The sequence below is a fragment of the Dipodomys merriami genome, unplaced genomic scaffold (genome assembly GCF_024711535.1).
Source record: "Dipodomys merriami isolate MVZ:Mamm:240054 unplaced genomic scaffold, mDipMer1.0.p SCAF_176, whole genome shotgun sequence".
NCBI classification, from domain to species: Eukaryota; Metazoa; Chordata; class Mammalia; order Rodentia; family Heteromyidae; genus Dipodomys; species Dipodomys merriami.
The window spans coordinates 2,390,285-2,534,463 of NW_027203115.1; the positions used below are offsets into that span (position 1 = coordinate 2,390,285).

The 144,179-nt window shown below is 43.1% G+C and overlaps 2 protein-coding genes across 6 annotated transcripts; one reads left to right on the forward strand and one right to left on the reverse strand.

Moving 5' to 3' along the window:
- Positions 1-3,125: 3,125 nt before the first annotated feature.
- Positions 3,126-83,909, reverse strand: Wdr59 (WD repeat domain 59). Of its 5 annotated transcripts, none has more exons than XR_011372720.1 (29): positions 83,795-83,909; positions 80,441-80,490; positions 75,993-76,128; positions 70,790-70,875; positions 70,206-70,286; positions 66,633-66,670; positions 62,828-62,916; positions 62,475-62,591; positions 59,624-59,701; positions 57,068-57,224; positions 54,959-55,038; positions 44,409-44,541; positions 44,162-44,286; positions 41,857-42,021; positions 39,898-39,993; positions 39,606-39,762; positions 38,006-38,075; positions 35,693-35,846; positions 30,808-30,864; positions 24,030-24,163; positions 22,588-22,669; positions 17,297-17,409; positions 15,898-16,048; positions 15,725-15,797; positions 14,438-14,564; positions 14,143-14,285; positions 8,063-9,688; positions 5,223-6,432; positions 3,126-5,048 (listed from the first exon to the last, which is right to left on the reverse strand). XR_011372720.1 is itself a non-coding variant. In XM_070026299.1 (27 exons), the coding sequence occupies exons 1-27, from the start codon at positions 83,846-83,848 to the stop codon at positions 9,453-9,455; spliced, it is 2,982 nt and encodes a 993-aa protein (XP_069882400.1). In that variant the 5' UTR covers positions 83,849-83,909; the 3' UTR covers positions 7,996-9,452. The 5 variants fall into 5 exon arrangements, 1 of the variants encoding a protein (XP_069882400.1); XR_011372722.1 differs by adding an exon at positions 82,979-83,063 and having other exon boundaries at positions 3,126-6,432; positions 83,795-83,859; XR_011372719.1 differs by having other exon boundaries at positions 3,126-6,432.
- Positions 83,910-95,363: 11,454 nt separating this feature from the next.
- Znrf1 (zinc and ring finger 1) lies at positions 95,364-96,614 on the forward strand. The gene has a single exon (XM_070026184.1). The coding sequence runs from the start codon at positions 96,036-96,038 to the stop codon at positions 96,612-96,614; it is 579 nt and encodes a 192-aa protein (XP_069882285.1). The 5' UTR covers positions 95,364-96,035.
- The last annotated feature ends 47,565 nt before the right edge of the window (positions 96,615-144,179 follow it).

The window sequence follows — 144,179 nt, forward strand, 5'->3', positions numbered from 1 at the left end:
TCTCAGCCTCCTGAGTAGATACGATTACAGGTATGAGCAGCCAGCACCCAGCCTTTGTTTACTACTGTATATTCAGTTTACCATTTCTATTTGGTTCTTTTCATGTAACTTCTATTTCGTTTGTAACTGTCTAGTGAAGCATTATATGATGGCTTAGAATTGTCTTTCCTCATTCAAGTTGTGACTCTCCTGGTTCTTTTTTTTTTTTTTGGTTGGCCGTGGGGCTTGAACTCTGGGCTTGGGCGCTGTCCCTGTGCTCTTCAGCTCAAGGTGAGCACTCTACGGCTTGAGCCACAGCACCACTTGCGGTTTTCTAGTGGTTTATTGGAGATAAGAGTCTCACAGACTTTTCTGCCCGGGCTGGCTTTGAACAATGACCCTCAGATCTCGGCCTCCTGAGTAGCTAGGATTACAGGTGTGAGCCACCAGCACCCGGTACTCTCTTGGTTCTGGTTCTTATACAACAGTGATTTTTAAAAAATTGTGATATCATTAGTTGTTTTTTTGTTTTTTGCCAGTCCTGGAGCTTGAACTTGGGGCCTGGGGACTGTCCCTGAGCTTCTGTTTTGCTCAAGGCTAGCATTCTACCACTTGAGACACAGCGCCACTACTGGCCTTTTCTGTTTATGTGGTACTGAAGAATCGAACCCTGGGCTTCATACATTCTAGGCAAACACTCTACCACTAAGTCACATTCCCAGCCCATTAGTAATTTTAAAAACTTGGGTATAAAATAAGCAACTGTTTGTTAACATACATCTGTGAGGTATGATTCACCCTCACCGCTGTTTCAACACAGAAACAGGTGATTTTCAATTGTGCACTGGACATTAGATTATGTTAGGTAACTCCAGGCCATATTGAAATCTTTTATTTTAGCAGGTCGCCCTGTCTAGGTGATCTAGTGCCAAAGTCTTATCCTATTTTCATGGGCTTGGGTTCCAATAACAATTGAATTTTCAGAACTTTTGGTGTTTTTTTTTTCCTTTTTTAAATTACTCCAAATGTTCTTTTGGTGGCAAAATTTATATATAGCCCCTGGAATCCCATTGGTCCTGCTGGTATTGCCAGAGGGGCTAAAGAATTTCCCCCACTGGGCTGCTTGGGGACAGTGGACACAAGGAAACAAATGTTTCCCCAGCTAGGCCCTTGCTGTAGTAAGGTGACTGCCAGCTGGGTGTCTTGGTGGTGGAAGAAGAGGGAGAGGGCCTTTTGGGGGAGCACTTGTCACGTGATCTCCTCATGTTGGGTCACCCAGATATCTTTCAGCAGGATCAGGGAGTCTCTGGTGTGAGGGGAGGAGGTTGCCTCCCAGTTGCTTACTGTGACTTACCAATAGATTCCCTTGCTGGTGGTGTTGGCTCCCTGGTGTTCGTGGGACCCTCATTCTACTGGACTGTCTTCCACTGCTGGAGTAAGGGCTGCAAAACTCCAGGTGGAGTTGGGTCATCAGCTTTGGTTGGGTTGGGGGTTGGAAGACTTCCCCCTTCCCCAAGACTTGGGGTCCCAATTCACCTTTCTTTTCCTATTGTTTGGGGTTATTTGTCTCTTCCATTACTTCTGAGATTTACTATTTTTTTCCTTTTCTTTTTTTCTGTTTCTTTTCTTTTTTGCCGGTCCTGGGGCTTGAACTCAGGGCCTAGGCACTGCCTTGAGCCTCTCTGTGCTCAAGGCATGCTACCACTTGAGCCACTGCGCCACTTCCAGCTTTTTCTGTGTACGTGGTACTGAGGAATCGAACCCAGGGCTTAATGCATGCTAGGCAGGCACTCTACCACTAAGCCACATTCCCAGCCCAGAGATTTACTATTGACTTGGCAGGGAAGAGCAGGAAGATTCATGTCTACCTCAACCTGTGGGGACCAGAAGATGTGGCATATCACCATGGCCACAGGGTGAAACATTCTAGTGACAGGGAAAGTCACTCTTGGGTGACACCAAATCCAGGAGTGATATTAAATGCATTTTTTAAGCAAATTCCAATGAACAGCACATAACCGTATTTCCTAAAAACAAGCACTTCCCTAGTAATTGTCTACACTTGGTTAAAAGGTAGGTAAGAATAAGCAGAGGCTATGTATGCTGATGACCGCTGGAGACAGGGCAAAAACTAGGTATTTTATTTACTTCCATGAATATAATTTAGTGGAAATATTTTTACTTTTTGAAGAACTTAATAATCTTAAAAAACAAATTTGTAGGAGACATACAAATGGAGGGATAAAGGACAAATAAATGCAGCAGTGGTACTCACTAGACACTTTGTTGAAAATGAACTATACAACTTGTAGGTAGGGATGGGAAGGAAAAACTGGGAGAAAGCAAGGGAATGGGTGACAACTGTCCAAAAAGAAATGTCCTCTTTACCTGACTTATCAGACTGTAACCCCTCTGGACATCACCTTTATAATAAATAACACTAAAAAATAAAAAATAAATTTGTGAAACGTGGAAACAACTTTTAATGCTCTCTAATAGCTGAATCATTATGCCTAGTTTCTAGAATCATATTATGGCCAGTTTCATCCAGGTGCTGGTGGCTCACACCTGTAATCTTAGCTATTCTGAGGCTGATATCTTAGGACACGGTTCAAAGCCAGCCCAAGCATGAGACTCTTATCTCCAATTAACCACTCAAAAACTGGAAGTGGAGATGTGGCTCAAAGTGGCAAAGTGCTATCCTTAAGCAAAAGAGCTCAGGGACAATACCCAGGCCCTGAGTTCAAGCCCCACAACACACACACACAGAGCCAGTTTAAAAGGTTACGTACTAGAACTTTTTTTTTTTTTGTCGTTCATGGGGCTTGAACTCTGGGCCTGAGTGCTGTCCCTCAGCACTCAGAGCTAGCACTCTACCACTTGAGCCACAGCACCACTTCTGGCTTTTTCTGCTTATGTGGTGCTTAGGAATCAAACCCAGGACTTCATGTATGCAAGGCAAGCACTCTACTACTGAGCCATCTTCCCAGACCCTTGTACTAGAACTTTCTTGAAGTGACATTATCATAATCTAGAAACAGATTAGTAACCACCAGGAGCTGTATCTTAATGGTTACTGTCAAGCTCAAGATCAAGATCCTTTTACTCATAAACTGACATTACTTGTAACACCTTTGTACAACTACTTAAATATTATATATATATATATATATATATGTATATATATATATGTATATATGTATGCACACACATATGGTTTCTCCCCACTCCCTCCTGTAGTCAACTTTCTCTGCTCAGAGGATAATGTATTATATGCAACCATGTTTCTGCTTTTTTTCTTTTTTGTGCCAGTACTTGAGGTTTGAACTCAGGACCTGGGTACTCTCCTTTTTTTTTTTTTTCTCAAAGGTGGTGCTCTACCACTTGAGCCACAGTTCTACTTCATGTGTTTTGGTAGTTAATTAGAGATATGAGCCTCTCATCGGCTTGCCTGCTTTGCCTGGCTTCTAACTCTGATCCACAGATCTCAGCCTCCTGAGTAGGTAAGGATTAGAGGTTTAAGCCACCAGCGGTGACAAGCCTTTCACTGTACCTTATTCCTTCCTGATGTTATTAGATTCGCTCAGCATTTCCTTTCTGTTTGAAAATTTTCTCTGCAAGAGAATTAACTGCTTGGTGCAGGGGAGGGAGTGGGAAATGCTTACACATTTTGGAAACCAAGTGTGTTGTGCTGGGAGCACGAGGGGATTTCAGCTGCTCATCTTGTGTCTGTCAGGCTGGATTCCCAACTTACCTCAGACAGGCCTGGAGGGACAGGCCAGGAAGATCTTGGAGCAAGTGAGTAGGGAGGAGAGGAAAAACCAGGGGTGACTTTAAGAAACAACAGAGACGGACTCTCTAGGCTTACAGATAAAGCCCAGACTCCCTGGCACAGTGTTCAGGCTTCCTGTTCTCTGGCTCCTGTCTCCTCCCCTTGACATTCTCAGCTCCAGCCTAGGCACCACTGATGAACATGTCCCCTGTTCATGTGTTCTTGCCTATACTTGGCAAAGCTGCTCCTATGTCCCTCCAGCTTTCCCACAGAAAGCACTCACCCTTCAGCTCAGACTCGACCTTCCCTCCGGATGCTCTCGGCCCTCTCTGGAGTCACACAAAGCACTTCAATAAATAAGCCAATTTCCAACTCTTGGACCCATCTCCAGCAGAGCAAAACCCACACTTGTATGGTTCATCTTTATTCCAGTACCCATCTTATATTAAATACTTGACGAATAAAGCTTCAAGAAAAAAACAAAAAACATCAAATCGGAAGTGGCGCTGTAGCTCAAGTGGTAGAGCGCTTGCCTTGAGCTGAAGAGCTGAGGGACAGCGCCCAGGCCCAGAGTTCAAGCCTCACAACTGACCAAAAAAACCCCAAAAAACAAAAAAACATCAAATCAACGATACTGACAACATGCTAGAATAAGAATATGGGTGGGGGGAGAAGTTGGAGTGGTGGGGAGGGAAGGGATGGTAGGGAAAAAACAAAGGAGGAGCTAACAATGCTCAATAGTAATTGTAACCCCGCTGCACAGTATTTTCACAATAAAAAACATTTTAAAAATACAGTGTTTACTTCTGATTCTGTGTAAGGACACTGGATTCTAAGAAGAACAAGGCGTCCAAGGGATGTTTTATCCCTTGGAATCTATCCTGTGAGTGTGCACTTAATACCCTATCACTACTTCTACCTTGGAGGATGGTATGAAGCAAACAATAAAGTAGGAGGTGTGATTTATAACCCTGCTTTTTTTTCTTTCTTTTAACTGTTTCTACATTAAAAAAAAAAAAAACCAGAAGGCTAAAAAAGTGATACCGTTGTTTAGGTTGTTCCCCAAACCTTTCTGCCCAGGGGCAGCTGCCGGATCTGTCTTCTGGTAGAAAGCATGGATGTTCTTTCCCTTGGCTCCTCCTACATGAAACCACTCAAAACACTGGCTTTCTCCCCTCATTCCTGCTAGCCGCTCAAGGTTCTACTGAGCAAGGGACAGAGCTCCCAGCATGGGACTTCAGCATGGTCATTTCTGCAGTAGATCCTTGGGATCCGCGGGTATGTGGCTCCAGAGATACTGTTGAGAAAAAAAAAAAAAAAGCTGCAAATGCTCAGGATGCAGTTTACTGTACTATGCATGTGTGTGACTCATTTTTTTCTACCATACCACCACCCAACTTCCACCAAAACCACCTCTCAACAAATCTAAACGTTTCCCTTTATCACTTCATTGGAGCACATTTACTTTTACCTTGCTTTCTGGATACATTTGCTTCTGGAGAGGTGTACATTCACCAAATTAAGAACTAGGAGACACGGAGATAACACGGTAATTTAAACAAAACTGACAATAACACAGGACTCACATCAACTGAGCTGTGTCATGCATGCACAGGATTTTAAATTGTTTTTAAAATTTCTTTTTTATTGGAGATAAGAGTTTCATGGACTTTCCTGCCCCGGCTGGCTTTGAACCATGATCCTCAGATCTCAGCCTCCTAAGTAGCTAGGATTACAGGCGTGAGCCACCAGCACCCAGCTTGAAATTTCTTGTGATTTTTAAAATTTATTTCTGTCTGCCCTTTGGCCAATGTGAAATGCACAAATAATGTAGGCTTACTGGATATTAAATAAACTATAAGCATACTTGATTGTATGTGACCTTAACAGGGAAAGCATTGTATCATTTGTATTCTGGGGGAGATAAGGACAAGAACACAGAGTCAAGCTGACGGTTACCTATTCCTTTTAGCCTGTTGTTTCTGAGAGGCTGATGAAGCAACCCTTTTCTTTCTGGTGTACAAATTGAACGGCTAACTCTGTTTATCTTGCCAATTCAAAGGCACTTCAGAATGCAGATTATAAGATCTTAAAAAAAAAAAAGCTGGAGGGGGCAACAATGCTTGATAGGAAATGTACTCATTGCCTTGCTCATGTAACTGTAACCTCTCTGTACAGTATTTTCTTTTTGGAGGAGGGTCTGGTCGTGGTGCCTGAACTCTTGGCCTGGCACTGTTCCTCAGCTCTTCAGCTCAAGGCTAGCGCTCTACCACTTGAGCCACAGCACCACTTCCGGCTTTTTTCTTTTTGCTTATATGGTGCTGAGGAATCGAACCCAGGGCCTCATGTATGCAAGGCAAGCGCTCTACCACTGAGCCACCTTCCCAGCCCCTCTGTACAGTATTTTTACAATAAAATGTACTAAAATAAATAAAAATTAAAATAAAATCTGCGCATAGCAATACACACCTGTAATCCCAGCACGTAGAAGGTTGAGGCAGGAGCATCTCAAATTCAAAGACAGCTGGATCTGTTGCAAGAATGTCTCAAAACAAAACAAGACTGAGGTGCTTTTAATTATCCATTCTGAGGCAGACAGAACATTGACTCTGGCCAGCATCCACATGAACATGTCTCCAAATGTGATTTAAAAAAAATGTTTTGACTCTTGTTCTGGTAACCTGGACATCCAAAAGCAATTCACATATTGAAAAGAGACATTATGTAATGCTTTAAAACTTGGAATTGATTCACCTCCACTATAGAAGTTTTTCTGTTTTGGAAGACAAGATTCCTAGAATGAGAAGCCAACATAACAGCTTTTTTTTGGGGGTAGTAATAAAATTTGAACTCAGGTCATCATGCTTGCTAGGCAGTTGCTCTACCACTTGAGTCCTGTCCTGTTTCAGCCCTTTTTGCTTTTGTTATTTTCTTCATTTTAAAAAATAATTTATGCCATGTGGTGATGGCTCATGCCTCTAATCCCAGCTACTCAAGAAGCTAAGATCTGAGGACTGTGGTTTGAAGCCAGCCTGGGCAGAAAAGTCCCCATGAAACTTTCTCTTTATCTCCAATCAACCACTCAATACCTGGAAGTAGAACTGTGGCGTAAAGTGGCAAAGGGCTATCCTTGAGCAAAAGAGCTCATGGACAGTGCCCAGGCCCTGGGTTCAAGCCCTGTTGTTCAACAACAACAAAAAATTTATATTATCTTTAAATAGTTGGACAAAGGGTTTCAATTCATGGGTACAATGCATCTGGATCAATGTCATGCTATCATTCTCCTTGTTTTTGTTACTTTTTCAAACAGAGTCTCACTTTTTTTGCCTAGACCACTATCCTCCTATTTATACTTCCCATATGGCTTGAACAACATGCTTGTACTACTGCCACCTAGCTTTTTGTTTGTTCAGATAAGAGTCTCACAAACTTTTTGCTTGAACTGGATCCCAGTCTCAGCCTCGTGAGTCCCTAGGATTATAGGAAGCCCCCCCCCCCCCCCCCCAGCGAACATCTCATTCATGATGGGGACAGACTAACACATTTTTACATTAGCTCAAGCAGTGAGGAACAGGAAGAGGATTCTTTGCAAATGGTGTGAATTCACTCAGGAACACAAGAGATCTTTGATCAACCTATTCTAGGCCTACCACTTGTGTCATTGTAACCCAAACAAGGGAAGCGCAGAGTGAGACTGATGCCCTGGGTCGTTCTCTCTCATCCCAGCACAGAAGGCTGTTCACACCTCTAAGATACTGGCACCTAAACCTGGGTCAGAGCCTAGAGTTCAGCCTCTGGTCTCACTGCAGGATCTAAGCCTTTTTCTTATGTAATGTTGTCTCTTGGTCAGTCAGTTACACAGGGGACAAGATATATGCATCATCCAAAGTGGTAGTTGGGAATGTTTTAGCTCACAACCTTCAATAGGAAATGAATTTACACTGGGATGGAGCAAACCTGTGTACAAGTTTGTGTACATGCTTGTAAATAGGTATGTTACAGTACAAAACATTTCTCTTAATTGGTCATTTCTCTTCTATGCTATTTTCTTTTCTTTCTTTTTTTATTGGTCCTGGAGTTTGAACTCTGGGCCTGGGCGCTGTCCCTCAGCTCTTTAGCTCAAAGCTAGTTCTCTACCACTTGAGCCACAGCGCCACTTCCAGCTTTTTCTGTTTACGTGGTACTGAAGAATCAAACCCAGGGCCTCATGCATGCGAGGCCAAGAACTCTATCATTGAGCCACCTTCCCAGCACCCTTCTTTTCTTTATTAATCACTAAATTAAGTGTACAGTCTATGAACAGGTGCTAACCTGTGGCTTGGAACACAGTGATACACAGCCCTCTCCCATCATGGGACACATCATTATTTACAGTCAAGATAGTCAATTTGGAATTGCAAAATTCTACAAAATAGGAATTTCAACAGAATTTTTTTTTTTTTCCAGTCGGTCGTAGGGCTTGAACTCTGGGCTTGGGCACTATCCCTGCATTCTTCAGTTCAAGGTAAGTACTCTACCGCTTGAGCCACAGCACCACTTCCAGTTTTCTAGTGGTTAATTGGAGAGAAGAGTCTCACAGACTTTCCTGCCTGGGCTGGCTTTGAACCATGATCCTCAGATCTCAGCCTCCTCAGTAGCTAGGATTACAGGCGTGAGCCACCGACGCCCAGCTTCAACAGAAATTTTTTTTATAGATTTCTCTTCCTTGGCGCATTCAAAGTATGAAGTGTGGAAAATTCACTCTGAAGAAATGGTGCATACATGAGCTGTGGCCACTGGTAAATAGCAAAACTCAAGACATGGTTTACAAGGGAGCCCAAGAAGGAATGAGACGCTCACTCGAACCCACACAGCTGAGGCACAGGCAGAGCAGACTTTCGTACCAATGTTGAGTTGCAATCTCAACTTCCTTTGCTAGAAGTAATAATTAGGAGATTCTCTGGGCTGGGAAGAACCTTAAATGTCAAATTCTATTTTCTTCTGTCATATGATTGAGATCAATGAACGTTTCCTTTAGAAATGGGAGCAGTGATTTTGGTCTCATCCAAATCAGTTACTTAAATCAGATGTAGGATGGAAAATGATTCACTGAGATGGTCAACTTTCTGTTTTTTTTTGTTTTGCTTTAACGATTACTAGTTTTATTAGCCAAAGGAAAGAGATTGGAAATGTTAAAATATACAATTAAGAACCTGTAAGTATATACATATTTATACTTTCAGTATCATATCTTAGAAGGCCACTGACCAGCATCTCTTTTTTTTTGTCTGTTGTGGGGCTTGAACTCAGGGCCTGGGCACTGTCCCTGAGTCTCTTTGTGCACAAGGCTAGTGCTCTACCACTTAAGCCACAGCGCCACTTTCTGGCTTCAACTTTTTAAGGTTATCAACTTCTAAAGCTCATGGTTTAAAGCTAATGCTTTGAAGGTCAGCAATGACTCTGAAGGCAAGGGCTTTTCCTCATGAAAACTTCCACTGTGATTCCTCAGCTGACAAATGCATAAAACCTGGCTCTATGCAGCTGCTCTCTCCTTCTTCCGGTCTATCTTCTCCCAAAGAGAAAGCAAAGGCTCATGAAGCATCAGTCCGATTGGGTATATACAACCCATCTTGCTGGGGGCAACCTGGGTCCTGAGGCTTCTCCCAGGAGAAAGCGTTTGTAAGGCCCCCTGGGATTTCTGACACCGCCACCATCCCTAAGCTCAGAAGGTGCTTTCCAGCAAGCAGTGGCAGCCACATCCAGTGGGACACACCTCCTGAGTCCGAAACCACTCCATCATATGGCTGGTGTGGCCACCATGGCCACAGGTCAGACAGAAGTTGGATGACCCACGCACGGCCACATGGCAGATGGCACACTGAAATGTGAAGCCCTTGCAGATGGCACACTGCGTTCCACGGACCTCACTCCGGCAGTGGCTGCAGTACACACCAAACTCTGGAAATGAAGGAAGACAAAAGCGAGAGTGAGTTTAGTTCTAAAACAGAAAACTGGGGGTTGTCAGGTAAAAAAGCTGTATCCCAGAGCTGGAGGCATGGCTCAGGTGGTAGAGTGCCAGCCTTTGAGCAAACTTGAGTTCAAGTCCTGGTCCTGGTCAGGGTGGGGGTGGAGGAGAAAATAAAAGCTATATATCCCTCAGGATTTTCTATCTGACTGTAGCGACTCAAGGAGCTGAGAAACCCTAGCCTTATTAAAAAGAAATACCTAGTTAAATTGTCCTGGGCCCATGCCTAAGCCTATGTAATGAATCCTTAACCAGTCTGTGTAGAAATCTGCAGCCCTGCAGGAGGTGTGAAAATCCAATGGAGCAGCCAAGAGACCCTGCTGCTGCTGCTGCTGCCCACCCTTTTGGGTAAAGTTCAAAGACAGCCTGACAGTCGTCTGGAGGGAAATCTACATCATGATCCTTGTGTCTTTCTCTTTTTTAAAAATGGCAGAACTTTTGCTATCTATATAAGCCCACTAACAAGGCGCTATGGCTGGGCATGTAACTCCGTGGCAGAGTACCAGCCAGGCACGCACAAGGCTCTGGGGTCCAGCCCCAGTATTGCAAAAAATAAAATAAAATTTAAAAATAGAAAGAATGAGAAGAATTGGGGTTTGGAGGCACTCAGGTGGTAGAATATCAGCCAGTGCGTGAAAGCATCAGATACCAAGATCAAATCCCAGTCTTGGACTAAGAATAAAAAGAATTGCTTTCAATGGGAGGTGCTGTTGCTGCAGTGGCAGGGGCAGGGGCAGCTGCTGACTCTCAGAGGCCCTGTGTGAAACCCAGTGCTGAACAGCAGGCAGTAGTTCCATCTGATGCTTCCGCAGCTGGCAGAGGCCTGACCTGGTGTGTTGAAAAATAGAATGGCTCTGGGAACACTTCAGGTGAGAGCAGACTGGTTTTACCAACTCTACAACCAGCCCTCCTTACTGCCTGCTGACTGAGCAGAGGCTGGCCCACATCAGCACACAGGACACTGCTCCACGGCTGAGCCAGGACAGCGCTGTGCTAGGACAGGATTTCTGCCTCCTGAAAGAAGCCACAGGGCCCATCCCTCACCTGCCACCATCTGCTTCACTCTCGAATGCACCCAGGCATCTGTGCTAGCCTGCATTGCCCCTGCAGCTTCCCATATACACCCTATCTTCTCTTTTCTGAATTACGCTCTCACCTGGACAAAAGGCCCTTTGCTGTCCATAGACCATCCTTATCCTCTGGGGCTGAGGCTACGTGACAGCACCAGCCTCTCCCTCTTTTCTCTGCTGCTATCCACTGACTTCTAGACACCCCCTCTACTTCGTTCACTAAAGACTTCTAGGTGTAGGTCTCCCCTTTCCTCTACTCCAATTCTTAAATGTGGTTATTCAATGGTTTGCCTTTGTTCTCAAAAGAGAGAGTTCGGAGAGAAGGGCGCTTGAAAGGAAATTAGCAAATGAGGTTATCAGCCCCTCAGAAAGGAGGTGTCTCCACAATTCACCCCAGGACTCCCTGCATTCTTGGCCTTTCAGGCCTTGGTCTTCTTGTTTCTAATCCATACTTCCACTCCTTCGTGCCTTTCTTTTACCTTTTAACCAACCAGAAATACATGGATTGATTTTATGTTCCACCTTTTTATAAATATACTCAACATTTGTCTCCTCTTCATGGAGTTATCTGGAAAACCTGCACTGAATGAGCTCTATAGAGATGGAGGTGGCAGGAAAAAGAGACAATAACACAAAGGAGCTGGAGAGCAGGTGCAACGCTGTTATTGGGAACATCCTGCTCCACCATTGTCCTGGAATATCATGGTTGAGGCAACTTCCTGGTACAATGGTCAATAGTCCCTGGCAATAGACCCCAACAGGGACTTTCCCTACCCTACGCGTGAGCCATGGCTCATCTATCTCCCTTCTACCTGTGGTCTTATGCTCTCCACCTTGGCTTTGACACTTTATTAGGGAAACCACTCCCTGTCCCCTGGTTCTTTGAAATGCCCTTCCATTTTATAGAACCCTCTAAAACTATGTGCACATCCTAAGCAGAAGCACTGAACTCTACCTGTGAAAGTGCCTAAGGCTTGAGTGCACAGGGCGGGCGGGCTGGCTGGCTGGCTGGCGGGCTGGCTGGCTGGCTGCCCTCATCCTATCTGGCTCCTGCATTGGCTCCTGATAGCTTGGTTAAGCTGTCCACCCTCAATCTTCTATGGGAGTGTACTTTTGCCTGCACTTCAATAAATCTTGTCCTGTTAAAACCCCTCTGTGTGTCCACCCCTGAATTCCTTCTTCAGCGAGACCAACCACCTGCCATTTATCTTTGGTGACATCTCTGGTGGCGGTGGCTGGGCACACTTGAGGCACTGTCCTCTCCAGCTGCGGTGACTGACTTTCTGAAGAATTGGTTAATAAGCTCATTTTTAACTGTCTTGTTTTGCTAACTTAGGGCTGAAATTTCCTTGCAAGCCCCTTCCTCTCAGCTTTCTCTCGCTCTTCTGAAATCAAAGCCAAACCATGCATGTTCTATGGATACAGACATGTCATTTAAATGTCATTAGGATGCTTGCTGCTCTCAGCGGCCTGAGGAGCTAGGATTATAGGCATGAACCAACAGTATCTGGCTCAAATAAATTCCTTCCTTCCTTCCTTCCTTGTCGTTCACGGTGCCTGAACCCTGGGCCTGTGGGCTGTCCCTCAGTTCTTCAGCTCAAGGCTAGTGCTCTACCACTTAAGCCACAGCGCCACTTCCGGCTTTTTTTTTTCTGCTTATGTGGTGCTGAGGAATCAAACCCAGGGCCTCATGCATGCAAGGCAAGCGCTCTACCAGTGAGCCACCTTCTCAGCCCTCAAATTCCTTTCTTAGTGACAAAATTGTGTTTTTAGTAGAAGGAATAAATTTAATCAGAACATTAAATCTAAGGAACTTCATTCCTGGCTCCACAGGAAAGCCCAAGAAGGTTCTACAACCCAGATGGCCACCACCCAGGTGGGGTATAGACTCCACAGCATAAGAACTGGCTGGGGAAAGAAGGATGCTCCCCTGACTAGTAGGTAAGGGTCAAAGGGGAGGCTGGGACACTGGATCAGGATGCTGCTCCTTCCTTCCTTCCTTCCTTCCTTCCTTCCTTCCCTCCCTCCTCCCCCCTCTCTCTTTCTTTCTTTCTTTTCTTTTCTTTCTTTCTTTCTTTCTTTCTTTCTCTTCCTTCCCTCCTCTCCCTTCCTCCCTCCTCCTCCTTCTTCTTTGGCTAGTCCGAGGGCTTGAATTCAGGCCCTAGGCACTGTCCCTGAGCTTCTTTTGCTCAAGGCTCTACCACCTGCTCCACTTCTGGCTTTTTCCAAGAGATTTATTGGAGATAAGCGTCTCACAGATTTTCTTGCCTGGCTGGCTTTAAATGGTGATCCTCAGATCTCAGCCTTCTGAGTAGCTAAGATTACGGGTGTCAGCCAGCAACACTCAGCTTTTCCCCTTCTTTCTTTCCCTCCAGTTAGTGGGAAGTTCCCAATCCATTTGGACAAACTCCCACTTAGGATTCATTCCTGGTCACTGAAAGCAACTATCTACAAACCCCTTTAAAAGGAAGGCCAAATTCATTTCTGTAATGCAGCCTAGACTCATAAACTGGTAGACAGGGGGAAATTGGCACAAGAGTGTATACTCTCCTCCAACTTGATTGTTCTGTAGAAGGCAAGGGAAATAGTCCAAGACTCTGTATGTTCAGATTGTTTCAGGAATTGAGATAAACCAGATGTTTATGAGGCTTGTGTAATAGGAAAGAATTTAGCTTTGTCAGGAAAGCCTCAACAAACATTGCATTTTTTTTTTTTTTTTGCCAGTCCTGGCATTTGAACTCAGGGCCTAGGCACTGATCCTGAGCTTCTTTTTTGCTCAAGGCTAGTACTCTACCACATCGAACCACAGTGCACTTCTGGCTTTTTCTGTTTATGTGATACTAAGGAATTGAAGCCAGAGTTCCTCTCAGCCACATTTCCAGCTCTCAACATTGCTTTTTTAGGTTCCCCTTTGAGCCCAGGAGTGAAAACTATCACTTTTACTGAGTCCACAGGGTATCACACATCTTCTCAAAGGCTAGGAGCATGTGATGGGGGGCTGGGAAGATGTGCAATCTTGCTCCAGCAAGGAAATGGGTAAGCCAGCAAGGCTCCACTGATGGAGCCAGCCTCTGTGTATAACAACAGCAATCAGGTGAAAGAGGGATTGCTGAATACATGAATAAACACTCCTACCTCCAATCCACTCTGACTACGATGTCCAAAACATATTCAGAATGGAGTACCTTATATTGTAGTACTTCTACAACAGAAAGTCAATCTTGTTATGTGGCAGAAGAAGCTAAAAACTTCATTCCAAGTGTGGGGTTATAGACAACCTTTCAGAGAGTGACAGGAAAAGAGAAATTCATATTCACCGATCCCTTTGTGAGGATCAGGGGGACAGGACACAAACTTCAGCACTTCTGCTCGCTTCTCTCTCAGACCCCAACGATAGAGGATTTCTCCATAGCATTTCTTAAAGTCATCAAACTGCTGGGTATTGGCGGGATCCAGAAGCCTGGGTAAAAGCCCAAAGATTTCCTGTTATTTCCTTTAAAACAAAACAAGCTCGGTAGCCAATGAAACCTATTGTATCTTTCTCAAAACAAGAGTCCTGATTTTGGAGACTCAAGTTCTGGAATCATACCTCTTGCCTAGGAAAGTTTTTACCTTTTATTTTTATCATGCTGGTCACGTTCCCGCTCACGAGGATCACTGTAGGTGAGACTCCCAAAGCGGAGTTCTTCTGGGGAGGACTCTCCCCAAGGTGAAGATACATGATCTGTCTCTCTCCCCGCTGAAGAAAAGCAAATGAGGAGAGAAGATAGCCATCAAAAAGGTGTGGAAAGTTACCTGAAAACTCTCTTACACCTCTTACTACAGTATGGGTCCAATTGAGTCCCTAAAGAAAAACAAATTAGCTGAAGATGCTGAGAAATGGAACTAACGAAGAACTCTTTCCTAGTCTTACTTCTTTGGATGGGTATTAATAATCAGGAGTACCTGGTAACTAAGTCCACAAAATAATGAACCAAATTATGGTATCATGGTATAGTAGAATGTTGTGCAATGATTATGTAAAGGCTTGTTAAATATCGTGAGATGATAAAATTAAAGCAGAACATAAAACAGCATACATAGCATAACCACTATACAGCTTGGACAATATACTGAGACTCTACCTATTTGAAAAAAAAAAAAAAAGAGAAATTAAGTTCATTTTTTGAAAGACAAATTTAAACCCAGGAAACAAAGATAACTAGTCATAAAACAGATCTTTAGAGCCCTGGAGTCAGGCCCAGCTTCATTTCTCTATACTAAAAATAATATTGGGAAGAAGTAGATGATAAGAAGTAGAAGATGGGGGGCTGGGAAGGTGGCTCAGTGGTAGAGCGCTTGCCTTGCATGCTCGAGGCCCTAGGTTCGATTCCTCAGCACCACATAAGCAAAAAGAAAAAAGCCGGAAGTGGCACTGTGGCTCAAGTGGTAGAGCGCTAGCCTTGAGCTGAAGAGCTGAGGGAAAACGCCCAGGCCCAGAGTTCAGGCCCCACTACCGGACCCAAAAAAAAGAAAAAAGAAGTAGAAAATGATAACAGAAAGAGGCATGTACAGGAATAAAGATACAGGTGTGCAGATAGCTCAGTGATACAATGCTTGCCTAGCATGCACAAGGCCCTGAGTTCTTTACCCAGCAAGAGAGAGACCCACACACAGAGTCAGAGACAGACAAAGAGACAGACTGTCAGATACAGACAGAGAGAATTTAAGGATAAACCCAACAAGGCATAAAGACCTTCTACAAAGCGGCCCTTTCAACATGTAAAGCCAGACCTTGCTGATAGTTGTATCTCTATCACACTAAACGGAGAGAAAAATGAGAAACGATAGCCATGGAGAGTCAGGACCAAGTGAGGGTTAATATGAGCAGTGTGTGCACACCAGCATTTCCACACTCACCTATGTTCCAGCCACCGGTGCTGAGCCCTGGGTCTGACATACTGGAGCAGGACCCCGAGGAGGTAAAGCTGGGCTACATGGAAGGAGGAGCACACTGGTATCAGAATCTCATTCCACATGTAAGCTTACACTAAGGAAAAATCAGATGCAAACCAGAAAGCTTACAATCTTACATATCGACTGTGGGAGACCACAAGATTAGAAGAACGGTTAGGAAAAGGCCCAAAGGGGTTTGGTATCCCCTGAGGCCGAGACTGGGCTTCAAACACACTGCAGAGCATAGCCAAGGTCTGAACATCCCGGAGTCGGCAATAATGAGCCAACCTGAAAATACAGATGAGAGGAAACAGGTCAAGAGGAAGGCTGGAAGAAGGACAAGTACCATGTTATGGCGGAGGATTCTGCATCCTATCTCAAACTCCTCAGGAACTGGACTTTCTGTAACTCAGGCTCTGGTCTATGCTAACTAAGTGTACTAACATTTGTTTTGGAATAAAAAGGTATCAGAGTATTACAAATCACCTAGACACCAACTAGAAAGCTTCTGGTTGGTATCCATGCTGGGGCTCGTATGTGAATGTAGCTTCTCCAGGAACCAGGCAGACCAACCCATCATCTGAGAGAAGCAGTCCATGATCTCAGTCTCTCACTCCCAGTGCAGTTCTCACATATGTCTCTCATCTAATCTAAAGCTACGGGAGGTGCTCAGAGAACACGTGGACAAGCCACTGCCTGCAGAATTACAAGTGTGGGCTATTTACATAAGAAGGACAAAGAATAGGTTTACCTTTAGTCTTTCAAGAACACTATGCTAGAATGTGAGTTAGGGATTGGTGTTATTCCTTGGAGATGGAATAATTCTACACTCAGCGTCTAAGATTTTGTAACTGTTTTAAGCTGACTGTGCTATCAAGGCCCTATATGAAGTAGGCAAAACAAGCACTGTAACCCCCTGTGTTAAGGGTAAGGTAACAGGAAGACAAACAGGTTTTCCAGAACTGGAAAGTAAGGAAAGCAAACACTTCATCCTGAATGAAGTGGAGTTTCCTGCCCAGACCCTGACACTCAAGTGTGATGAAGATTCAAGTGGTCTTACTTGGTGGTAAATCATTTTGCATAATTTTACTTGCCAAATTTCAGTGCAGCAAATGAAATACAACTACAATTATCTTCATGAGTTGCCTAATAGTGAAGTCATCTTGGTATTGAGAGGAAGAATGTGAACAACACACAATTCTCTGTCTGTTCCCAGAGACCAATCCCAGAGCATCAGGTAGAAATTTACCATTCCAGAGCTCAAAGGCCCATATATAAACTGGTGTGACTTAACAGACAGAAGCATGACTCTCACTTAAGGGTCTCAAACTCTTCTTATAGATGACAAATAAAGGCCTTGAGCTATAAAAAATGTATCCTGCACAAGAGTTAAGCCAGTGCTAAAAGGAAATGGCACACTCCTTCCCTTCATCCCTCTAGCTTTTGCACCTTGCTCTAAAGCAGTAACATTTAAAGTGTTTCCAGACCTAAAATGGACATCACTCATTTTTCTCACTTTTAGCTCCCAAAACCTACAGGGATTCCAGCAGCTGTCGTCCAAATGGATGTCGAGCCCAGGGTGTTTCCAAATCTGGGTCAGACTTCGGACCAAGGCAAAGATCTGTAGCTACTGTAGCCAGTGACCAAACCTGGACAGATCAAAAAGAGAGAGTCAAACTCAAACTAGGGAGGATCACAAAGGAATCTCCACTTTCCTCTATCTACAGCCTAAAGCCTTGCCCACTCTAGGGCAATAACAGCTAGGTCCCTGCAAAACTTGAGACCCATTCAGCCCTACTGAAACAGAATTCACATTTTAACAAAATCTTAAGCAACTCTGTGTACACTATATTGCTTGGGAAACACTAGCTTTAAAACTTTCACTAATAAGGCAATGGCCTGGGGACAGGCTTAAATGGTAGAGTACCTGCTTAGCAAATGCAAGGCCATGAATTCTAACCCCAATACCACTAGTAATACCGATAATGATAACAATAATAACAAAGCCAGGAATGGTGGCAAAGGCCTGTAAATAATCCCAGCAGTACTTGAGGTGAAGCAGGAGGATTATGAGTTCAAGGCTAGCCCAGCAAGAATCTGTCTCAAAAAAAAAAGATAAGAGGCCGGGCACTGGTGGCTCACGCCTGTAAACCTAGCTACTCAGAGGCTGAGATCTGAGGATTGCAGTTCAAAGCCGGCCCAGGCAGCAAAGTCTGTGAGACTCATATCTCCAATTAAGCACCAGAAAACCAGTAGTGGCACTGTGGCTCAAGTGGTAGAACACTAACCTTAAGCTGAAGAGCTGAGGGACAGCACCCAGGCCCAGAGTTCAAGCCCTATGACTGACCAAAACAAAGGGGGGGGGAGAGGGAGGGGGGAGGGAGGGGAAAGAAAGAGGGGAGGGGGAGAGGGAGAGATACAGAAAGACACACACACACACATTCAGAGAAAGGGGTCAACTATTTAAACACTAATATGTAACTTTCTCTGATCCTTCATTAGTGACTGAGTTGGCAGGGAGCAAAAAAGCACATCCTGTGTATCATTTAAGATTTGTTTTCCTGGGCTGGGAATGTGGCTTAGTGGTAGAGTGCTTGCCTAGCATGCATTAAGCCCTGGGTTCAATTCCTCAACACCATATACACAGAAAAAGCCAGAAGTGGTGCTGTGGCTCTAGCAGTAGAGCGTTACCCTTGAGCAAAAGAAGCTCAGGGACAGTGCCCATGCTCTGAGTTTAAGCCCCAGGTCTGGCCAAAAAAAAAATGTATGTTCTCCTTTATCCAAATAATGAAAGTCTTTGTTGCCTTCATTATGGACATTTTAGTATAATCTCTGAAGCTGTAGCAGAATAGGCCAAGACTAGACAGACTTGGCTTTGTTTTTGTTCAGAGTAAACCTGAGAAACACCTCTAAACTTGAATCTGGGACTTGGAATCACCAGCCAAAGGCAATGTCCCTTAAGCGTCTAATAAATCCAAGCCATAAGTTATATATACCTTGTCATAACAAAGTCCCCGTTCCCTTGATGCTTCTAAAAACTAAATAGTACTTTTGGGGGAAAAAAATCTTTCACTTGTAGCAACACATCATTGTCTACCCATCAACTGGTAAAGACTACTTTAGACTATGAGAAGTACAAAAGGACAAAGGCATAAACTTTGAATAGGAAAGTTTATAATTCAATCAGGCATTGGTGGCTCATACCAGCAATCCTAGTTATTCAAGAGGCTGAGATCTAAGGATTGTGGTTCAGGACCAGCCCAGGCAGGAAAGTCCATGAGACTCTTATCTCCAATTAACCACCAGAAAACTGGAAGTAGAGCAGTGGCTCAAAGTGGCAGAATGGTAGCCTTGAGTCAAAGAGCTCAAGGACAGAGCCTGCGCCCTGCATTCAAGCCCCAGGAATAACAACAAAAAGTTTATAATTTAAAAGGAAGGAATAAACAAAAATGCTGACAAAAAGAAAAACATGAGACATGCAGTCAGTCCGGGCACCAATATTACACACAAGGACCACCTGACTAGTTGCTAAAAGACGTCAGTGACTTCCTAGGAAAAAACAGATTTTCTACCCTGGCTAACAACTTGGCCTCGCTATTTCGAAATACAGATTTCCTAAATGCCTTCAGCAGAATGACACTTTACATTTATTACTTCAGCTATTACAAAGTAGTAAACACAGTATCTTCAACAGGGACATAAAAAAAATATTAAAGCTTTGTTACTGATTTATCTGTCCTTTTTTTTTTGTTGTTGTTGTTGGTCATGGGGCTTGAACTCTGGGCCTTCGCGCTGTCCCTCAGCTCTTCAGTTCAAGGCAAGTGTTTTACCACTTGAGTCAACAGCACCAGAAAAATACTGAAGAAAAAATTAAGAATCAGAAGGGCACTGGAGGCTTACAATCTTAGCTACTCAGGAGGCTGAGATCTGAAGATTGAGATTCAAAAAACTTTCCTGCTTGGGCAGGAAAGTCTGTGAGACTCCTTTATCTCCACTAAACTACCAAAACAGCTGGAAATAGAGCTGTGGCTCAAGTAATAAAGCACTAGTTTGAACAAAAAAGGGACAGTGACTAGGCTCTGAGTTCAGCATAAAAATGAATGAATTCAGAAATACTTTTTGCTGCATGTTTTTTCAGAACATGAAAATCATGGCCTCAGTATACAGCATTCACTAATCTTCTCACCAACTCTGTGAGGAAATTATTCTTCAAGTTCTCACTTTACAAACACACTCAAAGACTAAGAATCAGGGATAACCTGCCTGAGTTTACTCTGGTACAAAGCCAAGCTAGACCCAAGCCTCCTGTTGTAAATCCTATGATTTCAACTATGCCATGTTGACTTCTTATTGTTAATAAAATCAAGGTACCTGTTGCTTTACAGAAGTAGATTAAACCCATAACTAAATTTCTCTTAAAAGGCTTTCAGGCAGAGACTTGATGGTATTTATTAGAATATAAATGGAAACCAGGGACTTTTTAAATCAGTAAAAATCAAGGAAAGGGCTTAGAATTGACTCATTTGGAGAGTGATAAGGAAGAATATTGAGCTGATAGGACAAGCACTAGTAATTTTCATCCTAATTTTCACAATAAAGAATCAGGGTACAATTGAGACAGAAAGTAAATTAATGGGTACATGTTGCTGAGAAGGATAGGAAGGCATACAAGGAATTGAAAGGTGACAGTTAAGGGGCCTGGGCTTTCTTTTTAGGGCCATAAAAATATTCTAAAGCTGTGGTGATGGTTGCATAACTGCATACACTAAAACCCACCAACTGGAATGTTTTAAGTGGGTAAATTGCATGGTATGCAGACCATGTTTCAATAAAACTGTTTTAAAACAACAGGAAGGAGGGGCTGGGAAGGTGGTTCCGTGGTAGAGTTCTTGCCTTGCATGCATAAGGCCCTGGATTCGATTTCTCAGCACCACCTAAGCAGAAAAAGCCAGAAGTGGCATTGTGGTTCAAGTGGTAGAGTGCTAGCCTTGAGCTGAAGAGCTGAGGGACAGTGCCCAGGCCCAGAGTTCAGGCTCCACGACCAACAAAAAAAAAAAAAAAACAAACAGGAAGGAGCAGCTTGCTTATACACTTAGGTACTCCTGCAAAGATGAAGGAAATTTACAGTTTTGTAAAGCTAAATCATTATTTTTTAAGCTGAACAATTCTACATAAAGGAACACCTTTTTGGAAAATTTTGTGAGACAAAACATGTTTTCAAAGCTGGGTGCTGGTGGCTCACACCTATAATCCTAGCTACTTAGGAGGCTGAGATCTGAGGATTGCGGTTCAAAGCCAGCCCAGGCAGGAAAGTCCGTGAGATTCTTATCTCTAATAAACCATTAGAAAACTCGAAGAGGCATTGTGGCTCAAGTGGTAGAACGCTCTCCTTGAGCTGAAGAGCACAGGGACAGTGCCCAAGCCCAGAGTTCAAGCCCCATGACTGACCGGGGTGGGGTGAGGGGGAACGACATGTTTCAAAGTTAAAGAGGAAATGGTGCTGTGGCTCAAGTGGTATAGCACTAGCCTTGGGCACAAACAGGCTCAGGGACAGTGCCCAAGCCCTGAGTTCCAGTCCCACAACAACAAAAACAAACAAACAAGCTGGGACCAGGTGGCTTATGCCTGTAATCCTAGCTACTCAGGAAGGAGATCTGAGGCTCCTGGTTCAAAGCCAGCCCAGCTGTGAGACTCTTATTTCCAATAAACCACTCAGAAAACCAGAAGTGGAACTATGGCTCAAGTGCTAGAACTGTGGCTCAATGGTAGAGCACTAGCCTTGAGCTGAAGAGCTGAGGACAGCACCCAGGCCCAGAGTTTAAGTACCATGACCGACAAAACAAACAAACAAACAACAACAACAATAAAGTTATTTTAAAGAAAAAGAAAAAAGGATTTGAGGGCAAAAATAGTAAAGACATAGATGCAGCAATTTAGGTATGCAATACTCAGTGTAGTATTGGAAAAGAAAAGAGATGAAGTTAAAATATTCAGTAAATTCTTTAGGGTCTCCCCAACTGAGCACTAGTAAGAAAAACATCTAGGGGATTTAAGAAGCTGCTATAGCCCTAAAAAAATTGATTCAAAAAAAAAAAAAGGAAAAGAACTGGAAAATAGGAGTCACTAACCTACAACTATCAAATGAAAATCTGCTGTCAAAAATTTCAAGTTTAGGGGCTGGGAAGGTGCTCAGTGGTAGAGTGCTTGCCTTGAGTGCATGAGGCCCTGGGTTTGATTTCTTAGCACTACATAAGCAGAAAAAGCTGGAAGTGGTACTGTGGCTCAAGTGGTAGAGCGCCCTGGCCCAAAGTTCAGGCTCCACAACCGACAAAAAAAAAAATCCAAGTTCAGGATGACCCACTGCAACAATGAGACTCACAAGACCCTATGTTGGAAATGAATTTTAAAACTTCAGGGTGGGGGGAAGAGAGAGAGGAAGGTGAGGGAGGGAAGGGATAGTAGGAGAAAAACAAAGAAGGGAGTGACAATGCTCGATAAGAAATGTACTCATTACCTTACTCATGTAACTGTAACCCCTCTGTACAGCATCTTTACAATAAAAAAAAAAATTTAAGTTCAGCCAGGCACAGGTGGCTTATGTCTGCATTCCTAGCTACTCAGGAGTCTGAGATTTGAATATCCCTGTTCACCTGGACAGCCTTAACACTCTTATCTCCAATAAACTACTCAGAAAACTGGAAGTGGCACTGTGGCTCAAATGGTATAGCACTAGAGTTAAAGAGCCGAGGGACATCGCCCGGAGTTCAAGCCCCACAACCGACCAAAAACAAAACAAAACAAGTTCCACCAATAAGGATTTTTAATACCTGGACAAGATCCTTCCTTCCAACAAGCATGGCTGAAGTGGCATTCTTCTGGCATGTTTCCTGAATATCATTCACATTCAATCTGAAAAAAAAAATTTAAGAATAAAAAAGTTACTTTCTAGTCTAACTTCCTAGATTTAATAGACTATGTCTCCTGGCTTAACAGAGTAGGAGGAACTTCCCCTTGGGTGTCACTGAAGATGTTTTACTTTATGTTGGCGTGAAGCTCCCTTCTATCTGATAGGGTAGGGAGGAAGTAAACTGGAGCTGATGTTCATTGAGCTGTGAGTTCTTGTTAGGGGAAGGTAAAATTGTTAACAGCTTTGAAGCCATGAAAGGAAGCTGTCCTCAAACATTAATTCACCAACTAGCTTTTCTGTGGAGTTCCCAAGGCTAATGGGATTTAAATATACAACACTGTAATTTGTACATAGGATATTATGCTGTATGTGTGCTACAGAAAAGACATTTGTTAAGTGTTGAAGCTCAGGAAGGAACCACAGGTTGGCCTCTGCAGACTGATCACTCACCTCACACTTCCCTTCAGTCAAAGTAGCTCTGCTTTTATCTGCTTTCTATATTGAGTGTGGGAGCAGAATTCAAGGGAAGTCCCCAAAGACTCCTGCCCCCTGCTGTACACACATTGAATAATCTCTTCCTTTTGAATATGGGCAGCACTAATGGAATATCACCACTGGATTATGTTACTAAATCCTAGACTCTGTCAAGAGTCAGATTACCATGAGTGGGCCTGATCTAATTAGGTAGGGCCTTAAAAGAGGTAATGGGGGCAGGGGTAGGGCGCTGGGAATGTGGCTTAGTGGTAGAGTGCTTGCCTAGCATGCACAAAGCCCTAGGTTCAATTCCTCAGTACCGCATAAACAGAAAAAGCCAGTAATGGTACTCAAGTGGTAGAGCACTAGACTTGAACAAAAGCAGCTCAGGGACAGTGCCCAGGCCCTAAGTGCAAGCCCCAGGACTGAAAAAAAAAAAAAAAAAGCTAACGGCTAAGCAAGCCACTATACTAGTGTTAAAGAAGATGAAATTCACTTAAGTGTTCTTTAGTCCAGAAGGGTTTGAATTCTGTTAATAACTGAATGAACCTGGACAAAGACCTTGAACATCAGAGTAGATCACTATGGGGCCTACAGGATTTTAGCTGGGCGAGACTCTGAGCAACAACCCAGCAAAGCCAGGCCCAGACTCCTGACCTATGACAACTGCAAGGCAATACATGTATACTACCTGAAGCTGCTGAGTTTGTGGTAATATGCTATACAACAACAGAAGGCTAATATACTGAGCTTCTCCTAAAATTGCTTTTGAAGACAACTTCCAAAGCTTTTAAACACACAACACACACACACACACACACACACACACACACACACACACGATTTGCCAAAGTGATAAGCACAGCATACTTGAAATCTTGAACTTACATGTACAATTCTCCCAGTGATTTGTGAACAGGAAGAAGGCAAGAAACATCCTGGATGATAACCTTCCCAGCAGCTTTGATGGGCCGATTGCCAGAGTCTGAGCCCTCACGCTTACTCTTCCACCTCCTTGATTTCTAGGGAGAAGATGGCAAGATATAACCAATAGGACTTGGAAAAGCAGAAACATACAGTTGCAGAGCACAACAGCATATTTGGGTCATTAGTCATTTGCAGAAACTGTAAATTACATCATGCCCACAATTACATGAATCAGCATCAATAGGAAATAAAAGGATGACAAAGGACACTGAGCTCTTGATCCAAAATCCTAACAGAAAGACAAGCACCTGTGGCAGGGCTACATACATTCTGCAGGTGTTCACAAATGGAAACTAGGAAGCCAGAATTAATTAATTTTAAAATAGCAGTTCAAGGAGTTAGTAAAGACTCCCAAAATGTGGGAGAAGAACCAATTTTAAGGTTGGAGTTTAGTACTAGGTTCAAAGGTCTTGCCTGAAACCAGTTTTCTCTTCTCAGACAGTTTCAACAGGATCTGTGGGATATTTAGCTCAGACACACCGGCACAGGCTCTGCCAACATTAATCTATGGAGGAAGAGAAGCCTGGAAGCTCTAGGAGAGTTTCTACTCTTTTCTAGAAGACCTGAATTATTTCTACACATCGATCCCTTCAAAAGGTCCAAGATATTCAAGTCAGGGGATTGGGTAGTGGACATGGCGAGCATGAACATAGCCCAGTTCCCCAGATCTGTCACTGTAAGTAGCTCTCTATATGAGGAGTCTATGCATGTATAATGGGAAATGTTCTGGAAAATGAGAATTACCAGACTCTGCTACCTTCAAAATGGCAACCAGCCAATGGAGCAAATATTCTATTTTATTTCCAAAAGTTAAAAGAGTTAACCAAAATGACTCAGCTAAGGAAACTAACAAGCCAGGTATAAGGAGCAGGTGAAAAGGAGCTACAGTTTGGAGTCAGAAAACCAAGGTCATTTTTTTTTTTTTTTGGTTGGTCGTGGGGCTTGAACTCTGGGCTTGGGCGCTGTCCCTGCGCTCTTCAGTTCAAGGCAAGCACTCCACTTGAGCTACAGCACCACTCCCGACTTTCTTTCTTTCTTTCTTTCTTTTTTTTTTGGTCATTCATGGGGCTTGACCTCTGGGCTTGGCCGCTGTCCTTGTGCTCTTCAACTCAAGGCGAGCATTCTACCGCTTGAGCCACAACACCACTTCAGTTTTCTAGTGGTTTATTGGAGATAAGAGTCTCATGGACTTTCCTGCCTGAGCTGGCTTTGAACCATCATCCTCAGATCTCAGCCTCCTGAGTAGCTAGGATTACAGGCATGAGCCACTGGTACCCAGCCAAACCAAGGTCTTATTACCACATATACTGGTTCAGTATGACTCTGGGAAAGTTTAATCATTTGCTGGTGATTTAATCTCATGATAGTCACCTTTTTTCCTCCCTTCTCAATAATAACTTGTGACTAACAATGGATCCTGTTGGCCAATACCAGAAAGTCAATGAGGGTACAGTAAGAAAAATACATGGGTGTAAACTGCAAAGACTGGGAAGAGCAACCTAACAATATGTGTGTATGTAAACCCTCAGGAACCTAAATTAGCTCATTATTCAGATTACTCATGGGCAAATTTATTTTCTACATGTGATTTTCACATAAATACGCTCCTGTAAATTATTTTAGGTATAAAAATCCAGGCATTTCTGACCACAATATCTTATCTAATCCCAAGGGCATCCAGTGCATGTAACTTTCTAGAGATTTAGTATATATCTCAGTATTTACTAAATGCAGGACACCTGAATTTAGTTCCAGGCCAGTAAATGAAGTGTAGCCAAAGTATCTGTGAATGATTTATCATAATTTGTAAGTGCATATGCTGCACCAACAATTTGGACTGTAACCTATTTGATCTTGTGAAGCAGTTCCACTGCTACTTACTACTTGTTTATGCAACGGGTCCTAATTCTTCAATACAAGGGGAAGGGTAATCTATTATTAGGGGGAACTCTTCAATCTTCTGCATGTTCCTGTTATATATTTTCCGAGGTCAGTCTCACTGGCTGGCCTTGAACTCACTGTGTAGCCTCAAACTCCCTATATTCATCCACCTCAGCTTCCTGAGAGCTAAAATGACAGTCCTGATTCTTTACTAAAGAAGAATTATGTGCATATTCACTATCCTTTTGCCAGGCACAGGGGGGAATCATGCCTTTCATCCTAGGTACTAAGGAGGCTGAGATCTGAAGATCACAGTTCAAAGCTAGCCCAGGCAGAAAAGTCTGTTCTTTTTTTGTTTTTTGTTTTTGTCTGTCATGGGGCTTGAACTCTGGGTCTGGGCTCTGTCCCTCAGCTCTTCAGCTCAAGGCAAGACTCTACCACTTGAGCCACAGCACCACTTCCTGTTTTCTGGTGGTTAATTGGAGATAAGAGTTTCACGGACTTAACCAGGATCCTCAGATCTTAGCCTCTTCAGCAGCTAGGATTACAGGCATGAGCCACCAGCACCTGGCAGAAAAGTCTATTTGTAAGACTCATATCTCCACTAAATTATCAAAAAAGCCAGAAGTAGATATGTGGGTCAAGTGGAGAGTGCTAGCCTTGAGCAAATAGGTGATCAGGGATGGATCCTAGGCTCTGAGTTCAAGCCCCAGGACTGGCACAAAATCAAGCAAACAAAAAATACTATCCTTTTATCTACAAACATCCTGACTTGGGTCCACGTAAGGGGAGGACATATTAAAAAAAAAACAGCTCGTCAGAATGGGCAGGAACCAAGTAATGTTAACTGATATTAGACAGATGTAGTCATACATGCACTGTGCGCGAGCTAGGTTAGGGAGTGTGAATTAGAGTACAACTACCCTACGATGATAGTGAACAGTGAAATTGACCATCTCAACTGAGATTTAGGGTATCATATTGAAAAAAAAATGATCTACATTAAAAAGATTCTAAATGGAATAAAATACAATCCATCTAATTTAGTTTTCTGGAAGTCTTCAAGATACTGTTCCCAGAAGTCACTGTGGCTCTTTATTACAAAGAGAAAATGAAAATCAGTGAATAAGGGAGCAACTCATGGCAGCTCATTAAACTATACATCTGAAACAAATGGAGATTCATGAACGATGGGGGGTCTACCAGCTTTTAGAACACAATGGAGAGAGCCATAATTGCCTGAATTTTAAGTTAAGACTAACTAAAAGCCCATTATTTATTATATGAAGGCTCATATGCCAGAAGTGCTCATTTGCAAGTAGACTAGCTGATTTGGAAATTCACAATGAAACAGGTCCAAGTATATAAATATTTGGCTTAGGATTTATAGTTCTGTCTGTGGCTGTTAGAATCGTATCATCTCTTGTTTGGATAGCCCACTTGGGGCTGGTAGTTGGGGCTGCAGTTGTGAGACCCTGAAGTACTTTCATGTTTCCTAAGAGGGACCTGAAGCTTATTCAAGGTTATAGTCAGAAAGAGCTCAGATCTGAACAGGCTACTAAACCCACTTTTGTTAACTTGCTTTTCAGAACTTTATGTGGTTTTTCAATTAAGAAAAAAATTAAGTCTCTCTGTTAGTCTGATCCATTTTTAAGCAGATCCATTTCTGCACATAAGGAGATTCTAGTGATATCTACCCCCACCAAATCATTCTCCAGAAATTACTCACTTTTTCAGTCACTTTCTGCCAAATATTATAATTGTTTGGCTCTTTGCTGATGATCAGCAGAGCTACAGCCACGTGGCTTTCCTTGGGGCAAGCCTGCTTCAGTCTAACACTACTTTCAGGCCATGTTTGAGAGTATGTAACTCACACACGTGTGTTTAATTTCCTTCTGTATATTTGTGAAAATCAGGCACATTCAGATGGAAGAAAACTCAAGAATCCAAAAAGATGTCTTAAGATTCTTCCACCATTTGCAGAGATCAGTAGAAATAAATCAATGTGAGTTGCCAATAAATATTGGATGAAAATGTGGACAGTGGTCTTTGACAATGTTTTAAAGTTATTCTTCACTGAATTATGAAAAATCATAGTCTGTATTTTGGACTTCTTGAAACACTGGGCTTCTAGGAGTTTCTGTCTAGTCTGTACTGAATGTATAAGGAATGCTCTACGGCTGGACATTGGTGACTCTTGCCTGTAAGTCCTAGCTACTCATGAGGCTGAGATCTGAGTATCATGATTCAAACCCAGTCTGAGCAGACAATCCAGGAGACTCTATTTGAATTAACCAGCAAAAAGTTATAAAGTAGAGGGAGGGAAGGGGTGACATTGTCCTAAAGGAAATGTATTTTTCGCCTGACATATAACTGTAACGGTTCTGTACGTCACCTTTATAATAACAATTTAAAAAAATTTTTTAAAGTTCTAAACAGCTCAAGTGGTAAAGCATCAGCCGTGAGCAACAAAACTAAACAAGAAAGCAAGGTTTACTTTCAAGTCCTAGTACCAGCATGGGGGGGGGGCAGAGAGAGAGAGACAGAGAGAGAGAGACAGAGAGAGAGAGAGACAGAGAGAGAGGGGTTATATGGAACCTCACTCAGCTGCCTCTGAGCCTACAGGAGATTTTGCAACATGAGATCACTCTAACTCTAGCTGCCAAAAGTTACATTGTGAAAGCAATTATGGGATTATGGGACAGTACTAATCCTCTCTCTCTCTCTCTCTCTCTCTCTCTCTCTCTCTTCCTTTCTCTTAAAGTAGTTTCTCTCTCTCTCTCTCTCTCTCTCTCTGTCTCTCTCTCTCTCTCTCTCTCTCTCTCTCTCTCTCTCTCTCTTCCTTTCTCTTAAAGTAGTTATACAATGGGGTTTCAATTTCCTTTTGTTTCAATTTATTTTCCTTCTTATTTCAATCTCTCTCTTCTCTCTCATCTTAGTGTAGTATAAAATAACTGCAAAATATTGTCAAAAATCCTTAAGAGGCTACAAATCAGTGTTGGGTTTAAAAAAATTGTTTGTTGGTTTAAATATGAAGCATTTCCCCTTCAAGCTACAGGGTTAATCCATAATCCCATCTAATGACCAATTATTATAGAGATTGAAATATAACAAAACTACCTAAATGAAAATATACTACCTTTCAAATCAGATGTTAGTTGTGGCCTTAGATCCCAGCTGCTCCCTAACCAAAAGTTCCACAATTTTTTGGGGGATGGGGGGTTCCCCTAAGATCTGGTAATAAAAAGCATTTCTGGTCCATCTGCATTTCCCTTAAGACTGATTTTTCTTTAATAGCTTGCAGGCCATTTGGGGAGTCTCTCTTGACTGTGCAACTGTCAGGTATCAACATCTGGATTTCTCTTGGGATCCTTTGGTTTTAGAGAGCTAAGGTGTGGCTACTCTGTCAAGGTTAGGAACCATGATCTAAAAGCCCTAATCTTCTTGCGTTGCTTCAGTCCCACTCTGACAGGCTTTTGTGTGGATAATTTTCTGTGCAGTAAAATTGGTACTTCAAGAAGGCAAAAGGCTACATTTCCCTCAGGTCTTTACAATGCTCCATCACCAGAAAAATGTCCTTTCCCCATAGATTTCATGAAAAGGGACTAAAGGAAGAGAGGCAAAGCAAGACAGACAAATTATTACATGACGAGCTCCAAGATAACCCTGTGAACATCCCAGGAAGGTGCTCGTGGGTTATGGCAAAAAGGACAGGGAAGATGGGCAGGAAGGAGGAAGGGAGGCACTGAATGACAACCAATAGCCAGCTCACAACTGCACCACCAGTGTTACTGCTACAATCGGAGGCAACATCGATGCCAGTAAATGGGTTAAATGTAAAACCAGCCCAAGAATAAGCCACCAACTGCTTTGCAGCAACCCCATCAACAATGCATAATCAGCAGTGGGCAGTGAGTCAAAATGAGTTCCCATTTAAAGAGCTGCAAAAACAGGGGCTTCTGGAAAATCAGAAGAAATTCAACAGTTGGACTGGCTGGAGGCAGCATTTTGAGGGAAGGTGGCCAAATTGGTGGTTCCACCTGCAAGCTGTTGGCAGCAGTGGTTCCTGCTCATAATGAGGGCTCCTGAATTCAACTAAGTTTGAAGGCAAAGCCTATACAGTGCAAAGCCTCTAGACTTTTTTTTAATGTCCAACACAATTTACAAAGCATCAAGGCTGCCTTGAGGTCATCTTGGCTCTACTGAAACATGAAAGGGATGGGAGAGGAAGACAGAAGAGGGAAGGTAGCCAATAGGAATGAATTAGGAAAAGAAAGAAAGGAAGAAGGGATATCCCATAGCTTTGGTATCAATACAAAAATATTGATGATAATGAAAATATTTATTCCAGAAACTTCCCATGTATCATGCCAATGAAGCAGGTGGGCACTTTTCTTTCTGAACTAAACCAAGACAATCAACATAGAGACTAAATGGTGGAAACCTCTTGTATCTTCCTCTGCTCCCCACCATGCCACAGGTAAGCTTTTAAAAGCACCATGGGAATTATCCAAGTGCTCCAAGTGAAATCAGGTGAACTAAAAGTCATTTAATCAGGATTTCTTCCAAGAACCCAATATTTAGTTTCATTTGTAAAGAAAGCCATTCATGACCCTCAACCATGTTTACCCACTTGAAACACCATGACTACAAAGCAAAACTTTTTTTGTTGCTGGTCCTGAAAACCAGCCAGCCTGTCATTTCGGGTTCCTCAAAGCCAGGCAGGTGGCATTTTATTCTTGGGCCTTTGGGTAGAGACAGGATTAGTTAAGGAGAGCATTTGCACAGCGCACAGTACCGGGAAGTCGTTAATTGCTTGTATGGACCAACGTCGCCGGGCAGAGCGAGGAGACATCTGTGCGTGAAAACGTTACACCCAGGAGGAGGGAAGAAAAACACCAAGAAAATTAAAAGGGGAAAAATAGAGAATAAAATGAAAGCTTTCCTCACATTTGATGGATTAAAATATATTTATATATATGTTACAAAAGGGGAATGACTGGAAAACCTAAACTGCAGCATAGTAATATTTGGACTCCCTTTCCTCCCCCAACCTATCACACACCAGGACCAGCTTCCATTTCATTGTTCTTTAGTCATCTTCCAGGATATAACAGGATGCTGCCCACACAGTTCTGACAAAGGAACTATAGTCAGGGTGAGAGGGACTCGAACAGGTCTAATATCATGGTGCAAGCGAAAGAATAGGCAAAGACACTCTCTCCTTTTCGCTTCACATGTACTGAGAGTATGTTCTCACTCCTAAAGGGAAGTAAGTTCTTTATTGGACTCAACACCCTATGTGTGAATGGCAGGGGCAATGAGGGAATCTGGTATTTTGACACTGGGACTGAACGACTATTTTCAGAGCAATGCAGGGTCGGGGGTAGAGAGGGAATCCTGGAGAATTGAGGGGAGGGGAGAAGAGAGCTGAGCTGAGGAAGAATGTTCTTGAGTGTCCCCTTGCTAACAGCAAGAGCATCTAGCATGGAACTGGAAACATACCCCACTGATTATGGAGATCAGATGTGATTCTACTAAACTTAAAGATCTCACCAGTTATTTGCTCTTTTAGTAATTAACATAAACTAAAGCAAAGATGAGATCTTTTTTTAAGGGCAATGCCTAATTTTTATAAGTTGTGGGAATGCTGGCTTATCCTAGGAATAAATGATGTTTCATCAGCTATTAGTAGTTGATGTATTTCCAATTTCATTAGTGTTAGCATCTCTATGTTTTTTTACTTCTATGAGATTTGGTAGGTTTTGAGGTCTCTTGCATACTCAAAATTTTAGGAGCAAACTTTGGAATTCTATCTGGAGAACACTGGGTAAATATAACAATTTGACCTAAGTAGACAGGTTAAAGGCACAAGAAAAACAAAGAATAGTCACCTAACGGATCTATAAAGATGTTCTGTAATCTCAAAAAAATATCCTGTAATTCCTTCATTGAAAGGCTTTATGCTGGCACATTCTACTACATTCTTCCTCATTTAAACCTCTCATGGGAAGAGATCTAAAAGGGAATGAAGCCGGGCGCTGGTGGCTCACGCCTGTAATCCTAGCTACTCAGGAGGCTGAGATCTGAGGATCGCGGTTCAAAGCCAGCCCGGGCAGGAGAGACCGTGAGACTCCTATCTCCAATAAACCACCAGAAAACCGGAAGTGGCGCTGTAGCTCAAGTGGTAGAGCGCTCGCCTTGAGCTGAAGAGCTGAGGGACAGCACCCAGGCCCAGAGTTCAAGCCCCATGACCGACAAAAAAAAAAAAAAAAAAAAAAAAAAAAAAAAAAAAAAGGGAATGAAAATATGTAGGAAAAAAACTGGGGCACCAAAAAATTTAAGCTGGAAACATTTCCAGATGAAAAGTAATAAGGTGATATCATCTGACAAGTGAAACTAGACTCTCAAGGGCTCAAAAATAGTCAAGGAGTATTACACTCGATGAGAAAGATAAGGCAGCCTGTCTATGATATTAATGGCAGTATTTAAATGAACAAGCTTCAAGGAGATACATTTATTCAAGTTCATCACAAATTAACTTATTCCCTTTTATTTTTTTTGAAGCTAATACACAAAAACACATGAAACTTTTAGATGAAAATCAATTATCAGTAATTTCATATGAAAACCTAATGATTATTATATGTCATCCATTAAAATGTGTCTTCCTTTCCCCAGGGCTTGTGAGAGTCTTGCAATGTTCTAGGTCTTGACCTGGGAGACTGTTAATTCACTGAACCATATGCTAATGATTTGAAAACTACATATGTTATACATCAGTACAGAATTTTCATATGAGAGTATAATGTATTCTTCCATTTTATTTGGTGACTATTTAAAATAAAACTTAAAAGACCACTTCCTATGTCAGACTAGGATATTAAAATAGCCCATTTTCTGAGGAGAAGCAGTGTAGTAGTAACTATCCCAAACTGAAATATTACATTCCATCTTCCACGCGTGAGCAGATACCATGTGCTAGCAGTTAATTAGCCAAGTTCTCCTAGTGCCTTATTATGATGATTATATTGCTAGTAAAAGGGGCTGGACCATCACAAATAATGAATGTAGGCTTCCCCACTGCTTTTGCATTAGGAGACATCATTCCATCTTCAAACTGGAGTTACTTTTTCTACAGACAGGCTTTACATGACCACATTATCAAAAGTGCTGGTCAACCTACTCTGTCCCATCTGAGCCCAAGCATGCAAAGGATAGGCTATGAATGGAATGGGTATTCAGAATTGCCTCTGACTTAAACATCTCCTCAACGTGGCCCAGATGCTAAAAGAAATTCTCACATTTATGCAAATATGAGTTTATTTGAGTTAGGCCACAAATGCCTTAGTTCCCACTAATATAAAATCATCTGTCTGGTTACTTGCTAGCCTGTAGAAAAAGACAAAAGAGGGCTTGGAATATGGCTTAGTGGAAGAGTGCTTGCCTAGCATGCATGAAGCCCTGAGTTCAATTCCTCAGAACCATATAAACAGAAAAAGCCAGAAGTGGCACTGTGGCAAGTGGTAGAGTACTAGCCTTGAGCAAAAGAAGCTCAGGGACAGTACTCAGGCCCTGAGTTCAAGCCCCAGGACTGGCAAAAAAAAAAAGAAACCAAAAAATGGGCTGAGAATGTGGCTTAGTGGTAGAGTGCTTGCCTAGCATGCATGAAGCCCTGGGTTCGAGTCCTCAGTACCAAACAAGTAGAAAAAAACAGAAGTAGCCAGTGCTGGTGGCTCATGCTTGGAATCCTTGCTACTCAGGAGCTGAGATTTGAGGATCGCAGTTCAAAGCCAAGCTGGGCAAGAAAATCCATGAGACTCTTATCTCCAATTAACCACCAGAAAACTGGAAGTGGCTCTATGGCTCAAGTGGTAGAGCACTCACCTTCAGCTGATGAGCTGAGGGAAGTGCCCAGGCCCAGAGTTCAAGTCCCATGACCAACAACAACAACAACAACAAAAGCCAGAATTGGCACTGTGGCTCAAGTGGTAGAGTGCTAACCTTGAACAAAAAAAGAAGCTCAAGGACAGTGCCCAGGCCCAGAGTTCAAGCCCCAGGACTGGGGGGGGGGGGGGAGGAAAGAAAAGAAAAAGACAAAAGAGCTAATATTTTGAACATAGAAGACTTGGGAGGAATATAGTTTGGTATGTGTCCCAAGGATGTCCTTGGCAGCCAATGGGGCAAAACTCCATCAGAGATACAAGGCAAGGGACTATGGAAGGAGACCAGGAAGCAACAGAAAGTCATTTTCCCTTCTTAATGGAATGGCTTTGCCTAAGGCTGGTCCAGTCCCAAATATCATTTGCTGTCCTTCATTTTGGTCACATTCAGTCCCAAGATAAGACCAAGTCAGAGCTGGTCAGTTATCAGTGTAAGCCAAAGGTAAACACTATGTTGCAATCGAAGTAAAGACACCTCCAATACTTGAGTGAAATAGTTATTTAAAATAATTCAATTAAAAATAAATTTTAATTCCAATCAGTCCACTTAGGGGGTAAGAAGAATAAAGAACTGACAAAGACTAAGTGGGAACTATTTAAAACCTATCAGTTATAACATGTTTAGATCAGATTCTCAAGCTGGCAAGATGGGAGATTCCCATTATTCCTGCACTCTATCAGTTATGTCTACATTGCCATTCCCAAAAGTGTCTACCAGCTTAGGACTAGGAAGGTGGCTCAGTGGTAGAGCACTTGCCTTGCATGCATGAGGCCCTCGGTTCGATTCCTCAGCACCACATAAGCTGGAAATAGTGCTATGGGTCAAGTGGTAGAGTGCTAGCCTTGAGCTGAAGGGCTGAGGGACAGCGTGCAGGCCCAGAGTTCAGGCCGAACAACCAACCAAAAAAAAAAAAAAAAGTGTCTACCTGCTTAATGATAACTTCTTTAGGAACAATAAATTCCTGAACTGGGCTGGGAAGGTGGCTCAGTGGTAGAGCGCTTGCCTTGCATGCTCGAGGCCCTGGGTTCGATTCCTCAGCACCACATAAGCAAAAAGAAAAAAGCCGGAAAGTGGCGCTATGGCTCAAGTGGTAGAGCGCTAGCCTTGAGCTGAAGAGCTGAGGGACAGCGTCCAGGCCCAGAGATCAGGCCCCACGACCGGACCCAAAAATAAATAAATAAATAAATAAATAAATAAATAAATAAATAAATAAATAAATTCCTGAACTGAATTCTTAGGGACAATGAATTCCTAAGAACCCTGTAACATAAAGACAAGTTCAGGAGATTTTCATATAAACTGATTCATCCAAATGAGTACTTAAGTGTAGGCTTAGTAAAAAGAGACAATCTTTTAGAAATAAACTTCACAACTCTCACAACTATCAAGTTCCAAATACATCCAGATCTCAAGTCTTCAAAAGCATCCTTTCATTTTTTGGCAAACATCAGAACACCAAGGCACATCTGAAGATAAATTATTCTACCTAAAATATAGCAATCAACTCAATACATGGGAATTACAAAGTTACACAGGAAATGAAGGATATGGACTATAAGAATTAACCCCTCTTCCCGTGCACAATTTAGTGCTTAAAACTAACTGAAAGGAAGAAAGCAATGGTTTAATTTTGAAAGAGACTACAAAGGGCTTACTAATGTAGTTACTGGCAGGCAGGCAGGCCAAGAACAAAAATCTAGAAGGGGTAAGAAATCAAAAGTACTGGCGCTGGCACTTACCCGCTCCTTGTAGTAGAAAGAGCTGATGGAGACCTGCTCTTTCTCACTACGGGTAGGGCTCCCACTATACAAACGAAGGTTCCCAGGGGCCTCTGTGCGGATCTTCATTGGAGCAATCAAGCCAGTATGATAAGCAGACAAGGCTGAGAGAGATCTGTAGTGGAAAATGAGAATTATCCATACTGGCTACAGTCTTTATATTCCTAAGTAGTGCTACTGCTAGCATTTGATGAAGCCAAGCGGAAAAGACATTGGGTGAGGGAGGGGAAGATTAAAAAAAGAACCAACCTGAAAAATGCTTTATCTACAACAGCACAGAATATTTCTATAATTGTGTATATAGAAAAGCATCTACAAACTAAGGAGTGAATTTAGAGACAAGGTCAATTGACAAAAATCTATTGTATTCCTGGGGCTGGGAAGGTGGCTCAGTGGTAGAGCACTTGCCTTGCATGCCTGAGGCCCTGGGTTCGATTCCTCAGCACCACATAAGCAAAAAGAAAAAAGCTGGAAGTGGCGCTGTGGCTCAAGTGGTAGAGCACTAGCCTTGAGCTGAAGAGCTGAGGGACAGCGCCCAGGCCCAGAGTTCAGGCCCCAAGACCAGACCCCCCCCCTCAAAAAAAAAATCTATTGTATTCCTATATATCAGAAACAAACATTTGGAAAATAAGAAAATTTCATTTACAATAACATCAAAACACATCAAATACCTAGGAACAATTTAAATTTAAAAGTATCTATTGGGCTGGGAAGGTGGCTCAGTGGTAGAACGCTTGCCTTGCATGCTTGAGGCCCTGGGTTCGATTCCTCAACACCACATAAGCAAAAAGAAAAAAGCCAGAAGTGGCGCTGTGGCTCAAGTGGTAGAGTGCTAGCCTTGAGCTGAAGAGCTGAGGGATAGTGCCCAGGCCCAGAGTTCAGGCCCACGACTGGATCCCCCCCCCACCCAAAAAAAAAAAAAAAAAAGTATCTATTGAGACCGGGCACTGCTGGCTTACGCCTGTAATCCTAGCTACTCAGGAGGCTGAGGTCTGAGGATCATGGTTCAAAGCCAGCTGGGGCAGGAAAGTCCGTGAGACTCTAATCTTCAATTAACCACCAGAAAACTGAAAGTGGTGTTAAGGTAGACTGCTAGCCTTGAGCTGAAGAGCTCAGGACAGTGCTCAGACCCAGGGTTAAAGCCGCACAAGCAACCAAAAAGAAAAAAGAAAAACTAGAGTCAAGAAATAGACCATATATATTTCATCAACTGATATTCAAATTTACAAAAAAAAAAGAAATCCTCAAAAATCTGTTATAGAGCTGGGTGCCAGGGGCTTACATCTGTAATCCTAGCTACTCAGAAGGCTGAGATCTGAGGATCACAGTTGAATCGAGGCCAGGCAGAAAAGTTCCCATGACACTCTTATCTCCAATTAAGCACTCAAAAACTGAAAGTGGCACTGTGGCTCAAAGTGGTAGAGTGCTAGCCTTGAGCAAAAGCACTCAGGGACAGTGCCCAGGCCCTGAGTTAAAGCTCCATGACTTAAAAAAAATTATAGAACTGTTTATTTATACTAAATAAGACTAACTTTGATCACAACATTCAAAAAAAATGAATCTGTGATGGATCACAGACCTTAAACAAGGAATTTAAAAATTATAAAGCTTTCAAAAAGAAACAAAGAACAATAATTTTGAAACCTTGGTATAAGCAAATATTCTTTTGATACAATACAAAAAAATTAAAAAGCAATTGCCAAAATAAAAAAAATGACAGCTAGCTGTAACTGGTGCTCACATCTGTAATCCTAACTACTTAAGAAGGTGACATCTAGTGGATTAAGGTTCAAAACCAACCTGGACAGAAAAAAAGTCTGCTAGACTCCATCTCCAAAATAACCAGCAAAAAGTCAAGCCCGAAACATGACTTAAATGGTAGAGCACCAGCCAAGCAAATTCGCTGAATGAATGTAAGGACCTGAGTTCAGTGTGCCCTCAAATTTTTCTTTCAAGTGCTAAGAGCTCAAGCCAGGAGCCTTGAACACACTAGGAACATGCTCTTCCATTGAGTTATACCTCAAACTGAATTTGCCTATTTGACAACAATTCTTGTATGCTAATTCTTCAAGTGCTTTGGTAGTAACTTTATAGGAAAATACCTTAGCTTTGCTGCAACTTAATGAGCTTTGATCTCTTATAAATCAATCTTGTAATGCAAGTTCACTGAAGAACTAAAACAAATTGTCTAAAATCAGGATCAGCAATCCTTCCCAGACATCTGTTCCTTCTGGCCCTGTGGATGCTCCTTCTTTCTGCATTTCCCAAACTCACCTAGGAGTAGGTTCTGTTGGAGACACTGCTCGATGCATTGTCATGGGCCTTGTGAAATACACCAGGTAACCTGACAAAGGAGAGAGAACACACACACACACACACACACACACACACACGCACACACGCACACACGCACACACGCGCGCGCGCACACACACACACACACACACACACACACACACACACACACACACACACATATCAGTGTCAAGAAGCTAGAAGTAGCTGGGAATGTAGCATAAGCTGGACAAAAGTCAGTCTCCAGGGCCCAGGACAAATATGTTAAAGACTTCACAGGTACTTTACATAACACTACCAGGTTGATCTAGCCTCTGTTAAGAACCAGGGCTCTGAATAGATTCAAATCCAAGCTCATCAGCATGAAAAAATTAAGACTTCAGTTCTGATAAGGATTAAGATATACCCAAAGACACCAATTTTGGCACTATATAACACACTTCTGTCAAAAAGGCAAAAGTCTGGCCATGCACAGTGGCTCACATTTGCAATCCTACCTACTTAGACAAATATTTGAGAGGACAACAAGCTACCCCAGGTGAAAAGTAAGCCAAGACCCCATCTCAATCAATAGCTGGGCACAGTGGCCTGCACCTGTTATCCCAGCTATGTGGGAACCATAAATAGGAGGATCACAGTCCAAGTTGGCCTGGACATAACCCTTGTCTCAAGGGTAACTTTCTCCCCCTTTTTTCCTTTTTGCAGTACTAGAGTTTGGACTCAAGGCCTTGTGTTTGTTCAGGCTGATTCTCACTCAATTGGTGCTCTATCACTTGAGCTATACCTCCAGCCCTGCTCTTTGCTGGTTATTTTGGAAATGGAGTCTCAAGGATTTTTCTTCCCAATATGGCTTAAAATGACCATTCTCCAAACTTCAGCCTTCTGCGTCACCAGGACTACCGATTTGAGACACTGGCTCCTAGTTTTATGTAATTTTTCCCCCCAGTTTTAGGGCTTGAACGCTAGGCCTGGGCATTGTCTCTGAGCTCCTTTTGCTCAAGGCTAGTACTCTACCACTTGAGCCACAGCACCACTTTCAACTTTTTCTTTTTATGTGGTACTGAGGAATCGAACCCAGGGCTTCATGCATGGTAGGCAAGCACTCTACCACTACGCCACATTCTCAGCCCTGGCTCCTAGTTTTAAAAAAATAATTATCTTCATTCACAAATACAATGTATCTTGATATTGTTCACCCCGCCTCTTCTATCCCCTCAACAATGAAGCTTATTGAGACTGATTTGGAACGAGGGAGGGTGACAGAGGGTAAGTCTGATCAAGATACGCTGTGTACATATATGGACATATCAAAATGGAACCCCCTGTAAAACTAATTGATGCTAATGTAAAAACATACAAGTAAATAACTAAAACAAAAAGGACTGAAAACATAGCTCAAATGTAGACAGAGTACCTGCCTAATAAGTGCAAAGCCCTGAAATGGAATTCCAGTACAAAGTCTTTTGAATTCTTAGGAAATGAAAAATAAAGACAAATTTCTGATGATGTCTACAAAGAACATATATTCTTGGCTGCACTGTCTTGAAATCTAGAATCAGAAATCATCAAAGAGACTAACCTGCTCCACAGAACCTGGCTCCTGAAGTCCTAGGAAAGGGAATGTTGGCATCCTGGTAAGACCCATAGGCAGTGGTCACCCTCGCAAACGTTGGCAAGGGTGGTGTGACGGAATTTGGGAGAGCAAATGGGTTGCTAGAAGCGCTGTCTTCTTGGTTCTGGAATAAAAGACAAAAACTATAACCTGTCGTTAAGCGAATTACAAAAAGGGGTACAGTATTACAAAATCAGGGGAAGAAGAAACAAACAAGACACCAAAAGCACGGGATGGTACAACAAGTTCAATTTCCCACCACAAAAGACTCAAGGCAGGAGACGAGCTGGCGCAGGCAGGGCTCCAAACAGCTCTGGTTGCGTTTCACTTTCTGCAGGGAAGTGTCCTTCAGGATCTAAGAAAAGCCCAAGACACAGTCAGATCGGGAAGAGCACCGTATTTCTCTACTAAGCTTTGAGTCTGCAAAGGTATCAGAAGCAGGGTGGCATGGGCCAGGGGAGGGGCGGGTACTGGAGCATGGTTAGGTCTGAGACTTCAAGCATAACATTTCCTATAGGGCCTCCTAGAGAAGTCCTGGGAACCCAGACAGCCACACACATGGGTTTTGTTGTTTTGGTTGGTCGTGGGGCTCGAACTCTACACATGGGTTTTGATAGGGCAAATTCCAGTAACACAATAACTATTCTTTCTAGTGAATTCTACCCTTTCCTTCTCTGCAACCCCATTGCTATACCTTGGAAATAATACCCCTCGAGATTTACAACTGTTCTGAGTAAAAATATAATGTATTTTGTAAATCCTTACATCCTAACATTTTTAAAGCATATGCTATAGATATAAATTGAGCCATCCTGGAATAAACTGATAGGCATCCTGAAGATAGGCAAACCAACCGGACTGAGCTACTGCTACCTGCATGGCACTAAGAAACATATGAAATGTGCTTACTCCAAACTGAGAAGCACTGTCAAAAAGTCTAAAACTGCCAATGTCAAAGACTTTGATTTTTTTATACCCAAAATACAAAATACTTCAGCAACTTTTGATTATGCATTAATATGACAATATTTTGGAGGTAGTGTATTAAATTAAACATTACTAAAACTACCTGTTGCCAGGTGCTGGTGGTTCATGCCTCTAATCCTAGCTACTCAGGAGGCTGAGATCTGCCAGCATGGGCAGGAAAGTCTGTGAGACTCTTCAATTAACCACTAGAAAACTGGAAATAACCCTGTGGCTCAAGCATTAGACTGCTTGCTTTGAGCTGAAGAGCTCAGGGACAGTACCTAGGCCCAGAGTTCAAGACCCAAGACTGACCAAAAAACAAAAAACAAAAACAAAAAAAACCTACCTGCTTCTCTAAACTTTTTTAGAATAGTTACTGGGAAATCTACAATTACATATGCTCTGTATTGTATTTCTCTTAGTCAGGACTGAATTAAGGTTTTTTTTTAAAAAAACACATGGTAATCCATCATTTTTTGCTAACTGAGAATGCTTTTCTTTTTTTTTTTATTTTTACATTACTTAATTTAAAAAAGAAACGAACTAGTTATAAAAATCTTTGCTCCAAATAGATAGTATCTTACAAATGTTTTTTGCTGGGTTTTGTGTCTTAAAGATTACTATAGAAATGATTTCTAATACCATAAATAAGTGATTGCTTTTGGCTGGGAAGGTGGCTCAGTGGTAGAGCGCTTGCCTTGCATGCTTTTCTTTTTTGTATGTCCGAATGAGGCAATGGAATTTTCAGAGTTGAAAACACCAAGTACTACAAAATTCTTGTCGTCAGAACTTCAAGATCCTTAAAATGAAATTTTCCTGGTTACATACAAGACCACTAGACAGAATAATAAAGTACATATGATCCAAAATGGGCAGAAGCTGTCAGGACCTTCTACTCTTCACTCGTGATAACGCTCAGATGGAAAAAGGTGTGTCATCAACAGCTCATAGGGCTTTTCTTGTGGAATTCTCCCTGATAAGCTGTCAATGGACTGACACAAGTTTTAGAATCTGAAGGGTTGAAGACCAGCTGCCAGGCTCTGCTGTCCACCCACCTCACCTGCAACTAGCCAGCCTTTCTTCAGAATACCATGGCTCCTTTCATGTGCTGCCAACACGGTGGCACATAGGGAAAGATGACTTCCAAATCTTTCCTAGTTTTCACTACTCAGCATAGATACTGACACACAAAAATGGAACTCTTGTCTTTTTTTTTTTTTTTTAAAGAGAATTTGGGAATTCAGAGCCTTACCTTTAACAGCTTAGCTTTCATAGTAGATGTGATAGTTGTGGGGTTAATAAACTGGAAGGAAGGGGCAGCATTGTTGGGGTACTGTGCTGGGAACTTCACCAGCATCTTGACGCGGTGGTTGCTACAGTGCACGGATACTGTACAACTCCTGTCTGCCGCATCCATCTGCAAGACATAAAGTACACGCCTACACTAGAGACAAACTGCAAAGGGTCATCAGATACAAATGGATTTTATTGACTCACTTATTTGTAGTGCTGAGGATCAAATCTAGGGTTTTATTCATGGTAATCAAGCATTCTACCACTGAGCTACACCCTGTGCAAGATGCTAATCAATTTAAGTAAGTTACCTACCTGAATGGTCCCTGTTCCTATTAACCATGTAAAGAGAGAGAGTCTATTAAGACAAAGGAGTATGGGAGGCAATCCATTTCAAAGCAAATTTTGAGCTGGACACCACTGGCTCACGCCTGTAATCCTAGCTATTTAGGAGGCTGAGATCTGAGTATCATGGTTTGAAGCCAGCTGAGGCAGTAAAGTCTATGAGACTCTTACCTATATGCGTGTGTGTGCGTGCAGACACACGTGCGCACACACACGCACGCGTGCACGCGCGCACGCACGTACACACGCACGCACGCACGCGCGCGCACACACACACACACACACACACACACACACACACACACACACACAGAAGTGATGCTGTAACTCAAAGTGGTAAAGTGTTTAGCAAAAAGCTAATGGACAGTACCCATACCCTGAATTCAAGCCCCAGGACTGGCACACACATACACAAAAACTGAAATTGTATATATGTAATAAAATATTTTAACTTAAAAATAAAAGTACCTAAAACGGTACCTTTTAGATTGCTTTGAGTTAAAAGAAATGACCTGGGGGCAGTAACTCAAGCCTGTAATCCTAGCTACTTGAGAGGTGGAGATCAGAGGATTGTGGTATGAGGCCAGCCAAGGTATAAAAGTCATTGAGATTTTCTTAACAGCTAAGCTAGGCATGGTGGCACACACTTGTCATTCCACAGTACATGGGAAATACAATAGCTGGGTGTGGTAGTGCAGTGATATAGGAAGCACAAATAGGAAGAGTGTAGTCAAGGCTGGCATGATAAGGCATCCTCTATCTTGAAAATAACCAACTCAAAAAGGTACTAGTAGAATGGCTCAATTGGTAGAGTCATAAAAAATTATTTTAGGAGTTAAAGAAATAACCTGATAATTTAAAAGTACTCCTGGAAAAAGAAAGTAGATTAATGGCATCCAGAGGCTGGGGAGAGGGCAGATGGAGAATGACCACTAATGGGCATGGGAGTTTGGGCTTCTTTTTCTTGTTTTCAGTGGTACTGGGATTTGAAATCAGAGCCCTATGCTTTACTGCTGAGCCATGGTTCTGGCCCTTAGAGACAGAGCTCCGCTTCTTGCTTAGGTATATATGCCTGGACCTCAATCTCCCTATTTTGCTTCCCATAGTATCTGTAGCAACAGGCACATGACACCATACCCAGTTTCTTTCTGTTAAGATGAAGTCTCATGGCCCATACCACCCAAGCTGGTGTGGAACTGTGATTCTTCCAATCTTAGGTATTGCAGGTGTGAGCCTGCAATACTTGTTTTTGTCGTTATTGTTTGATACATGATCTCACTATATCCGCCCCCCCCAAAGGTGACATACAACTAATTTTGTGCAGAACAGTTTGAATAACTAATGGCGTAATTACATAAAGACACATATCTCTGCCTATAGTCAACTGGATCTAGGTGAAAAAAACTAATGAAACTCCTTCCTAGAAATAGTTGTATTGTCAAAGCTAATAGAATTCACAAACTTAATAGACCATGATAATGACAATTTGCCTTATAAAGGTTAAATGTGTTTGTGACTTTATCACTATCCCACAATACTATGAAATTCATGTAATCATTTAATCTCATTAAAAAATTACTGAAACACACACACACACACACACACACACACACACACACACACACACAACACACAACACACACTTTCCTAATCACTAAGCCTTCCCATAACAAGTACCTTCATGCATGGTGAAAATAGGTATTAGAGAATCTAAAGAGATGCTCAAGCCTCAGCTCATCTTAGGAGAAAAGAACACAGTTAGGAAAAAAAAAAGCTTGCAAAATATCTTTTTCATTATAAAACCTAAAGAAGCAGGCAGACTTACCAGTTAGTACAGCTATTTGCTGACTTAAATCATCACTGAAATAGCCTCATCTCCCACAAACTGCCTTCAGCAAGTGTGAGACACTCCAACCTACCTCCACGTTGACATTTCGGATTTGTACGTTGATAAGGGAGAATTCCTGCTGAAGAGTCTGAGGCAGGCCCAGTTGATCTGATTTTCTCTCTTCCAGAAGACTGCTAGGGGGATCTTCCTTAAAGGCTAGCAAGAGAGATTTCATGGTTGGAAGATTTTTCTTTTGAAAACGAGTCAGTTCTGAGTTATCTACCACACAACTCTGAAATGTATAAAATGGCCCCTAAGACATCAGTTGCACACATTACCTTCTTCCTCCCCATGGCTCAAATTTTGCTGGTGATCTGTATCTTGAGTGTGCAGTGTCTTCTCTGGTTCCGGCAGAAGAGAAATGCTCTCAATGAACTCATCAACACCATCCAGTATGTCATTGGCACACAGCTACAACCAAGGGTAGAAAATGGGGCTGGGGATGTAGATCAATGGCAGAGTACTTCCTTAGCATGTATGAGCCCTGGACTGAATCCCAGGGCAATAGGAAAGATCAGTGTGTCTAGTTTAAAATTACTGATTTAAAAACAAAAATCTCAGGCCAGGGCTGGAAAAGTGGCTCAGTGGTAGAGTGCTTGTCTTGCATGCATGAGGCCTTGGGTTCAATTCCTCAGCAGAGAAAGCTGGAAGTGGCACTATGGTTCAAGTGGTAAAGTGCTAGCCTTGAGCTGAAGAGCTGAGGGACACCACTGAGGCCGAGTTTGGGCCCTACAACTGACCCCCCCCCCCAAAAAAAATCTTAGGTGGGGCTGGTGGCTCACACTTTTAATCCTAACTACTCAGGAAGTTGTAATCTGAGGATCACAGTTCAAAACCTGCTTGGGGCATGAAAGTCCAACAGACTCTTATCTCCAATAAACTACTCAAAAAAAAAAAAAAAAAGCCAGAAGTGGAGCTGTGGCTCAAGTGGTAGAGCACTAGCCTTGAGCAAAAGAAGCTCAGGGACAGCACTCAGGCTCTAAGTTCTAGCCCAAAGGACTGGCACCAAAAAAGGAGAAGAGGAGGAAGGAGGATGAAGAGGAAGAAGAAGAGAAGGAGACGGAGAAAGAGAAGGAAAAGGAGGAAGAGGAGGAGGAGGTGGTGGAGGAAAAGAATATCTCAAAGGAAAGATGTGTCAGCCAAGAAATGACATAATCAAAATAGATTTTGCCCATCAACAACTCTCCCTGGTTAAACACACAGGATAAAAACTCTATTGTTCTACTCTGGACATTTTTCATCACATTGAGAGTTTATGCAGGGCTCAGAAAAAAATTAAATTTAAATTCTGCCTTAATGGAGTTATTTATGAGCAAAAGTAACATAGCCTCAAAGCATAAGCAGCAAATGAGATTTCTTGGAAAAAAAAGGTTAAAAAGACATTCAGATATAAGACCTGGGGCTGGGAAGGTGGCTCAGTGGTAGAGCACTTGCCTTGCATGCATGAGGCCCTGGGTTTGATTCCTCAGCACCACATAACCAGAAAAAAGAAAGCTGGAAGTGGCGCTGTGGCTCAAGTGGTAGAGTGCTAGCCTTGAGCTGAAGAGCTGAGGGACAAAGCCCAGGCCCAGAGTTCAGGCCCCACAACCAGAACCAAAAAAAAAAAAAAATAAGACCTGTCTAGATGCTCAAGAGTGACTTCACACTAAATAGGTGTTACAAATTTTTTTATTTTTATTTTTGTCGGTCATGGGGCTTGAACTCTGGGCCTGGGCGCTGTCCTTCAGCTCTTCAGCTCAAGGTTAGCACTCTACCACTTGAGCCACAGCGCCACTTCCAGTTTTCTGAGTGGTTTATTGGAGATAAGAGTCTCACGGACTTTTCTGCCCAGCTAGTTTTGAACCATGATCCTCAGATCTCAGCCTCCTGTGTAGCTAAGATTACAGGTGTGAGCCACCAGTGCCCAGCTAGGTGTTACAAATTTTAACCAGCATTTTCCATCAATCCTTTGCAAACTGGTGGTCCAAATGCCATGGAGGATTTGATACTGGTGAGGCATGTATGTTTCCCCATCAAGGGAAGATAGCCTCACTGAAAGAGGGAAGATCAAGGGTCACAACAGCAATTCATACGTGTGTGTGTGTGTGTGTGTGTGTGTATTGGGTTTTTGTCAGTTGTGAGCTTGAACTGTGTGTGTGTGTGTGTGTGTGTGTGTGTGTGTGTGTGTGTGTCTGTGTGTGTGTTGGGTTTTTGTCAGTTGTGAGCTTGAACTCAGGGCCCAGATGCCCTCCCTAAGCTTTTGTGCTTGGGGCTGGGAAGGTGGATCAGTGGTAGAGTGTTTACTTTGCATGCATGAGGCCCTCAGTTAGGTTCTTCAGGATCACATAAGCAAAAAAAGCTGGAAGTGAGGCTGAAGCTCAAGTAGTAGAGCACTAGTCTACAGCTGGAGGGCTCAGGGACAGTGCCCAAGCCCAGAGTTCAGGCCCCACAACCAACAACAACAACAAAAAGAAACCTAAGCTTTTGTGCTCAAGGCTAGTGCTCTATCACTTTGAGCCACAGTACCACTTCAGGTTTTCTGGTGGTTAATTGGAGATAAGAATCTCACTGACTTTCCTGCCTAGGCTGGCTTTGAACTGCAATCCTCAGATCTCAGCCTCCTGAGTAGCTAGGATTACAGGTGTGAGCCAACAGTGCCTGGCTACTACTGTGGTTTATTTATTTATTTATTTTGGGTCCGGTCATGGGGCCTGAACTCTGGGCCTGGGCGCTGTCCCTCAGCTCTTCAGCTCAAGGCTAGCACTCTACCACTTGAGCCACAGCGCCACTTCCGGCTTTTTTCTTTTTGCTTACGTGGTGCTGAGGAATCGAACCCAGGGCCTCAGGCATGCAAGGCAAGCGCTCTACCACTGAGCCACCTTCCCAGCCCCTACTACTGTGGTTTATATAAAAAACAAGTATTGAGGGGGGGACCAAGATGGCGACGGGGCAGTAGGGAAACGCCACAGCTCTCTCCAACCAAAAAGAGAGTTCGAGTTCCAACGCTTAATCTCCCCAAGAGACCGACAACAACAAAAAGACGAACACTCAGAGAAAAACCAGAGGCGGAGAATAACAAAAAAGAAAGAGGAAAAGAATTTCAAAACAGAGAAAAGCGAAGACCCCTCCCCCAACCTTTACTGGCCGCGCGGCAGCGCGCCAAGCCGCCGGCCAGCCGGCCCGGCGGGGGCTGTGGGAGCCCCAGAGACACAGCAGAGACACAGGGGGCCACTTTCAGAACATCTGGTACTGGTTTGCAGAACAGCAGATCACCAGGAACAGAGAAACCTACCAGCCGGGAGTCTCCACGAGGATCCCACCCCCACCCCTCACTCTCCACCCGAGCAGAGAGGCTCCATCCCGCCAAAGTCGCTCGGCATCAACAGAGTGACAAAAGGACCTGCGGCAGACCACCCGGCCCGCCGGATCGCGATCGCAACGATCCAGCACTCTCCACCCGAGCAGAGAGGTTCCATCCCGCCAAAGCGGCTCGGCGCGACAAAGGGTCCTGTCTGCAGACCACCCGCCCGCCCGATCACGATCGCAACAACCCGGCGGGGTCACTTGGGCCCCAGAGGTACCGAGAAGAAGCTGCCTGAGCGTGGACACTCTTGACCCAACAGCTTCGACAGAGGCAGAGACAGAAAAGAATCACACAGAGCCACCACCGCCCAACCCAGCCCGGATTGCAACAACAACTGACGACCTACACCACACAGAAACAACCAGCTCCAGGGTGAGTACCCCACAGGGGAAGTGTATCCCTCAAGGGAGACCAGAGCTGGAGGGAATCCCCAGACCCTGACCTAGACTCCCTACCCCAGCACCCGGACCACAGGACCCACTAAAACTGGGAACTGTTTGAGAGCTCCACCAGCCCGTGGAGCACACTCAGCTGGCCAGGCTAGAGCAAGAGCACCCCTGGAAGGGAGCTTAAATGCCCAAGCCAGGAACAGCGCCCCTGGGTCAAGACTACCAACAGTAGAAGAAATTTGAACTGTGTCCCCCAGGCTGTATAACCTAGGGGGTATACACATCAGCACAGGCCTAACAAGCGCGCTCCAGGCTGGGGCCGGAACCAAGCCCGGGGATCCGGCACCTGAACAACACAACCAACTCCTCCCAATTGAAGTAAAAAGCTGAGCATACGCCTCAACAGAGGGGAGAAAACCAGGAAACAACACTCCCCCGGGAAGCACGCCTGTGACAACAAAAGACCTGGAGGCCCAGGACAAGAGAAGCCCAAACCCCACCAAAACTCCACCCATATACCCTAGACTGGGAATTGGGCAACACAGGCTGCCAGCACCTGATAGTAAGCAGGAGCTCAGACTGTTAAGGCGGCTCAGCAATAGAGTGATAGTCTTGGATGTATGAGGCCCTGAATCTGATTCCTCAGCATCACAAAAGCAAAAAGGGTCAGAAGTGGTGCTGTGGCTCAAACGGTAGGGTGCCAGCCTTGAGCTGAAAAGCTGAGGGACAGCACCCAAACCTAGAGTTCAAGCCCACAACCAGCCCAAAACAAATAAACAAAAACACATCAGGAGCCCATAGCAGACTCCAGCATTTGGGAGAGTGCATCCAGAGCATCTGTTCTTCACAAGAGCACCCGTAGGAGCAAACACAAGCAGTCTAGGCTGCTCAACCCTTCCAAAGGCGGGAACTGTCAGCAATCTACAGCAGAGAGCTGAGAATCCTAAGTAAGTCAGAATAGCAGCTGGAAATAGGCTCCCAACAGAACCCAGATCAGGCACAGACTCTCTCTACCAATACAGAATCAGCAACCAAGCAAAGACAGACACACCAAAACAAAATTGAAGAGCAGTCTCCTGAACCTCCATGCGAAAATCACAGAGAAAAATCACAAGGTTTACTACCACCCAGGACAGCAAGCTCACCTCAAAAGCCAGCAGCCACACAGGGGAGAGCCCCAGTGGGAGCAAAGCAGGAATGGAAGACAAAGGCTACTTCCAAGGGTTGCTGGAGGCAATGACTCAAGAAATAAAGCGAGAAATTTATCAGAAATTGAAAGAGCACAAGGATGAACTATCCAAAGAGATACAGGGTATCAAACAAGAGATGCATGCAAAAATAGAAGCTGCACAAACCTCAATAAGAAGTGAGATAAACGCCAAATTAGAGGTAATGCATACCTCATTGAGAGGTGAGATCAGTACTCTGAGAACCAACATTGAATCCATAAAGGGATCCATTTCCTCCATGCAAACCACAATAGAAGCCACTGTCAACAGAGTGAATGAAATGGAAGGTCGAGTGTCAGATACAGAAGACAGAATACACCAACTGGACCAAAAAGTGACAGATATGGAAAAATTACTCAAATTAAACCAAAGGGATATTCAAGAGCAAGCAGATAATGCTAAAAAATTTAACCTTCGCATAATTGGAGTGGACGAAGGTGAGGAATTCCAGAGCAAGGGAATGCAACACCTATTTAACAAGATAATCAATGAAAATTTTCCCCACCTCAAAAACGACCATCTTAACTACATCACAAAAGCTTATCAAACACCCAACAAGCAAGACCCCAGGAGAAACACTTCTAGACACATTATAGTAAAAATGATAGATCTGAATAATAAGGAAACAATCCTGCATGCAGCAAAAATGAAGAAGGAGCTATACTACAATGGGAAAAAAATAAGAATTACTGCAGATCTCTCCACACAAACAATGAATGCAAGAAAAGCCTGGGAAAGCACCATACGAGCCCTGAGAGCCAATAACTGCCAACCCAGACTGATCTACCCGGCAAAGCTAGCATTCACATTTGATGGAGAACTGAAAACTTTTAATAGCAAAGAAAAACTAAATGAATACATAAACATTAAGCCAGCATTACAAAGAATTCTAAGAGGGGGGACACAACCTGAAGAAAGCAGCCAGGAACTGGGGCCTGCCCCAAACAGGCATTACTCAAAGTCTAACTGAGCAAGCACAGGAGGAAAGGAAAAAAGAAAAACTTAGGAAAACGGAATGGCAGGGACAACAATGCATCTCTCTATACTTTCTCTTAATATAAATGGGCTGAATTCGCCAATTAAAAGAAAACGAACTGAGGACTGGATAAGAAAACAAGACCCATCCATCTGTTGCCTTCAGGAGACCCACCTCTCAGCCAAACATACAAACAAACTCAGAGTGAAGGGGTGGAAAAGGATCTACCAATCAAACGCCCCCAGTAAGAAAGCAGGTGTAGCTATCCTGATATCTGACAAAATAAACTTTTCATTAAAATCAGTACAGAAAGACAAGGACGGACACTACATATTAATAAAGGGAACAATCCAAGAGGAGGATATAACCATCATCAACTTATATGCCCCAAATATTGGTGCACCCAGATATGTCAAACAAATGCTCTCAAACTTACAGAATAAAATAGATCCCAATACGATAATACTAGGAGACTTTAACACACCACTCTCACCAAAGGACAGGTCTACCAACCAGAGGATTGGCAAAGAAGCTACCGAATTAAGAGAGGCCATACTTCAAGCGGAATTAACTGACATCTACCGAGTATTTCACCCTAAAACAACACAGTACACATTCTTCTCAGCAGCTCACGGAACTTTCTCCAAAATAGACCATATCATAGTTCATGCAAGGAACTTAAGCAAATACAAAGGGATCGACATAATCCCCTGTATCCTATCTGACCACAGTGGAATCAAGCTAGCTCTCAATAACAAAGCATACCGCAGAAATTTCTCCAATACATGGAAATTGAACAGCACACTCCTTAACAATGCCTGGATAACAGAAGAGATCAGAGAAGAAATAAAGCACTTCCTACAACTCAATGAAAATGAAAACACCTCACAAAGAAACTTGTGGGACACAGCAAAAGCAGTCCTGAGGGGCAAATTTATTGCCCTCAGTGCCCACATCAAGAGAATGGAGACAGACCAAGTAAATAACCTCATGTTGCAATTAAAACAGCTAGAAAAACAGGAAAAAATGGAACCTAAAGCTACTAGAAGAAGCCAGATAACCAAATTAAAAGCAGAGATTAACCAATTAGAAAATCAGAAAACCATAACCAAAATAAACCAAACAAAAAGCTGGTTCTTTGAAAAAATAAACAAAATTGATGGCCCATTGGCTAGATTAATTAAAAAAAGAAGAGAGGAAACCCATATTAATAGGATTAGGGATGCCACGGGAAACATCACCACACGTACCCAAGATATCCAAACAATTCTAACAGACTACTTTCAAAAGCTATACTCTCTAAAGGAAGAAAATCGGGCAGAAATGGATGCATTTTTAGAGAAATACAAGTTGCCCAAACTGAGCAAAGAAGAAGTTAACCAATTAAATAAGCCAATATCCTATAATGAGATACAGGAAGCTATCAAAAGTCTTCCAACAAAAAAAAGCCCAGGACCAGATGGATTCACAGCAGAATTCTATAAGACCTTTAAACAAGAACTAATACCCATACTCCTCAAGCTCTTCAGAGAAACAGAGAAGGAAGGAGCTATCCCAAACTCATTCTACGAAGCCAATATCACACTCATCCCCAAACCAGGCAAAGACCCAACCAAAAAGGAGAATTACAGGCCAATCTCCTTGATGAACACAGATGCAAAGATCCTTAACAAGATTCTAGCTAACAGAATCCAGAAACACATAAAAAAAATAATTCACTATGACCAGGTAGGCTTCATCCCAGAGACACAGGGATGGTTTAACATATGTAAGTCAATAAATGTAATCCAACATATCAACAGAGCCAAGGTCAAGAATCACATGATTATCGCTACAGATGCAGAAAAGGCCTTTGACAAAATTCAACATTCATTCATGCTAAAAGCTCTGGAGAAAATAGGAATAGAAGGAACATTTCTAAAAACAATAAAAGCCATTTATGACAGACCAATAGCCAATATTATACTTAATGGGGAAAAGCTACAACCAATTCTCCTAAAATCAGGAACAAGGCAAGGATGCCCACTGTCTCCACTCCTCTTCAATATAGTCCTAGAACCCTTAGCCAGGGCAATAAGGCAAGAAAAAGATATTAAAGGGATCCTCATAGGAAAAGAAGAAGTTAAACTATCCCTTTTTGCAGACGACATGATACTATACCTCCACGATCCCAAAAACTCCATCCCCAAACTCTTAGAAATCATAAATCACTTCGGCAAAATAGCAGGATACAAAATAAACCCACAAAAATCAGTTGCCTTCCTATACACTGATAATGTACAGGAAGAGAGGGAAATAAAGGGAGCAACCCCATTCACAATAACCTCCCGAAAAATAAAATATTTAGGAATTAACCTAACCAAAGATGTAAAAGAACTATTTAATGAGAACTATAAAAAGTTAAAGAAAGAAATTGCAGAAGACACTAGGAAATGGAAAGACCTCCCATGCTCCTGGATAGGCCGACTTAATATAGTAAAGATGGTAATACTTCCAAAACTAATATACAAATTCAACGCAATTCCTATTAAAATCCCAATGACGTACATCACTGAAATACAGAAAACAGTCCAAAAATTCATATGGAACAACAAAAGACCTAGAATAGCCAAAACAATTCTAGGGGATAAAGACAATATGGGAGGGCTATCCATGCCGAACTTCAAACTCTACTACAGAGCTATAATAACAAAGACAGCATGGTACTGGCACAAAAACAGACCCGAAGACCAATGGAACAGAATAGAAGATCCAGAAATAAATCCACAGGCCTACAGCCAGCTGATATTCGACAAAGGAGCCAAAGACATACAATGGAAGAAACACAGCCTCTTCAACCGCTGGTGCTGGGAAAACTGGGCAGCCACATGCAGAAAACTAAAAGTGGACCCCAGCCTATCACCATGCACCAACATCAACTCAAAATGGATTAAAGACCTTAACATTAAACCTGAATCTCTGAAACTACTGCAGGACAGAGTAGGAGAGACACTTGAACTAATAGGCACAGGAAGGAACTTCCTGAACAGAGTCCCAGGGTCACAACAAATTGGAGAGAGACTCGACAAATGGGACTACCTTAAAATAAAAAGCTTCTGCACAGATAAAGCTATCGCAACCAAGCTAGAAAGACAACCAACTAATTGGGAAAAAATATTTACCAGCAATATATCAGACAAGGGGTTAACATCCTGTATATACAGGGAACTCAAGAAACTAATCCCTCCCAAACCCAACACACCAATTACTAAATGGGCAAGGGAACTAAAGAGGGACTTCTCAAATGAAGAAATAAAAATGGCAAAGAAACACATGAGGAAATGTTCATCATCCCTGGTGGTGAAGGAAATGCAAATAAAGACAACCCTGAGATACCACCTTACCCCAGTCAGAATGTCCCACATCCACAAATCAGCCAACGACAAATGCTGGAGGGGATGTGGAGAACGAGGAACGCTATTACACTGCTGGTGGGAATGTACACTCATACAACCACTTTGGAAAGCAGTCTGGAGGGTCCTTAGAAAGCTAAAGATTGACCTCCCTTACGACCCAGTCATACCACTTCTAGGCATCTACCCTGAACAACAGGAACCAATATACAAGGACACGTGCACCTCCATGTTTATTGCAGCACTGTTCGCAATAGCTAGGATATGGAAACAACCTAGATGCCCCACCACAGATGAATGGATCCAAAAATTGTGGTATCTATACACAATGGAATATTATGCAGCCATTAGAAATGACAAAATAATGGCATTTGCAGGGAAATGGATGGAGCTAGAAGGAATCATGTTGAGCGAGGTAAGCCAAGAACGAAGAGACAAACAGTACATGGTCTCCCTGATAAGTGGATGATGAATCCAAAATGTTAGGTGATATGACAAAACTAACAGGACTTAAGAAACAAAGAACTCCCACTCATCTGGTTGAACCACTACTAAATATCCCCATGCTGCTGATCACATATATGGTATATAACATATGAGCACCGTTATATATTACAGACTGTGATAGACAATTTGCTCCAGGAAAGTTAGAATGAACTTGTGACTTTAAATGAGCATCATTATTCCACAATACTGTGAATTTCCGGAAATTAAGTAATCACTTAATCACGATCAAAAAAAAAAAAAAAAAAAAAAAGAACCTTGGGGAAGGGAGGGAGGGAGGGGATGGTAGGGGGAAAACAATGGAGGGGGTAACAATGTTCAAGAGGAAGTGGAAGTGTACTCATTACCTCACTCATGTAACTGTAACCCTCTGTATAGTATCTCTACAATAAAAAAAAAATTAAAAAAAAAAAAAATAAAAAAAAATAAAAAACAAGTATTATACATGAAGAAAATTTAGAAATAGCTTCTTAGAAGAGATGCATTGATGGATGAAAGAGCTGTGATTAACTGCACAGTATAAGGGTAGGGTTCTTGAGAAGAGCAATCCACAAAGCCAACAGGCTGTTCATCATTTTGTATTAAGAAAAAAAATGGAGGCTCTTTAGCCTTAAAGTGCTGAACACTTTGGTTCATTAAAACTTCAAAGCCAGGCTGGGAATGTGGCTTAGTGGTAGAGTGTTTGCCTAGCATGCATGAAACTCTGAGTTCAATTCCTCAGTACCACAGAAGCTGGAAGTAGCACTGTGACTAAAGTAGAGTGCCAGCCTTGAGCAAAAAGAAGCTCAGGGACAGTGCCCAGGCCCTGAGTTCAAGGGCTAGAACTGGTAAAAAACAAAAAACAAAAAAACTTCAAAGCCAATGTGGCAAGCAGCTAGGATGCATTAAACATCTATCTTGTATCCTCTAACTTGCACAAATGCAGAATATTGCATTTTTGGTCTAATGTCTAATGTATTTATTTATATTTTTCCATAATAGTAATGAATACATACCCTCTGCATCTGGTAATCCACCCGCCACATTCTCAAAGTCTGATCTCTGGACCATGTAACTAGCTGATAGTCTTTAGATCCTAGAAAGCAACAAATAACAATCATAAAATTCTTCTGAAATAGACATTCATTTTGTTATATGTTACAATAGTAATACAATCATTCATTCATTCATTCATATGTAATATATCCAATAGATATTTAATAAACATCTCCTTTATGTTAGCACTAGTCTAGACATCAGGATAATAGCATGAATAAAACAATCCCTATTTTGAACCTTCTTCTTCCTTTGGCTACAACGACCTGATTTTCTTCCTGCCTCTTTAAGAGATATTACCCTCACAGTGAAAATCAAAATCAAACCTGGGATGGGGATATAACTCAGTGGTAGTAGACTGCTTGTTAATGAGGCCTTGGGTTTCATCCCTAGTACTTCATAGATAGATAGATAGATGGATAGAAGGATGGATGGATGGATAGATAGATAGATAGATAGATAGATAGATAGATAGATAGATAGATAGATAGAAGTAGATAATTGTGGTCAGAAAGTTTCTGGGATCCTTACATTTATTCTATTTCTGACCTTACTATGGAATTACATAAAGTATCACCTTATAATTATGAAATTGTACACATTCTATGTAATTTTCTATTACAAAAATTACAGTTGCCTAGATACACAATATAATTTCTTTTCTATGGCAAAGTGCAACAGATCAAGTCAAAAGCTAAAGGCCGTTTACACCATTAGTGGAATAAAAAAAAAAGCAGCCTGATGTTTTTGAAAACAGATTTTGTAGCTAAGAATAAGAAAGCCATGATGATGATCATTAGTCTCGTTAGAAATATTCTGGTGCCAGCCACAACTGTAATCCCAGTTACTTAGGAGATTGACACAGGAGGATTTGTGTGTTTGAGGCCAGTTTGGGTACCACAGCAATAGGAGATGACTGCAAGTGGGGTAAGCGGTGATACTGTAATCCCAGGTCACTAGAGATTTTTTTCTGGGACTTGGGACAAGTTTCATTATTCCACTTGCCAAGTTTTCCTTCTGTAATATGAAAACATCAAGAAATATACTTTTGCTCTGTCAAACATTAGAGATTATGACAATAAGATGTTAAGAAAAGAAAGACTACATGTAAGGGTACAAAGGTAAACTGATGGAAAAATTAAGGCCAAGGACTTTCTAACTCCCTTTATTCTATGACCCTGAATTAGTGAGGGCTGACTAGATTAAGCCACAATAGTAAACAACCCCAATATCTCAGTAGCTTAATGCAAGAATTTCCTGGTTTAGTGAGGTACCAGTGGCTCACGCCTGTAATCCTTAAGCTGTTCAGGAGGCTGAGATCTAAGGATCATGGTTTGAAGTCAGCCTAGGCAGGAAAAGTCCATAAAACTCTTACCTCCAATAAACTAATCAGAAAAAGCCAGAAGTGGTGCTGCTGCTCAAGTGGTAGAGCACTAGCCTTGAGCATAGAGAAGCTCAGGGTCAGAGCCTAAGCCCTGAGTTCAAGCCCCAAGAATAGCAAAAAAAAAAAAAAAAATTCCTGCTTACTCTACCCCTCATCCTCATGGCAAGATCTTATGGCAGCAGCTCTAGCCAGAGTCTTGACATTTGCTGTGACAGAGGCAAAGTCCGTAACTGCACACTAAGCCTTGACATTTCAATCCTGCTTATGTTCCACCATCGAAGCAAGTCACACGGCAAAACCATCCTCAAAAGATTTGAGAAGTAAAATACCATTATGTGTTTGTGAAGACAGCTGAAAATATGTGGTGTACCATACTAATGACGACCATGGACATCCTTCATCAACAGAAAGGAAAGGGAAAAATGCCCTGAATTTCTGATAGTGGTGATTTCGAGTCTTTCTCAAGTCTCTATCAACATCTCACTTCAGTAGATCTCTTACTAAAAAAAGACTACATAGGAAATCAGAGGAGGGAAGTGGGGAAAGGACATAGTGTCTTTATATGCCTTTCATTAAAGGCAGTCTCCTAGCCTTGTTATACATCCTCCTTACTATATGCCCCATGGCTGGTACAGCAGTCCACCACAGCGCAGAAGATCAGACAGTAGCCTTCTTCTCCACTCACCTTCCTTCTGCCTTCTCCACTGGAACTCCAGCACCACATCATCGTGCCCCACAAAGGTGTGGACTGGGGTGTTCAAGTCAAAGACATTCCAGAGTAGCAGGCTGTTTTCTCTCCGCAGCTGGGGAACCATTACAGTCACTAACCCATTGCTAAATGGCTATGACAAGAAAGGAGAAAGCAGTTGACTATCCCAAGGCAAATCAGTTTTTCCAAAGTTGTAGTTCTTACTAATTGAAATAGATTAGATGATAAAAGACCTCTCACCCCATCTGGGGAAAATCTCCCCTGATACAATAAGGTGACCATGGCATCTAACCTTCACTTAGCTTAGGGAAGAGACCTCAGCAAGTGAAAAAAACTCAGGCTGAGCCTTGGAGAACTTTGACAATTCTACAATAAGCTCTACAATGGCTCTTACTGATATTTCACATCCTAACTGCTCTCTATGAGCCCCCTCTGAAGAATGAGCACACGAGGCTCACTGGGGGAACCCCAAGAGCAGCAATTATAATGCAGAGAGGCCAGAAGCATATGATCCACATGAAATATCACCTTTCCACCATCCCAGTGTCACACTACTCTACACAACTAGGTGTAGAGTAGTGTAGAGTGTACTCTACACTACTAGGTGCTCTTGGGAGAACCCCAAGAGCTTCTCCCAAGAGCAGCAATTAAATTCCTGCCATGCAGAGAGGCCAGAAGCATATGATCCACATGAAATATCACCTTTCCACCACCCCAGTGTCACACTACTAGGGAAAACCTAGTAACCTCAGGACTTAGCAATCTCCAACCTTCCAGGGAGCTAAGGGATCCATTATTTTGATACCTATGTCCTGTAATTTACAGAATAAACCATAGCCACTTAAGTATATATTTACTTATCTTCAACTTCCATTTCAGTATCACTCATGGACTTTTCAGTGTATTATTTTTAGCAGATATGTCAGTTCATAAGAACAGTGTTTCATTTCTTGGCAAGTGATTCCAGATGCAGAAACAACTTAATGCCCAATTATCTTCTTTGTTCCATAACATCCCAGTGTGACAGCCCAATGCATAAAGGTAGCTTTGTTCACCCTGTGCTTGCTCTCAAATTGATATTAGAGGAAATATATTGTCTCTGACTAGCAGCTATCAATGTGGCCATGAAAAATGGCTGGAAGGTAGATAATAGCCTACCTTCTCTATCTGCAGAATTTTATGGTTTACAAAGCACATTTTTTTTTGGGGGGGGGTCCGGTCGTGGGGCCTGAATTCTGGGCCTGGCTGTCCCTCAGTTCTTCAGCTCAAGGCTAGCACTCTACCACTTGAGCCACAGTGCCACTTCCGGCTTTTTTTTCCTGCTTATATGGTGCTAAGGAATCGAACCCAGGGCATCATGCATGCAAGGCAAGTGCTCTACCACTGAGCCACCTTCCCAGCCCCACAAAGCACATTTATATACATGGTATTTAAAAGGGAAAACAGATTGTGATGTTCTAAATGCCACTGAATTGTCTACTTCAAAACAGTGTCCTTTGGCTGGGTGCTGGTGGCTTACACCTGTAATCCTAGCTACTCAGGAGGCTGAAATCTGAGGATCACAGTTCAAAGCCAGCAGAAAAATCCGTGAGGGTCTTATCACCAATTAACCATTAGAAAGCTGGAAGTAGCACTGTGGCTCAAGTAGTAGAGTGCTAGTCTTAATCTGAAAAGCCCAGGGACAGCCCCCAGGCCCAGAGTTCAAGCCCCATGACTGGCAAAAACAAAAACAAAACAAAAAAATTGGTGTCCTTTATCACAACAATGAAAAAAAGAAAGGCTGAGTGGGAATTACTCTCTGTATTATGCAGATGATGAAATTTCTGCTCAAAATCAAGTGGCTTATTTTAAGCCACGCATTTATAAATGGCAGAGCTGGACCCAAACTCCAAACCACACTCCTAAGTCAGAAGCCAGAGTTATTTCCATCACACTTCATTAGCTTCCAGCGCTCTACTTTCTCCACCATCCTAACCTGCTGTACTACCCCTGGGGGATACCAGCTATAGTCACTAATTCTAATGCAGAGATCTGCCCAGCACTCCAGGTAAAATTTTAAGCAGTAAAAAGGCATTACCATATTTGCTGTGCCTCACACCAAGACAGAAAAAGTGCCTCACTAAGAAAGAAAATAAGAGAGGGTAAGTATTGGCAGCTTATGCCTATAATCCTAGCTGCTCAGAGAATTATAGTTCACAACCAGCCCAAGCAGGGCAGGGCTGATTTTTTTATGGCGATACAATCTAAAGCCAAACAACAACAACAAAAACAGTAAAAAGCTGGGCCGGAGGCATGGCTAGGTGACAGAGTGCCAGCCAAATGAATAAACAAGCCAAGCCAAGCCAGGATGAGGCCCAAGGTTCAAACCCCAGTACTGGCCAAAAATAAATAAATAAATGAGAGAGAGAGAGAGAGAGAGAAAGAGGGACAGAGACAGAGAGAGAGAGAGAGAGAGAGAGAGAGAGAATGAGAGAGAACAAGTCCCCTTTTGCCCCTTGTGTCTGGAACACTAAGGTAGTATATGTCACTCACCGTGTATCTGGCCTTCCAGACAGGCACCTGGCAAGGGAGAATATTGAGGTATTTCCTGGGCTGGCGGTAATCCCAGAACTACAAGGGGGAAAAATAAAAAAGATAACTTATGAAATAAACACCATTTTTTTAGAACTTGGCTATTGAAATAGGCATAGTCTTTGAATGCATTGCTTTTTGTTTCTCCAAAGAAAATTCCAATAGTGTATTTTGTAGCTCCATTTCCATAACTATGCTACTGTGCGACAGGAAGAATCATTCTGTACACGTCTATAAACATTACAGTAAGATTTCTAGACTTCACGAGCACCACCGATCAGGGCAGATCACTGTTCCCTGCCAGGGAACTTCTGCTGCAGCTGAAAGGTGAGTGAATCAGGCTTTGATCTTGCATTATTTTTACATCAAGCAAGTAATGTAATGACAAGCTATGAAATGCCCTACTTACTGCAGTCAGACATGCACACCCTTACAACTTTAAGGTGTTTTAATCTCACTTAATCTTTACAACAAACATATAGCAGATGCTATTTAGCTCTTTTTTAAATGCAGGACTGGATGGTTTCTGGTTCCTGAACTTGATAGATAAGCTTACTGGGATATGAGACAAAACTCAAGTGTAATAAATAAAATAAAAACAAACCACTTCTGACACATAAAAGTAAATTACAAACAGTAAAAGATTAAGAACAAAAACTACTAAGCTGGGCATTAGTGGTTCACGCCAATAATCCTAACTACTCAAGAGGCTGAGATCTGATGATTGAGATTCGAAGCCATACTGGGCAGGAAAATGTAAAACTCTTCTCCAATTAACCAGCAAAATGCCGTAAGTGGAGCTGTGGCTCAAGCACAACACCAGCCTTGAGTGAAAAAGCTAAGAGATAGCACACCGGCCCTGGGTTCAAGTCTTTGTATCGGCGCACGCGCACATGCGTGCACACACAATCCAGGAGCTAGTGGCTCATGCCTGTAATCATAGCTACACAGGAGACTGAGATCTGAGGGTCACAGTTCAAAGCCAGCCCAGGCAGGCAAGCCCATGAGACTCTTATCTCCAATAAACTACCCAAAAAAACAAAACAAGGGCTGGGAAGGTGGCTCATTGGTAGAGTGCTTGCCTTGCATGCCTGAGGCCCTGGGTTCGATTCCTCAGCACCATATAAGCAAAAAGAAAAAAAGCCAGAAGTGGCGCTGTGGCTCAAGTGGTAGAGTGCTAGCCTTGAGCTGAAGAGCTGAGGGACAGCGCCCAGGCCCAGAGTTCAGGCCCCACGACCGGACCCCAAAAAAAAACAAAAACAAAACCAAAAAACCTGGGGGCAGGGAATGTGGCTTAGTGGCTGAGTGCTTCCCTAGTATGCATGAAGCCTAGGTTCAATTCCTGAGTACCACATAAACAGAAAACACTGGAAATGGAGCTGTAGCTCAAGTGGTAGAGTGTTAACCTTGAGTAAAAGAAGCTCAGAGACAATGCCTAGGCCCTGAGTTCAAGGGCCAGGACTGGCAAAAAAAAAAAAAAAAAAAATGTGGAAGTGGTGCTGTAGCTCAAGTGGTAGAGAACTAGCCTTGAGCACAGAAAGGCTCAGGGCAAGTGCCCAAGCCCTGAGTTCAAGCCCCAGGACTGGCCAAAAAAAAAAAAAAAAGGCTCTGTATTGATGTTTATAAACCCCTTGGGGTTGTAATTTATTTGAATCATTTTAGTTTTTTCCTTCCTTCCTTCCTTCCTTCCTTCCTTCCTTCCTTTCTTCCTTCTTTCCTTCCTTCCTTCCTTCCTTCTTTCTTTCCTTCCTTCTTTCCTTCCTTCCTTCCTTCCTTCCTTCCTTCCTTCCTTCCTTCCTTCCTTCCTTCCGCCGCACCTGAGGCTTTGAACTCAGGACCTAGGCACTGTCCCTGAGCTTCTTTTACTCAAGGCTAGCACTCTACCACTTGGCTACAGCACCACTTCTGGTTTTTTCTGTTTATGTGCTACTGAGGAATTGAACCTATTGCTTCATGCATGCAAGGCAAGCACTCTACCAGTTAGCCATATTCCCAGCCCAAAACAGAACCTTTTAAGTCTTATGCATGACTCTAGTTATATTAAACAACAAATGTTGTATAATATATATATATATGAATACAATAAAGCATTAAATATTAATTTAAGGCTCTGTTATAAACCTGCTAAGCCAACTTCTACAGTGAAGTCCCTGTCTTTATGGGACACAGGAGGAACTGTGGAACAGAGGTGGCCCTGCCCTGCTCCCAGTCTGATCAAGGGTAACAGAATATGCCACAATCAGAGAGGACAAAGAAACAAGACACACTGTACTGTGAGATAAACCAAAAACAACACGGTCATCAAAACACATCAAACCCTGAGCATTTCTGGGATGTTAAAGTATACCTAGCAAAACAACTCTATCCCTAACTTTTGCAATGCTAATGTGTAAGAGGTCCTAACTTTAGCAGATATGATAATCGTATGAGAAAACTGCTGTTTTTCCATTATAAGCTGACTAAAGAAAACTTGGTAACCGAAGCAATTTGGTGGTTTTCTTTTCTACTCAGTCTCAATGTGTCTATCGGACTTTCTTGCAAGTAAACTTCTTTTCCTTCCTAAATGCTTTTGTCACGGACTTCCTGTCACAGAGGGAAGGAAACTTAAACAAGTTAGCTGCCATAGCATCACTTGTGCTGGTCAATAAAAAGCTTGCTCAGTTTTACTTTATTCACTCAGCTCCCCATGAGGTGCATGCTCCCACGAAACAGAGGATGTTAGCTCTCTGTAGCTTTCCCTCCCATGTGCTAAACAACCCCCCCCATCCCACCCAAAACAGCTCCTCTAACTGCCCCAACAGGTGCCACTCACCTTGACAGAGTTGTCTTGACTGGAAGTAGCAAGAATGTGCTCACTATCTGGATGCCAGTCCAGCCCATGGATTTTGGAGAGATGGGCTGCTAAATATTCCACTGCTGTGCTGGGTTTCTGCAAGAGATTTGGCCCTGAGTTGGTCAGTTTCAAAACAACTTGACTGAGGGCCCATCACAGAATAGTCTGATGGGTGGTGAGGGGATACAAAAATACTGTCAGGTACTATTTCTACCTTTTACAAGTACTGTTCTGTCTAAGCCAAACAGACCACCAACAATGGAGGACTAATTAATATCCTCTAGGAAGGACAAAAATGAATTACACTGGGGGGGGGGGGGATGTTCACTCACCCGCTTATCCCATATCCGAACATCACCATCATGGCTGGTGGCAAGGCAATTGGCATTTTTTTTATTCCATTTGACCTGGGAAGCACCAGCTACAAAGAAAAACCAAGGGAAGAAAGCTGCTTCCTTCAGTGCTTTCAGAAGCAGAGGGAAGCACCTCCACAGCAGTTGGATCATGAGCTCTAGAACCTTCCAGTCTTCTATGACTGCACCACCTCTATCTACCACTACAGTTTGATGTGGCCACTGGCTCAATGGGCTCCACTGTTTGCAGTGTCAGACAATGTAAACTCCAAGTCCTTTTTCCTCAGTGCCAATCCAGAAAGGCACAGAGCTACCTAAGACAGGAGGAGGAAAGGGCTGAGACATGGAGAAACTGGAATACAGTGCCATGTTCAGCTGGCTCGTAAGAAATAAGTCCAATTAAACCAACCCCAAACTGCTGATTTCTGTTACTGCTACAACTTTGCCACCTTTTGCTGTGGCTGGTGCAGATGCAAGGCTTCGGGAGCAACCTCATCTAAGATGTGTGAGAGACCAAGGCCTCCAAATCTAACAGAAAACTCAGGCCCAGAACTTGTCCTTTGCCCAAAAGAAAGTTTTGAGTTTGTTAATGGCTTTCATTTATCTTAGTTTTCCTTTTCCTTTCTTCCCTCATCATCCACCCTTTTATCCAAACCCTACCCCCACCAATGTCTGTTTGTTTGCTTATTTGAGGCAGGGTCTTCTGTATAGTCCACACTGGCCTTAAACTTGCTCTATATCCCAGGCTGGCCTCACATACTTCCTACTCAGTGCTGGGATTTCAGGTGTGCACCACCTTAACAAGTACTTTCTGCCAGGCACTGGTGGTTCATGCCTGTAATCCTAGCTACACAGGAGGTCTCAGGATTGAGGTTCAAAGCCAGCCTGGGCAGCAAAATCTGTGAAACTCCTTATCTCCAATTAACCACCAGAAAACCAGAAGTGGTGCTGTGGCTCAAGTGGCAGAATGTTCGTCTTGAGCTGAAGAGCTGAGGAATAGCTTCCAAGCCCAGAGTTCAAGCCCCATGACCAACTAAAAAAAAAAAAAATTACTTTCTTTAAACTGTACATATTTATGGGGTACAGTATAAAAATGCAATTCATGCATAGTGATTAAATTCTTGGTAATCAACATTTCCATCTGCTTAATCATTTATCATTTCTTTATAATAGGAATGTCCAAAATGCCCTTTGAGTTCTTTATAAAATATATATTATAAACTAATCATTCTAAGGTGTTTGTGAAACACTAAAACCATTCCTCTAACTGTATTTTAGTTCCTGTGATTCAAGCCACATCTGTCTTTCCACCCCACACTTGGCATTTGTTTATTTACTTTTTTTTTCAGCACTAGTGTTTGAACTCAGGGCCTCAAACTTGCTAGGCTGGCACCCTACTGAGTCATGCTCCAGTTGTCATATTTAGTCTTGAGACATAGATCATCTTAAGTCATCTAAGAATAAAAGCATATCACTGAGGATAAATCCAGGTTATGTATTACTTAGGAGACTCAGTTTCTTTTCTCCTCCGCTAGAGGAGAAACAGTATGAAGAGCTTGCTCCACCTCTTTTGGACAATTACATAGAGTTCCAAGCAGTCCAACCTGTCCTACTAGGATTGTAACAGCAGGGTCACATACAGGCCCCAGGCTGAAAGAGCCCTGACCCAGAGAACACTCTGAAGCACATACAGATATGCTCCTACTGACTCTCTCCCCAGAGGCATAAACAACGTGCTCACTGTCAGGTGAGACCTTAGACTCTGGGAAACAGACAGTATCCAAGGTGCAGCTCTCAGGGAATGTTAGATTAAGTGGTGTATAAAGGTTAACAAGCCTCTCATGTGAACTGTTTTCTCCCAGGGTAGTTCTGGCACCCTAAGAAATCTCACTGAGGGGCAAAAAGAAAAGATACTGACTATACCTTTTTTTATACCTTTTTTCTATTTTTTTTTTTAAAGCAGGACCCATAACACACAAAAAAAGCTATCAGAACAGGTGGGCTAAAAAAAGATAATTGTCTTCTTTTTGAAGGTTTCTCTAAAACCAATCTAAGTTAGAAACATCAATTGATGTATAAGCATCAATTTAGAGAGAGAGAAATGGGCTAGGGATATAGCTCAGTAGTAGACCCTGTGCTTAGTATTCATGAAGTCCTGAGTTTGATCCTCACCGTCACAAAAAATGAAAATAAAACAGAGAGACAGGCTGTGCATGGTAGCTCACTCCTGTAATCCTAGCTACTCAGGAGGTTGAGATCTGAGGATCGAGGTTCAAAGCCAGCCCAGGCAGGAAAGACGGTGAGACTCCTATCTCCAATAAACCACCAGAAAACTGGAAGTGGCGCTGTAGCTCAAGTGGTAGAGTGGTTGCCTTGAGCTGAAGAGCTGAGAGCCAGTGCTCAGGCCCAGAGTTCAAGCCCCATGACAGACAAAAAAAAAAAAAAAAAAGAAAAGAAAGAAAGAGAGACAGACAGACAGAATCAGATATCAGTGGCTCATGCCTATAATCCTACCTCTCAGGAGAGTGAGATCTGAGAATCATAGTTTGAAGCCAGCTTGGCAGAAAAGTCCCTGTGAGACACTTATCTCCAATAAACTACTCAAAAAAGCTGGAAGTGGCACTGTGGTTCAAGTGGTAGTGCACTAGCCTTTGAGCACAAAGAGGCTCAGGTACAGCACCCAGGCCCTGAGTTCAAGCCCTAGGACTAGCAAAAAGAAAAGAAAAGAGACAGAGATAGACACAGAAACAGACTATTGGGGAAATCTATTTCTTAGCTATTTCACAATATTGAAAAACCATTATTAACTAGATATATTAATACTATTATGGTTTTCTTTTGTAAAAGGCTTCTTCTTTTGTAAAAATACACAAACATGACAAAATAATGGCATTTGCAGGGAAATGGATGGAGCTAGAAGGAATCATGTTGAGCGAGGTAAGCCAAGAACGAAGAGACAAACAGTACATGGTCTCCCTGATAAGTGGATGATGAATCCAAAATGTTAGGTGATATGACAAAACTAACAGGACTTAAGAAACAAAGAACTCCCACTCATCTGGTTGAACCACTACTAAATATCCCCATGCTGCTGATCACATATATGGTATATAACATATGAGCACCGTTATATATTACAGACTGTGATAGACAATTTGCTCCAGGAAAGTTAGAATGAACTTGTGACTTTAAATGAGCATCATTATTCCACAATACTGTGAATTTCCGGAAATTAAGTAATCACTTAATCACGATCAAAAAAAAAAAAAAAAAAAAAGAACCTTGGGGAAGGGAGGGAGGGAGGGGATGGTAGGGGGAAAACAATGGAGGGGGTAACAATGTTCAAGAGGAAGTGGAAGTGTACTCATTACCTCACTCATGTAACTGTAACCCTCTGTATAGTATCTCTACAATAAAAAAAATTAAAAAAAAAAATACACAAACATTTATTGAAGAAATGGTATAATACCCAGGTTTTACTTCAAAATATTGAAGAAATGGCATAATACCCAGGTTTTACTTCAAATAGGAGAGGGAAATGGGTCAGGGGAAAGATGGAAAGAGATTGGCTCTATGATGATTATGATGTCTGAAGCTGATTGAAGCACAGAAGGCAAGTTATAACCTCAGGGTAGAGTCAGAGTTAACCTGATGCAAGCACTTTACAATGCAGGACCTTCTATCCCACCTCCAGTTATAAGTGGTCAGAGTGTGAGAAGGAATGGAACTGAATGGAATAGAACAGAAAGGAGTAAAATGAAGACAAGCAGAGATGAACACTTACCAACAGCAGATAATGCAACAGTAGGTTTCCTGGTATCCCTGAAATATAAAAATTGGAGGTCACATGTCCAATTCATATGCTATCAGCCCCCTGGTGCTTTTTACCCTTTGCACACATTCCTTTACTTTCCTCTCAATGGGAATTTAAGAGTTGTATCTGCTTTGAAGGACTTAAAAAGAAATATAGCCTGGTGCTGGTGGCTTATGCATATAATCCTAACTACTCAAGAGGCTGAGATCTGGGGAGTGAGGTTCAAAGCCAGCCTAGACAGAAAAGTCTGTGAGACACTCTTCACTCCTATTAACCACCAAAAAAGCCGGAAGTAGGAGAGCGCTAGCTTTGAAAGCAGATTAGGGATAGCACCAAGGCCCAGCATTCAACCCCCAGGACACACACACACACACACACACACACACGCACGCACGCACGCACGCACGCACGCACGCACGCACGCACGCACGCACGCACGCACGCACGCACGCGAAAAGTATACAGAGAGACATGTTTTTCTCAAGGTAGATGAACTTTCTTAATCATTTTAATTGAAGCCACATCTGAATTTCAGATCATACAGCTAAATAAATCCCCACAGATTTCACAATTGAGCAGGGTGGGTCATAAAAGTATAGCTGCAAGAACATTTCTAATGGTATTTCAAAAGTAGATTAAAGTACTACTCTGGGAACTGAGGTAAAAGTACAGTGGTAGAGTGATATCATGGATAAGGTCCAAGTTCAATCCTCAGCACTAAAAAAATCAGAAAGAAAGAAGAAAACTACTCTAAATATTCCCAACGGCCAAGCAGCAGAAGCAATAAATGAAAGTAAATAAAATGTGGTGTGTGTGTGTATATATATATATATATATATATATATATATATTATGTATTTAGTTATTTATTTGGTCATGGGGCTTGAACTCTGGGCTTGGCTCAAGGCGAGTGCTCTACTGCTTGAGCCATAGCGCCACTGTGCCACTTCCGGTTTTCTAGTGGTTTATTGGAGATAAGAGTCTCACGGACTTTCCTGCCCGGGCTGGCTTTGAACCTTGATCCTTAGATCTCAGCCTCCTGAGTAGCTAGGATTATAGGCATGAGCCACCAGCACCCGGCTCATGACCAATTTCATTTAGAAGAATGTCCTTAAAAGTTCTTCCACGTTGTCAAGTATGTCAGAATTTCTTTCCTTTTTTTTTTGGGTCCAGTTGTGAGGCCTGAACTCTGGGCCTGGGCGCTGTCCCTCAGCTCTTCAGCTCAAGGCTAGCGCTCTACCACTTGAGCCACAGCGCCACTTCCGGCTTTTTTCTTTTTGCTTATGTGGTGCTGAGGAATCGAACCCAGGGCCTCAGGCATGCAAGGCAAACACTCTACCACTGAGCCACCTTCCCAGCCCCAATTTCTTTCCTTTTTAAAAAAATGAATAGTACTTCATTTTAAGAATATACCACAGCTGGGCGCTGGTGACTCATGCCTGTAATCCTAGCTACTCAGGAGGCTGAGATCTAAGGATCAAGGTTCAAAGCCAGCCCTGGCAGGAAAGTCCGTGAGACTCTTATCTCCAAAAAACCACTAGAAAACTGGAAGTGGCGCTGTGGCTCAAGTGGTAGAGTGCTAGCCTTGAGCTGAAGAGCTGAGGGACAGCGCTCAGGCCCAGAGTTCAGCACCCATGTCCAGACGTTCAGGACCCATGACCGGACACAAAAAATAAAAAATAAAAATAAAATAAAATAAAAAATAAAAAAATATAAATAAATATTGTATGGTTCTACCTATATGAGACAGTTACTGTGGCCAAAGTCACTAAAACAGAAAACAGAATGATGATTGTCAGAGATGGGGAAGAAAGAAATGAAGTATTGAATGGCTTTAGAGTTTCAGTTTCTCAAGATGAAGACTTTCTAAAAGGAAACTAGATTATGAGACAGAATTGGTCCTTTTAAGAAAAAAAAAAAGAGCTGGGCTCCGGTGGCTCACATCTGTAATCCTAGCTACTCATGGGGTTCAGATCTGAGGATCACAGTTCGAAGCCAGCCTCAGCAAAGTCCATGAGATCTTATCTCCAATAAACCACCAGAAAAACCAGAAATGGCAGTGTGGCTCAACTGGTAGAGCACTAGCCTTGAGCTGAAGAGCGCAGGGACAGTGCTCAGGCCCAAGGTTCAAACCCCAGGACTGACAAAAAAAATAAAAGAAAGAAAGAAAAAAAGAGGCCTGGGAAGGTGGCTCAGTGGTAGAGCGCTTGCCTTGCATGCATGAGGCCCTGGGTTCGATTCCTCAACCACATAAGCAAAAAAAAAAGAAGAAGAAAAGATGATTGATAGTAACTTTTATGGCTTGTGTTTTTCACTACAATTTTAAAAAAGAACCACTCTAAATACAAAAGAAGATTTTTTGAGAGAAAAGTTCTACCATTCACCCTAGGTAGGCAAGGCAATTCCATGGCTCTGCCTTAGCCTGAGAAAGAATGTCAGTTCAGTGCCTTACATGATAAAATACTCATTTCATGTAAATGAAGGATGATCTTTAATACAGTCATAACTGCCTGATAACTTAAGAGTTTCCTCTTCCATTTCACCTGGGTTCCAGACTTCTCTGGGGACAGACCTGACCAATGGGCCTTACTGCTGACCTGTCCTAACTCCTGGTCAAGTCAGCCACACACCCCTAACTCCTTAAAAACCCCTTTGCTGGTCTGGCTTGTCTGTTCCATCTCCATACCTGAATTGTCTTCTGCCCTGTCCCAGCTTTCCAGATGAAATCACTGATAGGAGGGAAGAAGAGTGATGTGGCGAGGGAAGAGATCTGGTCTAAGAGACTATACAGATGCCCCTCAGAGCAGACGGCTCTAACCATATGGCAAAGGAAATGCTGCCAGGCCCAGCTGGGATCAGGAGTTCTTTACTTGTTAGTCCATGCGGAGCAGCCCTGTGAGGCAGCCATTAGCACCCCTTTGACAGCTGGGAACCAAAGCCTCACAAAGAGCCATAAAGAGCCAAGCAGGTATCTCAGCCCTGCCTGCTATAGATGTGTGTCTGTGCCTCATCAAAATCTATCACTGTCATTTAGCACATCACTAAACTCTAGCTCATCTTCCAAATGCCAGCACCTGTATTACTTTGCCAGTGAGATCTCCCTGGTCTTGGAGCCTGCTTTACAGAACTCTGATGGGTCTGATGAGCTAGGGGCAGTAGCCATCAATAACTACAGCCCTGGCCTGGAGTGAGACACCTCTGAGTGTTACTAGTTTATTGTTATTATAGAGGTGATGTACAGAGGGATTATAATTACATGAGTCAGGCTATGAGTCCATTTCCTTCGAGGAGGGTGTTTTGCACCAACACCGGTGCTCCCCAGGAAGATGGGGTTCTGGAAACTGAGAAGAACCATGTCCCTTTTTAGCCCTCCTGATTTGCCTGTCATCTCCCCTACCAGCACCTCTTGAGAACATAATATATTTGTATTCAAACCCTTGTCTCAGGATCTACACCTTGAGGAAACCAAATAAGATACTTACTATCTAAAACAAAGGTCCCAAATCATGCCACAAAGTGGCTGTAGCTTTCCATTGCTCTTACTTGATATCCCAAATGTAGATGTAGGTGTCCACTGAGCTGGTGACTAGGAGATCAGGCTCAAACACCGCCCAGTCCAAGTCGCTGGGACAGAAGAAATACAGAATAAAGATAAGAAAAACAACTTCATGTCTGGCTCCAAAGCATTAGCAAATCTAGTCTCTACTGACTTAAACATGACATGGTTCAGGATGGGGAATTCCAAAGTTCCTTGGTATTAAACAAGAGTAAACTGAATTCAGAAAGTTTTCAGGTCCTCCTTTGGTTGCCATGGACACTATCACCTGCTCCCGAGATAGAAATGAAACATTTCAACTTAATGCATGCAGTCTCCCTTCCTCCCTTTCCCACTCCAACAGACAAAAACAGTCAAAAGAAAAGAAAAATACACAAAGTAATCATTTACTAAATCAGAGCCAAGCACAGGAACCCTGGATTACCTTGGAAAACATTAAGGACCATTGGCCACTCAGAGCCAGGGCAACACAGAGAGGATCAAGCCTTGCAAAGAGGGTGGAACGTTCATCTTAACAAATGACTGGGACAAAGCGACACAGGTTGAGGAGCTGTGGAAGGCTGATGCCTACCTGATTACCCGAGTATGGCCCTGTAAGGTTGTGCCGACTTCTCCACTGCCATCTTTCCACTTATAAAGGTCAACACGTTGGTTACTCTGAAAAGAAACCAGAGGGAGAAGGTAGTGATAACATAGCACGCACACTGGAATGTATGCTCTTATCCTCAATTGCTTACAGCAAAGGAGGGGAAGCCACTGTGTATGGCAGAGATCCTACATGCTGAACTCTTTAAATAGTCATTTGAAATCTTATAATCAAAATGGCTTTAGCCCAGTGTTCAGGGTTATAAGTTTCAAATGAAACAGCAGGGTTATCTTATAAGGAATCCATCTTGAACAGTCACAGCTGACCTACAGCTCCAGATGTCCCTGACCATTACAGTAATCTCATCCCCTCTCTGGAGATCACCCCTCAATTCTCCTGCTGTCACACTGAATGTTTTCGGCTTACCCTTCCCAGAATCCAATGCCTAAAGTCTACCCACCAACATTTTTAAAATACATATACACAAGAAACAAAAAAAAAACTGAGCTGAGGAGCTGAGGGACAGCGCCCAGGCCCACAGTTCAAGCCCCATGACCAAATAAATAAATAAATAATTTATGATTATATTAGCCTGGGGCCACTGGCTCACATCTGTAATCCTAGTTACTCAGGAGGCTGAGTTCTGAGGATCACAGTTCAAAGCCAACCCAGGCATGAGAGTCTTATCTCCAATAAACCACTCAAAAACTGGAAGTGGTGCTGTGGTCAAGTGGTAGAGCACTAGCCTTGAGCTGAAGAGCTGAGGGACAGAGCCCAGGCCCAGAATTCAAGCCCCACAACGAAAGAAAGAAAGAAAGAAAGAAAGAAAGAAAGAAAGGAAGGAAGGAAGGAAGGAAGGAAGGAAGGAAGGAAGGAAGGAAGGAAGGAAGGAAGGAAGGAAGGAAGGAAAAGAAAGAGCACCAAAAAGTGTCCAAGAAGGCAAAATTATACAAGAGTCCTTTAAATATGCCTGTATCAAATTTTTCTTTCTTCCTTCCTTTTGTCAGTATTGGGGTTTGAACTCAAGACCTTATGCTTGTCAGTCAAGTACTCTACCACTTGAACCATAGCCCTAGCCCTTTTTACTCTGGTTATTTTTCAAGAAGATTCTCGCTTTTTGCCCAGGTTAGCCTGAATTGCAAACACCCTATTTATTTTTTCTGCATAGCTGGGATGACAGATGCATGCCATTACACCCAGATTTTTGTTGTTGCTGTTGTTTTATTGAGATAGGGCCTCACAAACTTTTTGCCCAGGCTGGCCTTGAATAGTGATTCTCTCAAATCGTGATTCTCTCAATCTCAATTTCCCAAGTAGCTAGGATTAAAGGTGTGAATTACCTCACCAGACTGTATCAAAGGGCTGAAAGAGAAAAAGAAAAGGAAAAATGAAACATACATACACAAAAAAAAAAAACTATTACAGGAAAAAGGAAGAAAAAAATAAAGACTTCATTAAATCACATTTTACTTTAAAAAAAAACAGCTAAACGGGCTGGGAAAGTGGCTCAGTGGTAGAGCGCTTGCCTTGCATGCATGAGGCCCTGGGTTCGATTCCTCAGCACCACATAAGCAAAAAGAAAAAAGCCGGAAGTGGTAGAGCACTAGCCTTGAGCTGAAGAGCTGAGGGACAGCGCCCAGGCCCAGAGTTCAGGCCCCATGATCGGACCAAAAAAAAAAAAAAAACAGCTAGATATCCCTAAATATCATGTTTAAGAAACACTGAAAAGTATATAAAAATTACTAATTAGCTGACAACAGCCTGGCTCATGATTATAATCCTAGCTACATAGGAGTCTTCTGAGGATCATAGTTCAAAGCCACCCTGGGCAGGAAAGTCCACGAGACTCTTATCTCCAATTAAACACCAGAAAACTGAAAGTAGAGATGTGGCTCAGTCGTAGAGTGCTACCTTTAATCCCTGAGGTCAAACCCTATAACCAATAAACAAAACAAAACCAAAAACTGACAACAATAACATGATGTTTAGTCATTTTTGAATCCATATGTATACACACACACACACACACTAGCTTTATTTTTGTTTTAGCTCAGAGATAGCTTGATCTATAAGGTTCTAAGTTTTTTATTCTAAAATACTAGTTTCCAAGTCTAAACAGATGAAGTTCTTGAAAAGGTTAAGATTGAGAATAGCTTCCTATAGGAACAGAATAAAACAAAAAAAGTTCCTTATCTTCTTATAACATTACCTACCATTTCCACAGGGTCAGTAGGGGCAGTCCACACTGCTAGTGGCAGTGTGAGATACCTAAGCAATCTGACCTTTGGCCCTTTCCCATCACTCTGAATAGTGCATGGCATCATTCACATTACAGATGAAGCAATGAAAGTTCAAAATGTTGAGTGATTTGTTCACGATGAAAGAGCATTATTGAGTGTTCAACTAGAATTTGATCTCAAACTTACCTAACTCCTCAAGCTTACCTAACTCCAAAGCTCTTTTTCCTACAAAAAGGCTGCCTTCCAACCAAGAACATAAGGGGGGAAAAAACTCAGAAAAATTGAACTTCCTCAAAACTAAAGCTTTTATAAATTAAACAATAATCTCAAGAAAGTGAACAAATAACCAGGTGTGGCCTGTAATCCTAGCTACTCAGGAGGCTGAGAACTGAGGATCACAGATCAAAGCCAGCCTGGGCAGGAAAGACTGTGAGACTCTTATCTCCAATAAACGACTCAGAAAACCAGAAGTGGTGCTGTGGCTCAAGTAGTAGAGCTCTAGCATTGAGCTGAAGAGCTGAGGGTCAGCGCCCAGGCCCAGAGTTCAAGCCCCATGACCGACCAAAAAAAAAAAGAGTTGAAGATGGTCTAGTATACAGAATATATAAAAGAATTATTGAGCTAAAGGTGTAGCTCAGTGGTAGGGTATCAAACCTAGGCCCTAGGTTTGATCCCCTACATCACCAAAAATAAAAAGGCCAAGATTCACCAAAAGAGCACACAGAGCTGGGCCCTGTGGCACACTTTTAATCCTAACTAATCGAAAGACTGAGATCTGAGGATCATGGTTCCAAACCAGCCCTGTCAGTAACATCCATGAGACTCTTAAGTCCAATTAACCACCAGAAATCCAGAAGAGGAGCTGGTCGGCCAAAAAGAAAAGAAAAAGAAAAAAGAACATAGAAATAGCCAACAGACACAGGAAAAGAAGCTCAACAGTATTAATCATAAAAGATATGTAAACCAAATCCAAAACAAGGTACCACAGCATACCAATTATTTATCATTTAAATTTATAAACATACACACAATAAACAGCAAATACTGAGAATGTAAAAAGAAACTGGAACCTTTATGCATTGCTGATAAAAATATAAAATTGGCTGAGCACTGGGGGCTCACCCTTGTAATCCTAGCTACCCAGGAGGCTGAGATCTGAGGGTTGCAGTTCAAAGCCAACCTGGGCAGATAAGTCCTCATCTTTTTTTTTTTTTTTTTTGTCAGTCATGGGGCCTGAACTCTGGGCCTGGGCTCTGTCCCTCAGCTCTTCAGCTGTAGACTAGCGCTCTACCACTTGAGCCTTAGCCCCACTTCCAGCTTTTTCTGCTTATGTGGTGCTGAGGAATCGAATCGAGGGCCTCATGTACTTGCAAGGCAAGAGCTGTACCACTGGGCCACCTTCCCAGCCCCAGTCCTCATCTTTTATCTCCAATAAACTACTCAAAAAAGCCAGAAGTTACACTGAGGCTCAAGTGGTAGAGTGCTCAGCTTGAGTAAAGGAAGCTCAGGATAGTTCACAAGCCCAGAGTTCAAGCCCCAGAAGCAGAGAAAGAAAGAAAGAAAGAAAGAAAGAAAGAAAGAAAGAAAGAAAGAAAGAAAGAAAGAAAGAAAGAAAGAAAGAGAGAGGAAGGAAGGAAGGAAGGAAGGAAGGAAGGAAGGAAGGAAGGAAGGAAGGAAGGAAGGGAGAGAGAGGGGGAAAGGAGGGAGGGAGGGAGGGAGGGAGGAAGAAAGAAAGAAAAGACAAGACAAAATTGTGGAAAACAATTTGCTCGTTCACTCAAAAAGTTAAGCCAGGGGCTGGGAATGTGGCTTAGTAGTGGAGTGCTTGTCTAGCATGTGTGAAGCCCTGGGTTCAATTCCTCAGTACCACAAAAACAGAAAAAGCCAGAAGTGGCATTGTGTTTCAAGTGGTAGAGTGCTAGCTTTGATCAAAAGAAGCCCAGGGACAGTGCTTAGGCCTTGAGTTCAAGCCCCAGTACTGGCACAAAAAAAAAAAAGAAAAAAGAAAAAAAAAGTTAAGCTATAGAATTACCATAGACTCTGCAATTCTACCACTAGGTATATATCTAGCCATACACGTGTTCAGATCAGCTCTATTCACAATACAGATATTGAACTTATGAATTATAGCATATATATACACGTATGTATGTATATATATATGAAATATTTTTAGTCATAAAAAAATGACATTCTGATAGGAACCCAGTAGGTTGTTATATTGCATAGGAAGGGCGTACCAGTTATCTGGCCAAACATGTCGATAATGTCAAGGCTGAGAAACCCTGGACAGGGGCTGAGGGGGAAAAGGGAGCTAAAGGGCCCAGAGGTCTAAGCCAACAGAGCATTCCAGCACTCAGGGAAGAGGCCAAGAATGAAAAAGCAGTAGATTGACTCTCCCATCTCTTTCAGAATAGTCCTGAAAATCTGTTCAACTTCAGACATTCACAGGTTAAGTCACAGTCTGTTTTGGAATGACTGGGAAGAGTTTTTCTTCCTTCTCAAGCTGACAAGGTGACTCTTCTTCCTTTGCTCAAAATGCTCTGCTAGCTCAGACTGTCAGTCCTGACAAGAGCAGTCCAGCACACAGAATGGCCACACCCGAGGTTAGTAAGAGTCCTTCTGGTAGCCCAGGACAAAGAACAAAACAGTTAAATCTCTACTTGTTCTAGAGGGAAAAAAGATGAAGGCAAAGTCTGTGACACATATTGCCGATTAGGCACCAAAAGACTACTCTCCAATTAAGCACCAAAAAAGCCAGAAATGGAGCTGTTACTCAAGTGGTAAAACACTAGCCTTGAGCAAAAACAGCCAAGGACAGCGCCCAGGCCCTGAGTTTAAGCCCCAGGTCTGGCATACGTGCACGCACGCACGCACGCACGCACGCACGCACGCACGCACACACACACACACACACACAAAAGATGACATTCCCTAAATGAACTCACTGAAGCTGCAAAGTAATGTGCAAAGCTATCATGAGGATTCCACTGTACAGCTCCAATGTCCCACTTGCTCTGACGAGAGATTTTCCGGTGACCTTCGAAAGGAGCATCCAGATTGATGATGTATAGGAATCTGCGGCTAGAACAACATCAAAGTTAGTATAATATAGCAACACAACAGCACTGGCACTGGAACGGAAAAGCATATTCAGACTTGCATTCCATTTGTAAGGAGTGCTCCCCAAAATTTCAGATACAGGAAGCAAAACTATGGCTCAAGTGGAAGAATACTAGCCTTAAGCAAAAAAAGCTAAGGCCCCTATGACCCAGCCGTACCACTTGTAGGCATCTACCCTAAACAACAGGAACCAGTATACAAAGACACATGCACCTCCATGTTCACAAAAGCCAAGATTTGGAAACAAACCAGCTGCCCCACTACTTATGAGTGGATCCAAAAATTGTAGTATCTATATACAATGGAATATTATGCAGCCATTAGAAAGGACAAAATAATGGCATTTGCAGGGAAATGGATGGAACTAGATTATTTTGAGCAAAGTAAGCCAAGAACAAAGAGACAAATGGCACATGGTCTCCCTGATATGTGGATGCTAAAGCCAAAATGTAAGAAGATATGATAAAGTAAACAGGACTCAGGAAACAAAGGACAGCCACCCACTTTGTCATATCATTGCTAAATGACGCCATGTTCTTGACCATATATATGGTAGATATATGCACACAACAGAAGAAAGCCAGAAGGAGGAACAGAGTAAGTGGGAAAAGGAACAACATACAACAAAGGGGCCAATCAGCCCCTTTGGACATAGAAGAAAAAGAACTATGCAACCCAAAGACAGCGATGGGAAGAGAGGAGTGAGAGGGAAAGAGGGAACAGCCTACACTAAGCAAAAGGAAGCAAATGTAATTATCACCTGATGGGGAAGAAATAATGTGTATTGTCAAAGCTCATAGAATTCACAAACTTTATAGACCACAATAATGACAATTTGCTTTCACTATTCCACAATTCTGTAAAATATGTGAAATTTCTGTAAATCACCTAATCTCAATTTTTAAAAATGTGAGGGAAGGGATGGGTTAGGAGTGATGGGTGACAATGGTGTCAGACACTTTGTACTCATACTGTGTTGTAGAATGGGAACTTCTTTGTACAACTATTTAAAGATATAATAATTTGGGGCTGGGAAGTTGGCTCAGTGGTAGAGTGCTTGCCTCGCATGCATCAGGCCTTGGGTTCGATTCCTCAGTACCACATAAGCAGAAAAAAAAGCCAGAAGTGGTGCTGTGGCTCAAGTGTTAGAGCACTAGCCTTGAGCTGAAGAGCTAAGGGACAGTGCCCAGCTCAGAGTTCATACCCCACGACCGGACCATCCCCCCCAAAAAAAAGATATAATAATTTTTAAAATGTAAAAAAAAAAAAAGCTAAGGGACAGTAACCAGGCCCTGAGTTCAAGCCCCAGGCCTGGCATAAAAACAAAACAAAACAGACACACTTGATATTTATCTACTCTGAAGGCATCTAAGTGACTAGAGGAATTCAAGCTGGTAGGCAAGCTAAGGGAAGTCAAATCCCTGTGAGTCTACCTGCAGACCTGTCCTTCCCTACCACATCCACCTGAGTCAGACCCAACCTGCCCCACTCCCCTCCCCCCCATCACCCCAGTGCCTGCTTCCACATTACTCCCATGGCAGGGCTGCATTTCTATGGCTACAATTACTCTGCAATAGGGCCATGGATATTAAGCTTCTTGTCTCAGTTTCTCTGAGTGTCTAGAACATGGACAATGTCTTGAATACCTTTGTCAGCTTCATGTCACCAGGAACAGTACTCTGTAGTCTTTGATAAGTATGTGGAATTAACACATCACTCATCACTAGGCCAAAACCCTACAGAGAAATCTCAAATTCCTCTGGAAGCTTACTGTCTGGAAGCCAAATTAAATCTACCAGGAAGGAAAATAATAACCCAAGGAAAAAAATACTGATAATTAATGTTACATATAGTAAGTATGCCGATGTCCAAAGTGTTTATAAATACAAAGAATCTAGAAAATAAAAATGTTGGGCTGGGAAGGTGGCTCAGTGGTAGAGTGCTTGCCTCGCATGCATGAAGCCCTGGGTTCGATTCCTCAGCACCACATAAGCAGAAAAAGCTGGAAGTGGCGCTGTGGCTCCAGTGGTAGAGTGCTAGCCTTGAGCTGAAGAGCTGAGGTTCAGGCCCAGAGTTCAGGCCTCATGACCAGAAAAAAAAAAAAAAAAATATCCTATGATCACTTATTTTCTTTTATTTTAAGAAAGAAGAAAAAAAAAGGCTGGTACAGGAATCAATACCCCTATAGCCATCTGGTATTGATTATTTATTAGATAGCTCTACAAGCCCCTGAATATCCATGAAGATGAGTAGGCTAAAGACAAAAAATAAAAATAAGTACAATAATTCCTGTTCAGAAAAAAACTAGGAAATAACATAAAATTCTAGATAGTGGCAGACACTTTAAGGAAGAATAATTAAAGGAGAAGAAGGATATCATGGAAAGACACAGTATCAAGAGGTGTGCTAGTGGCTCACATTTCTAATCCTAGCTACTCAGGAGGCTGAGTTGGAGGATTGTGGCTTGAAGCCAGCCCAGGCAGAAAAATCTGACTCTCTTCTCCAATTAACAAAAAGCCAAAAGTGGCAATGTAACTCAAATGACAAAGCACCATCCTCTGGCCTTCTCCAAAGAAATCATCTGATCCTGCTATGAACAGCTGGCATCTTCCTTTCAGAAAGAAAAATTTAAAGGCTAGAGGCATGGCTCAAGTGGTACAGCATTTGCCTATCAAGTTCTGGGTCCTGAGTTCAAACCCAAGTATTGCCAAAAAGAGAAGTCAGTACAAGGCAAAGAGTTCCATAGATGGGACACATATACATCACCAGGGCAGTTCAAACATCATAGAACAAATATACAGCAGCAGAAAGCAAGCACTTGAGAATGAACATGGCCAATAGAACATATGCACTTATAGCTATTTCCCCCTCCCCCCAAGCCTCAAGAGTTTTTAAAGAATAAAACAAAACAAAATCCACAAAGGCAAAATGAGAGAGGAAATGAAAAGCAGATGGACAAGTGATAACTAATCTCAAGAAAGGAAGCCAAATAAAGCTTAAATGCTGAAGGGGAAGAGGAGGGGAGCAAGCCCATTAACAGGGATCTGGCCACACCTTCTCAAGGCCAGGATCAGGTAGGGCTGGAAAACAAAAAGCAGAACACAACAATCAGAATTGAGCTGAGAAGGTGGCCCTGTGGTAGAGTGCTTGCCTTGCATGCATGAGGCCCTGGGTTCTATTCCTCAGCACCACATAAGCAGAAAAAGCCAGAAGTGGTAGAGCACTAGCCTTGAGCTGAAGAGCTGACAACGCCCAGGCCCAGAGTTCAGGCCCCACAACCAGCAAAAAAAAAAATCAGAATTGTTTGAAAGAAGTTAAGGAGAGTGGTTTGTGTGAACTGCACCCCACCCCCAGCCAGGTGACCACTTCTTCACCCCATGTAGAAGGCGGGTACTCAAAGGTGTAGTAATGAACTCTATGCATCCTGCGCATGTATGGTTTTTCCTTGGAACTATGTACTTGAGGATACCAAAGGTCTACTGTATTTCTTATCTTTTAGGAATGAAACAAAAATAATATACAAATAGTTCACAAATTGGCCCTTGCAGACACTAGGATATGAGAATTAAATCTTACCATCATGATCTTTAAATATAAGATTATTACAATGTTCAAGAGGAAATGTACTCATTACCTCACTCATGTAACTGTAACCCTCTGTATAGTATCTTTACAATAAAAAAATTAAAAAATATATATAAGATTATTGGGGCTGGGAAGGTGGCTCAGTGGTAGAGCGCTTGCCTGGCATGCCTGAGGCCCTGGGTTTGATTCCTCAGCACCACATAAGCAAAAAGAAAAAAACCGGAAGTGGCACTGTGGCTCAAGTGGTAGAGTGCTAGCCTTGAGCTGAAGAGCTGAGGGACAGCGCCCAGGCCCAAGAGTTCAGGCCCCTCGATGGACCCAAAAACAAACAAACAAAAAAATATATATAAGATTATTTTCACCAGATGCCGGTGGCTCACACTTGTAATCCTAGTTACTCAGCAGGCTGAGATATGAGGATTGCAGTTCAAAGCCAGCCTAGCCAGAAAAGTCCATGAGACTCTTATCTCCAATAAACTGCTCAGAAAGAGCTGGAAGTGGCACTGTGGCTCAAGTGGTAGAGGCTAGCTTTGAGCAAAAGAAGCTCAAAGACAGTGCCCAAGGCCATAGCAAGCCCCAGGACCAGCAAACAAACAAAAAAGGCGGGGGAGAATATTTTCTAATTTCCCAAAAACTTCCTTGCAATTTGTTCCCCAGATATTGTAGCCAAATCTGAAAGCTCACTTACCCAGAAAGCACTGCATGCTGCCCAAGACAGTCCACAGACATTGCAGTTGCCTATGAGAGAGAATAAGATTCAGTCCTGCCAGCAAAATCTATCCAGGCAGGAAAAGATAGATGTCCCTTTGGCTTTTCCTTCTCCTATCTCCCAGGCAGTCCCAGCTAGCAAGTTATCAGTGATCCTCTGCAGTGAAACCTAATCGCTCCTGCCCAACTTTAACATCTACTTTTATATGTGTGCTGGAACTGGAGGTTAAACTCAGGGCCTGGGTGCTGTCCCTAAGCATTTTTGCTGGTGCTTTACCACTTGAACCACAGCTCTACTTCAGCTTTTTGGTAGCTTACTGGAGATAAGACTCTCACAAACTTTCCCATCCCTGCTGTCTTTGAACCTCAATCCTCAGAACTCAGCCTACTGAGTAATTAGGATTATAGATAGGAACCACCAGTGCCCTACTCACAGAATCTTTTGTTTTTGGTTGTGGGACTTGAACTCGGGGCCTGAGCACTGTCCTTGAGCTCTTCTGTTCAAGGCTAGTAGTGTTCTACACTTGGAGCCACAGCTCCACTTCTAGTTTTCTGGTTGTTCACTGGAGATAAGAGTCTCACGGACTTTGCTGCCCAGGCTGGCTTCAAACTGTGATCCTCAGATCTCAGCCTCTTGAGTAGCTAGGATTACAGGTGTGAGCCACCGACCCTGGTGAAAAATGAGCTGAGGATCGTGGCTCAAAGTCAGCCTGGCAGCAAAGTCCATGAGGCACAGCACCCAAGCCCAGAGTTCAAGCCCCATGACAAAAAAAGGAGGGGGGGCATTATGAAAATTAACTTTTTCTGCTTTATTCAATAGTTCATAGAGAGAGGCAGGAGCTTCTCTCAATCATCACTGGGAAACAATGTAAATTCACACTACAGAAACACACTTTCAGCCGGGCTCCGGTGGCTCACGCCTGGAATCCTAGCTACTCAGGAGGCTGAGATCTGAGGATCGCAGTTCAAAGCCAGCCCAGGCAGGAAAGTCCTTGAGACTCTTATCTCCAATAAATCACTAGAAAACCGGAAGTTGTGCTGTGGCTCAAGCGGTAGAGCGCTGGTCTTGAGCTGAAGAGCATAAGGACAGCGCCCAAGCCCAGAGTTCAAGCCCCACAAAAAGAAAAAAAAAAGAAACACACTTTCAACTAAATATAAAAATCAAAAAGAAAAACAGAAACTCCTAGAAGGTAGTTATATTACGCAAAGTACTTTGTTCTTTTACTATGACAACTGCTCTTTAGATTTAATGATTTGTTCCTGCTTCATAGCATCCTAATGTGTGTGTCAGCACCTTCTCTGTAGGTTACTTCAATTACATCTCTATAAAGGTAGAGGGGTAAGACTACCTTGGTTTCTGTGAGAATCAGGGGGCTTGCAAATTAATATCTTCTCAATTAGCAGGCCTGGAGGCATGATGCATGATCCCATTCTGTCCTACTCCCCGTTGAAGGCAATAAATAAGAACAATAATGGTGGGCACCAGTGGCTCACACCTGTAATCCTAGCTACTCAGGAAGGTGAGATCTGAGGATGGAGGTTCAACCAGCCCAGGCAGGAAAGTCCATGAGACTTATTTCCAATAAACCACCAGAAAAAACAGAAGTGGCACTGTGGCTCAAGTGGTAGAGTGCTAGCCTTGAGCTGAAGAGCTGAGGGACAACGCCCAGGCCCAGAGTTCAAGCCCCACAACCAACAAAGAAAGAATAGCAAGATGGCTATTTTCCTCCAGGAGACTGCTCTCCCCGCCCCCCCCCCCCGTCCCCGCCCCCTCCACCCATCCCAGGGAAAGAGGAGTCAAAGAAATGCTCTCTGTTGACAGCATAAAAGTACTTCAGGATCTATTAATCCAAAAGCTACTATCAAGTTCTCAATGTGGGCTACTTATCAGAGGGCACCACAGAGCAGACCAGTTGGTAGATCCTCCATGCTTTTAATATTTATGGAGAAAGACAGGATGGGGTTTTTGAAAGAACCACACCACCTACTTTCTGTAATCCAGATTATCCTCAGTGTAAGCCCACTGAGTATGACAGGACCTTATACTTGTGCATCCAGGAGGAGCTCAAGAAATCTGGCACACAGAAAGTATTTAATAATATGTTAAATAGATCAAGAGTAAAACCCAGTAATATCTTAGGTATTAGAAATGAGGACACACAATTCTTATAGACCAGTTTTATGCCAGGATCTAGCTACTAAGCAAAGTAGTATTATGTACTGCAGGGGGGAGGTGTAGCAGTCAGAGCTGGTGTCATCAGCTAATGCCATCAGCCATTATTAAGAAAAGCCTTAGCCAAGTCACTGGAGATTAGTTAATTGGGGATCAGCATCCTATCTGGCAATAAAGAGAAAATGCTTGCTCATTTTGTACAGTTTTTTCATTCATTTGGAAAGGAAAATTTTAGGTAAATCACTTAGCACAAAGCTTGTCATATGGAAGACACGGTATAGAAAAATGGTTTTTAAAAATCGTTAGTAAATGCTAACGTTTCAGGCTGGCACTGATGGCACAAACCTGTAATCGTAGCTACTCAGGAGGCTGAGATCTGAGAATCGCGGTTCAAAGCCAGCCAGGGCAGGAAAGTCCATGAGACTTGTATCTGCAAGTAATCACCAGAAAATCGAAAGTGGAGCTGTGGCTCAAAATGGTAGAGCATTAACCTTGAACAAGAGCACGGGGACAGCGCCCAGGTCCCGTGTTCAAGCCCCACAACCGACAAAAAAAATTTCCTGAGACTTGCCATGTGCATGTGTCAATGGGAAGTATGCCTTCATAAAATTCTTATGCCAATCCTTGAGGCAGGTACAATGACAAGAGAGTCAACTAACATGTGGGGGGGGGGGGTGGCAACACCCAGGTTCAAACTCAAGTAGTACCGGTCGCCATTTATTAGTATAGACGCCGAAGCAGGCACTTTGCAAGCAGGATGTCACAAAGCTCGCCTCAGAACCCCGCGAAGGAAGAACTAAATCCACGCAGCTGAGGCTCAGAGAAGTTCTGCAACTTGCCCCCAGGTCACCAGGCGCACTACACCTTCCAGCTCACGACTCTGGGCTCACCCGTCATCTCGGCCTCAGTGTCCCCAGGTAGACTTCCACTTCCCACAGACAGTGGAGAACTGCCCTCCCACGGTCAAGAAGATTCTCCGCGCCCGCCTGGAGCTGACGGCTCCAGGTCACCCCCGCCCTAAATCGCTCCAGTCCAGGTGGTCTTACTCGCTTCAGCTGACTGACAGGACGGCGGAGGGGATGGGGGGGGGGGAACCACGCAGTGCGCATGCTCACACTGCTCCATTCGCAGCCTCTCCCTCCCCTCCATCCTCCGGCTTACTTGTGAGTCGCGGAACTCCACCACCACGTTCTCGCTGCTCCAACGCGCCGCCATCTCCTTTGCCTGGCCACAGAGGGCCCCAAATCGCGCCCTCCCTAGAGCTGCGTCCCTAGGGCCAAGCAGTTCCACGCCGCTTGCTACTCTGCGAGGCCACGCCCCTTTCCTCCCTCAGTCTGACCATCAGTCATTGGCTGTCCCAATATAAGCTCTGCCTCCTTTCTGTCTCCTCCAATTGAGGCACAGCATCCGCCCCAAACAGGCACGCCCCCTCTCACTTCCGTCATCAGTTTGAGTCACCTAAACTCCCGCGTCTGTGGACACGCCCCGCTCTGCCGCAAGATCTACTGGGAGTTGTAGTTCAAGGCCGAGCATTGAGTGGGTCACCCAAAATAAAAGTCCTCACAGGTTAGACTTGGTGAAAGGCCGGTCCCTCTTGTCCTCACCATCTTCTCACTAGTGTCCCTGGCATTGTCTTAGACCCATTCTACAAACCAATAGCAAAAATGTAAATGGATCGTACCTCTTCTATTGATGCTTGCCATCAAGGTTTTAAAAATTCTGGATAAGTGATTGTTTCATACATACAATACAGCTGTGCCTCCAAGTTTTTAGAGACTCGGGGTCTTAAAACGCTTTTAGGGGTCTCTGAGGGGGGAAAAACTCATAACTTTTTTCTTTTGTCAGTCTTGGGGCTTGAACTCAGGGCTTGGGCACTATCTCTGAACTTCTTTTGCTCAAGGCTAGCACTCTACCACTTGAGTCACAGCACCACTTCCAACTTTTTCTGTTTATGTGGAACTGAGGAATTGAACCCAGGACTTCAAGCATGCTAGGCAAGCACTCTACCACTAAGCCACATTCTCAGCCCTCATAATATTTTTTTTAGTTCCATTTTGTGTGTATGTGGGATTGTGTTGGTCCCCGGCTTAAACTCAAGGCTTGGGCACTGTCCCTGAGCTTTTATGTTCAATGCTAACACTCCTCTTAAGCCACAGCTCCACTTTTGGCTTTTTGCTGCTTAAATGGAGATTAGAGTCTCCATTGCCTGGGCTGGCTTTAATCTGTGATCCTCAGATCTCAGCTCCTGAGTAGGTAGGATTACAGACATGAGTCACTGGTGATCAACCAAAATGCATCATCTTAGTAAGAAGTAATTTAATTCACTGCTGTGAAATGGAATTTTCCAGAAGCTACATGGTACTTAATGCACCATTTAATAAAAGTAGATTTGAGAGTCCATCTGACAAACATTAATGTTTGTCATTCTTCTCACTAGAAATTTTAGGTTCGTAGTTACAACTTCTAATAGTTTCTGAAGGATTGACTCCTACCTTATTCTCCCAGGTCAAGCAAAGCACCAGGTTCTGGCTCACCTGCTTGCCCACAAGCAAGCCATTTGGACTAGGCTTAGCCGAAAGTCCCCTCACCTCCAGCCGTAGCATTCCACTCTGGGCCTGGCCAAAGACACTGCCCCCAATAGACCATAGCCCATATTTTGTTTTCTGCTTCCTTAAGATCTAGTTAAGCCCACCCCAAATCCAGGCCCTTGTACAACCTCCAAACCTGCGGGAAGGCCTGTGCCCCTCAAGAGGAATAAACAGTCCTAGCCTGTTGACTATCTAGTCCAGCCTATTCCTTTTCTATTCTCCTTCATTTTCCTAACAGTTACTATCAATATATTAACTCACATGCACTTTTTTTTGTTTTGTTTTGTTTTTGGTGGTAGTGGTAGCAACCGGGTTGAAGCAGGGGCTCTTGATTGCTTAATTTGCTTTTGTTGCTCTACCATTTCAGCCACACCACCAGGAACCTGCCTTTCTTGCTGTTTATAAGTACCGTATACTAACTGATTGTGCCACTGAAGCTCTTTTCTTGCTGTTTAATTGGACCTGGAGTCTCTAGGGCTTTTCTGCCTGGACTGGACTGGGATCCTCAGCTCTCTGCTTCCTGAGTAGCTAGTGTTACAGGCACCCAGCTTACTATTATCACTATATCTATATGCAAGTCGTCACACAAATAAAAGGTGTGGCCCCTTTTCTCTTGGACTGTTGGATTTTAAATGGAAAACAGACATCAAAGGGGGAAAAAAACGTCAGCAAATCCCTATTTGTCCAGAGCTTTCCTGGTTTTAGCACCGTGTCCAAGGAAGAGTGCTGCATCCCAGAAAAACCTTCCATATCAGGAAAACTGGAACAGTTGGTCCCTCCACAATAGAAATATACTTGGCAGAATGAACTGTGCACTATAATATACTTGTTAGCAATGTGTCAGAATAGCCTAAACAGAGGACCTGAAATGGTCTTGAAGGTGACATTTGAGCTTTTCCGTGTCATATTAAGATTTTGGTGGGGCTGGGAATGTGGCTAGGTGGTAGAGTATTTTCCTAGAATGTATGAAGCCCTGGGTTGGACTCCTTAGTACCACATAAACAGAAAAAGCTGGAAGTGGTGCTGTGGCTGAAGAGGTAGAGTGCTACCCTTGAGCAAAAGAAGCTCAGAGACAATGCCAAAGTCCTGAGGTCAGCACACACACACACACACACACACACACACACACACACACACACACACACACACACACACACACACACACACACATTTTGACAGGGGGTTATAATTTTAAAGTGTACTTTAGTATTAAAAGTGTGAACAAAAGATCTTGAAGTGTGAAGAGCAGGATGTGTTCCAAGGACATAAAGCTGTTCCCTAATTAACTCTGTTTCTCATGGTACTATGCTTTCTTTCCTTCAAAACATAGATCACAGCAGAGTACCAGTGTCTCAGGCCTACAATCCTAGCTAAGAAGGAGGCTGAGATCTTAATGCATGAGCCTCTTTTCTCCAACTAACCGCAAAAGAGGCCAGGAATGAATCTGTGGCTTAAGTGGTAGAGCACTAGCCTTGATCAAAAGGGTTCAGGGATAGCGCCCAGAGCCTGAGGTCAAGCCCCAGGATTGGGGAACACGCTTGCACATGCACATGCATGCACACACACACATGCACACACACACACATGCACATACACACATACACATCGAAGTTCAATATTTATTTATTTCATATTTTCAAGCTTTAGGAGAACAGGAAACTGGCCCATTTTGTTGGAGCCTGCTTAGTGTCTGAATTCACACAATATTCTGTGACTGTCCAGTGAATGAATGTAAATTGCATATGAAGTCATAACCCTAAAGGGCAGTCTAGGTCAGGACAATTCCTTTTTCTTTCTCTCTCTCTCTTTTTTTTTTTTTTTTTTTTGGTCGGTGGTAGAGTTTGAACTCTGGGCTTGGGTGCTGTCCCTGTGCTCTTCAGCTCAAGGCCAGCACTCTACCACCTGACCTACAGAGTGCCAGTTCCGGTTTTCGAGTGGTTTATTGGAGATAAGAGTCTCATGGACTTTCCTGCCCAGGCTGGCTTTGAACCACGATTCTCAGATCTCAGCCTCCTGAGTAGCTATGATTACAGGTGTGAGCCACCGGCACCTGGCTAGGACATTTTCTGTGCAACCAAAAGTAACTTCAGAAATTATTCAAGGTCTTTGTTTTAATTCTTTTTTTTTTTTTTTGGTCCAGTCATGGGGCCTGATCTCTGGGCCTGGGCGCTGTCCCTCAGCTCTTCAGCTCAAGGCTAGCACTCTACCACTTGAGCCATAGTGCCACTTCTGGCTTTTGTGCTTATGTGGTGCTGAGGAATTGAACCCAGGGCCTCATGCATGCAAGCAAGCGTCTACCACTGAGCCACCTTCCCAGCCCTAATTCTTTCCATCTAGAATGAAATAAAAAATTATCATTCTCCTGAAAGACACCCCCCCCCCCCCGCATCCACTCAGCAGGTTTGTCTTTTACACTATAGCTCTGAAAAAATTCCTCCTTGAGCCTGATGAGGCTTGTGCCTTTAGTACTGAAGGCAGGCACTGTTCACTGCCGTTACTGACTCCATTTTGGCTTTCTGGGCCACTTTATTCCTCTCTCGAATTTCTCACTCCTGTGGCCACTTTGGATTTCAGGAAGAACAAGACTGATCGATAACATCTTTATGACAAGAGACTGAAACTACCTCTGAGGAACAGCACAGGTGTGCAAGGACAACCTTTCCCCATCCTTAAAAAGAAGAAGGAAGAGGAGGAAAAGGAAGAGGAGAAGGAGAAGGAGGAGGAGGACTAGGAGGAAGGAGACATAGAAGGAGAAGAAGGAAGAGAAGGAAGAGGAGAAGGAAGAAGGAGGAAGAAGAAGGAGGAGGAGGAAGGAGGAGGAGGAGGAGGGGGAGAAGGAGAAGGAGAAGGTGAAGAACAAGACAAAGAAGAAGAAGAAGAAGAAGAAGAAGAAGAAGAAGAAGAAGAAGAAGAAGAAGAAGAAGAAGAAGAAGAAGAAGAAGGAGAAGAAGAAGGAGGAGGAGGAGGAGGAGGAGGAGGAGGAGGAGGAGGAAGGTGTGATGATGGTGGAGGTGGTGGCAATTACCATTAAATAAAGATAATTATTATAATGAGATTGTGCCTGGAACTGGAGTAATCATCTATGGGAACCAATTGCTCCTCTCAAGTAATGAAAGTGAAAACCACATATCCTAAATTCCTCCTAGAGCCAGAACTGAGATAATGATCCTTCAGAGTTGACACTGGCCTGTTCAAGATAAACTGCTCAGACAGCTATGCATATATCATACATCTTAACACTCTTGCCTATAAAACCTCAAAGCTCCTGTAAGCCCATTGAAGACAGTCGTGGGTCACTTTGTCTTCCTGACACAACTTCTATCAATATAACTTCCTTCTCTGCCATTCACCAGTGCTGGTCTCTAGGTGGCAGAGCCTAATCTGGTTGGTACTCCTGGAACCAGGTTACTTCAAAACACGAGTTTCAAATGCAGCACTGAAGAGGCTGAGGTTAGAGAATGAGTTGAGCCTAGGAGTTAGACTAACTTCTACAACATAGTAAGAACCCTAATATCAACAAGAAGAAATTGAATCCTGGGTGCTGGTGACTCACACCTTTAATCCTAGCTACTCAGTAGACTGAGATCTGAGGATCAAAATTTGAAGAAGAGCAGGAAGGGGAAAGATTGCAAGTCAGGTTCAGGAGCAGGGAAAAATGAAAACTAAATATACAGTCTTTTTGAGACTTGATGTTGCTGCTATATAGCCCAACTCTGGCTGGCCTTAAATTCATGAGCCTCCTGCCTCAGCTTCCCCAGGGCTGTGATTACACGTTTGCTAAAATCTACATCTAGCTAAAATAAATAATAGTTCATACAAGTATGCCTATGCAAACATGTCAGACTGAGTGAACAAACTGATTCATCTAACACCATGTATGTGTATTTGCCTGTTAGCTACAGGCAGGAAGTGCTGAATGAGTGATTAGTAGTCAGATATGGTTATTACTCAAGATACATGGCAGCCTGGGCACTGATGGCTCACACCTATAATCCTAGCTACTCAGAAGGCTGAGATCTGAGGATCACAGTTCAAAGCTATCCTGGGCAGAAAAGGTCATGAGATTCTTATTTCCAATTAGCGACCAGAAAACCAGAAGTGGTGATGTGGCTAAAGTGGTAGAATGTTAGCCTTGAGTGAGAACACTCAGGGACAGCACCCAGGCCCTGAGTTCAAGACCCACAACCAATAAATAGGAGGAGGAAGAAGAAGAAAAAGAGGAAGAAGGAGAAGGAGGAGGAGGAGGAGGAGGAGGAGGAGGAGGAGGAGGAGGATCATCATCATCATCTATGGTAGGATGTAGTGAGAAGTAGAATAGGAAAAGTTGGAAAGGGTTTGAGCTGTGTTTTGGATCTCGATATAGAGCCCAAGATATTCTTTTTTTTTTTTTTTTTTTTTTTTTTTTTGCTTATGTGGTACTGGGGAATCGAACCCAGGGCCTCATGCATGCAAGGCAAGCGCTCTACCACTGAGCCACCTTCCCAGCCCAGAGTTTGGTTTTTGTTTTGTTTTGTTTTGTTTTGGGTCCGGTCGTGGGACCTGAACTCTGAACTCTGGGCCTGGGCGCTGTCCCGCAGCTCTTCAGCTCAAGGCTAGCATTCTACCACTTGAACCACAGTGCCACTTCCAGCTTTTTTCTTTTTGCTTATGTGGTGCTGAGGAATCGAACCCAGGGCCTCAGGCATGCAAGGCAAGCACTCTACCACTGAGCCACCTTCCCAGCTAGAGCCCAAGATATTCTAAGGCCCTGTCTGTCCATATAGAGCTTGCTAATTTACTTCCCTTCCAAACCAGTGAGCTCACCCTTGGCCCAACATTTCTGCGAATCTCTCCAACTTCCACCTGTTTTCACATTTTTCCCGTTCTTAAAATCTGTTGTCGTAGACTGTCAGCACAGAAAGTACTCTGTGTTTCAAGTCCTTGGGTGCACTCTGTTCTCTCAATGTTTTCTTCTTTTGATGTGAAAAGAATACTGAGGAGAGGGAGCCTTAGCACCTTCCCAGTCGCCTTCCTCAGTCCTTCCCTCTCCATCTTCCACCCACACCCTGTCCCACCCACAATGTCGTGTCATGACACTGTCATTAAAGAGGGAAGGCAGAACTTGAGAGCTCTCTGGCTGCTGCTTCGTTGCTGTGCTCCGCTGAGATTTACAGGTGGATGTCCTGACTGAATTAGAAGCCAGGAACCCTTGGAAGTCCTTGGCCAAGGAGGCTCCAATTCATCAACTATATCTTTTCAGATGATCACTCACTAGGCCAAGCCCCAGAAGGCAGTGTACAGGGTAAATGCAAAACCCAGACCTTTGACTGGCTCTTAGTGGAAGCTAGCAATCAGTTTGCACACATATATTTATCTTTCTAGTATTCCACTTCCTCTTCTGAAAATGAGGAGTTAATCAATTTCACACAGCCTTCCTCACACCTGTCCCCTCATTTCTTTAAAAAATTGGTCATGGGGCTTGAACTCTGGCTTGGGCGCTGCTTCAGCTCAAGGTGAGCAGTCTGCCATCCAATTGTGCTCTTTCTCTCTCCTATCATTTAACTATTCATTCACTCACACTTTTTTTTTTCCTGTCGGTTGTGGAGCCTAGGCTCTGTCCTTGAGCTCTTTTGCTCAATGTAGGACTAGCACTCTATCACTTTGAGCCACAGTTCCACTTCCAGTTCTTGAGTGGTTAATTGGAGATGAGAATCTTATGGGGACTTTTCTTCTTGGGCTGACTTCGAACCTGGATCCACAGTTCTCAGCTTCCTGAGTAGCTAGGATTACAGGCGTTGAGCTACTAGTGCTTGGTGCTGCTACTCACACACTCTTATTGCAAATATTGAGAGCTTATCACATATCAGGCACTGATCTAGGCTTACCTAATAGATAATACTGCATTATTACTAATGGCTTTGATAATGGTTTCTTTAATTAGAGTGTTGGGGCTCTAACTAGGGCCTTGCTCTTGTGTCAGACAAGTACTCTGACACTGAACTACACATCCAGATCAATCCCTTTGGATATATATTATGTTGTAACTCATAAATGATACAATTAACCTTATCAAAGGTATAACTAACTAATTCAGTATTTTCACATGGTTGCACAATCACCAGCGTCATCTGATTATAGAGCATTTTCATCTCTTCAAAAGGAAAGGCATACACATGGAATCCCACTACCTGGGAGGATGCCTCAACCTCCCAGGTACTGGGATTCCACGTGTTTGAGGCCTGGAGACCCAATCACAACAAACAAAAGGAAAGCCTTAGTAGTCAGTCTCTGTTCTTTCTTCCCCTCAGGCCCTGATAGCCTTTCCACTCTTTCTCAGTGGATTTGCCTACTCAACATTTCAAATAAGTACAATCATATAACTGGCACCTTTTTAGGACTGGCTTCTTTTATGTAGCATAATTATTTTCAAGATTCATTCATTTTATATCATGTATCAGTACTTTATTCCTTTTTATGGCTGAATAATATTTCATTGTATGGATAAACCTTTATTGGTTTATTTGTTATCTATTGTTGGACATGAGTGGCTTTTACTTTTTAGCTATTTTAGATAATACTTTCATGAATATTCATGTGTGTGTTTATGTGTGTGTGAGAAAGAGAGAGGGAGAGAGAGAGTGTGTGTGTTTAATTTTTCTGGGAAATTGACCTAAGGGTAGAATTGTTGGATCATATTGTTACTTTATGTTTCATCTTTTTGAGGAACTACCAGCCTCTAAAGCAACTACATTGTTTTACATTCCCACTAGCAAGGTATAAAGGCCTGAATTTCTCAGCTTCCCATCAACACTTGTTATTGTCCTCTGTTCCATGTGGATACAAAATAGTTCTGAAGTTCTATGAGAACAAAGACTCCCTCTGTCTTGTTCACTCTGTATCCAAGAATCTAGTACAGTGCCTGACACTTATTAGCTACATTTAGTGGTGGAACATTCACCTAGAATGTTCAGTGTTTGGTTCAATCTCCAGCAGTTGTTGTGTGTGTGTGTGTGTGTGTGTGTGTGTGTGTGTGTGTGTGTGTGTGTGTGTGTGTGTGTGTGTGTGTGTGTGTGTGTGTGTGTGTGTGTGTGTGTGTGTGTGTGTGTGTGTGTGTGTGTGTGTGTGTGTTGGTCGTGGGAACCAAACTGGGCCTGGGTGCTGTCCCTCAGCTCTTCAGCTCAAGGCTAGAGCTTTACCACTTGAGCCACAGCGCCACTTCTTTTTCTGCTTATGTGGTGCTGAGATATTGAACCCAGGGCCTCATGAATGAAGGCCAGCACACTACCACTGAGCCACCTTCCCAGCCCCCCTCCCCCCAGGAGTTTTGAATGAATAAAAATGGTTATTGTATATTTATACCTGAGTCAGGAATCTAGTCTCTCTCTCTCTCTCTCTCTCTCTCTCTCTCTCTCTCTCTCTCTCTCTCTCTCTCTCTCTCTCTCTCTCTCTCTCCCTCCCTCCCTTCCCCTCTCTTTCTCCCTCCCTCCCCATCTCTCTTTTGTTGGTTCTGGGGCTTGAACTCAGGGCCTGGATGTTGTTTCCTGAACTCTTTTGCTTAAGGCTAGTGCTCTACCACTCTGGGTCACAGCTCTACTTCCAGGTTTTGAGTGGTTAAGTAGAGGTAAGAGTTTCAGGAGACCTTTTCTTCCCTGGGCTGGCTTCCTGAGTAGCTAGGGTTACAGGCATGAGCCACTGGCACAGTGCTTCAGTACCCCTCTTCTGACCCCAGAGTCTTTTTTTTCTGGGAGAAAATCGGGTTAAATGTAAACTTGTTTTTCTTCCTTTCAGTCATTTGGATTTGAGCTGTGCATGCAGTCATCATGGACACACTTATAGATAATATCTTAAATATTGACTCATTTTGTTTCCACTTTTTTTTTTTTTTTTTTTTTTTGCCAGTTCTGGAGCTTGATCTCAGGGCCTAGGCACTGCCCCTGAGCTTATTTTGCTCAAGCCTAGCATTCTACCACTTGAACCACAGTGCCACTTCTGGCTTGTTTACGTGGTAGGAGGAATCCAACCAGGGCTTCATGCATGCTAGGCAAGCACTCTATCATTAAGCCACATTCCCAGCCGTTTCCACTTTCATTTGTTACAAAACTCTCAGCTTCTTTGTGTGGAGCTTTTTGCTTACCCCCAGGCACCCCATGCTTGCAAATAATCAACATCTTAATTGCTTTCTAGACTGATTTCACTGGGACAATCAATATATCTTTTTACTTTTCCTTTGATATTCCTTCTGTTTGGATTTTAGTTTGGAAGGTCTCCCGGACACTTAAGAGGGAGGAAGTCAGGCCAAGCACTAGGTGATGCTTATAGCCAGCACTGTTCACTTGAGAAATAATTGTTCAGTGATTGAATGAATAATGTGAATATATGAGAAAGACAGGGACAGAAATGAAAAGGTGATTCTTGGTTGCAAAATGTAGCTGAGGTCAACAAAATTGTTTTGAGTACTCACTCAGTGTATTCTTGCCTTACGCTTCTGTTAGGAAACTGAGTCCTAAGGATATTAGAATAAAGAAAGAGCACTCAGGAAGAGAACTCAGCAGACCAGGTCAATTTCAGTGGAAAGTGGAAGAGGGATGCCAGGGTGACCTGAGAAGAGTCAGGACACATGAGAGGTAGGGGTGAAGGGGCTTAGGTAGGGTCTCAGGTGAGGGGAGGGTGGAAAGTAGCTGGAGAGTTGCAAGGAGTTTTCAAAGTTTATGGTGTGGGTCTGGTTCCAGGAAGCTATTGTTTGACCGTCTCCTGCCCCCCTCTGCTTTGAGGAGCTCAGGTGTCTGTCACCTGGGGAAATTATTCTTCACATTTAGATTAAGATTCTGGGCTGGAGAATTTTCAGGAAGGTCCCCAGTGGGGAGGGTAGTCAGTGGGCCATGTCATGGAAGCAACATTGAGTTATGAGAACAGAGCAGATTCTCATCAGCTTCTATGTAAAAAAATATACACAATAGGCACTGGTGGCTCATACCTGTAATTCTAGGTCTTCAGGAGGCTGAGGTAGAGAATATTGTTCAAAGCCAGCCTGGGCAGGAAAGTCCTTGAGATTCTTATCTCCAATTCACCACCAAAAAGACAGAAAAATAGGTGGGATTCAAGTGCAGAGTGCTAGATAGCCTTGAGCAAAAAAGCTAAGGGACAATTGCCCAGCCCCTGAGGTCAAGCCCCCAAATCAGCACAAAACAGAGAAAATAAGACATGATAAGTCAAATAGAGGCCGGTCTTGGTTTTAAGAAGTTTCTAAAATCAATCATTATTTTATTTCCTACAGTTAGTTAACTTTTTATTTTTTTTGGTCGGTAGTGGGGCTTGAATTCAGGGCCTGGATGCTGTCTTTGTTCGAACCTCTATGTGTTCAAGGCTAGTGCTCTACCACTTGAGCCACAGCACCACTTCTGGTTTTTGAATAGTTAATTAGGCATAAGAGTCTAGGGGGGGAGCTGGCTATGATCCTCAGATCTCAGCCTCCTGAGTAGCTAGGATTACAGGTGTGAGCCACCAAAGCCCGGCAGTTAGTTGATTTTTGAGGGTTACATTTTAAGTAAGAAATTGACTCATTTGCTTAAGTCCAAAATAAGTAGTTCTGATCTCATGTTAGCAAAGCCTCAATTCACAAGCGCTCCTAGGGCCCTATTGTATCTGACAGCTATTTCCCCCTTCCTCCCAAATGTCCTTGGAGGGGGAACCCCGAAAAGAATAGGCGGCACGTCCACCAGAGGGTGCTGTGGGGGCAGATTTGCGCCGGGAGGGCAGCTCGATCAGTGACCCCCAAAAGCCAGGTAGGCATGTTGAGTAATCGTCTTTCTTCCCATTTGCTCTTTTCCTTACCCACCCCGCTAGAACCAACCCGACCCTCCCCCACAGGTGTTTTACTCCCCACCCCCACCCCGCCCCGAGCTCCAGGCCAATAACCAGCCACTTTCGAGAACTTTAGAGCTTGCTTTGGTTGCTAATGTCACCAAGGCATGCGCCACAGGGATGACAGGTCAGCCTGGGGCGCGAGGGCGGATGGGGACCTCGGGGAAGTCAGCTGCCTGGGCGCCGCCGGGGCTGCGAAGGGGTTAACCCGGCGGGCGGGGGGGGAGAGGGGGGAGGAGGAGGGGGCGCGGGCCGCGCCTGCGCACTGCCGCCCTCCATTGTCTCCGCGGCGGCGGGGAGCGCCGGCGAGCGCGGCCCGGGACCCAGCGGGGTTGGCGGCGCGGCGCGGCTGGAGGGGCCGGCGGTGGCTGGAGCGGACGCGCGACGCGACGCGACGCGACGCGACGGCGGCTTCCAGAGCTCCGCCTCAGCCTCCCGGCGCTGCAGCCCGCCCGAGACCTCCGGAGGGGTCCGGGCCGCCGTCCATGGTCGCCGCGTCCTGAGGTGGGGGACGCGCCCGGCGGCCCCCCCACCCCGCAGCCCTCCTCCGCCTCCTCCCGAGGGGCGGGCGGCCTCCCGGCGCCTCCCCGCGCGCGCCCGCCCGCCGCGCCCGCCCTCCTCCCCTGCGGCTCCGCCGGCTCTCGGACCCGGGGGCGGCCTGTGGCGCCCGAGCCCGGCCGGACTGCGCGTCTCGGACCTTGAGGGGAACCATGCATTTGGCTTGGATCGGCTTAGATTCTTAGTTTGGGGTCCCCGCCCGCGCCTGCTTCTTCCGCCCCTCGGGGTCTCTCTCTCTCTCTCTCTCTGCCCTCTCTCTCTGTTTTTTTTTTTCTTTTTGATTCCCCCCTCCCTCTCTCCGGGTCTCCTTTTTGACCCCCTCCCCCCTGTATGCTCGCCCAGCCCTCCCCCCGCTGCTGAGAAGTGGGGGAGGGTCTCGGCCTCCAGGTTCCCGCCCCGCCGGGGCCCGGGCGAGCATGGGGGGCAAGCAGAGCACGGCGGCCCGCTCCCGGGGCCCTTTCCCGGGGGTCTCCACCGATGACAGCGCGGTGCCTCCGCCTGGAGGGGCGCCCCACTTTGGGCACTACCGGACCGGCGGCGGGGCCATGGGGTTGCGCAGCCGCTCGGTCAGCTCGGTGGCGGGCATGGGCATGGACCCCAGTACGGCCGGAGGGGTGCCCTTTGGCCTCTACACCCCCGCCTCCCGGGGGACCGGCGACTCCGAGAGGGCGCCCGGCGGCGGAGGGTCTGCGTCTGACTCCACCTATGCCCATGGCAATGGTTACCAGGAGACCGGCGGCGGTCACCATAGAGACGGGATGCTGTACCTGGGCTCCCGAGCCTCGCTGGCGGATGCTCTACCTCTGCACATCGCACCTAGGTGGTTCAGCTCTCACAGTGGTGAGTCCACGGATGGCGGAGGCCTTGGAGGGTGGAGTACAAGGGAGGGCGCGCCGGGGCTCCCAAACCTTTTCACGTGTGCTAAGGTTTGGGGTATGGAGCGCTTTGCCTTTCTTTTTGGTTTCCGGCACCAGCGGATGAATGGGGGTACCTAACCATCTAGAAAGGAGGCTGTCTGTGAGGGTCTCCGTTTTAGTAGTCGAGGCGTGTGTTCACTTGTGGATGGCAGGGTGAAACCTGATCATCGAAACCCTATTTATTGGCATCACCGTGCTCAAGAGAGGTTCTGTCTGGTTTACAGGGAGTCAACTTGGGCACTTCCATTCTGCTTTTGCTGCATGGTGCCTACCTCGTCATTAGCCCAGATAGTGTCTCTAAACAAAGAGTGTGAAAAGAAAGAAAATTGGGGGCAAGTAGTGCTTGGATTAGATCTCTCAGCCTTGCTGGGAGAGGGTGTGTGTGCCCAATTTTGCCACCCTAGCTGGAGATCCAAATGAATTGTTTAAAATGGAGCAGGCGGCTGACATAGACAGGTGTGGCCTGCTGGATGGATATGGAGAGGCTCCCTTCCTGGTTTCTGCAGGACTAAGGCCTTGGTCTCCCTTGCTGCATGCAGTAGGCTTGGCTTCATGATTCTCACATCCCTCCATCCCCCCCCACCCCCCCTTCATGCTAAGTGCTTGCTCTTCCCATGAATCTGCATCTTTTTGTAACAGAGCCTGACACGGTGGGGGTATTATTGCCTGGCAGTTAGCACATGACTGGAGAAGAGGCAGATTCAGAGAATCTGGATGAATTCATTTTGTGAACTTCTGGTAACAGGCCAGCTAAAGACCCAAGGGGGATTTCCCAGGCTCTAGCCCTGCAGGGCAGAAAAGGTTTGGCTGGCTCTTCTAGAGGAAAACAGGTCTGTCTGCTTGGCTATCCTGAGAAGCCAGGTCAGGCCTCTAGAAAATTGGTCAAAAGGGGTGTGGGGCTGCTGTTTGCTAATTGCCAAGCTGAGTGAAAGAGTTATATTCAGATCCCCTTGGGTGACTTAGGAATATTTAGACACTACAAGAGAAAGATTTCTCCTGTCCTTGGGGTACTCTGTGTTGGAGCTATTTGGAAATACCCTCTCCCCCACTTTTTTCTTGTTGTTTGTTTCTTTTGGTCAACTCCACAAACTTTAATTTGGTAAATAATTTGGGGGTATATGTTGACTAGGGTAACACTTTGAAGTTGTTTTAGTTGCTAGTAAAATGGTATTTTAAATCTGCATATCATCGGAGCATCTTTAGCTTACATCAAACTGCTGTGAATGAAGCGGGGTATTGGTGGCTTGTACTATAATCCTAGCTACTCAGGAGGCTGGCAGTGACCTGAGGGTTATGGTTCAAAGCCAGCTTGGACAGGAAGGTCTGTGAGACTCTTGTCTCCAATAAACTACTCAAAAAAAAAAAAAAAAAAAAAAGCCAGAAGTAGCACTGTGGCTCAAGTGGTAAGAGCTTAGCTTTGAGCAAAAGAAGCTCAGAGATAGAGCCCAGGTCCTGAGTTCAGGACCGGCACACATACACACCCCCCCCCCCAAAACAAAACAAAAACAAAAAACAAAAACCTGCTGTGAAGGAAATGCAAGGCCTGTTTGCCTTTGGTAGTTCTAGGCATTTGGTTAACATAAAATGAATAATTTTTTTTTTTTTTTGGTCGGTTGTGGGGCCTGAGCTCTTTAGCTCAAGGCTAGTACTCTACCACTTGAGCCATAACACCACTTCCAGCTTTTTCATGCATGCAAGGCAAGCACTCTACCACTGAGCCACCTTCCCAGCCCTGAATAATATTTCTATTCAGTCCAGTCCAGAAAGAGTCAACTGTGTTGGTGAGATAATTTTGGTTACATTTTTAAAAGTCCTGTCTTTAGTATCTGGTTGTAAACTGAAAAGCATTGTAAGCTGGTTCTTTAAGTCACTGAATTTTGTGTGTAGCAAAAACAAATGTAATATTTTGTGAACAAAACAAGTTCTCTTTTTGCTAAAATTTCTGAAGTCTGTCTTTTACTAGATACTTCTTTTTTTTTTTTTTTTTTTGGTCCGTTCGTGGGGCTTGAACTCTGGGCCTGGGTGCTGTCCCTCAGCTCTTCAGCTCAAGGCTAGCCACTTGAGCTCTACCACTTGAGCCACGTGCCATCTCTGGCTTTTTTCTTTTTGCTTATGTGGTGCTGAGGAATTGAACCCAGGGCCTCATGGATGCAAGGCAAGCGCTCTACCACTGAGCCACCTTCCCAGCCCCTAGATACTTCTTTATCCAGATTCTACTACCTGGTCCCATGCTAAAGTTAGGAGTTTATAACTAGATTCTAAAATCTAACTCCTCATCTCTGTTTTGTTTTGTTTTGTTTTTTTGTCGGTCATGGGGCCTGAACTCTGGGCCTGGGCGCTGTCCCTCAGCTCTTCAGCTCAAGGTCAGCGCTCTACCACTTGAGCCACAGTGCCACTTCTGGCCTTTTCTGCTTATGTGGTGCTGAGGAATTGAACCCAGGGCCTCATGCATGCAAGCCAAGCACTCTACCACTGAGCCACCTTCCCAGCCCTAACTCCTCATCTCTGAAGCATTAGTTTTTGTTTTTGATTTTCTTCATCCAGTTGTGACCTTAGGGCAGGGCACACCACTGACTGGTGAGGATATAGAAAGAGTTGGGTATACTAAAACTCCTTTAGGGAGAGGTGTCTTTAAAGTGTACATTGGAGGTTGCTGTTAACAATCTGGATACATTTTTTTTTTAATGCATAGTGTTGTCCTGTCCTTCTGCAAGACATTGCACCTATTAAATGCCTGTAGCATCCCTTAGTTCACCCCTAAAATGACTCTGAGAATTCCCAGATGCCCTGACTGAGAACCACTGTTTCAATAATTCATTCTTTTATTCAAAAACACTAATTAGTTTTTTTCCTGCACTGTTCACTTGAGATGAGCCTGTGGTTCTATCACCTTAAACAGGCCAGGGGATTTTCTGGGACATCCTTTCCCTCTCTTGTTCATTACTGCAAGAAGAGAAACTTGCTTCCACTTTGGAGTCTTTAAGTCAGGTCTGAGCTGCTTTTCCTTTTGCCTGGTAAGATTCAGATGGTAGGAATTTCAGTGCACAATTGTCCAGATGCCTGGAAGTTGATAGGATATTGTTGCTTGCGTTTTGAGGGTGTCTTGAGGATGCTTAAGGGGACGGAAAGTGGTTGTTAGTGAAATTAGTGAAATAAGTTAAATGGACAGGATTTTGTTAGATCCAGCTCCTTTTGAATAACTGTGACCTTGGACAACATACACCTCCTCACTCTAGCTCATCTTTGTTTTTTTAAAAATAGATGTGGTAATCCTCAGTGACGGCAGCCTATAAAGGTTGCTCCCCAAATCCTATTTGAGGATACACACAGTCCCATTTGTCTCTGGGTTGTGTGCTTCCTTATTCCTTGCCCCTCACACATCCTGTGTATCAGGAATGCTTTTCCTTCCATTTTTCTCAGGGACACATCCTCTGGAGCCCTTGGCTCAACAGAAATTTCTCCTTAGAGACCACTCTCGGAAACTAACCCTACCTGAGATTCTTCCCATCCACTTACTTCTACCTTAATACTTCTTAACACTATAAATAATTTATTCATCTGTTTATTTTTATTTCCCAGTAGTTTAACCAACTTCTAATTCCTTGCTTGTAATTCTTACTGTCATCCTCATATCTCAGCCTCTTCAGTAGCTAGGATTAGAGGCCTAAACCACCAGTGCCTAGCTTGCTTGTAACTCTTGCCCTGTTTGTGGCACAAGTATTTGCTAAGTGAGAGAATTTGAGTAGTTTATTTCCATCATCTTCTTTAATCATGATTGTGACTCTCTGAGGTAGAGCTATTCTCCATTCCCACCCAGTTTATAGGTAAGGAAGCATGTTTAGGGGGCAGTTAATGAACCCACAAAAGATCAGATAGCTAGTAGGGTAGCAAGTGTGGTGGTGCTGGACTTTTGTTTTTTTACACAGAGTCCCGCTATGTAGCCTAGGCTATACTGAATCTTGCTGTGTAGCCCAGATGGGCCTTGAGCTCTATGATTTTTCTGAGTCGGCCTCCCCAAGTGCTGGGATTACTGCATTCTGGGCCAAAACCGGGCTCTTCACATCACTGTGTGGCTTCTCATCTGTAACATAAGAAAGCAGGGTGACATCCCGGAAACTGCACTAGCCAAGAGTATGAGGGCTGGGCCCAGCTCCTGGCTGGCTGCTGCTGAAGTTTCTGGTTTGCGACCTTGAGTAGGTGACTCATCTAGTCCCAGAGTCACTATATCTTCTCTGTATGATGGAGAGGATGCCTGTCATGCCTATGTTGCAGGTGTTATGGTGGTCTTGTGAGACAACGAACCCAAAGCCAGTGGACATATAATTGGAAAGTGGTGGTTTCCTGTGGGGGCGATTCTGTAGTTCTCTGTCTTCTCTGTGCCCTCAGAACTTGATGGGCCGAGAGAGTGGGAATATAGTCCCCAAACAGAAGCTCATGCCATCTGACGTCTGACCTACATTAATGAGCTCTGCATGAAGAGGAATGCCACTGAGGAGAGCAGCCTTCAAGACATAGGTCTCTTCCTTTCACTGTCCAAGTGTTAGTATTGATATGAGGTGATGCTGTATCTCTTTATCTCTTGCTGGTTATCTAGGAGTAACTCTGGAGTTACTTGTCCCGTTCATCTCAGATTAGGAGATGTGGGGAGAGAACCTGGAGGATTGCCATGTTGGGGGATGTGAACCTGGAGGATTGCCATGTTGGGAGATGTTAACTGGTTTCTGGATCCTGCTGTAAAATGGTTGGTCACTGAGGGTTTCACTCCATCTTTATTGTGTGTGTGTGTGTGTGTGTGTGTGTGTGTGTGTGTGTTCATTTAGAAGAGTCTATATTTTTCTCTATTGTCACTAAGCCATCAACTGCAGCTGAGATGGGGTGCATTTTGATGTCTTTAAATATGCTAGCTGGATATCTTCTGGGTTCTATTTGCTGTTATACTAGGGTTCTCAAGTGGTTTAATGTTCTCTTCAATAAGGAAAGAGAGTTGCCAACCCCTTTTGAGTGACTCAGAAAGCCTCCTTGTTTCTCACCATACGTATGCTAGACGTAATGGAATGGGCCTTTGCTCATGGGCTGAGCTTCTTTTACTCAAGGCTAGCAGTCTACCACTTGACTTACAGCACCACTTCCGGCTTTTTGTTTAAGTGGTACTGAGGAATCGAGTCCAGGGCTTCATGCATGCTAGGCAACCGTAAGCCACATTCTCAGCCCGAAGATAATTTCTTTTTTTTTTTTTTTTTTGAGTCCAGTTGTGGGGCCTGAACTCTGGGCCTGGGCGTGTCCCTCAGCTCTTCAGCTCAAGGCTAGCACTCTACCACTTGAGCCACAGCACCACTTCTGGCTTTTTTCTTTTTGCTTATGTGGTGCTAAGGAATCGAACCCAGGACCTCAGGCATGCAAGGCAAGTGCTCTACCACTGAGCCACCTTCCCAGCCCCGAAGATAATTTCTTAAGGGTCAGAGTTAACTATTTCTCATGAGATTGGAAAGGTATTGCAAGGAAATAGCTCACTTCTTAAAGTGTTTGTCTTATGGGATATGTACATTTTGATATTGAAAACCTATCTTAAATATGCCATAAGGACATATATAAATATATATATATAATTTATATATATATATAAGGACATATATATATATTATATATATTTATATATGTCCTTATGGCATATTTATATATGTATATATAAATTTATTTATATATATAATATATATATATATATTTTTTTTTTTTTGCCAGTCATAGGGCTTGAACTCAGGGCCTGGGTGTTGTCCCTGAGCTTTTCTCTCTCAAAGGTAGTGCTGTACCACTTTGAACCACAGCTCCACTTCTAGTTTTCTGATGGTTCCTAGTTGGAGATAAGAGTCTCATAGACTTTCTTGCTCAGGCTAGTTTCAAACCATGATCTTCAGATTTCAATGTCCTGAGTACCTAGGATTACAGATGTGTGAGTCACTCTTTTTTTTTTTTTTTTTTTTTTTTTTTTGTGGGGTCTGGTCATGGGGCCTGAACTCTGGCCCTGGGTGCTTTTCTTTTTGCTTATGTGGTGCTGAGGAATAGGCAAGGCAAGCGCTCTACCACTGAGCCACCTTCCCAGCCCGTGTGAGCCACTCTTAACCAAAGAAAAAGAGCTCAAGTTTCTTTTGGGAGAAGAAATGTGCTTTGTATTCTACAAATGTGATGATATTCAAGTCAAGCTTACTTGGCACTGAAATTTTAATGTACCCAATTACAGTACTAAACTTCACTTATGACACTTTAAAAATTTGAAAAAAGGGCTGCAGATGTGATTCCAACAAGCAAGCTGAGCCAGTACCCAGACACTGAGTTCAAATCTGATCCCTCCAAAACAAAATAACTGCTACTTTTTTCTTTTTTTTTTTTGGTCAGTCATGAGGCTTGAACTCTGGGCCTGAACGATATCCCCCAGCTCTTCAGCTCAAGGCTAGCACTCTACCACTTGAGCCACTGTGCCACTTCCAATTTTCTTAGTGGTTTATTGGAGATAAGAGTCTCATGGACTTGCCTGCCTGGGCTGGCTTTGAACCTCTATCCTCAGATCTCAGCCTCCTGAGTAGCTAGGATTATAGGAATGAGCCACTGGCGCCTGGCACAAAACAACTTCATAAGGAATTGGGATCTTGGTTCTGCTTCTCTTAGCCCTTAAGGGTTAGTGATAGTGGATCATGGAGGCATAGTCCTAGAATCTTAAAGTTAGCACCAAACCTGAATCCTAAACCTTGTCTTTTAGAATGAGTACAAACTTCAATGTTTCTTTTTTGAACTTTGTTGAAGTCCAGTCTGAATCCTATAGTTTGTAACATTTTACTGTGGGTATAGGCTTAAGTATGAGAAGGGTCTTATCAGAGACTGTAGTTTTGTGTCTGAATTGTATGTTCTCATAAGAATCATAGGTTTGGGCTGGGAAGGTGGCTCAGTGGTAGAGCGCTTGCCTTGCATGCATGAAGCCCTGGGTTCAATTCCTCAGCACCACATAAGCAGGAAAAAAAAGCCGGAAGTGGCACTGTGGCTCAAGTGGTAGAGTGCTAGCCTTGAGCTGAAGAGCTAAGGGACAGCGCCCAGGCCCAGAGTTCAGGCCCCACGACCGGACCCCTCAAAAAAAAAAAAAAAAAAAAAAAGAACCATAGGTTTATCCTTGAATCTAACAGTTGGGTTCCTTTTTTTGATGTGCTTCAGGCATAGAGATCAGATCAACCTTCAAGCATGAAGCCAATAAGGAATAAAAAAGCAAAGCTACTTTAATTGTAAAGCAGGATTGTTTTTGGACTGATAAGGCTATTTACCTTGTGTACTCCCTAGTGTTCTAGTCTTAGGAGTACCACCTTCATCTGTTGGGAGGCAAAATAAAAGGAGAGTTTTCTGGATCACTATAAACTCCAAGTTAGGAGGGGCAAGATAAGAATTTATAGTGCGTGTTTGGATCTTTAACAAGAAAGGGATACAAACTATTCTGTGAATAGTTCCAAATGATTCTTACATTTGAATATGCCCAATAATGACTATGTCAATAATACTGGGCCCTACTCCCAGAATTCAGAAAAGCTGAGGAGAGACCCCTGAATCTGAATTTGGAACAAAAACTCTGAAAGTGTAGTCAGAGAGTATCTATATCTGAAACTCTATCATGAAATTAATTTTTTCTTCTAAAATAGAGGAAGAACTCTGAATGCTTTGTTAAGACACTCATTAGCCTGCCTGCCTGCCTGCCTGCCTTCCTTCCTTCCTGCCTGCCTTCCTTCCTTCCTTCCTTCCTTCCTTCCTTCCTTCCTTCCTTCCTTCCTTCCTCCTTCCTTCCTCCTTCCTTCCTTCCTTCCTTCCTTCCTTCCTTTTTTTTTCAGTCATGGGGCTTGAACTCTTAGTCTGGGCACTGTCCCTGAGCTCTTCAACTCAAGGCTAGCGCTGTACCCTTGAACCACAGTGTCACTTCCAGTTTTCTATTGGTTTACTGGAGAGAAGAGTTTCATGGGCTTTCCTTAATCCCTGGGCTGGCTTTGAACCGAGATCCTCAGATCTCAGCCTCCTGAGTAGCTAGGATTACAGATATGAGCCACCAGTGCCCAGCTCACTAGCATTATTTTTGATCTACTAAATTTGTCTACATAAATAGTTCCTAGACAGTTCCATATAGATCTTTTTCTCTGTGGCTTTAAGAGTAGGTTCAGTCAGCAAGAACATTCTTCATTATTTTATTGTTTTCTTTTCCATGGAAGTAAGCATTTTTCTCCTGTGTAGATGCTTACATCAATATACTTTGGTCCTAGAAAGGTAATTGTGCCCCCTTTGCTTCTGTGCTTATCTTCCCCTTTATTTTCTTCTAAGGCCCAGCCACCTTTGGCTGCTTGGTGCTACCAAAGGGCTTATTGAGTATGTCCTCTCATTTACAGGCCCAGCCAGGCAACTGGACAAGTCAGGATCTGGGGTAAATCTGGACATTGTGGATGGGTGGGGGGGGGGATGTGGATCTTTGCTTCCTCACTTCTTGAGAGTCTGAGGATTGCAAATTGTAGATTTACCTTCTTCATTGGTTCCTCTGTTGCATAAACAAATTTAAGTTTGTGAGGCTGCTTCAAGGACATGTTTCTTCTCTTCAGTCACATTATTCATTTCCCTAAACTTTACTTCTGGTTCTAGTCAAGTGCCTACTAAGAAATTTCCCATTTGTCCCTGTGTAAGGGTCTCCTGTTTTCTCAATGACAATCAAAAGAACTCTTTCACGCTCTTCATATTTGCCCTTTGACTTCAGTGCTTTTGTTACCCAAAGAGCTATATTTCTTTCTGGTCATTGAACAGTTTTCTGGAAACATGATTTACCACTTTTTAAATCTGTCTTTATAAAACCAAGCCACAAACATCTATTAGGAAATTTCCTCCTTGGTTTTGTTAGTGTAAGTTTCTGAGTTGTGCAACATTGATACTTCATCGCTTGATCTCCTTCCTCCTCTAATTACTTTTGTTGTTGTTGTTGTTGGTTGTGGGGCCTGAACTCTGGGCCTGAGTGATGTCCTTCAGTTCTTCAGCTCAAGGCTAGCACTCTACCACTTGAGCCACAGCGCCACTTTCAGCTTTTTCTGCTTATGTGGTGCTGAGGACTCGAACCCAGGGCCTCATGCATGCAAGGCAAGCACTCTACCACTGAGCCACCTTCTCAGCCCCTCTAATTACTTTTTTTTTTTTTTTTGTGAGGGAGGGAATGGGGCGCCCACCTGGAAATCGGAGTGTGGTCAGTAAAGGTAGCTGCTTCTGCTACTGCTGCTGTTACTGCTACTACTACTGCTACTGCTTCTACTGGAGGCTCGAAAGAGGAGACAGTGGGGTTCTTTCTGGAGCAGCCTATAATCCTCCCTTTTAGAGGGGCTGCAGACTTTTGCTTTTAAAAGTGGTTGAAAGGATCTTTCTTGACAAACAGGCTAGTGAGTAGTGGGGGGGAGGCGGTGTGTTAGGCCTACTGAAAGGAACAGGTTGAGATTGGAAGGTTTATGAAGTTGCCCAACAAGGGAGAAAACTGGGAGTGTGTGGCTGGATGTGTGGTCCCTGTTCTTTTAGGTACTGGCTGCCTAATTACTTTTTATTGTGGCAAAATACATATGACAATTTTGTGTGTATGTATATGTATGTGTTTGGAGATCAAATCCAGGGCTTTATGCACAGTAGGCAGGTATTGTACCACTGAACTACAGCCTTTTTGAAGTGTACAGTTGAATGGTACTATGTATAAATGGATTCACTCAATATCTGTCTTTGTTTTGGGGTACTCAGAATAAAGTACAGGCTCTTACATGTCTAGGCAAGTACTCTACTACTGAGCCACCAATTCTTTTGGGTATATACTCAGAAGTAGAATTCGTAGACCATAAGTAATTTTACCTTAAATTCTTAGAGGAACCACCATATTTTTTTCCACAGCCGCTGCACCATTTTACATTTCTACCAGTGGTACAGACACTCCTGGTTTCTCCATATCCTCATCAGTACTTCCTTTTCTTTTCTCTTTTCCCTTTTTCTTAGTTCCCTCTCTTTTCTTTCTTTCTTCCCTCCCTTCCTTCCTTGATACTGGGCTTTACCTCAGGGCTTCATGTTCTCACTCAGCTTTCTTGCCGGAGACTGACACTCTTAACATGTGCCTCTAGTCCAGCATTTGCTGGGCTTAAAGACTTCTGCCTGGGCTGACTTTGAACCACAGTCCTCCTGGTCTCAACCTTCTAAGTCGCTTATGAACCACAACACACAGCTTATTTTCTGTTTTTTATTTTGATAGTAGCTATCCTAATGGGTGTGATGTGTGTGGTATCTTGTGGTTTTGATTTATACTTTCCCAATGGTTACTGATGAACATCCTTTTGCTTTCCTAGCTACTTGTATGCTTTCTCTAGAAATTCTTGTTCATGTCCTTTGCCCATTTTGAATCATGTTTTTTGTTTTTTTTTTTGGGTCCGGTCGTGGGTCTGAACTCTGGGCCTGGGCGCTGTTCCTCAGCTCTTCAGCTCAAGGCTCTACCACTTGAGCCACAGCGCCACTTCCGGCTTTTTTCTTTTTGCTTATGTGGTGCTGAGGAATCGAACCCAGGGCCTCAGGCATGCAAGGCAAGTGCTCTACCACTGAGCCACCTTCCCAGCTTGTATCATGTTTTTTTTTTTATTATTGTTTTAGTTTGTCAAAGCCTTATTTGTGATATTCAACACTAGCAACTAATGTTATTCCCTAGAAGCAATTAGTCTGTGTACATGTGGGGACTTTTTTCTCAAAATGAAAAATTTTAAAGACATAAGTCTGGTTATTAAGTGATGGCATTAGGACAAAATGTCATCTTACATTTTAGGTATATGTTGCTCATCATCTTTGTCTTAGAGAATTAGATTTATAATAGCATGGCTTCACCTTTCTTGTTTTTTTTTTTTTTTTTTTTTTTGGTCGATACAGGGGCCTGAACTCTGGGCCTATGCGCTATCCTTGAGCTCTTTAGCTCAAGGCTAGCACTCTACCACTTGAGCCACAGTGCCACTTCCGGCTTTTTTCTGCTTATGTGGTGCTGAGGAATGGAACCCAGGTTCTCATGCATGCAAGGCAAGTACTCTACCACCGAGCCACCTTCCCAGCCCACACCTTCTTGTTGATAGTACCCTTAGTTTAAAAGTATGTTTATAAATACTTCACAAAGAACATTTCTAAAACCAGCCACTTCCAAATGCTATATGTCTTTTTTTTTTTTTTTTTTTTTTTGGTTGTGGCTATTGAACTTTGGTTCTGGGTGCTGCCCCTCAGCTCTTCAGCTCAAGGCTAGCACTCTACCACTTAGCCACAGCGCCACTTCTGGTTTTCTGGTGGTTAATTGGAGATAAGAATCTCAGTGACGGGGCTGGGAAGGTGGCTCAGTGATAAAGCGCTTGCCTTGCATGCCTGAGGCCCTGGGTTCGATTCCTCAGCACCACATAAACAAAAAGAAAAAAACCAGAAGTGGCGCTGTGGCTAAGTGGTAGAGCACTAGCCTTGAGCTGAAGAGCTGAGGGACAGTGCCCAGGCACAGAGTTCAGGCCCCATGACCAGACCAAAAAAAAAAAAAAAAAAAATCTCAATGACTTTCCTGCCTAAGCTGGCTTTAAACCTCGATCCTCAGATCTCAGCCTCCTGAGTAGCTAGGATTACAGTTGTGAGCCACTGATGCCTGGCAGCTATTTGTCTTTTAAGGTCAAAGTAAATTTGTTGGCATGTGGGAGAAATTGAAATGTGGAGTTAACCGTATGGTCTAGAACAGAGATAGGGAGAGAACCCAAGACCCCAGCCCTAGCCATTGTGATCATTTTGATCATTTTTCTCAGCTCTTTGAAGATCTTTTCATTTGTTTCCATTGGAAATAACGTTTATCCCTGATGAAAAGGTATTTTTCTTGGAGCTGTTAGGATTCTTTTATTTTGATGCCTGGCTAAGCACTCAGAACCCTACAGGGATTTGAAGGAGCCCTTGAGATTCCAAACTCACCAATTAGCTTTATTCCTTAGATCAGTTTCAACCTCAAAGATGTAACATCATTTAAGCTAGCTTTTCAGGCAAACTTTCTTTTTTCTTTCTTTCTTTTTTTGACAGTCCTGGGGCTAGAACTCAGGGCCTGGGCACTGTCTCCAAGCTCCTTTTGCTCAAGGCTAGCACTTTACCACTTGAGCCACAGCTCCATTTCTGGCTTTTTCTGTTTATGTGGTACTGAGGAATCAAAATGCATGCTAGGCAACCACTCTACTACTAAGCTACAGTCCCAGGCCTCAAGCAAACTTTCTTATAATTCTGTTTGCTATTATAACAAGCATCCCCAAATATATGTATTACCATAGATTATTAAATTTCCTCAACCTGGTCAGATGTGGCTGAAACATTTATACCATTGCAGCCAGATTCCCTGAAGAGCTATGGGTGAGTTTTAAGGCCTCTGATGCAGGCCAAACAGTGGTGTTTCAATTAGCTACTTAGGAGGCTGAGATCTGAGGATTGATATTTGAAGCCAGCCCACATAGAAAAATCCATAAGATTGCTATCTCCAGTTCTCTAGCAGAAAGCTGTAAGTGGAGCTGTCTCAAGTGGTGGAGAGCCAGCCTCAAGCAAAAAACAAAGCAAGAGTGCAAGGCTCTGAGTACCTAGTTGAAAAAAAAAAAAAGACCTATAATGAGGGCTAGCGTACAAGCTAGCTCTCTTCCATCTTAAAATCTGTCTAGTACAATCTTGTTAGCTGCGTTTAATCCATCCATTTCTTATCTCCTTTCTCAACCTAAATGCCAGATATAACACACAAAAAAATAAGTGAATATAAATGTCTCAGTGTTTTGAGGTATAGGAATCTCCTATGAAGTGTCAGACCTTTGAAAAAATACTATTATGAGCTGTTCTGTTTTGCCATGGCTTTGGAAAACCTTTGGATTCCTTTACTGAAATTTGTTTTAAAAAAAAATCTCTTTAATGAAACAGTGTGAGTCACAAAGCAGCCACCTCTTCTCATAATAGCATTTCTCACCAGGGGAATTTTTGGTAGCTGTTGGGGGAGGGATTTGAGTAGGTTGTGATGATACATGCTTGGTAGAACATAACTAGAGGCTGCTACATCAGAACTCTGGTGCTTTCCATGCTGACACCATGCCCTGAATTCAAACAGCACAACAGAATGGAGAAGCATGGGCCATTGGATGGACATAGTAGCATGAACAATTGACATTGGAGCATCAACATTGAAAACCAGGTCACTAAAATTCCAATGCCACATAAAAGGATCATAAAACAGGTCTGACAATCAGAAGCTGTCTATAGACAGAATAGCAGTTTTCTGGGTTATGGGGTGGCTGTGGATATAACCATGTGAGTTTGAAGGTCATGAGTGGCTTCTTTGCTTTGCTGTCTATGCCTTGTTTTTCCATGTTGTGAATTGGCAGCATGGCCCTTGACATTGATTGTGACACTATTTTACAAAGAGCAGATTCATATAGATGACTCTTCTGTGCTCTTAATATTTTAGATCTAAAGCACATAGAATGATACCCAAAAGAAATGCATTACCTAGTCATTCTCCTTGTAGGGTGGTGAGAAAGAAATCAGTTTTGCAAAGACTAAGTGCTTAGAACTGGCCAGGATTAAAATAACAGTGGCTAGTTGCCTTCCCTAAACCTTTTTTTTCACAACTGAGCCTGAGTTTTAACTCAGCTTCATTGATTTATAATTCTTCTTTGCAACTCATTTCTGACTGAACCACTGTTTTATGTAAGCTACAGATACAGGAAAGTCTGAAAGGTTATTACAACTCTATTAAGATTCGGAAAGTCATGGCTGTTGCTCTTCTGTATTTTCCTGGCTTTGTTCTTTCCTTCAAAGCCTTTTACCAGCTCTGAGTCTCCAGTGCTTAACAGAAAGGAAACAGGAAGTCAGTGTTTGATGCCCAAGAGGTAGCAACAACTAATAGAGGAAAGGGCACAAACATGGCACTGGGACTGAGGGGGAATTCTGGGCCCTAAGGCTACCAGGCCTGTAGAATTATAGATAATACCTTTCCACAGCAACTTTTACCAATTCCTTCAATGAGGAAAAAGTAATAGGAACCACTGTTCAGAAAAGGCTGTGAGACAAAAATTTCCGCACTTTTAAATGATGGTATTTCTTGCCCAAGAGTTTCAAAACATTTAAGGAAAAAGTGATGATCCTTTTTTTTTTTTGTCGGTCGTGGGGCTTGAACTCTGGGCCTGGGCGCTGTCCCTCAGCTCTTCAGCTCAAGGCGAGCACTCTACCACTTGAGCTACAGTGCCACTTCCGGTTTTCTGGTGGTTTATTGGAGATAGGAGTCTCACGGTTTCTCCTGCCCGGGCTGGCTTTGAACCGCGATCCTCAGATCTCAGCCTCCTGAGTAGCTAGGATTACAGGCGTGAGCCACCAGCTCCCGGCTGATGATCCTTTTTATCAAATAATACAAATGACTTTCCTGTGTCTATTTTCCTTAATGGGTCTGCCAGGTGTATCTTTATCATAGGATCCAGGGTAAAGTCAACCCTTCCTTTCCCATCTGTTCATGAGCTCTGAAGTTTTAGTCCTGTGATGGCTGAATGGAAAGTCCCACAGGCCCATGGTGTTTCATTTTTGGTTTCAGTTGCACATGTTAGGAAATCAGTGAAGTAAATCTGAATGGGAACTCATTGATGTCTTGGAATTTTTTTTGTCGGTCGTGGAGCTTGAATTCTGGGTCTGGGCGCTGTCCCTGCGCTCTTCAGCTCAAGGTGAGCACTCTGCCGTTTGAGCCACAGTGCCACTTCCGGTTTTCTAGTGGTTTATTGGAGATAAGAGTCTCATGGACTTTACTGCCTGGGCTGGCCTTGAATCGTGATCCTCAGATCTCAGTGTTCTGAGTAGCTAGGATTACAGGCATGAGCCACCGGCACCCGGCATTGTCTTGGAATTTTTGAAAAATGAACTCTTAGGAATTTTACCTACCAAGCAGATTTGTAGTAAAAAATTATAGATATAATGATATATACCCTTTTTTATTCCCATTTTCTTCATTCCTCAAAAGTAGACACTGCCACCAGGTGCTGGTGGCTCATGCCTGTAATCCAAGCTACTCAGAAGGCTGAGTCTGAGGATCAAGCTTCAAAGCCAGCCCGGGCAGGAAAGTCCATGAATCTCTTATCTCCAATAAACTACCAGAAAACTGGACATGGCACTGTAGCTCGAGCTGAAGAGCTGAGGGACAGAGCTCAGGCCCAGAGTTCAAGCCCCATCACACACACACACACACACACACACACACACACACACACACACACACACACACACACACACACACACACACACACACACACACACACACACACACACACACACACACACACACACACACACACACACACACACACACACACACACACACACACACACACACACACACACACACACACACACGACACTGCCTTCACTCGTGTTAATTCAACTATGTACAGTTACATTTTTACTGCTGTATCTGTCCAAAGCAGTATTGATTTTACTTATTTAATTTTATATAAACTTTAAGTGAAGTATTCTGTCTATATATATATACATACCATCAAATGGGTTTGAGATGTATAAATATATTTTACTATATATTATTATAGCACATTCATTTTCATTGCTTTACAGGTATTCCCATCTATAACTCTGTTCTCTAATCAGTGACCTTTAAGGTTATTTCCAGTTGCTTGGATTTTTTTTTCCCCAATCCTGGGGTTTGAACTCAGGGCCTGGGCACTGTCCCTGAGCTTCTTTCCCTTAAACCTAGCACTCTACCACTTGAGCCACAGTGCCACTTCCAGCTTTTTCTGTGTATGTGGTCCTGAAGAATCAAGCCTGGGCTTCATGCATGCTCAGCAAGCACTCTACCACTAAGCCACATTCCCAGCTCTGCTTGGGAATCTTTTTCATGTTTCATTACATATTTGGATGAGAGTGTATGTGTTTGTGTGTGTGTTCAGCTTTTAATTAAATATTGCTCAATAAGCCAGGTGCTGGTAGCTCATTTGTGTAATCCTAGCTACTCAGGAGACTGAGATCTGAGGATCATGGTCTGGTTCTGAAGCAGCCCAGGCAGGAAAGTCTGTGATACTATCTCCAATAAACTACTCAGAAAATACTGGAAGTGATGCCTTGGCTCAAGAAGCTCAGAGACAGCACGAAGACCCTAAATTCAAGTCCCTGGACCAGGAAAAAAAAAGAAAATGCCCCGTAGGTATCCAATGTGTTTGGACCAATTTATACTACCCAAATAGCATTTTTACTCATTTCATGTCAAAATTTGTTATTGTTGTTTCTTAACTTTTGGCAAGCTTTGATGGACAAATGGTATTTCTTTCTTTTTTGGGGGAGGGGGTCCAGTCATGGGGCCTGAACTCTGGGTCTGGGCGCTGTCCCTCAGCTCTTCAGCTCACAGCTAGTGCTCTACCACTTGAGCCCCAGTGCTACTTCTGGCTTTTTTCTTTTTGCTTATGTGGTGCTGACGAATTGAACTCAGGGCCTCAGGCATGCAAGGCAAGCACTCTACCACTGAGCCACCTTCCCAGCCCCAAATGGTATTTCTTTTGATTTATATAGTTGATAAAGAAGTATTTTCATATGCTGTATTATATTGTGTATATTGTTTCATCAGTTAAATGCTGTTTATGTCTCTTACTCATGTTTTTATTGGGTGGTTCTTCCTTTTTCACTAACTTGTATGAATTTATGATTTTGTTTTCTTTATTGTCATACGGAATGCAGAACTGGTTTATCTGTTTATTCTTTTGTGATTTTGTATGGTTTATTTATTTATATATTTATTTATTTGCTGTCCTGGGTCTTGAACTCATGGCTTGGGTGTTGTCTCTGAGTTTTTTTGCTCAAAGCTAGGGCTATAGTACTTGAACCACAGTTCCATTCCTTCCAGCTTTTTGGTGATTAGTTGGAGATAAAAGTCTCATGGTCTTTCTGCTCGGGCTGGCTTTGAACCATGATCCTCAGATCTTGGCCTCCTGAGTAGTTAGATACTGGGATGAGCCCCTGGCATCCTGCTTTGGATGGCTGCTGTTGTTGTTGTTATTTTGTCAGTTGTGAGGCTTGAACTTGGGGCTTGGGTACTGTCCTTGAGCTCTTTTGTTCAAGTCTACTGTTCTGCTACTTTGAGCTATAGCACCACTTCCGGTTTTCTGGTGGTTAATTGGTGATAATAGTCTCATGGACTTTCCTGCCTGGGCTGGCTCTGAACTCTTTTTTTTTTTTTTTGGGGTCCAGTTGTGGGGCCTGGGCGCTGTTCCTCAGCTCTTCAGCTCAAGGCTAGCGCTCTACCACTTGAGCCACAGTGCCCCTTCCAGCTTTTTTCTTTTTGCTTATGTGGTGCTGAGGAATTGAACCCAGGGCCTCATGCATTGCAAGGCAAGCGCTCTACCTCTGAACCACCTTCCCAGCCCATGGCTCTGAACTCTTATCTGAGTCTCCTGAGTAGCTGGGATTACAGATGTGAGCCACCAGTACCCTGCTTGTATAATTTTAATATTATTGACTAGACAATATTTTTTTCTCTTAATGGCTTATGCATTTTGTATGCCAAATACCTTCTTTCCCTAAGATCATAAAGATATTATTTATACTTCTAAAAGTTTTTAGATTTTTGTCTTTCAGATTTGCATCCTTTATAGAGAATTAAAAGTTATGAATGGAGAGTGATAAGGATAGCTTTTCCTTTTCCCCTGTGATTCACCAGCTTTTCCAGCATCTTTGGAGTGATGACAGACAAGACCTTCTTTAATTTGCAGAGCCACCTCTATCCTGTGTCAAGTTTCTTTCCAGATGTGTTTGTTGTTAGACTATTCTATTCCATTAGTGACTTTATCTCACATTGTGCTGTAATACTCAATTTCTGTAATTCCATGGTTGGTCTTGTTGTGTGGAACGGCAAATCTTTTCACCTTGCTTCCTCTTTAGAACTGTGTTGGCTGAATGAAACTTTTTAAGGGACAAATGAGGAAATCAAGATAGGATCAACCAAATGAAATATAAAGTACCAGGAACTGCTTTGTTTATAGTTGGTATTCTTCCTTAATGACAGGACATCTGGCAAACTAACCCTAATGGGCAGGTTCACATTTTCCCCTTACTATATTGCAATAACATTGCAAAAACAATAACATTTCCCTGTGTCTTTGTATTGCAAACAGCAACATAAACAGTTCTGTATGTTACAGACAACAATAAAAACAACAAAAACTGCTTAGCTATTTTTGGCACTTTGGGCTTCCATAGGAATTTTAGAATCAGCTTTGTTAACTTTTGGGAGGAGAAAATACTATTAGGATATTTATTGACATTACCTTGAATTTATCGTTTTTATAAAATTAGGTCTATCTATGACCTTGATGGCAGTAAATTTGTAGATATGAGAATAGACATTTGGGGTTTGGAGGCATGGCTCAGTTGGTAAGTGCTAGACAGTGAGTAAAAGTACCAGGTACCAAGTCTGAGTCCCAGTCTCTGACCTAAAAAAAAGGCTTTTCTTTTTCATTATACTGAGTGTTGAACTTGGTGCCTCATGTTTGCTATAAGCAAGTGTTCTACCACTTGAGTCATGTCTCAGCCTGTTTGCTTTTAGTTTTTCAGATAGAATCTCAAACTTTTACATGGGTGAGCATTGAACAAGGATACTCCCATCCTTTTCCACATGAGTAGCTGAGATTACAAGCATGTGTAACTATGCCCAGCCTGTAGGTTTAATAGTTTTCATGAAAAACATCAAGGCAAAAATCCAGGAGCGGCTGGGCACCAGTGGCTCATGTAATCCTAGCTACTCAGGAAGCTAAGATAGGAGGATTGTGGTTCAAAGCCAGCCTGGGTAAGAAACTCTGTGAGACTCTTATCTCCAATTAACCATCAGAAAACTGGAAGTGGTACTGTGGCTCAAGTGGTAGAGCACTCGCCTTGAGCTGAAGAGCTCAGGGACAGTGCCCAGGCCCAGAGAGACCAACAAAAAAACCCAACCAAACAAACAAAAAAAAAACTCAGGAGAGGGGTGGAAGAGTACCTTGGTGGTAGAATGCTTGTCTGGCACACACATATACACTTGGCCCTGTGTTTCATACCCAGCATACACACATACATACACACACACAAAAGAAAAATAAATTCAAGAGAATCATATCTTCCTGGAGAAGATATTTTGCTTCTTCTTTTCAAATCTTATGTGTCACTTCTCTTCCTTATTGTAAGAGTTCTAGCTAGTTCCTTTATTTAGTAAAAATGTTTATTATGGAAGTAGAGATATCACTCAAGTGGTAGAGTGCCAGTTGAGCAGAAAAAGCTAAATAAGCATTCACTGAGGTCCTAACTTCAAGCCCTAATACTAACAAGAAAGGAAGAAATATTTATTAGAATATATAATCATGGGAGTATCTTATTTTCCTCATATTCTTAAATGTTTCCTGTATTGGAAGCGTTGTATATGCTTTTGCTAGATAGCCTTTATTCCCTTCCATTCCTTATCCCAAATTAAATATCACAAATGGCTGTTTACCAAAATTTTCTCATTCAGGCAGTCATTTGATCTTTTCCTTTCATTTATAAATGAGCTGAACTATATTAATAGGTGTTCTAATAGTAAAATTTCTCTCTTTCTTTCTTTCTTTCTTTCCATTTTGGGGCTTGAACTCTGGGCCTGGGCCCTGTCCTTCAGCTCTTTAGCTCAGGGCTCTACCACTTGAGCCACAGTGTCACTTCCAGTTTTCTGGTGGTTAATTAGAGATAAGAGTCTCACAGACTTCCTGCCTAGGCTGGCTTTAACCCAGATCTCAGCCTCCTGAGTAGCTAGGATTACAGGTGTGAATTGGTGCCCAGCTTGGTGATCTTTTTCTATTTTTTTTTTAATTGAACATTTAAAAACTCAACTTTAAAGGTTTTTTTTTTTGTTATTTTTTGTGGGGCTTTATTTTGGGGGGGTTAGGAGGTGCTGTTATGGGGCTTGAAATCTGGGCCTTGTGCTCTCATTTGGCTTTTTCACTCATGGCTGACATTCTGCCATTTGAGTAATACCTCTAGTCACCTTTTTGCTGGTTAATTGGAAATAGAGCCTTTTGGACTTTTCTGCTCAGGCTGACTTTGAACTTTGATTCTGAATTTCAGCCTCCTAAGTAGCAAGAAGTATAGGGGTATGCCACCAGTACCTGGTTCCTTTGGAGTTTTTGTTATAAAATTTCATTCATAATTTTTTTGTGTACTTTTTACTTCTCTAATATTAGTGTGACCTTTCAAAAAAGGTTGAGAAATGTGTTCTTTTCTAGAAGAGTTTGTATCAAGGCATATATATTAAAATTCTGGATCCAAACAGATGGTATGCTTGTAGAGGTAATTAAATTTAATTCAATAAAGAGACAGTTTACAAAAGTGTGGACAGGATGAAAGAAGCACTCAGTGGATGATGAAGCACCAGAGGGGCTTCCCACTGTGCCAGTGGGAAGCTGTTACCAGCGCTAGATCTGAAGGGCAGTGGGTGGGAGCTGTTTTCACATTTGGTAAGAACTGAAATCCATAGCCCTAGGAGAGGCTATCCCACAGGACTGTGGATTTACTTAGAAGGATGAAATTACTGCCAAAGGTTGGCCAGGCACACAGGGAGTCAGGTAGTAAAACTCCACTTTAGGGCTGGGAATGTGGCTTAGTGGTGGAGAGCATGCATGAAGCTCTGGGTTCAGTTCCTTCATACCATATAAACAGAAAAATCTGAAGTGGCTCTATGGCTCAAGTGGTAGAGCAAAAGAAGTTCAGGGACAGCACCCAGGCCCTGAGTTCAAGCCTCAGGACAGGCAACAAAACAAAACAAAACAAAAAAACCCTCCTGGTTTTTCTTCATTTTATCCTTTAGTCTCTTCCTGGGTGCTTCCCATTGGCTAAACGCAACCATGGGAGGCGTAGTAACCTTGTCCAGAGGTGTCCTGGTGACAGAACAGGGTAGGAAATGGACATGGAAGAGACATGGAAAGCCTGAGAGAACTCTTATGAATTCTCCTAGAATGCTATATGAACCTAGGACTTTTTTACTCAGTAGTTTGTTTTTTTTAATCAGATATTTAAGTTTTTTCAATGTTACTTAGCTACTCAAGTTTTCTATTGTTTGTTTTCCCTGTACTGATTATTAAACCTTGAGTCCCAGGCCACTGTCAGAGAGTCATATCTCCAGCCCCTTGATAGGGCATGCATTTCAAGGCTAAATCTGTGTCTGTTTTAACACTGTTTCAATTTCATCCTAATGTTGCTCTTATATTTTCTTTCTGTTCTTGATTAGGCTTGCTAGAGGTCTATTTTAGTTTGCTTTCAAAGGGCTAGCCTCTTATTTTGTAGATTATCTTTTATCTGTGTTTTATTGCCTTCTGCTCCTAATTCTATCTTACCTTTCTTTCTGCTTTCCTTGAGCTTAATCTGTAGTTTTTCAAATATCTTATTGATTTCCAATTATCTTTTCTAAGTTAGGCATTTAAAGCTCTAGAGTTTCCTTTGGTTACTTCTTGGTCTAGATACCATAATTTGTGATATATACTATTTTCCTTATATTTTGTTTTAGGTATGTTCCAGTTTCTGCTATGATTTTTTTTTTTGCCGGTCTGGAGGCTTGAACTTGGCCTGGGATATAATTTTTTTTAATTTATGAGTTATTTACTGCTGTATTTTTAAATTTTAAGACTTTGAAATTGATCCCTGGCTTAATTGCACAGAATAATCTACTTGATACTGATGGCTTATTTTTATGGATAGTTGACTTGTGGCATGTAACATAGAGCTAGTTTTCATGACTAATATTTCATTTGGGCTTGAGAAAGTTGTATTCTAAATGCTGGATGAAGTTGTATTCTGTATATCCTTAGATAAAATTTATCAAGTGTGTTTTGAATATCTTCCTAAGTTTTTGGTGGTTTTTGTTTGTTTTGAGAGTGGGACTTTTAAACTCTGTTTCTGACACTAGCCTTCACTCATTTTTTTTTTGCTGGTCCTGAGGCTTGAGTTCAGGGCCTGGGCACTGTCCCTGAGCTTCTTTTGCTCAAGGCTAGCACTCTACCACTTGAGCCACAGAGATACTTCCAATTTTTCTGTTTGTGGTACTGAGGAACTGAACACAAGGCCTTATACATGCTAGGCAAGCACTCTACCACTAAGCCACATTGCCAGTGCCATAACATTTAATATTTTGTTTTGTAGCCTATTTGCTATCTGATTAAATATATTATTATTTAGTGTCTTTGCTATATGTCTTCTTTGTATCTGGCTTCCTTTCCTGTCTTCTGTTACATGCCTTGCGCTTACTCATATCCATACCTTTCTATACTCTACCATCTGGAAGCTTTTGTTCTTTTAGAAGCTCTTCTTAAATTTTGGCCTGCATGTTTCATTGAAATCTAAAGTTAAATCATTATCTCTATTCTGTTTCCAAATAAGAGCCAGTTTGTCTCACACATTACTGTGCTTGAGTGTTACAATTATACTGTTTTTGTACTCTAGAGTTTGTTATTGCTATTCTTTTTTATTTTTATTTTTAATTTTGTACTAGTCCTGGGCTTGAACTCAGGGCCTGGGTACTCTCCCTGAGCTTCTGTTTGCTCAAAGCTTGTGTTCTACCACTTGAGCCATAGCTCCATTGCTGGATTTTGGTGGTTTATTGGAGATAAGAGTCTTAGGTCTTTACTGCCTGGGCTGGCTTTTGAACCTCAACCTTCAAATCTCAGTCTTCTGAGTCTAGGATTATAAGCATGAGCCACCAGTGCCCAGCTTTGTTCTTATTAGTCCTCTCTCTCTCTCCCTCCCTCTCTCTCTCTCTCCTTCCCTGTCCTCCCTCTCCCCTCCCCCCCCCTTTTGGTCAGTTGCGGGGCTTGAGCTCAGGGTCTGGGAGCTATCCCTGAGCTCTTTTGCTTAAGGCTAGCCTTCTGCCACTTTGAGCCACAGCTCTGCTTCCAGTTTTTTCCAGCCGGGGCTGGCTTCAAACCTCAATATCAGATCTCAGTCTCCTGAGTAGCTAGAATTACAGGAGTGAGCCACCAGCACCTCGCTCTTCAAGTTTATTTTTTATCCATTTTATTCTGTGAGAGATCCTGGAGATCACATGTTGGCTTTCTTATTTCATGCTTCTTGTTTTTGATTTCTAATTCTTTATGCTCTTACCTCTGTCTTTCAACACAGTTTCTTCTACTTTTAGCCTATGCACTGAGTTTTATAGAACATTATCCTACATTTTAACTTCCTTGGAATAACTTACTGTATTGTTTGGTTATTGAGTAAAAAACAAAAATGAACAAATATCACCCTGCTTATGTTTTTCTTGTTTTCCTCTTCGGGGAAAGTAAGTGGGCTTGGCTAACTACATTCTGTTACATTCTCTTCCTGCCTAAAAATTCCATGAAGTCTTATCACCCTGGCATCATACTATGGAGCAAACAAGCACTATGAACAGGAGACAGGAAACCAGAGGCCAGCATAGTTTTGTGCTCCTCTCCCAGAGGAAGAGCTGCTCCTGAGTCATGTGGGGAAACCTTTCAGCATTACACCTCTGGGGGCTCACAGCTGCTGCAGGGATCTGTTTCTATGGCAACAGAAGGTTTAACTCTTCCTCTGTACTCAGAATATGCAGAGAGAGTGACATGATAAGCTTGTAGAGCCATTTTAGGGCATTCTAGGCAGTCTGGGTTCATTCTCTTCTACTCTATAATGTCTAACCCTGTGGCTACTAGCACGATGGTTATTTTGATTTCAACTAATTAAAATTGCAGATTAAAAATTCCATTTCTGGGCTGGGAAGGTGGTTCGTGGTAGAGTGCTTGCCTTGCATGCATGAGGCCTTGGGTTCAATTCTTCAGCACCACATAAGCAGAAAAAGTTGGAAGTGGTGCTGTGGCTCAAGTGGTAGAGCACTAGCCTTGAGCTGAAGAGCTCAGGGACGCACACAGGCCCAGAGTTCGGGCCCCGTGACCGACTGACAAAAAATAAAATAAAGTAAAATAAAATTCCATTTCTGAGATACACTAATTGCATTTCCAGGGTCAATACTCACAAATGGCCAGAGAGTTCTTCAATTGGACAGTACATGCAAGGAGCACTCTGGTCATTGTGGAAAGTTCTATTGCATGTGCTGTTCTCACCTCTTCCACAGAGTTCTCAGTGTATACACAATTGGTAAATGTGTAATTTCAGAAAATGGAACCAAGTGAACCTCTTGGTGCTCAGAATCTAGAAGGTTCTCTTTAGCATTTCTGCCATTTTGTCATATCTGTGTATGGGAAGAATGCAGAGAAATTGTTGCATTCTGAGAATGATTTGTGGGTCCTAAGTGATTCCAAACCTACTTACCTTACCCAGAATTTGGTACTGTGGGAAGGAGGAAATCCGACAAGTAGAAAGGTGAATGAACTGATGTTAAATAAGCTTTGGGGTGCTGGGAATGTGGCCTAGTGGTAGAGTGCTTGCCTAGCATGTATGAAGCCCAGGGTTCCATTCCTCAGTACCACATAAACAGAAAAAGCCAGAAGTGGCACTTTGGCTCAAGTGGTATAGTGCTTGCCTTGAGCACAGAGAGGCTCAAGGACAGTCCCCAGGCCCTGAGTTCAAGCCCCAGGCCTGGCAAATAATGATAATGATAAGCTTTGGGATGGAGAAAATTTTCTGCTCAAATCTATTATTTTGTGCAACTGTGGTTAAGCCAAGACTGGGGGTGGGGTGAGGAGACAAGTTTGTGACGTGACTAGGGAAAATTTCACTTGGGTTGGAAATTCCTTGGAATGAAATAATCTTTTCTCCCCACCTCTTTAAATTGCTATAGAATATTTAAAGGTTAAAGAAAAGAGATTACCCCCTCCTCAGCTTTTAATATAGCAGCAATATTCCAGTGACTAGGCCCAGATAGAACAAGTTTAAGAACAATATGGGTCATATCAGCCTTGGCACCAATATGCAGTGCAGAAAAGGAAAGGTCACTGACTCCGACCTTGTTTTTTTGCTTATGGCACACACTGCTAATATTTACTTAACTCTCCCCTGCCCCTGCCCCCAGCTCCAGGAGACTCAGAATCCTCAGCACAGTACTCTAGGTATCCATTGTCCATATGAATTGCTGGAACCTACTTCCTACAATCCCTTTGCTAGGGATTTGGGACATGAGCTTTGCTATTCAGAGAAAGGATGTTGTTGTTTGCAGAATTGCTATTATGAAGCAGTTATCCTTGATAAGAAAGGGTTTTAGTGGTTTTTCTTTTTTATAAGCGTCTGACATGAGCATTTGGTCCATGGTTCAGAATGGATATCTATATAAATGTTCAGTGAAGAAGAAAGGTAATTTGTATTGGAAAGAGTTTAGTACTGAGTTGATTCTGGTGATGTTTGTAGGGTTGGCAAAGTAGCTTTGAGTTCACTTTTTAGAAGGAGTTAGCTGGAAGAAAAAGGATGGTTTATAAGTTGACAGGGAGCAATTTAGAATGAATTCAGAGACAGCATTTGTGGAAGGAGGAAGTCATGAAGAAAAAAGTGCCCTAGAGAGAATGAGCTAATAGGTGCTCTGTTGTCCAAGTGGCTTCTAACTCAGTGTCTGTGTGGCTTCTAAATCAGTGGATTCTGGTTTTTAAGCAAATCTGGAAACATGGATTCTTCATAATTTTTCCCTGATCACAAAATAATCAGTATTCACTCTATTTCAAAAAATTATATAAGAAGCAAAAGATCCTCTCCCGGCCCCCTACCCCCCCAGCACCTCTCAATGACCCTTTCGGTCTGTACTTCTCCAGATGTTTGCCCCTGTGGATGCATGCCTAGGTGGAAAACAGTAGGAAAGATGTTATGACATTATGCTAGTTGTTTGTCTTTATTTTTCAATGCCCTCTTTATTGTTCCACATTCCATGCTTCTGTGGATTATATTTTGTTTTGTTCTTGTCTCTGCTGTAATTGTCCTACCTGGAAATTATACCTATTTACAACAACTCTCTCCCATCACCCCAGCCCTTGTGCCTGCTTGGGTGAAGTCATAGTAAAATCCTTTTTCTTTGCTAAGGGGACGTATCTACAATCTCCATAAGTTGTCATAAGAACACCACAGGGAAAGATCACATAACGCCTCTTATAAGTTTAGTTTGATCTTAGGGAATAATTCAATCTTGCAATTTAATAGAGCTCAGAGCTTTCCTCCAACTGCAGGGAACATGTGCTCAATAAATAACACAGGCCCTAGGACTCATTAGGAACCTTCTTCTCTCTTCTTCCTCTGCTTACCCCTAGCCTCTTATAATTTGTTTTTTTTTTAGGATACTTTTTGTTGTTGTTGTTGGTAGTGGTGGTCCTGGGGTTTGAACTGTGCGTCTGGGTGCTGTCCCTGAGCTTCTTTTGCTCAAGGCGAGCACTCTACCACTTGAGCCACAGCTTTTTTTGAGTAGTTTATTGGAGGCTGGCTTCTGAGATCCTCAGAGCTCAGCCTCCTGAGTAGCTAGGATTATAGGCTGGAGCCACTAGTACCTGGCACTTTTTTTTTTTTTGAGACAGAGTTTCACTGTGTAGCTCAGTCTGGCCTTGGGCTCTTGATCCTCTTCCCTATACCTCAAGTAATGAGATTACAGAAGTATACCACTATATCCAGCTTTATTTTATTTTATTTTTTTAAAGATATTTGTGGTGTATTGGTACCAGGAGAAATTGAAATGCAGTTTTATTTTTTTTATACAAGCAGTTAAAACTATACAGTTCCGTGTAACACAGCTTTTTAAAGCTTTTTTATATTGTGTTTCTCATAAATTTTGACATACTTTTTTTTTTTTTTTTTTTTTTTTTTTTTGTCGGTCGTGGGGCTTGAACTCTGGGCCTGGGCGCTGTCCTTCAGCTCTTCAGCTCAAGGCGAGCGCTCTACCACTTGAGCTACAGCGCCACTTCCGGTTTTCTGGTGGTTTATTGGAGATAGGAGTCTCACGGTCTCTCCTGCCCGGGCTGGCTTTGAACCGCGATCCTCAGATCTCAGCCTCCTGAGTAGCTAGGATTACAGGCGTGAGCCACCAGCGCCCGGCAAATTTTGACATACTTTTATTTTCATTCATTTCATTAAGCTTGCTACTTATTCTTAGAGTTTTTTCTTCTATGATTTATGGATTATGACAGCTGTTTTATATAATTTCTAAATATCTAGAGTTTTTCCACATGTTCTTCTTTAGCATAAATCTGCTTGTAATCGGAGAACATACCTAGCATGACTTGAGTCCTCTTACATTTTTTTCAGGACTTGTTGTAAGGTCCAGAATGTGTTGTAGCTTAGTGAGTATCCACATGCATTTTAAAATAATATATTTTCTGCTGTTGTTGGATAGATTGTTCTATCAGTGATAAGTCTGTTACGTGGTATATTCAGTTCTTCTGGAACTACATTGATTTTTTGTCTACCTGTCTTATTAACCACAGAGGAAAGAGTGTTAAAAAGCCACTGTGGCCAGGCGCTGGTGACTCATGCCTGTAATTCTAGCTACTCAGGAAGCTGAGATCTGAGGCTCGTGGTTTGTTGCCAGACTGTGCAGGAAACTCCCAGTGAGATACTTATCTCCAGTTAACCATTCCAAAACCAGAAGTAGCATTATGGGCTCAAGTGGTAGAGCTCTAGCCTTCAGCCACAGAGAGGCTCAAGGACAGCGCCTAGGCCCAGAGTTCAAGCCCACAACCAACAAGAAAGAGAGAAAGAGAGAAAGAAAAGAAAAGAAAAGAAAAAAGGGCTGGGAGGATGGCTCAGTGGTAGAGTGCTTGCCATGAGGCCCTGGGTTCGATTCCTCAGCACCACATAAGCAGAAAAAGCCATAAGTGGTGCTGTAGCACTAGCCTTGAGCTGAAGAGCTGAGGTGTAGCACCCAGGCCCAGAGTTCAGGCCCCACGACTGATAAATAAATAAATAAAATCAAAAAATAAAACTTCTTTCCAGGATGGAAATGTGGCTCATGTGGTAGAGTAAGTGTGAGTTCAAACCCTAGTACCACCTCCCCAAAAACAGGTTTTTCTTATAGAAGAAATATGATGAGGTATTATTTTATTAATCCAGACTTTGAATTTAAACTAGATTGTTTTCATTTTGATGCAGTTATCTCTTTTCCTGCCTTTGCTTGTATTGAGAAAAGTTTTCATCTTGTTTATCTCCACTATGGGCTCATTAGCTGTATCTCTTTAGCTTATTTGGGAGGTGGGGATGTAACCATAGGTTTTATACAATATTGATTTTTTTGGGGGGGGGGGGAGGGGGGTCCAGTCATGGGCCTGAACTCTGGGCCTGGGCGCTGTCCCACAGCTCTGCAGCTCAAGGCTAGTACTCTACCATTTGAGCCATAGTGCCACTTCCGGCTTTTTTTTTCTGCTTATGTGGTGCTGAATTGAACCTAGGGCCTCATGTATGCAAGGCAAGCGCTCTACCACAGAGCCACCTTCCCAGCCCTTGATCTTTTTTTTTTGTTAGTGGTGATATGTTGTCATGTATTTCTTTTTTTAAAGTTACTATTATAGTGGTTTATTAAATTGCACATATATACATGCTACCCAACTTACGTTAGTTCCACTTTGTGATTATTTTATGATGGCACAGAAGTATTGTCATGAATTTCAACACACACATATGAGTACACATTGTAGGTTCAGGGAGGGGGGGGCATTGTTGATTTTAACCAGTTAATTATCTTTGGAAGATTTTTTTATTCTACATGGGTTTAGAAATCCACTCTTTATCCTCCAGAACAGGAACTCTTTTAAGCATATACCCCAGGCTCAAATTTGTTGGAGAAAGGTAAATGAGTAGGTCCTAACTCAGAGTTCCCAGTTCATGTAGCAATGAAATAAGTAGACAGTAGGACTTGAGTCACATGAAATTGACACTTGAAAAAGACATATACCCTCGTTTTTCTAGTTCTGTGCTTCAAGTGGCTAAAAGAATGATGGAAATTTTATTACAACAGAGACAGGTAAAGGTTGGGCTATAATTAGCAGGAGGCTGCCATCATCATTTAATGCCAGTTAGCATAGCAGGTTCCACTTACATAAGAATCAGAAAGGATCTTACTGAGTCTTACGTACGGTCCCAATGGAACTAAGCTCCTCTAGCTGCGGGCATTCTTCTGAACATCATCCCTCTGACCTGTTTCAGCTAGGCCTTCATTTTCTTTTTGCAAGCACTTGGTCTACTCAAGGACCTGTTGCTTCCCAACATTAGAGATGATTGGTCCCAGTCAAGAGTAGGGATCATTAAGACTTGCTTAACAAGCCGGGCGCTGGTGGCTCACGCCTGTAATCCTAGCTACTCAGGAGGCTGAGATCTGAGGATCGCGGTTCAAAGCCAGCCCGGGCAGGAGAGACCGTGAGACTCCGATCTCCAATAAAACCACCAGAAAACCGGAAGTGGCGCTGTAGCTCAAGTGGTAGAGCGCTCGCCTTGAGCTGAAGAGCTAAGGGACAACGCCCAGGCCCAGAGTTCAAGCCCCACGACCGACAAAAAAAAAAAAAAAAAGACTTGCTTAACTTCCTTGGGCTCCTGGCTCATCTTTGCAACTCTCCTTTTATGGATCCATCTCTAGACAAGCACAGCCTGTTCTCTGGCAACGAAATTATCTGCTCATCTAGAGAGCTTTGGATAACCTATACCTCAAAATGTAAAGGCAACTATATTCATTTTCTTGCAGCTGCTGAAAATTTAAATGTCATACCATCCCTTGACTAGTACTTGAAGGAGTAGGATTTGTCTAGTATACACCTAGATGGTATATATTTGTGTATACCTACATTTGTCTGCCTTGAATTGAGTCCCATATGATTCAATTTCTTTAATGTGTTTGCTTACAAAAATCCTTAGACTGGTGTAACACCTGTATAGCTCAGTTCCATTGATTTGGGCTGGTAAAAAAGGAAGGAATCATGAGCTTGACATTTTTGAGTGCCTGTTCTGTGCTGGGCATTGGGATAGCACCTAATACAGACTCATTTTTTCCTTAGAATATTTCCAGGCAGTAGAAGGAAACTGTTCTCATGTATAGAAGGGGGAATAAAAGAGCCAGAATTTGTTTTGTTGAGTCAAAGCTTACTATGTAACACAGGCTGGACTTGTGCTCTAGACCCTTCTGCTGTAGGCTCCTGAGTGCTAGAATCATAGGCTTTCACCAACACAGCTGGCTAGAGCCAGAATTTGAATGTGACTCCAGGAGTGTCTTTTGCAATCTTCATGATGAGTCTCATTTTAGACATGGTTGTGTTTACACTTTGTTCCTGTTAAACAGTTGAACAATTTATAGGAAGTGTTGGTATGGAGAGGAAAGTACAAAGTGGATGATGCTGTTGAGATCTACAGCTTCCAGACCTTTTATTCATTATGTTTCAGCAAACTTAAAGAGTGGGAACACATTGATAGATTGCTGTGTGTAATGGCAGTTTACTTCCTCATTTTCTTTGTTAAACATAGAAAAGAGCCTGAAGAGTCAGTTTTAATGTCGTTTAGTTGTCAATATTTTTTCATATTTTCTTAAAAAATGTTTTCTGGGGCTGGGAAGGTGCTTGCCTTGCATGCATGAGGCCCTGGGTTGGATTCCTCAGCACCATATAAGCAGAAAAAGCCGGAAGTGGCACTGTGGCTCAAGTGGTAGAGCACTTGCCTTGAGCTGAAGAGCTGAGGGACAATGCTCAGGCCCAGAGTTCAAGCCCCAAGACTGACCAAAAAAAAAAAAAAAAGTTTTCTGGATACCAAATCTATCAATAGACTATACTTAGAGAGAAAGAATTAGTGAGTCAAGAACATCTCACTCAGCCAATAAATTTTTGTTTTGGAGCCAGTCCTGGAGCTTGAACTCAAGGCCTGAGTGCTATCCCTGAGCCTCTTTGCTCAAGGCTAGCACTCTACTACTTGAGCCACAACTTCACTTCTGGCTTTTGGTTAGTTAATTGGAGATAAGAGTCAGCATACCTCCTTATGCTGGCTTCAAACCTCATTCTCAAATCTCAGTCTTCTGAGTAGCTAGGATTCAAAGCATGAGCCACCTGTGTCCACCATGAGCCACTGATTTTAGTAAGCATAGTCTTTGGAAAGCATATAAAATACTAATGTAACTTGCTTTTAAGGTGTGTGTGTGTGTGTGTGTGTGTGTGTGTGTGTGTGTGTGTGTGTGTGTGTGTGTGTGTGTGTGTGTACACTGAGGCTTGAACTTGGTGTGTGTGTGTGTGTGTACACTGAGGCTTGAACTTGGTGTGTGTGTGTGTGTGTGTGTGTGTGTGTGTGTGTGTGTGTGTGTGTGTGTGTGTGTGTGTGTGTACACTGAGGCTTGAACTTGGCAGTCCACCACTTAAGCAGATCCATTTCTGGCTCTTTGTTGGTTAATTGGAGATAAGGGTCTTAGGGGCTTTCCTGTCTGGGCTGGCTTCAAGCCACAATCCTCAGATCTCAGCCTCCTGAATAGCTAGCGTTACAGATGTGAGCCACTGGCACTCAGCTTCAATATAAATTTGAGAAGCAACAAAACATTTTGCTGACAGACGTGGAAAAGTCCATGAATAGAAGTGAGGTGTTTCTGTCTAGTAAATGCTTATTTTCTTCTACCTGGTAGTTAAATCTTAATCTCATCTCTGAGGTGTGGAGATCAAGACCATATGATTTACCTAGAAGAATGACAACAAACTGAAAACCCGTTTTTTGTTGTCTGTTGTTACAAAAATGAAATCTCCTGCAAAAGTTAATGACTTAAACTTAAAAATGAATGGTGGAATATAAAACAAATTCTGTTTGAGAGCAAGTGCCAGTAGGAACAGGAGGGTGAAAGGAGAAAATGAAGGGTCAGGGTAGGTACATACATGTATAAAAATAGAACATTGAGTTTCTATTGAAATTCTTTTAAGAATAGGGAGGGAGGATAAAGGAGGTTGATAGAGGGGCTAAATTTGATTGGGGTACAGTGCATACATGTATGGAAATATCACAGTGAGACCCCTAATATAATAATAAGAGGTAACAAAAATAATTACTTAGAACCATAGCCATTCTATATTTGATCACAGTTGCGTGATTCAGGAATTCAGACAGGGCTTAGCTGGGTGGTTGTTCTCTATGTGGCAACAGCTGGGGCGTCTCCTGAGGTTGTGGAGCTGGAATACCTAGGATGGCTTCACTCACATGGCTTCCACCTTGGCTGGATGACTGGGAGGAAGGGATCTCGCTCTCCATGTGGCTCTGCCTCCACTTGTCTGAGTTGGGTTTGTTTATATGGCAGCTGGGTTCCAAGAATGACTATTCTAAATGGCCAAGGCAGAAGTTGTGGTTCTCTCAGGACCCGTCCTCAGAAGTTACATGCTGAAGCCAACTGTTTTTACAAAATGATGATCTGGTTTTGAATGCTGATGCTTTCCAGTCATTGATCTTTGTGCCTTCTCACAGAGGGGCTGAACCTAGCACATAGCTCTTCGAAAAGTTATCACAAGGACTTGATGTCCATACACACTGGATGCCTTGGCCTTCTTCCAGGTAAGGGCTGTGACTGAACACTAGTGGAAAGGCCCACGCCAGTCCTTCCAGTTACATCCCCAGCCCTTGGCCTCACTGCCTCCCTGGTAAGTTGGCACATCATGTACGTGGATAGAGGCCGGTGCTTTATCATGACTCCTTTGAACTCTGGGCCTGGGCGCTGCCTATTGGCTCTTCAGCTCAAGGCTAGTGCTCTACCACATAAGCCACTCTACCACTTCCAGTTTTCTGGTGGTTAATTGGAGATAAGAGCCTCATGGACTTTCCTGCCCGGGCTGGCTTTGAACTGAGATCCTCAGATCTCTGCCTCCTGAGTAGCTAGGATTACAGGTGTGAGCCACCGGCGCCCGGCTGACTCCTCCTTTTAAGTCTCCTTTTATTATATTGTTTTAAGCTTCCTTTTATTATATTGTTTATTTAGTTCTTTTTTTTTTTTTACATAGGTTCTCATACTGTATGGCTTAAGTTGTCATTAAACTCACTGCTTTCCTGATTTCACCTCCCAAGTATGGAATTGCTAGTATGTGATACACACCTGGATTTTTTCCCGTTATTAGCTTCTGTTACTTGTGTAAAGGAGTTTTGTTGTGGTGTTCCCATCTATGCATACAACCTACCACAATCAAACTCACCCTCCCCTCCATCACTCCTCATCCCTGCTCCCTCGTTCTTAAAACAGGTTTCCTTGTTCTACTCTCATGCATGTGTATAAAGTGCTTCGGTCATTTTCACACAGCCCCTGCTGGTGCTCATTCTGAAACAATCCATTTTCTATTCTCTTAATTCATTTCTTCTTCTTGTTTCCCCTCCACCCCCCTTCGGTCATGGGTCTTGAACCCTGGGCCTGGGCGCTGTCCCTGAGCTCTTCAGCTCAAGGCAAGCACTCTACCACTTGAGCTACAGTGCCACTCCCAGTTTTCTGGTGGTTAATTGGAGATAAGAGTGTCACAGACATTCTTGCCCGGGCTGGCTTTGAACCGTGATCCTCAGATTTCAGCGTCCTGAGTAGCTAGGATTATTGGCATGAGCTACCAGCACCCAGCTTTCTTTCCGTATTTTTTTTTTTTTTTTTTTTTTTTTGCCTGTCATGGGGTTTGAACTCTGGACTTGGGTGCTTTCCCTGCACTCTTCAGCTCAAGACAAGCACTCTACCACAGCACCATTTCCGGTTTTCTGAGTGGTTTATTGGAGAGAAGAGTCTCACAGACTTTTCCTGTCTGGGCTGGCTTTGAACCATGATCCTCAGATGTCAGCCTCCTGAATAGCTAGGATTACAGGCGTGAGCCACTGGCGCCTGGCTTACAGTCATCTTTATGCCAGAGTTTTTGAGTCATCTGGCCACTTCTGGTTCCCTGTTTTGTAATCGGGATGGACAGCTTTGAGGTTGATTGCATTGATCAGATTTTTTTTTTACCTGTTCTTGTGTAAGACTACATTATCACTCAAACCAGACATGCTTTATCTTCTTAGAAGCTTGTGAAACACACTGCACTCCAATGCTCCTTATCCTTGATTATAGATTGTGGAGCATTTTATCTCTTTCCTGCAAGTTTTATGCTCATCTTTTAATATTTTAGATATGATTTCTTTTGAGGAGGCTGCCTTCTAAAACTGAGTTTTTATCTTTATTCCTCAAGAAGCCTTTTATGCTAGATTTTCTTAGCTCAACTAGTATTTATTGAGTATTTAACTACATGTAAGAACCAGTGTAGGCCTTAATGTACAGAAATGTATTAGACATAGTTCTTGCCCTTGTGGGGCTTACAAGTCTGGTAAAATTTTGGAAGTATTTATACTACAATGCAATAGAAGGTAACGTATAAGAGCAATAGCTGGGCACCGGTGGCTTATGCCTATAATCCTAGCTACTCAGGAGGCTGAGATCTGAAGATCATGGTTCAAAGCCAGCCTGGGCAGGAAAGTCTGGGAGACACTTATCTCTAATTAACCACCAGAAAACTGGAAGTGGAGCTGTGGCTCAATGTGGGAGAGTGCTATTCTTGAGTAAAAGAGCCTGGGGACAGCACCCAGCCCCACAACAGAGTTCAAGCCCCACGACTGACCAATAAAAAAAGTCATCTTGGCTGCACACCAGTGGCTCATGTCTATACTCCTAGCTACTCAGGGGGCAGGGATTGAGAAGATTGTAGTTCAAGGCCAGCAGGGCAAAAAAACTTTGATAGACTCCATCTCAGCAGATAAAAGTTGCGTATGGTGGTGTATGCCTATTGTCCCAGCTACGATGAAGCATAAAACAAGAGGATCACAGTGCAGGCCCACCTGGGCAATAAACAAGACCCAATCTCAAAACTAACGAGAGCAAAAAAGGCTAGTGATGAGTTTGAAGCAGTAAATTGCCTGCCTAGCATACTATACATCTACACAACACACACATACACACACACACACACACACACACACACACACACACACACACACGTATAAGCTTAACTTTCAGAAGTTAAGCTATAAACATTCAGTGGTTTATATGTCACCCTTCCTTGGACATAGTTTTTGATTTTCAGATATCCTCAACTTCTGTAGACTGATTTTTCCGCCACTGGTCTCAAATTCCCAGACTCAAGTTATTCTTCCACCTTAGCCTCCTGAGTAGTGTGGACTGTAGGGCTAGTTTTTAATTGAAATATTAGATGGGCATACTGTTTTCTCTTAGAACAAAGAATACATCTATAACAGTCTTACTCTGGGTGACATAAATGTGGTAAAAAAAAAATTTAAGCACCCTTTCCTTAGGAGAACATAGGAAGAGGTTCTGTTAGTGTGCGTGTGTGTGTGTGCGTGTGTGTGTGCGTGTGTGCGTGTGTGCGTGTGTGTGTATGTGTGTGTGTGTGTGTGTGTGTGTGTGTGTGTGTGTGTGTATTTTCCAGAATCAGGGATTGAATTTAGCATCTCATGATCTTGCTTGGCTTTGTTGCTCTTGGCTGGAGCTCTACTATTTGAGCTATGCCTCCAGTCGGACTTTTTGCTTATTAACTGGATATAGAGTCTTGCACTTTACTGCCTGGGTTGACTTGGAACCACAGTCCTCCAGGTGTGGTATCAGCTTCCTGAGTAGCTAGGACTATAGACATGAACCACTGGTGCCTGGTTCTGTTACCTCTTTTTTTTTTTTTTTTTGCCAGTCATGGGGCCTGAACTCTGGGTCTGGGCGCTGTCCCTGAGCTCTTCAGCTCAAGGCTAGCGCTCTACCCCCTGAGCCACTTCCACTTTTTTTTTTCTGCTTATGTGGTACTGAGGAATCGAACCCAGGGCCTCATGCGTGCAAGGCAAGCGCTCTACCACTGAGCCACTTTCCCAGTCCTGTTACCTCTTAAAAGTACACTTCCTTTGAGACAGGTTCTTAGCTGTTCGTAGCTCAGGTTGGCCTGGAACTCATGATCTTTCTGCCTTAGGCATTCTTTTCTCCAGTAGTATTTAAAACTGCCATAGAAGAAGGAGGTGGTAGAGGGATTTTCTTTCCATCCTATGGGAAAGCCTCATTGCTAGCAGAATTTCCTGGCATGTGTCCTGGTTGGATCCATAGAGTGGTGCTTGTCTGGGCCTCAATGATCTGGCTTAGGCACATGTTCTTTGAGTGCTTGTTCTGTGAGGTAGTTTTTGTTTTGTTTTGTTTTGTTTACCAGTCCTGGGGCTTGAACTCAGGGCCTGGGCACTGTCCCTGAGCTTCTTTTGCTCAAGGCTAGTACTCTACTGCTTGAGCCACAGCACTGTCTTTTCTGTTTATGTGGAATGGAGGACTTGAAACTATGGCTTCATGCATGCTAGGCAAGCAGTTTACCACTAAACCACATTCGCAGCCCTTGTTCTTTTTTATTTAACCCTCACTCATGCAAACCATACTCCCCATTCCAATACCAGAATAACTCTGGCCAGAGCTCAAGAAAAGTCTGGTAACTCACCTAAAATTAAATATATGAACTCTGTCAGCCCTTTGCATTTAAAATTTTTTTTATTTATTTATATTTTACTGTTCTTTTGCTTAGGCCTATGGTAGCAAAGTGCCACATATTAGTTGGCTTAAAAGTTTACAGTTCATAGGTGCTGGGCCATGCTTCCTTCTAAGGCCTTTGTCTTTGGTTTGCAGGTGGCTGTCTCCTCCCTGTGTCTTCATGTGATCTTCCTCTGTGTTCTAATTTTTTCTTAAGAGGAATCTAGTCATACTAGATAAGGGCCTACCCTGATGACCGCATTTTGATTTCCTCTTTAAAGGCCCTTCTTCAAACATAGTCACATTCTGAAGTATTAGAGGGAATACTTTCAACATATAAATGGAAGGAAGCCCCACAATTCAGTCCATGTCACTTAATATGCTGGCTTGGTCCTCCAATAAATCATTGAATTTTAGCAGATAATGTGGGCATCCTAGCTTTTGTTCCTGAGCATACAGGGATTTTAAAGAGAAGACTCTTGAAGTTTTATCACTCAAAGTGACCATTATGCATGATGCCCGTTATGAACGATATCTGTAGATAATTCGTTCATGAGATTAGAGAAGTTAGTTCCCTTTTGTAGGTGATGGTGCCATTTTTTCTGGCAGTCTTAGAGAGAGAGCGTCTTCCCAGTCTGGTTGTGTTCAGTTGTGTTGCCTTGTCCTCATGCTGCTTTCCATCTCTTAGAAAGACTCCACATCCTTCAGTTAACTTCTTTTGTGCCTTATCACCACCATGTTTTTCTGTTGAGTGCTGTTAAGAGCCTTCTTTGGCCACAGTTGTTGACCCTTCTCCTCTTTGGAGAACTCTAGGGTTCTTTTTCTAACTTTGGAGTTGTGCAGTTGAATTTTCCATTGTTATTTTCTCTAGTGTATACATCTTTCTCAGCTAATGTTTTGAGATATCATTTCCATACAGTTCACCCATTTAAAGTATACCCCCAGTGGGTTTTAGTGTTAATGACTTTTAAAAAATGAATTTGTGAGCTGGGCGCCGGTGGCTCACGCCTATGATCCTAGCTACTAGGAGGCTGAGATCTGAGGATCGCGGTTCAAAGCCAGCCTGGGCAGCAAAGTCCATGAGGCTCTTATCTCCAATAAACCATTAGAAAACCGGAAGTGGCGCTGTGGCTCAAACGGTAGAGCACTCCCATTGAGCTGAAGAGCTGAGGGACAGCGCCAAGCCCAGAGTTCAAGCCCCACGACTGACCAAAAAAAAAAAAAAAAAAAAACAGAAAACAGAATTTGTGGGCTGGGTGCTGGTGATTCACCATGAGACTTAATCTCTAATAAACTACTCAGAAAAAAGCCAGAAGTAGCACTGTGGCTCATGTGGTAGAGTGCCAGCCTTGAGCACAAAGAAACTCAGGGATAGCACCCAGGCACTGAGATCAAGCACCAGGATTGGAGGGGCGGTGGGGAAAGGGACTAGTGTAACCAACACCACAGTCAATTTTAGAACATTCTCATTAGTCCCCAAATAAACCCCATACCCTTTAGACATGTGTTTTTTTTCTTTTTCCCTTCCTTCCTTCCTTCCTTCCTTCCTTCCTTCCTTCCTTCCTTCCTTCCTTCCTTTCTTTTTCTTTTTTTGGACTGCCTCCTGAGTAGCTAGGATTATAGGTGTGAGCCACAGCGCCCAGCACATTTTTCTTGAAGCGCTCAGAGCATTTTCTTTCTTTATATACAGATTTATTTGTTCCTTGAACATGCTTTTAGGATCCTAACACACCCCCCCCTTCAGTTCTATTCCACAAGCTCTCTTTTTTTTTTTGGTCTGAGCCTGAGCTCTGTCCCTCAGCTCTTTAAGCTCAAGGCTAGCCTCTACCGTTTGAGCCACAGCATCACTTCTGGTTTTCTGATGGTTTCTTGGAGATAAGAGTTTCATGACCTCCCGTGCCGTGCTGGCTTTGAATCTCATTCTCAGATTTCAGCCTCTTGAGTAGCTAGGATTACAGTCATGAGCCACCAGTGCTCGGCTCCACAAGCTCTTTGTAATCATACAGGAATTATTTTCTATCCTCTTTTTTTTTTGTTTCTTTCTAAAAATCACTTTGATATTAACCTTAGAAGCCATATGCTTGTTTAGTATTCAGGATTTGTGGTTATAGAATATATAGTGAAATTATTCTTAGATCTTTTGGTGAGGTTGGCGGTTATATTTCTGCAGATGATCCAATACCAGTGCATACATTTGCTCTGTTTTAAGTAATAGGGAATTGAGACTGCAGGAATAAAACAAATTCTCCTTCAAATGATCGCCTTGGGATTTCCTTGTCTGTGCATAGTATTTGGATTGGAATCACATGAAATCCTTCATTGAATATTTTTTGTTCTTTTGTGTCAGTACCAAAGCTTGAACCTCAGGACCTCATGCTCTTGCCCAGCTCTCTTGCTCACTGCTGGTACTCTATGACTTGAGCCATTCCTCTAGTCTGACATTTTGCTGGTTAATTGGAGATGAAGTTTCTCAGACTTTCCTGCTTGGGCTGGCTTTGAATCTTGATCCTCCTCTTGAATAGCTAGAATTACTGGCATGAACTGCTTTTTCCTGGCCCTTATTTTTTCTGAACCATTGAAAAGTAAAAGCCAGGTGCTAGTGACTCATGCCTGTAATCCTAGCTACTTAGGAGACTGAGATCTGAAAGTAATGATTCAAAGTCAGCCCACCTAGACAGGAAAGTCTATGAGACGCTTAGTTCCAGTTAACCACCAAAAGCCAGAAGTGGAGTTGTGGTTCAAGTGGTAGAACACCAGCCTTGAGCAAAAAAGCTAAGGGACAGTGCCCAGGCCCAGAAAAGTAGATGTAAAAGTTGAGCAGGAGCTATTAGTACCCTTACTAGGAAGGAAGAGACAAAGGAAGGGAGAGAGGGAGGAGGGAAAAGGGATAAAGAGGAAAGAAGGGAGGGAGGAAGGAAGAGAGGGAGAGAAAGGAAAGAAAAAGAGAAAAAAGAAAAAGAAAAAGAAAAGAAAAAGAGAAGGGCAAGTGGAAGGGAGGGAGAAAGGATAGAGGAAGAAAAAGAAAGGGAAAGGAAGGAAGGGAGAAAGAAAGAAAAGGAAGGAAGGAAGGAGAAAGAGAATGAATTATGCTCGCTTACTCATGTTGCTGCTTTGGTAATTGTTTAAGGTGAGGTCAGGTCCTCTGTTCTCAGGTGTATGAAGAGTCTTTCTCACTCCTACAAGATTACTACTTCCATCTTGCAGCAGACAAGACTGCCCATGACAGTAAAATTGAGAAGCAGCCGCTCATAGTCCCTACTGACCGTACAATCAACATTTTCCTGTATTTGTTTAACCAAAATCACTCATCCGAGCAGCCCTCTCTTTTCTCTCTCTCCTTCCATCCATCCGTTCTCTTGTTTTGATTTTTTAGTTGCATTCCTCTTAATTCTGCTTCTGTGATACACAGACATCCACACTGAAAGCAGAATTGGTAGTCTATGTGAAAATGAGGAGAATCTTGGCCTGCAGACAGAAGCAGCTTTCTCATTGGCTGCCATGGGGGGGTTGATATGTGTAGACGTCCTGTGACTTAGCTCCATGAGGTGTCTGGATTGGAACCAGGGAGGAACCTCCTAAGGAAAACTGACTTTCTGGAGTCCTGGCCAAGGTGGGCTGAGTGCCTTCCTGAGACTCCATTTATAGACTTCAGAGGAAATCTAAGGGATTTTATCTCACCTCCCACCATACCTTATAAAATTAGTTCAGGTGGGTGGTTAGAACCTCAGAGTTAAACACCAGTTATCTAAATATACATATGAGGTGGGAACAGAGGGTCAGAAAAGACTTGTATTCTCTAATTTCATGACTCCAACTGGAAAGATAAAAAATTCCCATGCCTGATGCCTGCAGCTCAGATATTTTCTTCTTTGCAGTCAGGATTCCCATCATGGTTGTGCCTCATGCTGTACTAGAATTTTTAAAGTACTTAGTCTTTTGAGAGACAGGAGAGAAGCTTTTTGGAACAAAAGGTAGTGAGTTCAAAGATAGCTACATAGCGAACCCACTGTTTTGATTATGCAAATTGCAGCCTTTTATTTTTGCCATCCCTGGGGCTTGAACTCTGGGGCTGGATGTTCCTGCCCTCTGTCTCTGAGCTCCTTTTGTTCAAGGCTAGTGCTCTACCATTTGAGCCACAGCCCCACTTCCAACTTTTTCTGTGATTAATTGGCAATGAAAGTCCCATGGAGTTTTCTTCCCGGGCTGGCTTCAGACTCGACCCTCAGATTTCAGCCTCCTGGGTAGCTAGGATTATAGTATGAGCCACCAGTGCCTAGCTGCCAAATGCAGTCTCTACATTATTAAATTCTGGGATTATATGGTGGGAGCCACCATGCCCATTGGCAATTTGCAGTCCTCATAAATTCACATTTTCTCTTTTCAGTTTGTACTTTGAAGACAGTCCTGATGATAGAATGCATCTTTATAGAGTATTCCCAGCTTGTAAAGGCTCCCTGTTCGGGCTGTTCCCACTGGGGCATCCGCTAGCTTGTTTGTCTCAGCATGGTGGCTCACATTCTTCCCAAGCCATTGGTAAAACTTCGCAAAGCTTCGCTTCTTGTTGAGTCAGTTATGTATTTCTTCTTTGAGCTAATAAGGTTCTAGCATTTAAAACCGATTTCTTCTTTTGTATTGGCAGCTGGCTTTGTGTTTTCACCATGTCTAGCAAAGCCCCTGGGTTTATTCTGTTTTTGTTTTTTGTAGGTTTTTTTTTTTTTTTTTTTTTGGTTCCTTGGGGAAATGCAAAGCCCTTGTGGAAATAATCAAGCTTGTGTTTTTACATATGCATCTTCCACAGTGTGAATGACATTAACTGTGTTGACTCAGAGTATAGCACCTGACTTTAGCAGTTTTGAGAAGGAAACTAAAATTCAACTACTGTTGAAAAGGCTAGGCTATTCCCAGAGCTCTGGTTTTGGAAGTCCAGACATGGCCCTGCTGGGAGAGGAACACCACTTGGCTTTCCTGATAGTCTTGACTGTTCGGCCTTTCTTACTGATCGTATTGGCTCTAGGAACAACTTAGGTACTCACTGGCTCATTGTTTTCTATCTGAAGTTTTGGAGGGAGTGTTGGGTGGGAGTGAGAGAGGGGAGAGGGACAGAAATAGTGATATCATGAGATGATCATAAGACGATGTGAGATGATCACTGTTTGACTGTGGTCTCTGAATCTAAGCATCTAAAGCATCATTGCTTTTTATTTTAAGCAATGATTTAATAATTTAGGAGTAACAGAGTATTCTACATTTTTTTCTGTCAGTCCTGGGGTTTGAACTCAGGGTCTGAGCACTGTCCCTGAGCTGCTGTTGCTCAAGGCTAGCACTCTGCCACTTGAGCCACAGTGCCAGTTCCAGCTTTTTCTGTATATGTGGTATGAGGAATTGAACACAAGGCTTCATGCATGCTAGGCAAGCACTCTGCCACTAAGCCATATTCCCCAGCCCCAGGATTCTACATTCTAATACCCCAGTGGATATCTGGAGTCCCAAGCCCTAAGTAGACTGTTGGGTTTTTTTTTTCTCCATATACCATACAGTGTGTCACCACATAATACTACAGTTAACATATCTTTCCATGTTTTCTCTCAAGTAACCTTTGCAAGTGGCACTGTGGCTCAAGTGGTAGAAGGTTAGCCTTGAGCACAAAGAGGCTTAGGGACAGCACTCAGGCCTTAAGTTCAAGCCCTACAACCAGCAACAGCACAACAGAAAAAGAACCTCAAATACCACAATAAAAACCTCTCATCTCCATTTCAAGTAACCTTTGCATCTTTACCCTTCAGCTTTAGGGCCATTATTAAGTAACATAGTAGTTACTTTAACAAGCACTGTTGGGGCTGGAAAGGTGGCTCAGTGATAGAGTTGCTTGCCTTGCATGCATGAGGTCCTGGGTTCAATTCTTCAGTACCACATAAGCAAAATAAGGCAGAAGTGGCGCTGTGGCTGAAGTGGTAGGGTGCTAGCCTTGAACTGAAGAGCTGAGGGACAGTGCCCAGGCCCAGAGTTCAGCCCCCACGACCAACAAAACAAACAAGCAACAAGCATTGTTCATCTGATAACTGAAACCTAACGAGGCATGATATACTGAGCAAAAGTATGGGTTCCATCTCAGGTAGGATGGAACGTGATATTATGATGGTATGTTCAGAACTGCAAACAGCTTAAAGCTGGTGATGTATTTATTTATGGAATTTTCACTTAATATTTCTGTGCTACAGTTGGCTGAAAGTAATCAGTACTAACTGATCAAACAGGGATGGTTTGGGGGAGAGAGGGGGTGGATATTAGGCTTCTGTTCGGTGCTTCCATGACCACTTCCTCCACATAGTTCTGTGACAACTTTACTTAATCTCTCTCCAGATATTAATCCCTCTGGGAGATTGGCTACCCATTCATGTAGAACATGGCCTCCTTTTTCTTTTCTTTTCTTTTCTTTTTTTTTTCTTCTTGCTGGTCATGGGCTTGAACTCTGGGCTTGAGGCGCTGTCCCTCAGCTCTTCAGCTCAAGGCTAGCACTCTACCACTTGGGCCACAGCACCACTTCTGGTTTTCGGAGTGATTTATTGGAGATGAGTCTCACAGACTTTCCTGCTCAGACTGACTTTGAACTGTGATCCTCAGATCTCAGCTTCCTGAGTAGCTAGCGTTACAGGTGTGAGCCACTGGCGCCTGGCTAGAACGTGGCCTCTTAAAAGTGTGGGACTTGCTTCATGAGATGGTGCTTGATCTTTCACTGCCCCCTCCCCCAAAGTGAGACAGGTAATTCTTGCCTCACTCATACCACTTTCCAACTGGTCAAGTCCAAACAACAGTGTCTGGCTCTCTTCCCAGTCTGGTCTCTCATGTAGCTTTCTTGTTGTAGAGCAGTAATTACAGGATCAGAATGTCTTGATGAACCTGTTAACTGTGATTGGATCAGCTTTCCAGAGCAAGTGTAGAAGACTTAGCAGCCACAGTGGGTGGGTAGGCATTGGTTTGTAGAGTTGGCTTCCAAAACTCTCCCAATAAGCAGGGTCTGGCATTGTCCCATGTCACATTGATACAGAAAATGAATTGAGGAAGTGGCGCTGTAGCTCAATTGGTAGAGCGCTTGCCTTGAGCTGAAGAGCTGAGGGACAGCGCCCAGGCCCAGAGTTCAAGCCCCACCACCGACCAAAAAAAACAACAACAACAACAAAAAAAAAAAACAGAAAATGAATTGAGAAGCATGGGAACATCATTTGGACTTTCACCTTTGCTTTCATCTTAATGCTTCCTAAAGAAACTATCCCTTGGCTGAAACAAAGTGGCAGCATTGGCTTAGAGAATTTTTTGGGCGGTGTGGGGGGGGCTGGTTTGAACTCAGGGTTTGGGCATTGTCCCTGAGCTTCTTTGTGCTCGAGGCTAGTGCTCTACCACTTGAGCCACAGTGTCATGTCTGGCTTTTTCTGAGTAGTTTATTGGAGATAAGAATCTGACAGAGACTTTCTTGCTTGGGCTGCCTTCAAACTACAATTCTCAGATCTCAGCCACTGGCACTGACAATCCTGGCATTTCTGACCGCAATATCCCATCTAATCCCAAGGGCAGAGATGCTGCATCCTGTATTTTAGCCTGGCACTGGTGGTTTATGCCTGTAATCCTAGCTACGCAGGAGGCTGAGATCTGAGGATTGTGGTTCAAAGCCAGCCCGGTCAGGAAAGTCCATGAGACTCTTATCTCCAGTTAACTACCAGAAAACCAGAAGTGGAACTATGGCTCAAATGGTAGAGTGCTTGCCTTGAGCGAAGAGCCCAGGGACAGTACTCAGGCCCAGAGTTCAAGCTCCATGACTGACCAAAAAAAAAAAAAAAAAAAAGCTGGAAGTGGTACTGGGCTTAAGTGGTAGAGCACTAGCCTTGAGTAAAAGAAGCTCAAGGACAGAGTTCAAGCCCAACTCCTGCCAAAAAATAAGTCTTACAGACTTTCCTGCCGGGGCTGGCTTCTAACAGTGATCCTCCGTTCTCAGCCCCCTGAATAGGTAAGATTACAAGTCTGAGCCACAGGCGCCTGGCTTTTTTTGGGGGGTAGGGAGTGGGGGGGGGTTCATGGGGCTTGAACTCAGAGCCAGGGTGATGTCCCTGATCTTTTTTGCTCAAGGCTAGCGCTCTCCACTTCTGTCTTATTAGGTGGTTAATGGGAGATAGAGTCTCATGGACTTTCCTGCCCAGGCTAGCTGCAAACCTTGATCTGAGGATCATAACATCCTGAGCACTAGTGCCACTAGTGCCAGACGGTCTTATAGAATTTAGAACAACTCCTGCCTTGGGACATATCCACTCATTTTTTAGTCTGCTCCACAGGATTTAGAGTCTTACCTTCTTGGGGAAGAACCTGAACCCTGACTGAAGATACTGGATAACACTTGTGAAGAACTTTTTCTCAGGGCATGCACAGTAGTTCATGTCTGTAATCCCTGCTCTTTGGGAGCAGAGATTATGAGAGTCCTGATTTTAGTTAGCCAGGGCAAAAAGTTAATGACAACCCCACCTCAGCATAGAAGCCTAGTGCAGTATGTACCTGTTATGTGGGTGTAGGTAGGAAAATTGTAATGCAAAGTTGGCCTGGGGCAAGAACATGAGACACAATCTGAAAAATTGGGCAAGAAGGTCTGGGGGTGTGGCTCCAAGTTGTAGGGTGCCTGTAAAGCCCTGAGTTCAGACTCCAAGAGAAAAGAAAAGAGAGAACTTGTTCTCCAGAACTTTTCCTTTCGGCAGATTTCTCTGGGCTTGATGGCAGACATGGATACTGATTGTACCCCTGAGAGAGGGGGCTTTTCCTTTGCCTTATAGGTGCTGTGCTATTCTCAAATTGAAAGAGCTCTGAAAGCACCAAATGCAAGCAGGGGATTTCTCTAATGTTTCCTTATCTGACTAAGGGAAGTTCCTCCAGCAGAAATGCAATTGTCAAAGGCCTCTGCTTGATATATCACTAAGCAGAAAAGATTAACACAGGAAAAGGAGACCAAAGGTCTGATACCTCTTCTGGAGAGGCTTTGCCACAGGTCCATCTGTTCTTCTGAGGGCAGTTCCTTGGAGACCATGTTTGCACTGCAGAATAGCATTTGTTCACAGTGCGTTTCTTCCGTTCACTCCTCCATGGCCTGCATTCCCTATGGGAGTCACCATCTCATGCAGAGATCCCAGTCCCATACTTTCTATACCTCTGAAGAGAACAGGCAGAGGCTGTTCTGGGTTCCTCTAGGATGGGTAGAATAGCTGTTAGGCAGTGTCTAGCTTTGACCCACTTCATTTTGTAAAGCACTGGCTTTAACCTAGAAGCTACTACCCAAACAGAATTGACTTTACCTACGTTTATGCAAGTGAACAACTACCGTCTGTCAGGCATACAGTGATACATAATCTATTTGTGCCAGTAAAAATTACTTTGGCAAATACCAAAGAAACATCAGGCATGAACTTAACTGGACACACCAGACCCAGTGCTTTAGGCAGCTTCCTCACTTGACTTATATAAAAGGAGGCCCCTCTAGCAATGGAACATAGTGGCACACATGCTGACATCAGATCATTGGGTCAAGGATTGACAGGCAATGAATTCTGGTCTCTGTCCCTGGGAATTAAGTTTAGCTCAGTCCTCTGCTTGGTGTAACTTACTTGAATTGCTGCCCATCCATTCCAGAAAGCCTAAGTGCCAGTTCTGAGCCTGAACTCAACTGTGCTTTAAAATACGCTCTAGACTTCAACTAGCATTGCTGGCAGGAGCCCTGTAACAGCCCTGTGACTGGGTTGGCAGTGACTCTCTGCATCTGTATCCATTCTCTGCTCTAACCTTAGGAAGGTCCTTTGAACCCTGCAGCTACTTTAACCCTTTCCTAGCCATTCTGTAATCTTTATCTTATTATGAAGTGTAATGTTTGATCTGAGTGCTAATATTTGTGATTAAGTTTGGAATAAAAGAACTCATGTTGCCAACAGCCTAGGCTAAGTGGACCTCAGTTGTGCTTGGCAAATTGCCAAAGAAATTGGTGTCGTTTGTGAATTTGTGAGGTTCAGTAAATTCTGACATTACAGAAAGGCACAAGCCATGTGCATCTGTTTTTCTGACATAGCTTGCTCATGACAACCTCTGGATGCTTCCTTCCCTCCTTCCCCTTACCCCCTTACCCCCTTCCTCCCTCCCTCCCTCCCTTCCTCTCTCTCTCTCTCTTTCTTTCTTCCTTCCTTCCTTCCTTTCTTCCTTTCTTCCTTCCTCTCCCTCTCTCCCTCCCTCCCTCCCTCCCTCCGTGTCTCTCTCTCTCTCTCTCTCTTTTTCTTTCTTTCTTGACCTAGGCACTGTCACTAAGCTCTTTTGCTCAAGGCTAGTGCTCTACCACTTTAAGTCACAGTACCACTTCCAGTTTACTGGTGGTTAAATGGGGAAAAGAGTCTCACAGACCTTCCTGCCCAGGCTGGCTTTGAACCTCAATCCTTAGGTCTCAGGCATGTGCCACTGGCACCTGGCTGATTGTTGCCTTTCTGATCTTTTTTTGTTTTTCCTCTTTTTCCTTTTTGCCAGTCCTGGGGCTTGAACTCAGGGCCTGGACACTGTTCCTGAGCTTCTTTTGCTCAAGGCTAGCACTCTACCACTTGAGTCACAGCAACACTTGGCTTTTTCTGTTTATGTGGAACTGAGGAATCAAACCCAGGGTCTCATGCATGCTAGGCAAGTACTGTACCACTAAGCCACACTCCCAGCCCCATGATTGTTGCCTTTCTAACTGGGAAAGCCAGCCTTGTCTCTAAGTGGGCCTATCTTTGAAGGACCAAGAAAGTGTGCCTTATATCATAAGACTCAATAAATCAATTATGTTTTTGCTTAGTATTTCCTACACAAAAATATTTGCTAGCTAGTGACCCAAAGGCGTCCCTAAACCGCTCGGAATTTATACTCAGTTCCTTTGCTGAGCAGGCAGGTTAAAATTTATATATAATAGAATGTTTGCTATTGGAGAAAATTCTGGAGACCATAATCATTTTGGCTATTTACAGCCAATGGTTAATTCCGCAGGTCTTCTCATGTCTCCTCCTTTGTATATTGTTTGAAGCTGAAGAGTACATAAAGATGATTTAGAATCTTCTTCAGAGAAAAGGGCTTAAGGAAATCGACCTATAAAATCATCATCTCATTTTTTTTTTTTTTTCGGTTGTGGGGCCTGAACTCTGGGCCTG

What these genes read in the sequence shown, in the direction of transcription:
- Znrf1 (XM_070026184.1), top strand. Translation starts at nt 96,036, where the DNA reads ATGGGGGGCAAGCAGAGCACGGCGGCCCGCTCCCGGGGCCCTTTCCCG.
- Wdr59 (XM_070026299.1), bottom strand. Translation starts at nt 83,848, where the DNA reads ATGGCGGCGCGTTGGAGCAGCGAGAACGTGGTGGTGGAGTTCCGCGAC. An exon ending in GTGGAGAAGGCAGAAGGAAG is followed by an intron (nt 55,039 to 57,067) that starts GTGAGTGGAGAA and finishes GTTGCTTTCTAG; the next exon opens with GATCTAAAGACTATCAGCTA. An exon ending in AGCCAGGTTCTGTGGAGCAG is followed by an intron (nt 38,076 to 39,605) that starts GTTAGTCTCTTT and finishes CTCCTTTGTCAG; the next exon opens with GTTACCTGGTGTATTTCACA.